The sequence below is a fragment of the Vicugna pacos genome, unplaced genomic scaffold (genome assembly GCF_048564905.1).
Source record: "Vicugna pacos unplaced genomic scaffold, VicPac4 scaffold_113, whole genome shotgun sequence".
In the NCBI taxonomy this organism is placed as follows: Eukaryota; Metazoa; Chordata; class Mammalia; order Artiodactyla; family Camelidae; genus Vicugna; species Vicugna pacos.
Window position 1 is genome coordinate 841,526 of NW_027328793.1, and position 135,747 is coordinate 977,272.

Sequence of the window (135,747 nt, forward strand, 5' to 3'; positions counted from 1 at the left end):
CCAGAGCAGGCGCGGGCAGGGGAAGATGCCACAGACCAAAACCAGGACCATCAGGATCCAGCAGGAGACCCCGAGCTCCCTCCTGCTGCTCCTGCAGCTTCTGCAGCTCCGGCAGCTAACGCTGCTCCTGAAGATCCTGCAGCTCCTGCAGCTCCTTCCGCTCCAGCAGCTCCCACTGCTCCTGACGATCCTGCAGCTCCTGCTGCTCCTCAAGGTCCCGCAGCTCCCACTGCTTCCAAAGGTCCTGAAGATGCTGCACCTCCAGCTGGACCGCTGTGCCACGGAGAGCCAGTTCAGGCGTCAGCAGCCCCTGGGGCTGAGCCCCCTCTGCGCCCACCCGCACCTTCTTCTTCAAAATCCCACCGTGAATCCCCTCCCGCACCCGACCTTGACTTCCATTCCCCTGAAGTGATTTGTGTTTGGTTTTTCTTCACTTGCCTCTGTTTCTTTCATATCGGTTATGGCATCCTTTATCTTGCCTTTTTAAGTTTCTTTTAATAAAATATAGACTTTGTCCCTCTGAAATTCTGCAATTCAGGAGCACTAGGTGCCTTCACGATGCCGTGCGAGCATCACTGCCATGCAGGCTCACACCATTCCTTTCTTCAAAGTAAAAACTTGGATCCACAGCAAGCACTGCCCCCCACGCCCTCACCCCCGAGCCCCTGACAGCCCCGAGTCCTCTTCCCCTCTGGGTGTCTTTACCTCTCCTGGGTGTTCCCTGTCAATGAAGCCACAGGAAAGCTGGCTTTGCGTGCCTGCCCACGTGGCTTAAGCGGGGGCTGGTGAGTTTTTCTTTTGTTTTCACTTGAAATCGCATTTTGATTATTGGAAAGGGAAATCCAGGTGGGCTAAAGATGTCATGTGCAAAATGAAGCCCTTTCAGTAACTCTCTGCATAACCTCGGGGGAGGCGCTGCTCTTCCCCCTGGGACACCACAGCCACAAGACAGAAGGGAGATGCTTAGCTCTTCCTGGGGCAAAAACAAAAGCACACAAACCAAGAAAAAAGCAAAAGCCCAGAAATATACCCGGAAAGAGACTCCATGACCCGCGAGGTCCCAAGCTTGGAGAAAGGCTACACATCCCTGGGGTCCAAAAACCTCTCGAAACCCAGCGCTTAAACAAACAAAACACACACGCAGATCCAAGGAGAGGCACAGCAGGTGGCCAGTGTGCGTTAGACGAGCTCAACGTCTCGGGGGAGGACACAGGCAGACGGACACACTGTGGAGACAGCACTGGTCACCATGACGCTGGCAGGTCTTTACCCTGGTTTCAGTCAGCCGTGGTGACAACGTGAGGAGGCAGAGGCCCCAGCAGATCCCCCGGAGGAACGAGAGAACAGACACACCTCTCCAGGGTAACAGTGTGCAGGATGCATCACAGGGCCATAGGCTCAGCAGCCCTTCCCCGGCAGTGCCGATCCTTACAGCTGACCCCACCAATGTGCTCGCACAACTTGCAAAGAAGTTTTTACTTCAGCAACATGAAAAGAATCAGGATGTCATCAAGCCATTTTGAGAAGTGACCTACCATGGGCCCTAACAATACAAACACGTAAATACACAGATACGCACGTAAATATACATGCACATGTATCCCGGAAAAGACACAGAGAGACTGAAACACAGAGAAGCAGACGGAGAGAGCAACAGAGAGAGAGAGATAAGACAGGTGCTGAGAGACAGAGAGGGGTAGAAGGAACACCGGAGCTGGGAACGAGCAGAAGTCACACCCATTTTCAAAGCAAAGATACTGAGGATGAAAAGCTTATTTCACTTATTTCAGAAACAAAGCTACTCATAGTCTATTTTTGTTGAGAAAACTAATTCTCCCCATCGTTATTTACTACCATAATATATTGAATGGAATATATATATGTTCTATTCGACGTATACATAGGTATATGCTACACAATATATGTTATACACAAATATACATATTTACACACTCAATTTTATATTCCATAAAAGAATCCTGAAATAATTTGAAGGGCAGAGTAAACACCTGTACAAAAACCCACCTTTCAAAACACATTAGGCGATGTCTTTCCTATTTCTCTGTAACTCCTATGCTAGCCAAAGGAGCCACTAAGCAACCTAAAGATCTGTAATGAAGGGTGCCTCTCTTTGCTACTTTTATGCTTTTCACGCGCACAGCATAATCGGTGCTAGGAAGAAACTGATTTTTTCGGCCTTGGACCTAAATGTCACTATAAATTTGGTTGGCTTAGCCTTTCCAAACAATCAAATCATGCCTATGTCACATCAAAGTAACTGCTAGAAAACAAAATTGTCAAAGGAGAGTTATAATTTCCTAAAATGGAAAAAGAACCTACCTTGTGAGAATGGGAGTTTTTCCAAATCATACAGGAGTCAGATCAGTGGGGTGGGGCGGCGGGAGGCAAGGGCACCAGCCTCTTCTGGCCCCATAGGGTGCGAGCGACTTCAAGAGTCCAGGTGCGGGGCAGGCTCAGTGGCGGGCTAAGCCCCACTGAGGCTTCCGCGCCCATCCTCGGAGCGCCCAAGCAGCGGGGGCACAACTTTGGGGCCGCGGGAAGGGTACTGAGCGACAAGGGCCCCGGGGTGCCCAGTGTGGGGAGCGACAAGGGCTCGGGAGTGCCCAAGGTAGGGAGAGGCAAGGCCTCCGGGGTTCCCAGGGTGGGGAGCGGCAAGGCCTCCTGGGTGCCCATGGTGGGGAGCGTCACGGGCTCCGGGGTGCCCACGGTGGGGAGCGACAAGGGCTCCGGGGTGCACAGGGTGGGGAGCGAAAACGGAATCCGGGTGCCCAGGTTGGAGAGCGATAAGGGCTCAGGTGTGCCCAGGGTGGGGAGCCACAAGGGCTCCGGGGTGCCCAGGTGGGAAGCGACAAGGGCTCAGGGGTGCCCAGGGTGGGGAGTGACAAGGGCTCCTGGGTACCCAGGTGGGGAGCGAAAAGGGCTCCGGGGTGCTCAGGGTGGGGAGCGACAAGGGCTCCCGGGTGTCCAGGGTGAGGAGCGACAAGGGCTCCAGGGTGCTCAGGGTGGGGAGCAACCAGGGCTCCGAGGTGCTCAACTGCGCCCACAGCCATGGCCCCTGGCACGCAGAGTGCCAGCGCCCGCACTCCCCGCCCCGCGGAGGCCCGCGGGGCCTCCCTCCCCCCGCGCGGACCCGGGGCGGCAGCCGCCGCATCCCCCTCCTTCCAGCGCCCCGCGCCCCGCGACCTGCCGCCGCCGCCGTACTCACCTCAGGGACGCAACCGGCACAGCCGGCCGTCGGCCTCGTTCCCGCCGAAGAGTCTCACTGCGGTACTCCCTGCGTGGGCGGGCTGTTCCCCAGCGGTCGCACGGGGTTCCGGGGTGGGGGTGCGGGGAGCAACGAAACGAAGCGCCGCCTGCTGGCATTTTCCACAGGCCAGCGCCACCGCAGCCGCCTTGGGTCCGCACAGCCCCCTGCCGGTCGCAGCTCTTGCTGTCTCGCCGAGCCGACAAGCCTCCGAAGACAGGGGACGGAGCCGCGGCGCGAGACGAAGGCCGGCCGGGGGTGTGCGCAGACTCTCTCCTGTGGGGACTGCGCGCATGCGCACCAGTGGGGCGGGGCGAACGGCCGCTGCGTGGGGGCCGGCCCCGCCCAGGGGCGCTGGTCCGGCTCAGCCAATCGCGATCGCCGGGTACCTCTTGGCGCGGGCGGTTTGAATGGTTCGTGGACCGCCTGAGGCAGCGGCAGGGTGGCCACGCTGCTGCCGTTTTGGGAGCTTTTCCGAGATCGGGATGGGAACTCGCCCCTCATCCTTTCGCCGGAGCCCCTGGGAAAGTAAAACAATAGTGACTTCAGGTAACGGTTACCTCGCGCCCTTGGGGGGGGGGGGAGTCTCAGTGGCCCCGCCCCCCAACCCCCCACCCCCCACTGCCACTTGACAGCACCGCGCCCGCCTCCCAGGAGAAGGCTGCCTGCGACACGTGCACCCCATGAACATGGGGAAGCAAGACCGGCGGGGTCCAGGCCGCGCGGGACTAGGGCACACATCCAGGGGCTCGCACCGGGCAGCCCCCATCCCCCCGCGGCCGCAGCCGCCGCGGCCCCGAGACCGCACCGCACCCGCCCCCTGGGAGCAGGCCACGGTCTGAGAGCCGGTCGCAGGTGCTCCGGGGCCGTCAGGAGCCCTCCCACCTTCCGGAGCTGCACCTGCTTCTGCAAACCCCGGCATAAGTGGCAGCGGAGACGCGCCGTTCAGGGGCTACTAATGTGGGGAGGCGGGGTACACTACGAACCAGGACGGTGAGCCCGGAACCGCCTCAGGGCCCTAACGCGAAGCGCGGCCGGGACCTCACCACGCACCCCTCCCTGTGCGCCTCCCCAACGGCACAGCCCAGGCCTCACCCGCCGACTCCCCGACCTGCGCGCCCCCACCAGCGCCCCCTTAGCTGCCTGGCGGCGGCAGCGAAGACGACGACCCGCGGCAGCCCAGACCCCAGGCCGCGTTCCTCCTCCGGGAGCTGGTTCGGGAGCACCTGGCTCTCGCCAACTTCTACAAGCTCTGGGCCGTTTCCGGGGTCTGCGCGTCTGCGCGTGCGCGCCCCTCCTCCTCCCGCCCGCAAGGCGGACGCTGGGGCGGGGTCTCTTGCTGTATCGCCCTTGGACAGTGGGACAGGGCGGGACCGGGCTGGAGGGGCGGGGCCGGGCAGGGAGCCGTCCCCCCGGCCCGCTCTACCTGCCCTGCCCGCCCTGCCTGCCCTGCCCGCCCTGCCAGGTCTCCATCCCCAATGCCCCCACCCCACCACCCCACCACCCCACCACCCCACCAGCAATCGGATACGCACTCAACCAGGACTACCACTGGCCCGGGCCGGGGACACATCGCTCGGCCCCACTTCCCTCGGCCCCATTCCCCTCGGCCCCACTTCTCCTGCTCTCCTCCCTCTCCCCGTTACTGCCTCCCAGACCCGGGCCAGGCCCAGTTTCCAACTGGACCTCCAAGATGGGGCTCCCTCTCTTCACACCAAGAAGCAAGCACAGGGTCTCCCTGCAGGGCTGGTGGAACTGGACCCAGTCCTGGACCTCCTGCAGGAGCAGGCTCTGGGTTAGTGTTGGGGTTGTGGTTGGGGTTGGTGTTCAAGGTTAATGTTAGTGTTGGGGTTGGGGTCGGGATCAGGTTAAGGGATTTGGGGTTAGGCTTAGGATTTCAGGTGAGGGCTGAGGGGTTAGGGATTAGGGATAGGGGTAGCTTTAGGGTTAGGGTTTTAGGGTTAGGCTTATTGCTAAGGTTAGGATTTGGGAGGACGAGGAGTCGTTAGGGTTAAGGCTAGGGGTAGGGATAGGGTTAGGTTTAGGGGTTAGGGTTAGGTTTAGAGGTTAGGGGTCAGGACCAGAGCCAGAGTTTAGGGATAGGTTTGGGGTTAGGGTTAGGGGTTGGGGTTAGCGTTAGGGGAGAAGGAGGAGAAGGGTTAGGGTTAGAGGGGAGGAGGAGCAGGAGTAGCATAAGGTTAGAGTTAGCAGTTGGGTCAAGTTAAGGTTTGTTTTAGGGTTAGGGTTTGTGTTCTCGTTCTGGCTTGAGGTTCTGCTTAAGGCTAGGGTTAGGGTTAGGGGCTGGGTTAGGGTTAGGACTTGGGGTAGGGGTTAGGGTTAGGGGTTAGTGTTAGGACTAAGGCTAGGGCTAGGGTTGGGCTGTACGTGGGGGAGGGGGAGCCAGACTAGGATGAGATGTCAGTTGGAAGATCCCAGTCCCTGCAGATGACAGCAGCCATGGGGTTGGAGGGGAAGGACACTACCCACATGAAGGAAGGAAGACCCCAGTCCTGGAGGCTCCCTGGTGTGCGGGGGTTCCTGCCATCAGTGGTCCCATCACCGGGAGGGAGAAAGAACCACTGGGAGCCATACATAGCTATCAGAGGAATAAAACCAAACACAAAATAAGAATCAGCAGAATACGGTAATCCAATCATAAAGGACAGTCCAATGTCCTCTCACTCGGCTCCCACACACACACCCCCAGCAAACCCAGCTTACTTTAAAATTTATTCTCATGCTATTCTTTAGTCTCCAATTTAGCTGTCTCTTCCACTGCTGAGGTTACTAACATCTCTCAACTGAGACAATGAAAAATGTCTCATAGTTGATCTCCATGTCTTCAGTCTTTCCCCTACTCTCCATCCTCCACATAGCAGTCAGAGTATGTCCGGTATGTATTTAAATCAGATAATGTTATTAACCTAGTGGTATCTCAGCATCCTTAGTGAGGCTTCTAGATGACCTATCACAGCCCAGAAGACTCTGTATTCTCTCCTTGGCTTCTCTTTCCACTTCAGGTCTGTTTCTATGTCTGCCCTTCTCTCCCTTAGACATGAAGACTTTTTGCCTTCCTGTCCTTTTGACCTACAGGGCTTTTCACATGACCATTCCCATGACTTTTCTTGCTCATCAGTTACTTACATGTCAACACAACTATCACCTCAGAACTGCCTTCTAGGACTGTCGTTACTAAAGGAGCTCCCTTCCTTTGCTACTGCTGCAGTCCATTGCGTCACCTGGTCCCAGGTCTGCTTTGATCACCACCGAAAGTGAGCAATTAGAGGAGGATGTGGCAAACTGATAGAATGATTCCATTCATAGTGACTCATGCTTTTAAATACATGGAGGATACACATACGCTCTCTCTCGTATTATGTGTGGCAATTTTTACACTGAAAGATTTAATACATTATTAAAAGTGATAATACAATTTTCAGCATTTTAGATTTACCGCTTTTCTTTGAAAGAGGCATTGCTGTCTGTGATATCCTCGACTTCATGGAATGAAGTGAGCATAGATTTTAGATTTGGATAATTGTTTACAATTGATACAGTCTTAACTTTATACACATAAAAACAATAAATTAAGTGGTCTGCTTCAAATCATACATCTAAGTTGGATTCTAGCTGACAATCCCATAAGATTTATTTATTTCCCAGGAGCATAATATGTGGTTGAAGGTGGACCCCAGATCATCCACCATTCTTCTAATTAGATGCAATATTAAGACATTTTGGGAGAATGTCATTCTAAGTGAAGTAAGCCAGAAAGAGAAAGAAAAATACCATATGACATCACTCTTATGTCGAATTTAAAAAAAAAAAAAAGAACACAAATACAAAACAGAAACAGACTCATAGACAGAGAATACAAACTTGTGGTTGCCAAGGGGGAGGGGGATGGGAAGGGACAGTCTGGGAGTTCAAAATTTGTAGATACTGACAGGCATATGCAGAATAAATAAGCAAGATTATATTGTACAGCACGGGGAAATGTACACAAGCTCTTGTGGCAGCTCACAGTGAATAAAATGTGACAATGAATATATGTATGTTCATGTATAGCTGAAAAATTGTGCTCTGCATGGGAAATTGACACCAACTTGTAAAATGAATATAGCAATAAAAAATGTTAAATAAAAATAAATACATACATAAATAAATAAGTAAATAAGACATTTTCATTGCCTTCCTCACCTGGTCCTGCTTAATGGACCATAAGTCTTAAGCATCATTACTGAGGGTCATTTGCTTGATAAATTCTAGACTGATTGGTTGATTGACTGATTAACATGATCCAGCAATTCACATTTAAATGTAACTTTTATTCAAATAAGGATTTCACTAATTTTGAGATATAAATGTTTCATCTTAGATAAATTAGAAAATGATCTTGATCTTTACTTGCCAGAATATATAGGCTGTAAAAATGTCACCAAAAAGAAATTCTCAAAAATACATTTTGATATTCATAATTAATATACATGTTAGGATCACAGGGTATTTTAGAGTTAATAAAGTATTACAGTTTAAGAGACTGTTTTTGCATTATCTATACACTAGGTACTGTTGAGTGCTGACCATGTAATAGTTTTAAAGGTTTGGGTTATTTATCTATATTGAATTTTATAAAGTTTGTTCATACCATATACTTATTTCACTTCTAAAACTGTGCATTGTTTTTCACTCAAAATACTCTCATATGAAAGAGTGCCTTTGCCACTAGAACAAAGCCATACTAACATCACAGTGTTTAGAAATTCACACAATGTTATTTATCTTGACCTGTCTATTGAGGTTTTTTAATACATTTGTCTATATTAATTTTATATAGTGACAATCAGTTTATACTATTATTGTACAGCATTTTATACATTTATGCAAATTAACTTTTTGTGATATGTTTACATTGATACAAGGAAAATATTCCTTTATGAGTAATGTTCATATCATATATTATGACCTTTCATTATATAAATATATATAAAAATATAACTCAAAAGACACCTGCACCCCAATGGTCATAGCAGCACAATTTACAATAGCCAAGACATGCAAACAACCCAAATGTCCATCAACAGATGCCCGGATAAAGAAGCTTGGTTACATATATACAATGGAATACTACTCAGCCATGAAAAAGAATAAAATAATGCCTTTGCAGCAATATGGATGGACCTGAAGAATGTCATTCAAAGTGAATTGGACCGGAAAGAGAAAGAAAATGCCATATAACATCATTTATATGAGGAATCTAAATAATAATAATAATAATAATAATAATAATAATAATAATAATAATGACACAAAAGAACCACTTATTATTTATAACTAACATGAATTATTTCTTCAATATGTATAAGCACATTTGACTGTCCTATATGTTTGGATTACCGCATTTTGCTGATTCTTATTTTGTGTTTGGTTTTATTCCTTTGATAGCTATGTATGACTCCCAGTGGTTCTTTCTTCCTCCCGGTGATGGGACCACTGATGGAAGGATCCCCCGCACACCAGGGAGCCTCCAGGACTGGGGTCTACCTTCCATCATGTGGGTAGTGTCTTTCCCCTCCAACCCCATAGCTGCTGTCATCTGCAGGGACTGGGATCTTCCAACTGACATCTCATCCTAGTCTGGCTCCCCCTCCCCCACGTACAGCCCAGCCCTAGCCCTAGCCCTAGTCCTACACAAACCCCTAACCCTAACCCCTACACCAAGTCCTAACCCTAACCCAGCCCCTAACCCTAACCATAGCCTTAACCAGAACCTCAAACCAGAACGAGAACACAAACCCTAACCATAAACCAAACCTTAACTTGACCCAACTGCTAAATCTAACCTTATCCTACTCCTGCTCCTCCTCCCCTCTAACCCTAACCCTTTTCCTCCTTCTCCCCTAACGCTAACCCCAACCCCTGACCCTAACCCCAAACCTATCCCTAAACTCCCGCAGCTCCTGCTGCTCCTGAAGGTCCCGCAGCTCCTGCTGCTCCTGAAGGTCCCGCAGCTCCCGCTGCTTCCAAAGGTCCTGAAGATGCTGCACCTGCAGCTGGACCGCTGGGCCACGGACAGCCAGTTCAGGCGTCAGCAGCCCCTGGGGCTGAGCCCCCTCTGCGCCCACCCGCACCTTCTTCTTCAAAATCCCACCGTGAATCCCCTCCCGCACCCGACCTTGACTTCCATTCCCCTGAAGTGATTTGTGTTTGGTTTTTCTTCACTTGCCTCTGTTTCTTTCATATCGGTTATGGCATCCTTTATCTTGCCTTTTTAAGTTTCTTTTAATAAAATATAGACTTTGTCCCTCTGAAATTCTGCAATTCAGGAGCACTAGGTGCCTTCACGATGCCGTGCGAGCATCACTGCCATGCAGGCTCACACCATTCCTTTCTTCAAAGTAAAAACTTGGATCCACAGCACGCACTGCCCCCCACGCCCTCACCCCCCAGCCCCTGACAGCCCCGAGTCCTCTTCCCCTCTGGGTGTCTTTACCTCTCCTGGGTGTTCCCTGTCAATGAAGCCACAGGAAAGCTGGCTTTGCGTGCCTGCCCACGTGGCTTAAGCGGGGGCTGGGGATGTTTTCTTTTGTTTTCACTTGAAATCGCATTTTGATTATTAGAAAGGGAAATCCAGGTGGGCTAAAGATGTCATGTGCAAAATGAAGCCCTTTCGGTAACTCTCTGCATAACCTCGGGGGAGGCGCTGCTCTTCCCCCTGGGACGCCACAGCCACAAGACAGAAGGGAGATGCTTAGCTCTTCCTGGGGCAAAACCAAAAGCACACAAACCAAGAAACCAGCAAAAGCCCAGAAATATACCCGGAAAGAGACTCCACGACCCGCGAGGTCCCAAGCTTGGAGAAAGGCTACACATCCCCAGGGTCCAAAAACCTCTCGAAACCCAGCGCTCTAAACAAACAAAACACACACGCAGATCCAAGGAGAGGCACAGTAGGTGGCCAGTGTGCGTTAGACGTGCTCGACCTCTCGGTGGAGGACACAGGCAGACGGATACACTGTGGAGACAGCACTGGACACCATGACGCTGGCAGGGCTTTAGCCTGGTGACAGCCAGCCCTGGTGACAACGTGGGGAGGCAGAGGCCCCAGCAGATCCCCCGGATGGATGGTACAACAGACACACCTCTCCAGGGAAACGGTGTGCAGGAAGCATCAAAGGGCCACAGGCGCAGCAGCCCTTCCCCGGCAGTGCCGATCCTTACAGCTGACCCCACCAAAGTGCTCGCACAACTTGCAAAGAAAGTTTTACTTCAGCAACATGAAAACAATCAGTATGTCATCAAGGCATTTTCAGAAGTGACCTGCCCCGGGCCCTAACATTACAAGCCCAGAAATACACAGGTACGCACGTAAATGTACACGCACATGCATCCAGGAAAAGGGACACAGAGACTGACACACAGACAGGCAGAGGGAGAGAGAAACAGAGAGAGAGAGAGACAAGACAGGCGCTGAGAGACACAGAGGGGGAGAAGGAACAGCGTAGCTGGGAATGAGCGGAAGTCACGCCCATTTTCACACGTCACTCTGCATGTCACAACCAGGTCCCAATGTCCATCCACCCTGCAGGGGAGGGTGTGGTGGGGGCTCACACGAGGAAACATGACCAGAAGGCATAAAAGCAGAGAGCATTGTGGGGCAGCCCACCCGAGGGGCCGAGATGAGACACTGGGCCTGAATCTAAACATGACACAGTGACCCAGGAGGTGGTATGCCAGCGAGAACGAAGTCACAGTTATGTTCAGTTTCTCCCCACCCCCCGCCCCGACAGGGAGCTGGGAAGCAGGTGGCAAGGGGAGTGACTTTCTCCGGTCCCCAGGGCAGACCCCACCCAGGCTGTGTGGGGTGTGCTCTGCGCTCCGCCAGCCCGCTCTGGGGCCCTCCCTTTGCTGAGTCTGCGCGCGAGCTCCCTGTGATGCCAGCCCGCGGGACTGACAGGTGAGGCAAGTGTTTGTGCCTCTGGAGACACGATGGCTTCCCCGGGAAGGAGGGGCCAGGATGATCCCCACTGTGCCGAAGGGGGACTGGGGAGACCCTGAGAGGCAGGCAGCTCGTCCAGGGTGACAGCACTGCGGACGACGGCGGGCCGGGTCCGAACCCAGCTGCGTCCTCAGAGCTGGCGCCCTGGCTGCATCCAGGCCTCCGCAGGGTCCTGGGCAGGGGGGCCGAGTTGGCGTCACTGTGTGCGGACATGGCATGGGCTGGGAGGTGAGCAGTCAGCAGCCCAGAGAGGCCCCTGGGGAGCTCTACGGAAGGAGGAAGCTTGGGGAAGGGGATCCCAGGAAGTGACCTCACTTCCCTGGCAACCGAACCCAACAGAACTTAGACCCGAGGTCACCGGGCACCCACTCTGTCGAGAAGCCCCTACTCGGCTCACCCGCTTGGTGAACTCAGCTCAACTCAGTCACCCATGTTCTGCTGCGTCCCAACACCCCGAGGCCGCGGTGCCCGGAAGGCCCGGAGCCAGGGGCTGGGCCAGCGGTGCCGGTGCTAGCTCAGCTCTCACCCCAGGCGCCTCTGGCCTTTCGGCCACAGGGACCCAAAGGTAACCCAGGGAGGCCCGGGGCAGGCCCGACCAGCCCAGGCCACCACTCAGGCCCCACCCGGGTATAGCCCCACATCCCCTTCCCTTTACTGGTGGAGGTGGGCAGTCACGTTGGGCTGGGGTGGGGGGGGCCTGCCTCAAGCACGAGCAGGTCAGAGGCCTGGGGGGCCTCTCACGTCCGCACCCCGGGTCCCAGCTGGCGGGCTGGGCTGTGGCCAGCCGGGCAGGGACCTGCCGCACGAGTCCAAGCCCGTGCCCTCTGGCTCTGTCTCATCCCTCCCGGGTGGCCGTCTTAGCTGACCAAGGTCCCAGTCTCATCTAGCAGCAGAGGGTCGAGCGGGCAGAAGCAGGAGTGGTCCTGGCCGGGCAGGGCTCTGAGACCTCCGGGCCGGGCTCTGAGACCTCCGGGCCGGGCCCGCTGCCGCTCACTGTCATTGCAGAGCCGGACACTGCAGGAGCCGCTGGATCAGGACACCCACGCCGCCTCCCCGAGCGAGGGGCCGCTGCACGCTTCTCAGGGCCAGCACCAGCTCCGGGTGAGTCTCCACACGGACGGGTCCCCACCACCACGACTGCCTCCTCGCCAGAAACCACCCAGGTGGCACGCCAGGGTCCTGCCCGCGGCTGACAGGCAACTCAGCAGACCCGGCTCTGACCTGGAGCAGCTCCCTGCGAGTCAGGTGGAGGACCAGGAGCCCACCGAGGCACAGCCCAAAGGTGAGAAGGGCGGGGCTGGTGAACGTGTGCAGCTGAGGGAGGGCCGAGGGCTGGGCCACACAGGGAGGCGTCCCCAGAGGCTGCTGCTGGCACCAGAGCAAACATTGCTCTCAGACCACCTGCCTACAAGACTTCAGTCACAAAACACATCCTGTGGGCACTTGCTGGGTGGGAGCTGTCCGCAAAGCTCTGGGAAGATGTGCGCCCTTGAAGAGGCCCACGGAAAGGGAGGCACGTGGCTCAAGTTTTCCTCTCTCAAAGCACGAGCGAGCGCATCCACGAGACTCAAAGCTCTCTCCACTTCCAACACTCACAGATCCAGAGCAGGCGCGGGCAGGGGAAGATGCCACAGACCAAAACCAGGACCATCAGGATCCAGCAGGAGACCCCGAGCTCCCTCCTGCTGCTCCTGCAGCTTCTGCAGCTCCGGCAGCTAACGCTGCTCCTGAAGATCCTGCAGCTCCTGCAGCTCCTTCCGCTCCAGCAGCTCCCACTGCTCCTGACGATCCTGCAGCTCCTGCTGCTCCTCAAGGTCCCGCAGCTCCCACTGCTTCCAAAGGTCCTGAAGATGCTGCACCTCCAGCTGGACCGCTGTGCCACGGAGAGCCAGTTCAGGCGTCAGCAGCCCCTGGGGCTGAGCCCCCTCTGCGCCCACCCGCACCTTCTTCTTCAAAATCCCACCGTGAATCCCCTCCCGCACCCAACCTTGACTTCCATTCCCCTGAAGTGATTTGTGTTTGGTTTTTCTTCACTTGCCTCTGTTTCTTTCATATCGGTTATGGCATCCTTTATCTTGCCTTTTTAAGTTTCTTTTAATAAAATATAGACTTTGTCCCTCTGAAATTCTGCAATTCAGGAGCACTAGGTGCCTTCACGATGCCGTGCGAGCATCACTGCCATGCAGGCTCACACCATTCCTTTCTTCAAAGTAAAAACTTGGATCCACAGCAAGCACTGCCCCCCACGCCCTCACCCCCGAGCCCCTGACAGCCCCGAGTCCTCTTCCCCTCTGGGTGTCTTTACCTCTCCTGGGTGTTCCCTGTCAATGAAGCCACAGGAAAGCTGGCTTTGCGTGCCTGCCCACGTGGCTTAAGCGGGGGCTGGTGAGTTTTTCTTTTGTTTTCACTTGAAATCGCATTTTGATTATTGGAAAGGGAAATCCAGGTGGGCTAAAGATGTCATGTGCAAAATGAAGCCCTTTCGGTAACTCTCTGCATAACCTCGGGGGAGGCGCTGCTCTTCCCCCTGGGACACCACAGCCACAAGACAGAAGGGAGATGCTTAGCTCTTCCTGGGGCAAAAACAAAAGCACACAAACCAAGAAAAAAGCAAAAGCCCAGAAATATACCCGGAAAGAGACTCCATGACCCGCGAGGTCCCAAGCTTGGAGAAAGGCTACACATCCCTCGGGTCCAAAAACCTCTCGAAACCCAGCGCTTAAACAAACAAAACACACACGCAGATCCAAGGAGAGGCACAGCAGGTGGCCAGTGTGCGTTAGACGAGCTCAACGTATCGGGGGAGGACACAGGCAGACGGACACACTGTGGAGACAGCACTGGTCACCATGACGCTGGCAGGTCTTTACCCTGGTTTCAGTCAGCCGTGGTGACAACGTGAGGAGGCAGAGGCCCCAGCAGATCCCCCGGAGGAACGAGAGAACAGACACACCTCTCCAGGGTAACAGTGTGCAGGATGCATCACAGGGCCATAGGCTCAGCAGCCCTTCCCCGGCAGTGCCGATCCTTACAGCTGACCCCACCAATGTGCTCGCACAACTTGCAAAGAAGTTTTTACTTCAGCAACATGAAAAGAATCAGGATGTCATCAAGCCATTTTGAGAAGTGACCTACCATGGGCCCTAACAATACAAACACGTAAATACACAGATACGCACGTAAATATACATGCACATGTATCCCGGAAAAGACACAGAGAGACTGAAACACAGAGAAGCAGACGGAGAGAGCAACAGAGAGAGAGAGATAAGACAGGTGCTGAGAGACAGAGAGGGGTAGAAGGAACACCGGAGCTGGGAACGAGCAGAAGTCACACCCATTTTCAAAGCAAAGATACTGAGGATGAAAAGCTTATTTCACTTATTTCAGAAACAAAGCTACTCATAGTCTATTTTTGTTGAGAAAACTAATTCTCCCCATCGTTATTTACTACCATAATATATTGAATGGAATATATATATGTTCTATTCGACGTATACATAGGTATATGCTACACAATATATGTTATACACAAATATACATATTTACACACTCAATTTTATATTCCATAAAAGAATCCTGAAATAATTTGAAGGGCAGAGTAAACACCTGTACAAAAACCCACCTTTCAAAACACATTAGGCGATGTCTTTCCTATTTCTCTGTAACTCCTATGCTAGCCAAAGGAGCCACTAAGCAACCTAAAGATCTGTAATGAAGGGTGCCTCTCTTTGCTACTTTTATGCTTTTCACGCGCACAGCATAATCGGTGCTAGGAAGAAACTGATTTTTTCGGCCTTGGACCTAAATGTCACTATAAATTTGGTTGGCTTAGCCTTTCCAAACAATCAAATCATGCCTATGTCACATCAAAGTAACTGCTAGAAAACAAAATTGTCAAAGGAGAGTTATAATTTCCTAAAATGGAAAAAGAACCTACCTTGTGAGAATGGGAGTTTTTCCAAATCATACAGGAGTCAGATCAGTGGGGTGGGGCGGCGGGAGGCAAGGGCACCAGCCTCTTCTGGCCCCATAGGGTGCGAGCGACTTCAAGAGTCCAGGTGCGGGGCAGGCTCAGTGGCGGGCTAAGCCCCACTGAGGCTTCCGCGCCCATCCTCGGAGCGCCCAAGCAGCTGGGGCACAACTTTGGGGCCGCGGGAAGGGTGCGGAGCGACAAGGGCCCCGGGGTGCCCAGTGTGGGGAGCGACAAGGGCTCCGGAGTGCCCAAGGTAGGGAGAGGCAAGGCCTCCGGGGTTCCCAGGGTGGGGAGCGGCAAGGCCTCCTGGGTGCCCATGGTGGGGAGCGTCACGGGCTCCGGGGTGCCCACGGTGGGGAGCGACAAGGGCTCCGGGGTGCACAGGGTGGGGAGCGAAAACGGAATCCGGGTGCCCAGGTTGGAGAGCGATAAGGGCTCAGGTGTGCCCAGGGTGGGGAGCCACAAGGGCTCCGGGGTGCCCAGGTGGGAAGCGACAAGGGCTCAGGGGTGCCCAGGGTGGGGAGTGACAAGGGCTCCTGGGTACCCAGGTGGGGAGCGAAAAGGGCTCCGGGGTGCTCAGGGTGGGGAGCGACAAGGGCTCCCGGGTGTCCAGGGTGAGGAGCGACAAGGGCTCCAGGGTGCTCAGGGTGGGGAGCAACCAGGGCTCCGAGGTGCTCAACTGCGCCCACAGCCATGGCCCCTGGCGCGCAGAGTGCCGGCGCCCGCACTCCCCGCCCCGCGGAGGCCCGCGGGGCCTCCCTCCCCCCGCGCGGACCCGGGGCGGCAGCCGCCGCATCCCCCTCCTTCCAGCGCCCCGCGCCCCGCGACCTGCCGCCGCCGCCGTACTCACCTCAGGGACGCAACCGGCACAGCCGGCCGTCGGCCTCGTTCCCGCCGAAGAGTCTCACTGCGGTACTCCCTGCGTGGGCGGGCTGTTCCCCGGCGGTCGCACGGGGTTCCGGGGTGGGGGTGCGGGGAGCAACGAAACGAAGCGCCGCCTGCTGGCATTTTCCACAGGCCAGCGCCACCGCAGCCGCCTTGGGTCCGCACAGCCCCCTGCCGGTCGCAGCTCTTGCTGTCTCGCCGAGCCGACAAGCCTCCGAAGACAGGGGACGGAGCCGCGGCGCGAGACGAAGGCCGGCCGGGGGTGTGCGCAGACTCTCTCCTGTGGGGACTGCGCGCATGCGCACCAGCGGGGCGGGGCGAACGGCCGCTGCGTGGGGGCCGGCCCCGCCCAGGGGCGCTGGTCCGGCTCAGCCAATCGCGATCGCCGGGTACCTCTTGGCGCGGGCGGTTTGAATGGTTCGTGGACCGCCTGAGGCAGCGGCAGGGTGGCCACGCTGCTGCCGTTTTGGGAGCTTTTCCGAGATCGGGATGGGAACTCGCCCCTCATCCTTTCGCCGGAGCCCCTGGGAAAGTAAAACAATAGTGACTTCAGGTAACGGTTACCTCGCGCCCTTGGGGGGGGGGAGTCTCAGTGGCCCCGCCCCCCAACCCCCCACCCCCCACTGCCACTTGACAGCACCGCGCCCGCCTCCCAGGAGAAGGCTGCCTGCGACACGTGCACCCCATGAACATGGGGAAGCAAGACCGGCGGGGTCCAGGCCGCGCGGGACTAGGGCACACATCCAGGGGCTCGCACCGGGCAGCCCCCATCCCCCCGCGGCCGCAGCCGCCGCGGCCCCGAGACCGCACCGCACCCGCCCCCTGGGAGCAGGCCACGGTCTGAGAGCCGGTCGCAGGTGCTCCGGGGCCGTCAGGAGCCCTCCCACCTTCCGGAGCTGCACCTGCTTCTGCAAACCCCGGCATAAGTGGCAGCGGAGACGCGCCGTTCAGGGGCTACTAATGTGGGGAGGCGGGGTACACTACGAACCAGGACGGTGAGCCCGGAACCGCCTCAGGGCCCTAACGCGAAGCGCGGCCGGGACCTCACCACGCACCCCTCCCTGTGCGCCTCCCCAACGGCACAGCCCAGGCCTCACCCGCCGACTCCCCGACCTGCGCGCCCCCACCAGCGCCCCCTTAGCTGCCTGGCGGCGGCAGCGAAGACGACGACCCGCGGCAGCCCAGACCCCAGGCCGCGTTCCTCCTCCGGGAGCTGGTTCGGGAGCACCTGGCTCTCGCCAACTTCTACAAGCTCTGGGCCTTTTCCGGGGTCTGCGCGTCTGCGCGTGCGCGCCCCTCCTCCTCCCGCCCGCAAGGCGGACGCTGGGGCGGGGTCTCTTGCTGTATCGCCCTTGGACAGTGGGACAGGGCGGGACCGGGCTGGGGGGGCGGGGCCGGGCAGGGAGCCGTCCCCCCGGCCCGCTCTACCTGCCCTGCCCGCCCTGCCTGCCCTGCCCGCCCTGCCAGGTCTCCATCCCCAATGCCCCCACCCCACCACCCCACCACCCCACCACCCCACCAGCAATCGGATACGCACTCAACCAGGACTACCACTGGCCCGGGCCGGGGACACATCGCTCGGCCCCACTTCCCTCGGCCCCATTCCCCTCGGCCCCACTTCTCCTGCTCTCCTCCCTCTCCCCGTTACTGCCTCCCAGACCCGGGCCAGGCCCAGTTTCCAACTGGACCTCCAAGATGGGGCTCCCTCTCTTCACACCAAGAAGCAAGCACAGGGTCTCCCTGCAGGGCTGGTGGAACTGGACCCAGTCCTGGACCTCCTGCAGGAGCAGGCTCTGGGTTAGTGTTGGGGTTGTGGTTGGGGTTGGTGTTCAAGGTTAATGTTAGTGTTGGGGTTGGGGTCGGGATCAGGTTAAGGGATTTGGGGTTAGGCTTAGGATTTCAGGTGAGGGCTGAGGGGTTAGGGATTAGGGATGGGGTAGCTTTAGGGTTAGGGTTTTAGGGTTAGGCTTATTGCTAAGGTTAGGATTTGGGAGGACGAGGAGTCGTTAGGGTTAAGGCTAGGGGTAGGGATAGGGTTAGGTTTAGGGGTTAGGGTTAGGTTTAGAGGTTAGGGGTCAGGACCAGAGCCAGAGTTTAGGGATAGGTTTGGGGTTAGGGTTAGGGGTTGGGGTTAGCGTTAGGGGAGAAGGAGGAGAAGGGTTAGGGTTAGAGGGGAGGAGGAGCAGGAGTAGCATAAGGTTAGAGTTAGCAGTTGGGTCAAGTTAAGGTTTGTTTTAGGGTTAGGGTTTGTGTTCTCGTTCTGGCTTGAGGTTCTGCTTAAGGCTAGGGTTAGGGTTAGGGGCTGGGTTAGGGTTAGGACTTGGGGTAGGGGTTAGGGTTAGGGGTTAGTGTTAGGACTAAGGCTAGGGCTAGGGTTGGGCTGTACGTGGGGGAGGGGGAGCCAGACTAGGATGAGATGTCAGTTGGAAGATCCCAGTCCCTGCAGATGACAGCAGCCATGGGGTTGGAGGGGAAGGACACTACCCACATGAAGGAAGGAAGACCCCAGTCCTGGAGGCTCCCTGGTGTGCGGGGGTTCCTGCCATCAGTGGTCCCATCACCGGGAGGGAGAAAGAACCACTGGGAGCCATACATAGCTATCAGAGGAATAAAACCAAACACAAAATAAGAATCAGCAGAATACGGTAATCCAATCATAAAGGACAGTCCAATGTCCTCTCACTCGGCTCCCACACACACACCCCCAGCAAACCCAGCTTACTTTAAAATTTATTCTCATGCTATTCTTTAGTCTCCAATTTAGCTGTCTCTTCCACTGCTGAGGTTACTAACATCTCTCAACTGAGACAATGAAAAATGTCTCATAGTTGATCTCCATGTCTTCAGTCTTTCCCCTACTCTCCATCCTCCACATAGCAGTCAGAGTATGTCCGGTATGTATTGAAATCAGATAATGTTATTAACCTAGTGGTATCTCAGCATCCTTAGTGAGGCTTCTAGATGACCTATCACAGCCCAGAAGACTCTGTATTCTCTCCTTGGCTTCTCTTTCCACTTCAGGTCTGTTTCTATGTCTGCCCTTCTCTCCCTTAGACATGAAGACTTTTTGCCTTCCTGTCCTTTTGACCTACAGGGCTTTTCACATGACCATTCCCATGACTTTTCTTGCTCATCAGTTACTTACATGTCAACACAACTATCACCTCAGAACTGCCTTCTAGGACTGTCGTTACTAAAGGAGCTCCCTTCCTTTGCTACTGCTGCAGTCCATTGCGTCACCTGGTCCCAGGTCTGCTTTGATCACCACCGAAAGTGAGCAATTAGAGGAGGATGTGGCAAACTGATAGAATGATTCCATTCATAGTGACTCATGCTTTTAAATACATGGAGGATACACATACGCTCTCTCTCGTATTATGTGTGGCAATTTTTACACTGAAAGATTTAATACATTATTAAAAGTGATAATACAATTTTCAGCATTTTAGATTTACCGCTTTTCTTTGAAAGAGGCATTGCTGTCTGTGATATCCTCGACTTCATGGAATGAAGTGAGCATAGATTTTAGATTTGGATAATTGTTTACAATTGATACAGTCTTAACTTTATACACATAAAAACAATAAATTAAGTGGTCTGCTTCAAATCATACATCTAAGTTGGATTCTAGCTGACAATCCCATAAGATTTATTTATTTCCCAGGAGCATAATATGTGGTTGAAGGTGGACCCCAGATCATCCACCATTCTTCTAATTAGATGCAATATTAAGACATTTTGGGAGAATGTCATTCTAAGTGAAGTAAGCCAGAAAGAGAAAGAAAAATACCATATGAGATCACTCTTATGTCGAATTTAAAAAAAAAAAAGAACATAAATACAAAACAGAAACAGACTCATAGACAGAGAATACAAACTTGTGGTTGCCAAGGGGGAGGGGGATGGGAAGGGACAGTCTGGGAGTTCAAAATTTGTAGATACTGACAGGCATATGCAGAATAAATAAGCAAGATTATATTGTACAGCACGGGGAAATGTACACAAGCTCTTGTGGCAGCTCACAGTGAATAAAATGTGACAATGAATATATGTATGTTCATGTATAGCTGAAAAATCGTGCTCTGCTTGGGAAATTGACACCACCTTGTAAAATGAATATAGCAATAAAAAATGTTAAATAAAAATAAATACATACATAAATAAATAAGTAAATAAGACATTTTCATTGCCTTCCTCACCTGGTCCTGCTTAATGGACCATAAGTCTTAAGCATCATTACTGAGGGTCATTTGCTTGATAAATTCTAGACTGATTGGTTGATTGACTGATTAACATGATCCAGCAATTCACATTTAAATGTAACTTTTATTCAAATAAGGATTTCACTAATTTTGAGATATAAATGTTTCATCTTAGATAAATTAGAAAATGATCTTGATCTTTACTTGCCAGAATATATAGGCTGTAAAAATGTCACCAAAAAGAAATTCTCAAAAATACATTTTGATATTCATAATTAATATACATGTTAGGATCACAGGGTATTTTAGAGTTAATAAAGTATTACAGTTTAAGAGACTGTTTTTGCATTATCTATACACTAGGTACTGTTGAGTGCTGACCATGTAATAGTTTTAAAGGTTTGGGTTATTTATCTATATTGAATTTTATAATGTTTGTTCATACCATATACTTATTTCACTTCTAAAACTGTGCATTGTTTTTCACTCAAAATACTCTCATATGAAAGAGTGCCTTTGCCACTAGAACAAAGCCATACTAACATCACAGTGTTTAGAAATTCACACAATGTTATTTATCTTGACCTGTCTATTGAGGTTTTTTAATACATTTGTCTATATTGATTTTATATAGTGACAATCAGTTTATACTATTACTGTACAGCATTTTATACATTTATGCAAATTAACTTTTTGTGATATGTTTACATTGATACAAGGAAAATATTCCTTTATGAGTGATATTCATATATTATGACCTTTCATTATATAAATATATATAAAAATATAACTCAAAAGACACCTGCACCCCAATGTTCATAGCAGCACAATTTACAATAGCCAAGACATGCAAACAACCCAAATGTCCATCAACAGATGCCTGGATAAAGAAGCTTGGTTACATATATACAATGGAATACTACTCAGCCATGAAAAAGAATAAAATAATGCCTTTGCAGCAATATGGATGGACCTGAAGAATGTCATTCAAAGTGAATTGGACCGGAAAGAGAAAGAAAATGCCATATAACATCATTTATATGAGGAATCTAAATAATAATAATAATAATAATAATAATAATGACACAAAAGAACTACTTATTATTTATAACTAACATGAATTATTTCTTGAATATGTATAAGCACATTTGACTGTCCTTTATGATTGGATTACCGCATTCTGCTGATTCTTATTTTGTGTTTGGTTTTATTCCTTTGATAGCTATGTATGACTCCCAGTGGTTCTTTCTCCCTCCCGGTGATGGGACCACTGATGGCAGGAACCCCCGCACACCAGGGAGCCTCCAGGACTGGGGTCTTCCTTCCTTCATGTGGGTAGTGTCTTTCCCCTCCAACCCCATAGCAGCTGTCATCTGCAGGGACTGGGATCTTCCAACTGACATCTCATCCTAGTCAGGCTCCCCCTCCCCCACATACAGCCCAGCCCTAACCCTAGCCCTAGTCCTAACACTAACCCCTAACCCTAACCCCTACCCCAAGTCCTAACCCTAACCCAGACACTAGCCCTAACCCTAGCCTTAAGCAGAACCTCAAGCCAGAACGAGAACACAAACCCTAACCCTAAAACAAACCTTAACTTGACCCAACTGCTAACTCTAACCTTATGCTACTCCTGCTCCTCCTCCCCTCTAACCCTAACCCTTCTCCTCTTTCTCCCCTAACTCTAACCCCAACCCCTAACCCTAACCCCAAACCTATCCCTAAACTCTGGCTCTGGTCCTGACCCCTAACCTCTAAACCTAACCCTAACCCCTAAACCTAACCCTATCCCTACCCCTAGCCTTAATCCTAACGACTCCTCCTTCTCCCAAATCCTAACCTTAGCAGTAAGCCTAACCCTTAAACACTAACCCTAAAGCTACCCCTACCCCTAACCCCTAACCCCTCAGCCCTCACCTGAAATCCTAAGCCTAACCCCAAATCCCTTAACCTGATCCCGACCCCAACCCCAACACTAACATTAACCTTGAACACCAACCCCAACCACAACCCCAACACTAACCCAGAGCCTGCTCCTGCAGGAGGTCCAGGACTGGGTCCAGTTCCACCAGCCCTGCAGGGAGACCCTGTGCTTGCTTCTTGGTGTGAAGAGAGGGAGCCCCATCTTGGAGGTCCAGTTGGAAACTGGGCCTGGCCCGGGTCTGGGAGGCAGTAACGGGGAGAGGGAGGAGAGCAGGAGAAGTGGGGCCGAGGGGAATGGGGCCGAGGGAAGTGGGGCCGAGCGATGTGTCCCCGGCCCGGGCCAGTGATAGTCCTGGTTGAGTGCGTACCCGATTGCTGGTGGGGTGGTGGGGTGGTGGGGTGGGGGCATTGGGGATGGAGACCTGGCAGGGCGGGCAGGGCAGGCAGGGCGGGCAGGGCAGGTAGGGCGGGCCGGGGGGGCGGTCCCCTGCCCGGCCCCGCCCCTCCAGCCCGGTCCCGCCCTGCCCCACTGTCCAAGGGCGATACAGCAAGAGACCCCGCCCCAGCGTCCGCCTTGCGGGCGGGAGGAGGAGGGGCGCGCACGCGCAGACGCAGAGACCCCGGAAACCGCCAAAAGCGTGTAGAAGCTGGGCGAGAGCCAGGTGCTCCCGAACCAGCTCCCGGAGGAGGAACGCGGCCTGGGGTCTGGGCCGCTGCGGGTCGTCGTCTCCGCTGCCGCCGCCAGGCAGCTAAGGGGGCGCTGGTGGGGGCGCGCAGGTCGGGGAGTCGGCGGGTGAGGCCTGGGCTGTGCCGTTGGGGAGGCGCACAGGGAGGGGTGCGTGGTGAGGTCCCGGCCGCGCTTCCCGTTAGGTCCCTGAGGCGGGTCCCGGCTCACCGTCCTGGTTCGTAGTGTACCCCGCCTCCCTACATTAGTAGCCCCTGAACGGCGCGTCTCCGCTGCCACTTATGCCGGGGTTTGCAGAAGCAGGTGCAGCTCCGGAAGGTGGGAGGGCTCCTGACGGCCCCGGAGCACCTGCGACCGGCTCTCAGACCGTGGCCTGCTCCCAGGGGGCGGGTGCGGTGCGGTCTCGGGGCCGCGGCGGCTGCGGCCGCGGGGGGATGGGGGCTGCCCGGTGCGAGCCCCTGGATGTGTGCCCTAGTCCCGCGCGGCCTGGACCCCGCCGGTCTTGCTTCCCCATATTCATGGGGTGCACGTGTCGCAGGCAGCCTTCTCCTGGGAGGCGGGCGCGGTGCTGTCAAGTAGCAGTGGGGGGTGGGGGTTGGGGGGCGGGGCCACTGAGACTCCCCCCCCCCAAGGGCGCGAGGTAACCGTTACCTGAAGTCACTATTGTTTTACTTTCCCAGGGGCTCCGGCGAAAGGATGAGGGGCGAGTTCCCATCCCGATCTCGGAAAAGCTCCCAAAACGGCAGCAGCGTGGCCACCCTGCCGCTGCCTCAGGCGGTCCACGAACCATTCAAACCGCCCGCGCCAAGAGGTACCCGGCGATCGCGATTGGCTGAGCCGGACCAGCGCCCCTGGGCGGGGCCGGCCCCCACGCGGCGGTCACGGGTCCCGCCCCCACGCAGCGGCCGTTCGCCCCGCCCCGCTGGTGCGCATGCGCGCAGTCCCCACAGGAGAGAGTCTGCGCACACCCCCGGCCGGCCTTCGTCTCGCGCCGCGGCTCCGTCCCCTGTCTTCGGAGGCTTGTCGGCTCGGCGAGACAGCAAGAGCTGCGACCGGCAGGGGGCTGTGCGGACCCAAGGCGGCTGCGGTGGCGCTGGCCTGTGGAAAATGCCAGCAGGCGGCGCTTCGTTTCGTTGCTCCCCGCACCCCCACCCCGGAACCCCGTGCGACCGCCGGGGAACAGCCCGCCCACGCAGGGAGTACCGCAGCGAGACGCTTCGGCGGGAACGAGGCCGACGGCCGGCTGTGCCGGTTGCGTCCCTGAGGTGAGTACGGCGGCGGCGGCGGGGCGCGGGGCGCTGGAAGGAGGGGGATGCGGCGGCTGCCGCCCCGGGTCCGCGCGGGGGGAGGGAGGCCCCGCGGGCCTCCGCGGGGCCGGGAGTGCGGGCGCCGGCACTCTGCGCTCCAGGGGCCATGGCTGTGAGCGCAGTTGAGCACCTCGGAGCCCTGGTTTCTCCCCACCCTGAGCACCCTGGAGCCCTTGTCGCTCCTCACCCTGGACACCCGGGAGCCCTTGTCGCTCCCCACCCTGAGCACCCCGGAGCCCTTTTCGCTCCCCACCTGGGTACCCAGGAGCCCTTGTCACTCCCCACGCTGGGCACCCCTGAGCCCTTGTCGCTTCCCACCTGGGCACCCCGGAGCCATTGTTGCTACCCACCTGGGTACCCAGGAGCCCTTGTCACTCCCCAACCTGGGTACCCCTGAGCCCTTGTCGCTTCCCACCTGGGCACCTCGGAGCCCTGGTGGCTCCCCACCCTGGGCACACCTGAGCCCTTATCGCTCTCCAACCTGGGCCCCAGGATTCCATTTTCGCTCCCCACCCTGTGCACCCCGGAGCCCTTGTCGCTCCCCACCGTGGGCACCCCGGAGCCCGTGACGCTCCCCACCATGGGCACCCAGGAGGCCTTGCCGCTCCCCACCCTGGGAACCCCGGAGGCCTTGCCTCTCCCTACCTTGGGCACTCCGGAGCCCTTGTCGCTCCCCACACTGGGTACCCCGGGGCCCTTGTCGCTCCGTACCCTTCCCGCGGCCCCAAAGTTGTGCCCCCGCTGCTTGGGCGCTCCGAGGATGGGCGCGGAAGCCTCAGTGGGGCTTAGCCCGCCACTGAGCCTGCCCCGCACCTGGACTCTTGAAGTCGCTCGCACCCTATGGGGCCAGAAGAGGCTGGTGCCCTTGCCTCCCGCCGCCCCACCCCACTGATCTGACTCCTGTATGATTTGGAAAAACTCCCATTCTCACAAGGTAGGTTCTTTTTCCATTTTAGGAAATTATAACTCTCCTTTGACAATTTTGTTTTCTAGCAGTTACTTTGATGTGACATAGGCATGATTTGATTGTTTGGAAAGGCTAAGCCAACCAAATTTATAGTGACATTTAGGTCCAAGGCCGAAAAAATCAGTTTCTTCCTAGCACCGATTATGCTGTGCGCGTGAAAAGCATAAAAGTAGCAAAGAGAGGCACCCTTCATTACAGATCTTTAGGTTGCTTAGTGGCTCCTTTGGCTAGCATAGGAGTTACAGAGAAATAGGAAAGACATCGCCTAATGTGTTTTGAAAGGTGGGTTTTTGTACAAGTGTTTACTCTGCCCTTCAAATTATTTCAGGATCCTTTTATGGAATATAAAATTGAGTGTGTAAATATGTATATTTGTGTATAACATATATTGTGTAGCATATACCTATGTATACGTCGAATAGAACATATATATATTCCATTCAATATATTATGGTAGTAAATAACGATGGGGAGAATTAGTTTTCTCAACAAAAATAGACTATGAGTAGCTTTGTTTCTGGAATAAGTGAAATAAGCTTTTCATCCTCAGTATCTTTGCTTTGAAAATGGGTGTGACTTCTGCTCGTTCCCAGCTCCGGTGTTCCTTCTACCCCTCTCTGTCTCTCAGCACCTGTCTTATCTCTCTCTCTCTGTTGCTCTCTCCGTCTGCTTCTCTGTGTTTCAGTCTCTCTGTGTCTTTTCCGGGATACATGTGCATGTATATTTACGTGCGTATCTGTGTATTTACGTGTTTGTATTGTTAGGGCCCATGGTAGGTCACTTCTCAAAATGGCTTGATGACATCCTGATTCTTTTCATGTTGCTGAAGTAAAAACTTCTTTGCAAGTTGTGCGAGCACATTGGTGGGGTCAGCTGTAAGGATCGGCACTGCCGGGGAAGGGCTGCTGAGCCTATGGCCCTGTGATGCATCCTGCACACTGTTACCCTGGAGAGGTGTGTCTGTTCTCTCGTTCCTCCGGGGGATCTGCTGGGGCCTCTGCCTCCTCACGTTGTCACCACGGCTGACTGAAACCAGGGTAAAGACCTGCCAGCGTCATGGTGACCAGTGCTGTCTCCACAGTGTGTCCGTCTGCCTGTGTCCTTCCCCGAGACATTGAGCTCGTCTAATGCACACTGGCCACCTGCTGTGCCTCTCCTTGGAACTCCCCGTTTGTGTTGTGTTTGTTTAGAGCGCTGGGTTTCGAGAGGTTTTTGGACCCCGGGGATGTGTAGCCTTTCTCCAAGCTTGGAACCTCGCGGGTCATGGAGTCTCTTTCCGGGTATATTTCTGGGCTTTTGCTGGTTTCTTGGTTTGTGTGCTTTTGTTTTTGCCCCAGGAAGAGCTAAGCATCTCCCTTCTGTCTTGTGGCTGTGGTGTCCCAGGGGGAAGAGCAGCGCCTCCCCCGAGGTTATGCAGAGAGTTACCGAAAGGGCTTCATTTTGCACATGACATCTTTAGCCCACCTGGATTTCCCTTTCAAATAATCAAAATGCGATTTCAGTTGAAAACAAAAGAAAACATCACCAGCCCCCGCTTAAGCCACGTGGGCAGGCACGCAAAGCCAGCTTTCCTGTGGCTTCATTGACAGGGAACACCCAGGAGAGGTAAAGACACCCAGAGGGGAAGAGGACTCGGGGCTATCAGGGGCTGGGGGGTGAGGGCGTGGGGGGCAGTGCGTGTTGTGGATCCAAGTTTTTACTTTGAAGAAGGGAATGGTGTGAGCCTGCATGGCAGTGATGGTCGCACGGCAATGTAAAGGCACCTAGTGCTCCTGAATTGCACAATTTCAGAGGGACAAAGTCTATATTTTATTAAAAGAAACTTAAAAAGCAATATAAAGGATGCCATAACCGATATGAAAGAAACAGAGGCAAGTGAAGGAAAACCAAACACAAATCACTTCAGGGGAATGGGAGTCAATGTCGGGTGCGGGAGGGGATTCATGGTGGGATTTTGAAGAAGAAGGTGCGGGTGGGCGCAGAGGGGGCTCAGCCCCAGGGGCTGCTGACGCCTGAACTGGCTGTCCGTGGCCCAGCGGTCCAGCTGCAGGTGCAGCATCTTCAGGAGCTTTGGAAGCAGCAGGAGCTGCGGGACCTTCAGGAGCAGCAGGAGATGCGGGACCTTCAGGAGTATCAGGAGCTGCAGGAGTTTAGGGATATGTTTGGGGTTAGGGTAGGTGTTTGTGTTAGGGTTAAGCGTTGGGGTTAGAGTTATGGGAGAATGAGGAGAAGGGTTAGGGTTAGAGGGGAGAAGAAACAGGAGTTGGATAAGGTTTGAGTTAGCAGTTGGGTCAAGTTAAGGTTTGATTTAGGGTTAGGGTTTGTGTCTCGTTCTAGTTTGAGGTTCTGGTTAAAGCTAGGGTTAGGGTTAAGGTTAGGGGCTGGGTTAGGGTTAGGACTTGGGGTAGGGATTAGGTTTAGGGGTTAGTGTTAGGACTAGGGCTAGGGCTAGGTCTGGGCTGTATGTGGGGGAGGGGGAGCCAGACAAGGATGAGATGTCAGTTGGAGGATCCCAGTCCCTGCAGATGACAGCAGCTATGGGGTTGGAGGGGAAAGACACTACCCACATGAAGGAAGGAAGACCCCAGTCCTGGAGGCTCCCTGGAGTGCTAGCCTTGCTTTCCAACATCAGCTGTAGCCTTCCTGGTCAGACCAACGTGATGTTCTCCTACGTGGTTCCCGGCTCAAGTGGCCAGCTCATCTTTGACTCAGGTTTTGAAAAGTACAGTGATGGGAGAATTCAGAATTTCTTGATTCTGCAGGCTGCCAATATTAACCACATGGATGTGGATTTTTTGCAGTCCCTGGGATATAGTGCTCTCCGTCTGTCTTCTGCTAAAGTGAAGGTAACAAATGCTGAGAACCCACATTATCGAAACATTAGGCATGGAGAGGGATAAGGATTTTGGGACTAAGGACAAATAAACTGTTCTTCACTAAGGATCTTGCATAGAGGAATACTAGTCTTATTCAGTCAAGATTGACAAGAGATGTGTTTTCATTCAATCAACAAGTATTTACTAAGTGCTATAGGCTCTTTGCTGAATGTCATTAGAGGTAAAAGGTTAAAGTCACTGCCCTTGGGTTGCCCACAGCTTAGCGATCCAGGTTTTCCATGACATAAATTCCTTCCAAAGACAGCTTGGAAGATGTTAGCTCCTCATGGTCACTCATTGTAAGAACCCATTATTTCTCTCTTTCTTTCACTCTCTCTCTTTCATGATTTTATTTATTTATTTGTTTGTTTGTTTATTTATTTATTTTAATTGACATATAGTCAATTTCCAATGTTGGGTCAGTTTCTGGTGTACAACATCATGTTTCATATACATACATCTATTCCTTTTCATATTCTTTTTTTGACATCAGTTACTGCAAGATATTTAATACAGCTTCGTATGCTATGTAGTAGAACCATGTTGTTTGTCTTTTTTGTATATAGTAGTTAGTATCTGCTGATCTCAAACTCCCAATTTATCCCTTCCCAACCCCTTCCCTACTCTGGTAACCGTAAGTTTGTAGGACCCATTGTTTTTGTAATCAGCCCCCTGAACCATCTTTAGTGACAGTTAATGGCTTGTTAGCATAACCCCCCTCCTCTCTTTTCTGCTGCCCCAGAACCATGCACCCACAGAAGTCACAGGGGTAAAAAGATCTCATATGACATCTATTAGGAAACGACCTCCCCAAACTTTGAAAGTTACATTGATTTTTTCCTTCCATCATGCATCCGATGGATTTATTTCTTAAAAAATGTAATTCACTTTTTAAATTCAGTTTTTCTATGAGTAAAGGTAACAGAGGTAAAGAACATTGTAAGACAATTTTTGGACGATATCTTTAAGTGAACACATTAAGCTGCTTCAAATTCTTTTTCAGCGGTGGGGGTGTGTGTGGGAGGACATGGAGGGCAAGTGAGTGTGTAATAAAGTAATAAATGAATGGGTAAAATGGAATAGAACAAGGTGAAAGGCTGGTTATAGCTTACCCTTGCATTTTTTAAGAAACGTGCGATTTACAGCATCCATCTTTTCCATTGCCCCTCCCCTCTGTCCTCCCTTCTTCTTCCTTCTCCCTGGTCCCTCTGTTCCTGCATCTCCCATACCCCCCTCTCATAAACAACAGGTCCTTTTAGTGTTTACAGACGTATTGGATGATGATTTAGAGAGACTGAAGGAAACGTCCCAGCTTCTCCGCAGCAAAGGTAAGTGCATGATTTTGTTCCTCCCACGGGGGCAGAGATGGTCTTTCAGATTCCGGAGGGCCCAGTGATCTCTGAGCCCCCGAAGGCTAAGCCAGGTAATTGGAGCTCAGTGCCCACGAGGCTGCTGCCCAGTTTCTGGCTTCGTATGAATCAGGGAGCTATTGAGGGCTGAGAGACCCCTGGGTCTCTCTGACTGAGACAGGGCTGACCAGTTACCAGTCCAGCATCTGGTTCAGAAGGTTGTGGGTACAACCCCTGCTTCGTGGGAAGTGGGTGCTCTCTGCTCTTTTGAGCTACCCAGGGGTCCAACCGTCTCTCTTTCCTAAACTCTAAAATCACCCTAAAGCTGCGTCTTACTTTTTCTACTGTCCTTCCTCCCTGATTCTTCTTTATCCATCTCCAAGGGCTGCTGCATACATACATGTATATGTACATATATATGTATATAATCAAAGTATAGTTAGTTTGCATTACTGTATTAGTTTCAGGTGTCCAACATAGTGATTTGATATTTTTGCAAATTATACTCCATTTAAATTTATTATAAAATATTGGTTATATTCCCTGTGCTGTACAATATATCCATGTAGCCTATTTATTTTATACATAATAGTTTGTATTTCTTAATTCCCTCCCCCAATTTGCCACTCCCCTCTTTCTCTCCACACTGGTAACCACTAGTGTGTTCTCTTTATGTTAGTCTCTTTCTGTTTTGTTATATTCATTTGTTTGTTTTATTTTTTAGGTTCCCCACATAAGTGATAAATAACATAGTCTTATCTTTATCTGATTTATTTCACTAAAAGTGATACCCTCCAGGTCCGACTATGTTGTTGCAAATGGCAAGATTTCATTCTTTCTATGACTGAGTAGTATACCTTTGAATATACAGTTGACCCTTGAACAACCGGGGGTTAGGGGCACCAACCCTGAGTACAGTTGAAGACTCATGTATAACTATATTATTGCAGAAAAATGTGTGACAGCTCAGTGGTACAGCTCAGTGTTATGGCTCAGTGTTACAGCTCAGTTGTGACAGCAGCCTGGATCCGGGTGAGAGACCAAGCAGCACTCGGAGAGTAGGAGAACTCAGGTTTATTATGCCAGCGGGCCCAGAGGAGTTAACACTCCAAGCTCTGGACCCCATCTGTAGGTTTACACAGGCTTTTAATAGGCTGTCAGTTTACACTTTGCAACATCATATGCAAATAAGATATAACAATAGTTGTCTAATTAGGATCAATCAGGAGGGAGAGAAAGAACCAATCAGGTGTAAGCTCCATGCAAATGAAGTACTACAAATGGACCAATCAGAAGTTAGGGAAATGGACCAATCAGGAATGAAGGAAATAACCAATCAGGAGTGAGCTCAGGGAACAAATAGAATTTTAGGGGTAAGTTCCACTTTCCTAGAAGTAAGCTGTTTCAGAGGCAAAAAGTGAGATAGAGCCACTGGGCCAGGAAACTGGATGGTGCTGGCAGGAGAGTAGTGGCCATGCCTGGGGGTCCTGCCGGTCTTTTTTATGGGGCTTCCCACCTCAATATAACCTCTGTATCCACAATTCATCCATAGTTGAATCCACAGATTCAATCAGCCACGCATCATGTAGGACTATAGTGGTTATATATTGAAAAAAATCCGCATGTTAGTGGACCCACGCAGTTCAAAGCCATGTTGTTCATAGGTCAACTGTATATACCACATCTTCTTTATCCATTCCTCTATTGATGGACATTTAGGTTGCTTCCATATCTTGGCTATTTAAAAAACTGCTTCTATGAACACTGGGTGCATGTATCTTTTTGAGTTAGTGCCTTCATTTTTGTTGGAAACATACCGAGGAGTGGAATTTCTGGATCATTTGTTAGTTCTGTATCTAGTTTTTTGAGAAACCTCCATATTATTTTCCATTGTGGCTGCATCAATTTACACTTCCACCAACAGTGTACAAAAGTTCCATTTTCTCTACATCCTTGCCAGTATGTTGTTTGTAGACTTTTTGATGATAGCCATTCTGACAGGTGTGAGGTTTTATTTTACTGTCATTTTCACTTGCATCTCTCTGATGATTAAGGATATTGAGCATCTTTCCCTGTGCCTGTTGGCCATCTGTATGTCTTCTTCGTAAAAAGGTCTATTCAGGTCTTCTGCCCATTTTTTGATTGAGTTGTATGTTTTTTCAATATAGAGTTTATGAGATGCTTATATGTTTTGAGTATTGACCCTTTATTGGTCATATCATTTGCAAATATTTCTCCCATTCAGTAGATTGCCTTGGTTTCGTTGATGGTTTCATTGATGGTTTCCTTTGCTGTGCAAAGCTTTTACATTTAATTAGATCATACTGTTTTTGCTTTTGTTTTCTTGCCAGATCCAAAAAATTATTGCTACAATTTATGTCAAAGAGTGTTTTGCCTGTTGTTTTTTGAAGTGTTTTATGGTTTTTGGTCTTACATTTAGGTCTTTAATCCATTTTGAGTTTATTTTTGAGGTTTATATGATGTGAGAAAATGTTCTAATTTCATTGTTTTACATGTAGCTGTTCAGTTTTCCCAGCACCACTTATTGAAGAGACTGTCTTTTCTCCATTGTATGTTTTTGCCTCCTTTGTCATAGATTAGTTGACCTTAGGTGTGTGGGTTTATTTATGATCTCTGTATTCTGTTTCATTGATCTCTGTGTCTGCTTTTGTGCCAGTATGTGTCTGTTTTTATTACTGTAGCTTTGTAATATAGTCTGAAGTCAGGGAGCATGTTACCTCCAGCTTTGTTATTTTTCTCTTAAGATTGCTTTAGCAAATCAGGGTCTTTCATGGTTCCATATAAATTTTAGGATCATTTGTTCTAGTTCTGTGAAAACTGTCATGGGTACTTTACTAAGGATTGCATTAAGTGGAATATTTTCTGACAATTTGCTTTCAACTAAATTTACTGCATAGATTTCCACTGAAAGTTTAAAACATTGCAACTTTTCTCGAAGGGAACTGGGAGTTCATGACAAAGGACTGCAAACTTTGCCTACGAGCTAGATCAGCAATTCCATTTCCAAGAATTTATTTTGAGGAGTAATTAAGAATTTGTATACAACTGTTAACCACAGGATTTTAAAGCAGTTTGTTTACCATAGCCAAGAGCTGATGTGTGTGCATGTGTGTGTGAATTTACTGTTTAAGTATTAACGGTAATATTTGTTTGGAAATTCTACTTGACTTCTGGTCAGATTTGAGAAATGTTCTTGTCACTATGTTTTCTGTTACATGGAAAAACCCAGATGATCTCTCAGTGTCTGCATCAGTAGGAGACTGTTGTTATTCTGCAATGACCACCTTCAAATCTCAGTGGCTTAAACTAGCAAGATTGTCTCCATCTTGTACTTCGTGCCCTTTCATCCATGCCTCTTTCTCATCAGTCGAGGACCCAGGCTGAAGGAGGGATCTGTTTCTGTGGGAGGGGAAAGAAAATGGGCTGAAGTGTGCACTGCTCTTAAAATTTCTCCCAGGGAGTGACCAGTGTCACCTCTGCTCATATTTCATTGGTCAGAGCCAGCCGTGCGGACAGTTGTAAATTTCATGAGATAGTATTTTTGCAGGTAAAGAATTGGGGCTTAATGAAAGCTTATAATTTCCCCCAAAAAGTGAAGTCTTACCTCGTCCTCTTCAGTAGAGGAACCAGAATATTTGTGAACAGCCCGCAAGATGGTCACAGAGTAAACCACAAGTCTACTTCAAGCATGGGGTTAAAGGATGTAACTTCATACTGTAACAGAGGAAAACTCTTTCAAATAGAAAACTGGGGCTATAAGAGCCCTGAGGGTCCTTTGTGGTTCCATGTAACTGTTTGACTTTCAGCTGCAGGGATTGAAAGATGTCAGACCAATTCTTCAAGAAGGCATGTCATGAGCTAGCTTTGATTTTAAAAGAAATGCAGTTTGAGACAAGATTGATGAGGCTGTAGGAGCGGTGATGGATATTGGGGCCCAAAGACAGACCATTCAAAAGATGTGCAAGGAAATCCCCCACCTGTTGGTGTTTTGAAGGATTCTCTGGACTCCTTACTATTGGCCTGGAAGGTGTGTATAAATTGGAGGAGGTCCAGGAGCTAGAATTTGGCAGAGGATTTGTGTATCATCAACCTCTCAGCATCACACTGCCATCCCTCCCGAGCATCTTACAGAAGCAACTTGTAAGTTGTTTTTAGATTTTAAATTAATTAATTACTTTTTTATTGAAGTATAGTCAGTTTACAATGTTGTGTCAATTTCTGGTGGTTGTTTGTTTTGACACCATCCTTCACCAGATCTGTACATTCTAATAACTTTAAAAACCTTGAGGGAATTTTGTTTCTTTAGTGTGTCATGTGACATAGGTTCATACAGATGAAAAAAAAATTTTATGTGATGTGGATTCTGTTTTCAGGACGCAATTGTAGAAAGAACGTGCTGCAATACATATGCAAAGTGTTTTGGAGACGACAGGCACAGAGGTGATGGTTGGAGCCCTGGGAGGAAGGTGAGGATTTGTTGGGGGGGTGTGTGGGAGAGAGATGACATTTCGTATCCACTGCACACCAGCCTGTGTTATGCCTTTAACATGCCTTTTTTAGTTCTGTGCTCTTTACAACCTATTTTACAGGTGTGAAATCGAGACTCAGAGAGGGAACACCACTTTCCCCAAAGCTGCATGGTTGCCAAGAGATATTTTGGGATTTAAGCCCCTATGTCTCCCTGACTCCAAGGCGTACTTCCTGTCCACCCTATTGTGCTGTCTACTTATATTTATTTTACAGACACTTTCCCTAACTGTAGGACTGAGTGGTAGGAAAAAGATCACTTCATGCTTTTCAGGGAGACTCTTGTTAGAAATGGTCCTCAGCTATCCAGGGACACAGGTTTCCATTCTCATGGGACGACAGCTTTAAGATGGGGGTATAATCACCAATTCACATGTAAGGTTGAATCACACCCATGGGCTTTCATGTTCTCTTGTTGTAAGGTTTCCCATGAGGTGGTTGAAACGAGCTCTTCCTGCCTTTGCAGATCAATCTTAATTTTGAACACTGTGTAATTACTTTTTGAAAAATAAATTATAATTATGCCCCAGCACTAGAATTTTCTTCCCTCTTGTTTTTCTTAAATATGGGATTGGAGGTTCAGAAAATCAAGCCTGGGAATCTCTTGACATGTTTTTTGGCAACTTGAGGACCATGCCTCAAAGGCCAAAGACGGGAGTGTCCTGAATTCTTGACTTCTCTGCTCAGAATTCAGTGCTTGGTCATGTTACTTTCATATCTTTGTTAATTACAAGGAGACTATGGTTCCCACATCTTGTTGACCAGGTTTTCGACTAAATAAAAACCTCTGGCTATAAAATGTTAAGCCAAACTTCCTTGACAGGAAATGGTTTGTGGGTTTAGTTATCTAAGAAGAGTAAAAAAAAAGAGACTAAACAGTTTAGTCACACAGAAATAAGCAACCATTTCTCATAAGTAATGCGGGCTGTAACACCTTTGTTTACTGATGTTTTGTAAAACCAGCTCAAAGCCCCCTTTAAAGTAATAGTCTTCCTGAAATGTTTAATTAGAAACTAGTTTTGACTTTGGTTTTCACAATAGCATGGCTTAAAAGATATTTTAGAAAAATAAAAATAGACTGGGGTCCCGGACTATGAAGACAAACAGGTATGCAAGTTTCACTCTAAGACAGGCCAACAGTGTCTCTACGTCTCTGTGTGTTACACTCCACATTTAGTAGAATCTCAGTAAAACGTCAACTCAGTGAAACAAGGGTATCTATTAGTAACCATTTTTATTTCACATAGATTTGAGAAATGAAGGATTAGGAGTCCAAAATATTTATTTTGATTTTTTCTCAGGGAGAGAGGGGTTTTGATGGATTATCTGGTCACCCTGGTGAAGAAGGTGGTCCTGTAAGTACTGAATCTGTTTTTCTCTTTGAGGGAGTATGGTAAATGGGTCATCTATTAGGAATACTTAATTGCATTAAGCCATCAAAGTTCTTCACATCCATGCCATTTAAGGTGGATTTAAAATATCTATATAAAAATAATCATCTGTTACAACAAATGTTTGGTGGACTGAGTTTGTAAAGATATAATCTCCAGAAGGTGTTTGGTGATGAAGTATGGTCATTTTGGTCTTCAGTCAGTGATTCTTGGACAACTGAAAATGTGCTCTGTGTCTGACAGGCATACATTGAAGAGCAGTTCTTAATCATGAGCTGAATAACAGGTAGCTTGTTACCATTAAGGAGACAGCCATGCTTGTAAGTGGTTTAACAGAATCAATTAAAGAACTAAGGCTGTTCTTACAACAAGATCACTCAGATGCCTTCCTGAGTGACTGAAAAGGTGATGGAGTTGTCATCACCTGCTGACAATTTGTATGTAACCCTGGACACATCCCTGGGCAAAGAAAAGTTACCATGTGATTGGCTGTGGAGAACAATGTGTGTCACAGAGACAGTTGTTAGCTTGGGGACTGGAATGTGGTTGGGACCATCTTTATTACATCATATAAATACTGAAAGGATTTTAAAAGCCCATCATTTTCAGTTAATTTTAGATGATGGGAAACCACTCACCCACAGGGGTCAATTTTAAATCTGACTTTTATATACTACTGTTTCTTACACTTTTTGGTCTCAAGATAGCTTTGCATTCTAAAAGATTATGGAGCTCGAAGAGCTTTTGTTGGTGTGGTATCTAGCTACTGATATTTACCATGTTAGAAATTAAAATCGAAGTAATTTAAAATCATTTATTTTCTTTCAAAATAATAAAAATAAACCCATAACATAAATCACATATTCCTTTATAAAAAATAACTATTTTCCCAAACAAAATACATTAGTGAGAAGAGTGGCATTCTTTTATGTGTTTTCAAATGTCTTTAATGTCTAGCTTATTAGAAGGCAGCTGGATTGTTATATCCACTTCTGTAGAGTCTGTTGTGATATCGCTTGCTTTGTGACCTCTTAAAAACTACTGTACACAGACATAGGGAACAAACTTATGGTTACCAAGGGGTAGAAGGGGTGGGGAGGGATAAATTTGTAGTTCAAAAATTGCATCTCTTGGGGAGCGATGGAAGTGTTAGCTGTCTTGATTGTGGTCATGGTTTCATGGGTGTACACATCTATCAAAATTCATCAAATTGTACATCTGAAATATGTGTAGTTTACTGTACAGAAATTATACCACAATAAAGTTTTTTAAAACTCTGCTGCACATTTGGGAAAGAATATGAATGAAAAAGGAAAAGATAGCATTTTAGTGTAATTGGGAAAAAAGGTTTAACTTTGTGAGCATCACCTCCCAAAGGGTCTTGGGGGCCTGAGGGGTCTTTGGGCCAAACTTTTCACACTCCTGGTATACACAAGCATTAGTGTTTTAATTGCCCCAGTTAGAGTAGTCTGTTGATTATTAGAATCTTTAGGTTGCCTGAGCTTGGAAAGGAAGCAGAAATTAGAGAAAAATGTAGCCACTGAGATTTGTGTAAGCCCACCCTTTTCTTTGGTGGTGTTTGTGGGAGAATCACTCCACTTTCCTCTTTATTTTGCTTCAGTAAGCGTAGTCTCAGATGTTAGAAATATGTTCAGAAATGTGAATTGTGAGCTTACATGATTTTGCTGAGCAGTAGTGAAATTATTTCTTCCTGTTTTTAAGATGTTTTAAAATGTCTTTTAAGTGTTATTTTTTCTGCTTGGCCTCTGGCTTCATAATATGCCTGATCAAAGTTAAGAGAATAACTTAAGGTCTGACTAGCCCATTAGGACCACTGACGCCAATTTCAGACAACTTGGATAAGCCAGCAATGCCTGTCTAGGGTGGAGGATGATTTTGTCCCCTTTCTCTGCTGTCTCAACATCTCAAAACCAACATATCTTATAAAGACCGTCTAGTACAGAGCTAGAAATAGAATGTGAGCAACGTATGTAATTTTATATAATGAAAAATTTTTAGTAGCAAACAAAAAATTTAAAAAAACAGGCAAAGTTAACTTTATTAGCATATTTTATTTAACCCAGTATATCCAAGATGTAATCATTTCAACATGTAATTAATATAAATATTGATGAGATAATTTATTTTTAAAAATATGCTACTTCATAATCCAGTGTGTATCTGCATTTAGAGCTCAATTGGACTAGACACATTTTAAGGTCTCAGCAGCCACCTGTGGTTACTGATTGTGACACTGCCTTCTGTAGGACTCATTCTTTTTTTGTTTCATTTCTCACAAGAGAGGTGACTTCAAACTACATCACCCTCTGAGTGGCTTTTTTTTTTTTAATTGAAGTATAGTCAGTTACAGTGTGTCAATTTCTGGTGTACAGCATGTTTCAGTCATACATATACATACATACATTCATTTTCATACTCTTTCATTATAGGTTACCACAAGATAGTGACTACAGTTCCCTGTGCTGTACAGTAGAAACTTGTTGCTTATTTTATATATAGTATCTACAAATTTTGAACTCCCAATGAATAGCTTTTTTAAAAATTGAGGTATAGTAGGTTTACAATGTTGTGTTAATTTCTGGTGTATAGCATATTGATTTGGTTATACACATACATATATATTATTTTTCACATTCTTTTTCACTATAGGCTATGACAAGGTATTGAATATAGCTCTATGTACTATACAGTAGGACTTTGTTGTTTATCTATTTGATGTATAGTAGTTGGTATCTGCAAATCCTGAACTCCCAATTTATCCGTCCTCACTCCCATTCCCCTGGGTAACCATAAGTTTGTTTTCTGTGCCTGTGAGTGTCTCTGTTTTGTAGATAAGTTCATTTGTGTCATTTTTAAAAGATTCCACATATAAGTGATATCATGTGGTATTTCTCTTTCTCTTCCTGGCTTACTTCACCTAGTATAACAATGGCTTTTAATGTCACTTCTCCGCAAAGCAGATCAGGCTGGTCTCCTCTATGGCAGAGACAGCTCTTGCTGGTTGACAGGTTTCAGAATCTGCCCAGAATTCATAGGTTCAAGAACGTTCAAAGTGTAGGAAGACAGATAATTAACTCATTGTTCCTATTATCTTTCCATCCCTGTTCCCACTTCCCAAATAGCAACAACAACAAACCCAGACACAACCCTTAGTGTTGCAGAACAGCAGTCACCCTCTAGGGCTCTGTGGGTGATGAAGCTGAGAGGGGAACAGTGGGCAGTCCTATGCTGGGTGTCTAGGGTCTCAGCTGGGCTGGAGGACCCGAGGTGACTTCCTTTCCCTGCCCTGGTGAGCTTCGAATGCGAAAGGGCAGGTAGAGGTGGTCCTGCAAGGCTGCTGGGTCTCACAGGGAGTGGCAGACTTGAGAGGGAGCAACCAAGGGATCAGCCTGAAGCCACCGGGCTCTGAGCATGCTCAGAAGTCAGGCGGTAACTTGCCGACCACAGTCTGCTGGGTCCAAGGGCATCACTAAGGCCTGACCAGATTCAAGAGAAGGTGGGCGATCAGAACCCTCGTCTTGAGACGGGAGTGCAAGGTCACGTGCATGGCAGGAGAACTTGGAGCTTTTGGTGTGGCCATCCTTGGAAAGCACAATTGGTCAGAATCACGGATTCAATGTATTTTCAAAATTTACCTACTGTGAGATGGTGGTTTAAATATGAACTGGTCACACATGAAGGCTTCATTAGATAGTACAAAAGTCAGGTTATCTACGGTCACAAAAAATAGTTACGTAAGAAAACCGGCATGCCGCGAGGCAAGGCACGCCTTCTCGCAAGAAACTGGCACCTGGCTCTTGGCATCTGCCCACCCTTCCACAGGCGTCGCCCTCTTCCTCTTGGAACTTCAGCTTCCTGCCTCTTGAAGTGTACAGACTGTGTTGTTTCCTCATCTGTGTGGAAGGATAGCCCTACCTGCATCCTAGGTGTGCGGACTAAATGAGCCAAGGTGGGAAACGCACTTGGAACAGCGTCCAGCAGGGAGCAAATGCTGTTACTGTTGGTGGTGCTTTTCCGGCTGCTCTCTGACTTGAACGTCCAACCCTGCGACCAGGACGCATCCTCTGAGTGAGCGCGGGGCTCGTCCAACTGGCCTTTCCTCCGAGCAAGCTTCCTCCAGGGCCAGCACCAGGACACCTTGCTGCAGCCCATTGGCCACGGGTGGGGGAGGATTGATCACCGCACCCGGGGGAGGATTGGTCACCACACCCAGGGGAGAACATCATTAAGACACACAACAAGGGGCGCAGATAGTGGGGTGAGCATCCCTGGGACCAGCAGTGCCGCTGGAAACCAACTAAAAGCTCTAACAGTAAACAGCATTTATGACTTTTAACGGCAGCAAGAAGCATCACAGACAACGTGGCAGTAAATGACTAAAAGCAGGCGCGAACGTGATGAAAGTTTAATGGAAAACACAAAGGAGACTGGGTAATGGGTCCAAATGGAGTCACCCACCATTTTCGTGGATGGGAGATTCAGCGTGGGAGAGTCCAGGCTCTGTCAGGCGGAACTGTAGTTCAGTGTGGTGCCAGTATGGAGTCAGTGGGCGTGACTTGGTCCTGCTGTTGGGCTGAGTGATGCTGGTGTGTTGGGGAGCCTGCCTCACAGATCACGGGGACAGCCCTTAGCGTGGTGTTTAAAAACAGAGCAAGGGCTCTAAGAAAGGACTTCAGTGCATATGAAGATTAGTGTGACGTAGGATTAATACCTGGCGCGGGACAAGTGGTCCTTCATGGGGTGTAAGAGGAGAGAGCGCTTCACCCCACACAGACCAGAGTTGCTGCAGATGCAAGAGCCAATCGTGAGCGTTTAGTTATGAAAGTTCGAGTAGTAACAGAAGTCATATGGAAACAACACATAGTTTGTTACTGTTTTTATTGAAGTACTGTCAGTGACAAATGTGCCAATTTCTGGTGTAGAGCACAATGTTCCAGTCATGCATACATACATAGATTTGTTTTCATATTCTCTTTCATTAAAGGTTATTATAAAGATATTGAATAGTTTCCTGCACTATACAGAAGAAACTTGTTTTTCAATCTATTTATATATATTAGTTAATAATCACAAATCTCAAATTCGCAAATTTATCCCTTCCCACTCCCTTTTCCTGGTAACCATAAGATTATTTACTGTATCTGTGAGTCTTTCTGTTTTGTAGATGAGTTTATAGTGTCCTCTTTTTTCTTTTTTTTAGATTCCACATATAAGTGATATCATATGGTATTTTTATTTCTTTTTCTGTCTTACTTCACTTAGAATGACAATCTCTAGATCCATCCATGTTGCAGCAAATGGCATTATTTTATTCTTTTTTATGGTTAAGTAGTATTTCATTGTATAAATATACCATAGCTTCTTTATCCAGCCCTCTGTCAATGGACATTTAAGTTGCTTCCAAGTCTTGGCAACAATTGATAGTTTTGACTCCAAATTTAAGAGTTGCATTTAAGGACAGACACCATGGATAAAGTTAGAAGGACGAGCATCACATAGAGAGAGAAATGTACCAGTTAAACAGTGCAAATATATCTGGAACACACAGAAATGTTCTATAAATTAGTAAGAGGTAGAAATTCAATAGAAAGTGGACAATGGATAAACTAGTAATTTGCAGAAAAAGAAATGCAAATGGAAAATAAGTACCCAAGAAGAGGTTTGACTTTGTAAAAATACAGGAAAATGAAAATAAGAACATATTCTATTTATGCTAGCCTGATTGAAAAAATGTAAAAGATTGATAATATCTGGGGCAGGGAAGTGGCCACTCTCATCACTGTTGATTGCAAGACACCTGTTTTTTTGCAGGATAATTTGGAAGAATTTATCAAAAATTAAACAATGCCTGTTTTTTGACCAGCAAACCCACTATTAAAAAGCCATGTATAGCTCTCCAAGACTTCAGACAATACTATAGAGCTACAGTCATCAAGACAGCATGGTATTGGTACAAAAACAGACATATGGACCAATGGAACAGAATAGAAAGCCCAGAAATGAACCCACAAACTTTTGGTCAACTAATCTTTGACAAAGGAGGCAAGAATATACAATGGAATAAAGACAGTCTCTTCAGCAAATGGTGTTGGGAACACTGGACAGCAGCATGTAAAGCAATGAAGCTAGAACACTCCCTTATACCATATACAAAAATCAACTCAAAATGGATCAAAGACTTAAACATAAGACAAGATACAGTAAACCTCCTAGAAGAAAATATAGGCAAAACATTATCTGACATACATCTCAAAAATGTTCTCCTAGAACAGTTTACTCAAGCAATAGAAATAAAAGCAAGAATCAACAAAGGGGACCTAATGAAACTTACAAGCTTCTGCATAGCAAAGGAAACCATAAGTAAAACAAAATGAATGGGAGAAAATTTTTGCAAATGATGAAACCAACAAAGGCTTGATCTCTAGAATATATAAGCAGCTCATACAACATAATAAGAAAAAAGCAAACAACGCAATCCAAAAATGGGCAAAAGACTTAAAGAAGCAATTCTCCAAGGAAGACATACAAATGATCAATAGGCACATGAAAAAATGCTCAATATCACTAATTATCAGAGAAATACAAATCAAAACTACAATTAGGTATCACCTCACACCAGTCAGAATGGCCATCATTCAAAAGTTCACGAATGACAAATGCTGGAGGGGCTGTGGAGGAAAGGGAACCCTCCTACACTGCTGGTGGGAATGCAGTTTGGTGCAGCCACTGTGGAAAACAGTATGGAGATTCCTCAAAAGACTAGGAATAGACTTACCATATGACCAAGGAATCCCACTCCTGGGCATGTATCCAGAAGGAACCCTACTTCAGGATGACACCTGCACCTCAATGTTCATAGCAGCACTATTTACAATAGCCAAGACATGGAGACAGCCTAAATGTCCATCAACAGATGACTGGATAAAGAAGAAGTGGTATATTTATACAATGGAACACTACTCAGCCATAAAAACTGACAACATAACACCATTTGTAGCGACATAGATGTCCCTGGAGAATGTCATTCTAAGTGAAGTAAGCCAGAAAGAGAAAGAAAAATACCATATGAGATCGCTCATATATAGAACCCCCCTCAAAAGAACATAAATACAAAACAGAAACAGACTCATAGACATAGAATACAAACTTGTGGTTGCCAAGAGGGTGAGGGGTGGGAAGGGACAGACTGGGAGTTCAAAATCTGTACTGACAGGCATATGCAGAATAGATAAACAAGACTATACTGTATAGCACAGGGAAATATACACAAGCTCTTGTGGTAGCTCACACACAAAAAAAAGTGACAGTGAATATATGTATGTTCATGTAGAACTGAAATATTGTGTTCTACACTGGAATTTGACACAACATTGTAAAATGACTATAACTCAAAAAAATGTTAAAAAAAAAGCATGTATAGTGGCTATTGGGGTAAGTGGAACAAGTCATGCAGAGAAAGACAAATACTGCTTTAGCTCACTTATATGTGGAATCTAAAGAAAGAGAGAAGGAAAGAAAAAGAACGAACTAAACTCATAGAAAAAGAGATGAGACTTGGTTACCAGCGGGGTGGGGGAAGGGGACCTGGAGGAAGGTGGCCAAAAGGTACAAACTGCCAGGTGTGAGGTAAGTGCATGCTAGGGGAATAATGGGCCACGTGTGACTCCCGTTACCACTGCTGTGTGATCCACGGGAAAGTTGTCAAGAGAGTCAACGTTGAGTTCTCATCACAAGGCAAAGAGCGTGTTCCCTTATCTTTTGTCTTTGTGTCTGTATGGGATGGTGGGTGTTGACTGAGCCCTCCTTTCACAGCGGGTGGAAGTCAGAAACCTGCATCTGCTGCGTGAGGGTGGGCTGGGAAAGCAGATAGGGAAGAAATAAGAAAATCCATGTGTGAAGATGTGTGTACTAGTGTGATTACTTACCAGCAAACAGTGGGGAGCAGTCTAGACCTTTCCTCCTGGAGACCTGGATACGGAAGTTGTGGTGCCTGGAAGCCAGCTTTTTGGCTGGCAGTGAAATGTCACGATTACACAAAGTGTACATGTTATATAGAAGTTCCTTATAGGGCCTTAATGTTTAGACTCTCTCTACCCATAGAGGATGGAAGCTGTGGTCAGTGCGGGGAGAGAACGCGGGCTGCAGCCGACAGAAGGAGAACCAAGAACCCGGGGAAGCACCTCCAGGCAGAAGCGCCCTGAGAGCGGTGGACTGAGCCCAGCCCGGGGGAGGGGGGGGGGGAAACGCGCCTGGAACGCGGCACTCCTCCCGCTCCCCGCGCGCACGCCCTGCCCTCTCGCCTGGACGGTTGCGGGAGCCCCCCCACCACGCACAGCGGTCAGAAGGGCCCAGATGGAATCTGTCTGGTGGTGACCCTCGCCCCTCCCCTGCTCAGGGATGCTGGTTTCACCTCGAGGAGAAGGAAACCTGGTGAGGCCCCTCCGGGGCCGCACCGGGGGACCGCACCCACCCTCGGGCTCCGACGGCCTCAGCCCACCGGGATGTTCTGGGACGACACAGGCTTCTCCCGCCTCGTGGGCCGGGCTGGCTGTCCCTCTGCCTGGACGGCTCCTTCCTCACCTCCTTCAAGCTTGTTCTCCGACGTCACTGCCCACAAGAGGCCTCCAGGTGACAGTCTGCACCGCCCTTCATGTCCGGGAGCCCTGCGTCCTGTCTCTGCAACTCTTATAAATCTAAAATTATTTCAAAGTAAAACGTTTAAAACACACACACACACACACACAAACACAACCAGCTCATGTTTGTTGGGAGCTTTGTATGTGTTAGTTGCATGGCTACACGTGCGTATGTTTTCTCTTCTTATCTCATCCACAAAATAATTTGCTTTTCTTCATCTTATTCCCTTTTCTCATAGAATAACTTGCACCAGCCCAGCATTCGAAAAGCTTTGTTGATGTAATTCTCTCCACTATCCTGATTTTAATCAATAGCTTTAAGCAGCCCCTGTGAGCAATCGATCATCGATTTTTAAATGCAGTAGAACTTAATTCCTAATGAGAAACACAGGGAGCCCAAATTGCCATCTCAAAACAATTTAGCCTATTGCCCATCATAAAGCAATTTCCATTTCTTATGAGAACATCCTGGAGCTGTTCTGCCCAATTAGAAAACAGGATCTATTAGGGATGCAGGTGAATTGAACAACTATTTACTTACAATATTTAACTTAGTTACAGCTGCGGTTCCATGGTACCCAGGGTCCATCCTGGGAAAGGGTCCTGATTCAGCCTGTCCTGGGTTCTGCCACTTACCTGTATCAATTTGGGGGATGAGTCTACTCTCCAGGTCTCAGTCTCTCTATCTGGAAAATGGGCACAGTGTAAGCCCCTCCATGTAGGGATGTTGTGAAGGTTGGTGAAGTGACACATAAGAAGCCTATGTGCACTGGGCACTCCAGTGGCCCCTGCTGGGTTTCTGATTTCCCCTGAGACACCTCCTGGGGGCCGGATCCACAGCTGGAGGAAGGATGAGGCCCAGCCCTGGAAATTCTTTTTTTTCCTCATATTTTATCAAGCCGTTTTTTTCAAAACTCTTCCCATGTAATTTCTTTCTTAATTTATTGAAGTATATTTATTCTTTTTTTATTGAAGTATAGTTGATGTACAATATTATATGTTACAGGTGTACAATATAGTGATTCACAATTTTTAAAAGTTATGCTCCATTTATAGTTACTATAAAATATTGACCATATTCCCTGTTTTGTGCAACATATCTTTGTAGCTCATTCCATGTAATTTCTATATTTCTTTGGCATTCCTGGAGCCACTTTCTGGAAGCATCGCACCAGGTTTTCTAGAGTATATTGTGTTCACTTCTAAATGTTTTTCAGATAAACCACTTTTAAGTCTATTTATGAAATCTCACTGCAAATTTTACTTCTGGCTTCAAAAACCTGTTGCCTCATTTTTCTTGTGAGAGTATTTTTAGGCACTCAGGAATGTAATTACAAATTCTGCTGTTTGTAAAAGTGATTTTTAAAAGTCCTGTTTCATGGTCTAACATTTGAAATTGTGAGGTCTCACCCTCAAATATAATAAATAATCTCTGTCAGATTTCTTTATCTCCTTTCTTCTTTAACTGATCTGGTAGGTGACTTCCATAAACATCCCATAAATATCTCAAATTACCTCTGACTGGGTGTCAATCCTACGCTGTTCAAAGCCAAGTAATGGAGAGAGGGCTCTGAAATACGGGAGACTTTGTGAAGACTCAAATTAAGGATACTCTTTTTTTCCCTGAGGACTGATTTTGAAAAAAACAGATACCTAATCATGTAGATACAACAACTGGAACTTTAGAAATTATAAATAGAAGTCATAGGAGTGGGTCTTTTCCTTTTTCATCATGTTTCTTTTTAATTTTTAAGTGTAGTAAAACACAGGTAACGTAAACTTGATGGTCCTAACTGCTTCTAAGTGTGACGCTCAGTGACGTCAGGTACATTCACGTTGTGTGGCCCCTCCCCCCACCCATCTCCAGAACTCTTCCATCTTGCAAACTGGAACTCCGTACCCATTAACACTACCTTCCCGTTCCCCTCTCCCCCAGCCCCTAGCCACCACTGTTCTACTTTCTGTCTCTATGAATTTGACTACTCCACATGTCTCTTTAAGTAGAATCACACCGTATTTGTCTTTTTGGCTTATTTCACACAGCATAATGTCCTCAAGTTTCATCCATGTTGTAGCATGCCAGAATCTCCTTCCTTTTCAAGGCTGAATAATATTCCTTGGTATCTGTATGTCCCCTTTTGTGTCTCCATCCATCCATCAATGGACACTTGGGTTGCTTCCACCTTTTGGCTGTTGTGAATGATTACTGTGTTTGTGGGTATGCAGAGATCTCTTTGAGACTCAGCTTTCAATTCTTTAGGGGTGTATATTCCAAAAGTGGAATTGTTGGCTTAAGTGGTAATTCTGTTTTTACTTTTTTTTTGAGAAACTACAATACTGTTTTCCATAGCAGCTATATTCTTTTCTATTTCCACCCCAAATGCATTGGGGTTCCAACTTCTTCACATCCTTGCCAACATTTGTTTTTGTTTGTTTCTTGCTAATAGCCATCCTGAGTGAGTTTTTAGAAATTTTTTTATTTTTTATTTCCAAGATTAACTTACTTACTTACTTTATTTATTTATTCATTTTATTGGTGTAGAGTTGATTTACAATGTTGTGTTAGTTTCTAGTGCACAGCATAGTGATACACCTATATATATATATATGTTCTTTTTGGTATTCTTTTTCATTAGAGGTTATTACAAAGTATTGAATAAAGTTCCCTGGGTTATTCAGTAGGACATTATTGTTTGTTTATTTTATAGATAGTAGTTTATATCTGCTAATCCCAAACTCCTAATTTATCCTTCCCCCCTTTCCCCTTTGATAACCGTAAGTTTGTTTTCTATGTTTATGAGTCTCTGAGTCTCTTTCTGTTTTGTAAGTAAGTTCATTTGTATCATTTTTTTAAAGATTCTGAATGGGTTTATTTTTAACGTTTTGTTAAAAATAAAACTAAGAATTTTTCCTCAGTGTCCTTGCTTTATTAGGGATGTGTGTTTTATATATAACAATTATTTTCTAATAAAGATGACAACCATTTATTCATGATTGATGACACTGGATAGTGCAATGTAAACCAGCAGATCTGTGAGGGTTACGTTTTCCAGATGAAGCTTAAACACCATATATTGAACGTAAAAATTCTTATAGGCTAGGAAGAAAGAGGAGAACAGACATTTATTTGGCACCTCCTGTGTGTTAGGCTCTGCATTAGGCACTTTGTGTATATTTTGACACAACCTTCATCACAACTCTACTGATATGTGTTAATACTTTCATTATGTATATTCAGAAATAGAAACTCAGAGAGAGTAAGTGACTTGCTAAGGTCAGGTAGACAGCATTGCAGGTGTGTCCAAACCCATGTCTTGTGTTGTGCTCTGCTATCACTTGCAGTCTGTTAGGCATAAAGCACCTCATTTGTCCAATCCATGTGGTTTGTGACATCCTTTCAATACAATAGCTCATGCGTTCAATACAACAATCCTATGAGTGGTTAGAATCCATGTTATCCAGATCCATATTTTTTTTTTTTGCCAGTGGAAGAAATTGTAATTCACAGAGTCATGTGCTCACAAAACTTGCTGGAGGCAGAGCTGGGACTCAAACCCAGGTCCTTTCATTCCAGATCCGGAGGACCTCTCACTTTACCGTGATCCCTTTTGCTGTCCTGGGCAGCTCACACAGGGAAGTCATCCAGCCTTGTTAAGAGAAAGTTAGATATTACATTTTGTAGACCCTCTTTTTGATGAAAGGTCTTGGGATGTATAGTGCTTTCTAATTTATATTTGATCAACTTAGTAAAAGGCCTGACATCTCCCATTCCATTCCTTATTCAATACCTAGATCAAAAGGTTACGTTCGTTAACATAATTCAGGGAATCATTCTTCAAATCCTGATTGGATGTTACTGTGTGCCAGACGCTGTACTTAGGGCTGGAAATCCAGAGATAAATAAATGAGACATTGTCCTTGTCTCCAGGAAGCTCACAATATACCAGGAATATAACACAAAAACATAATAACAAGCAATATAACAGTAAAAGCTTCTCAGGAGAGGACGTATGACCTATGATCTACACCTTAGACAGAGGCTGGATTTCATCTAGAAAAGAAAGAGTTAAATAGTGGTTTATTCTTTGTGGAGCCATGAGGAAACCTTCATCCAGTTTTAGCTGCCTGAAGGAAATGTTCAGAGACAACTTCTGTTTGATTTGAATGCTTAAGTTTTTGCTCATATGCCTTGACTGAATTGATTGAACATAGAGAGAGTTCAGATTCGTGTGATTTGGAGTCATCAGTGTGGGCAGTTGATGGGTGAACATTCTGATTGCCTTGCAGGTCATCCAACCACGTCTTTGAGGATGTAAAAGTGATTGCAAGGACCATGTTGTTATTTTACCCGTTCTGACAGTTGCTCATTGCTGGCTGGAATTGGTTGGATGGGGACAGAGGTTGTTGCTTGACTGTCTCCATGTGTATCTTTACTCCACAGGGAGAAAGAGGTCCCCAAAGTCTTCCTGGACTCCGAGGTGAGGATGGATGCTGGGGCAGGAGAGGACCCAAGGTGAGTGTGGCCTCAAGCTGTGGAGATCTTTCCCTGTCTCTGGAGTTTGAGGAAAATCTTAATTCTTCAGCATAGTTCTGGTGTTTCAGCTCTTTCTCAGACTGAGGGAGTGGAGCAGTGGAGCCCAAGGAAAGGCATCCAGTGCAAAATCTAGTGTTTATTTGGGGGGTGGGGCTGGGGGTCACAGTAAACCCAAGTAGGGGAGTAGAGAAGTTAGAAGGGAAGGTGGCCTAAAAAGAGTGCATTATTATTTGATTACACTGTGGGTGGATAGAGCTTAATCCTGCTGAGAAGCAGTGGGGGCAGTGAGCACAACTCACCCCCAGGGGGAGGGAGCGGGGGTATGTGTGCACCAGATCCCATTGGGCATTAGTTGAGGGCTGCTCCCAGGGGACACTGGTACCCCAGCACTTCTGGCCGGTCTCGTGTGTGGACAGACTTCCGATACCAGGAAAAGCCCTCAGGAGGAGACCCACAGAGGTGGCAGTTGGAAGCTGGGCTTGAGAACAATGAGATTTTAAAGGCTCAGTGGTAGACTTTGTGCTTAACAAGCACAAGGTCCTGGGTTCAATCCCCAGTGCTTCCATTAAAACAAACAAACAAGCAAACAAACAAACAAATAAATTAAAAGCCAAATTTAGGGATCATGAGTGGGAAACCCTTTTTTAGTGGTTGATTTAAATGTCTCTTAACCTTCTAGGATTAGAGAATGTCCTTTAATAAGGCCAGAGAATTATTTTTACAGCCAGCTTCAGAGTCCTCTGGAGTTCTTCTGATCACAGTGACCATATTCTGTATCTTCTACCAAGTTTGTCTTTCAATTACTTTGTCTTATTGTTCCCGGAAGCCTTTGCATGCTTGTGACTCTGTATTCCCATTTTTGTTTGGAAGAGTATGATTGTTGTCATAAACTACAGGTTACTGCTGTTTCTGGCTCTCCCCCTACTGTGGGAGGAGTTACAAGGTGCACTTTTCTCCACATCATGGTGCAGGGGAGTGGTAGTAATCAGTGATGTCCATATGGTCACTAGAGAAGAAATCTCCATTTTGATCCAAAACTTGCAGTATCTTTTTTTAAAATTTTATTCTCAATTGAAGTGTAGTTGATTTACAGTGTTAATTTCAGCTGTACAGCAAAGTGATTCAGTCATACATACATATATATATTTCAGATTCTTTTCCACTGTGTGTTATTACAAGAAATTGACTATAGTTCCCTGTGCTAGACAGTAGTTTCTTGTTGTTTATCTATTTTATATATAGTAATGTGTGTATCAAAATTGCAGTTTCTTGAAATTAGGGAACATATGGTTTCCTAAATGAAACAGTGGCTTAAAAGTGTCATTCAAGCTCAGTTGTTTTTATTTGTTTTGAATTTTAGGGAGCAAGAGGATTTTCTGGAGAAAAGGTGAGTGGTCTTCCTTATTCTCAAACTGGGGGTGGCTTCTTTGGGAAACACAACATCAAGTTCACTGATTTTTTCCTTTGCTTGAGTAATCAGCAAAGGGGCTTAATACTTGGGGATAGATGTGTCAGGTGGTGTTAACAGCCAAACTGTCATGCTAATGAATGGCTGTCTGTAAGGTAAGTATTTCAGGTTTGAATCTGGATCTATAAGATAAATTTCAAGCCTTGCTGACTACAATGATGGAGCCACAAGATTATCATGTTTATCTGAAAGAGTTGGTCCTGAATTCAAGGTGTGTTCAGGAGGGTTTGGTCACGTGAGGTATCACGTGGGAGAGGGATGCAGGACAGGGCTGGTAAGGTGCTGGTGCAGCAGGGAGTGACTTTACATCCAGATTCAGAAGCCAAGTACCCATTTGCCCATTCATTCATTCATTCATTCAACAAACATGTATTAGGTACCTGCTATGTTCCCCGCATTATCCTAGGGAATGAATACCAAGTGATGAATGGATCAGACAAGGGCTGATGGATCTCATTTATCAGGTCTCCTGGGACCACTATGTCCTGTGCCAAATGTAGCACGGGATTTAGTCCTAGAGTTTCCTATGTGTATTTTCATTCACTAAAATCAGCTGTCCTTTGGCTAAAACAAAAATGCCTGAAACTTGATTTCCTCATGTGGCCAGTAGGAGTACATCGACCACCCCACGTGTGTAAAATGCATTTTATTCTGCTTGCAACACTCTGAATCTTTTTGTTTTTTCTTCAGAAGATGCTTTATAATAAATAGATTCTCTGTCCTTTTGAGTTGGTTGGTAAAACAACGAGCCTGTGATTTGAAAGCGATGGAAAGCTTGATGGGGTAGCACAATGCCGCGGCCAGTTCTTACTCTTATCGTAGTCAGCCCCAGCTTTTCAGCTCTTCTCTAAAGAAGTCTTTTTTTCTTTTTTTAAGTCATAAGTCTTTCCAAATGCACACACGTCCAAACACACTCATTTAATTCCTGCTTAATCTGTGATCTTTGGAGTTTCCATTATGCAGATGAATTCAGGCATGTTTACCAGTCTTTTTATTTACTTATTTATTTTGTTGGGGGAGGATAGATAGGGGTGTTTATTTATTCATTTATTTTTCTAATGAAGGTACTGGGATTGAACCCAGGACCTCGTGCATGCTTGGGCATGCCCTCTACCACTGAGCTATACCCTCCTCTCTTTGCCAGTCTTTTTACATTAAAAAAAAAAAAAAGGTCAGTGACACAAGGACCATCGTAGACAACCAGTGAGAAATGTTTCATTCGGTCCGGTGAGAGTTACCATGCTTGTCCCAGTGTAAAACTTTAAAAGGAAGCCTTTCTATCCATTCAAAATATGAATTTCTTTTTTTCTTCTATTTTTCTTTAGCATCTGAAACTGTCAGGAAAAACAGTATATATTGCTAATATCCATTTCAGGAAGAAAATAATCACTGCTTTTTACAGCAAGCTTTATTTTTATTTATTTTTTTATTTTTTTTAACATTTTTTTTAATACTTGAATGCCGAATATAAGTGTTGTTTGGAAGACCTAGATTCTTCTACCTTCTGAGAATAATATTAGCAAGGAAATTAACATGCAAGCAGTAACCAGGGATACCTGGTCCTCTGGTCCCTAATGTCCTCATCTTCCTTTGCTCCACAGGGCAGCCCTGGTGAGGAGGGTCTTGACGGCTTGGATGGAGAACAGGTACAGACAGTTTCTCATTCTATTTCCCCAGCTCTCCCCACCCTCATGAGTTTGCAATTAATACTCTCCATGTTTCTCACAACTAGTCTGGAAATTTAAATAAACATGCGTGCTCACCAATGTCTAAAGTTAATTTATGTGTTTGTTCTTGTGTTCAAAAGACAAGGAACCTATAAACTTAGCTCTCATATCACATGTTGCTGTCGGAGTTTTATTTTCACCTTTTACTTTTGTTAATTCTAGTAACTGGACATTGTTATAATGATTGCTTTATTTAATCAGTACTTACTTAGCTTTACCATCGCATTTATTAGTCACTGATGCCTTCAAAGGAACGTGAAAAGATCATATGCTTCTTTTGCCTAAAATACAACTTGTAGATATTTTTCTTTGATGAAGGTTGTAAATGCTCCTTGTTTTTTTTTACTCTGACAATTTCATGATTTCACCATTTTTCTTGAAAGATCACTCTTGGGTATACAATTATTTTCTCTCAGCACTTTGGAAATTAATTTCATCCTCTCCTGGCTGACTTTCATCTTTGCTTTTAAGAAGTTATCCATCAAGGAACTGTTGTCCCTTTGTTAGCAATCTTTGAAAAAAATCTCAGGCTGCTTTACAGCTTTCCTTTGTTTCTCGTTTTCTGCAGTTTCAATATGGTGTTCTAGGCATGAATTTCTTCTCACGTATCCTATTTGGGACTTAGTAAGCTTTTGAATCGGAGCATTTGTGTCTCCAGGTTTTGGAAAATCCTTAGCAGATGATCATTTTGAAATTTTAATCTTTCCCACTTTCTCTCGTATCTCCTTCTGGAAGTCTAATTAGAAATTTGGAGACCTTCTCACTTTATCCTCAATGTCTCTTAGCCTTTCTTTCATATTTTCTATTTCTTTATCTTTCTGTGCTGCATTCGGAATAACTTCTTCAGTTTCTAGTTCACCAATCCTTATGTTAAATGTTTAATGTGCCATTAACCTGCTAATTGGAGTTTTGATTTCATTTATTCTAATTTCACTTCAAGAAGTTATGTTTGATTCTTTCTCAAATCTGCTTGCCCCCCACCCTTTTTTAAAATATAGATGCTTTTTTTTCCTTAGCTCATTTTTTGAGTTATTTAAATGATTAAAGATATTTATTTTACATTGTGATAATTCCAAAATCTATAGTCATTATAAGTCTAATTTGTTGTCTGTTGGATCTGCTGGCTTCTCCCTCATGGTGTCTACCTCCTATGTGTTGTAACTTTTGATTGACACTCATTTTTGATGGAACTTTATCTGTGAGAAGCCACTGAGTGGAGGTTGTTTGCTTCTGCCACATACTTGGTGGCACTGCCTCCTGGGACCACTTTAAAATGAGTGATCACCTTGTGGGTTTTCACACCACACATGTCCAGAGTGATCAGGAGTCCTCCGGCAGCCAATAGCTGTGACTCTTCTAGATTCCTGCTTTCTCTTTGTCTAAACTCTAAGCATCTCTCTTTTTCTTTATCAGCTCATGGATGCATGTAAGATGTAATTTAATTTGTTATTTGGATTTTAAATTGTTTTTTGAAGGGAAGATTGTTCAGGGCATATAGTCTGCCACATAGTCAGATTTAGAACTTTCTACTCTTGGCTAGAATGTGAAACTATGTGAAAAAATTTCCTGGTGTGTGTGACTTATGTAATACAGATTCTTTTTGTATTTCTTTGTTTTTTTCTAGGGTGATCGTGGAGTCCCAGGGTCATCTGGAGGAAAAGGAAATGGGAAATCGGGTAAAGTGTGAGAAGATTCTTCTCCCACATCTCTCAGATTCCTGCTGCAGAAACTGACCTGGATAGCTTATTTCTAAGCTCTGGGAAAGCGTCGTCTGGTAGCACTAGTACTGGGTTGGGAGTGAAAGGGTGATAAATATTAGATTAGTCTTTGGAACTTCTACTTAAGGCTTGACTCTGCTGATAGTGAAATGGGTCATGGGAACCAGCTTACTTAACTTTTTGTGCTTTATCATGGGCATCATTCCCTTTTGCTCAAGCTTTTCATGGCTTCCTGTCACCAGTGATGTAGTCTGACACGCAAGGCCTTTCAACCACATTCTTCACTAATCTCAGTCCAAAAGTGTCCTTCCCAGTCAAACTGGGCTCCTCACTGTCCCCTGGAGATTCCTTCTGCATGCCAAGCTCTGTGTCTCACCCTCACTCAGTACTTCATCCAGGAACGCCTTTCCCCTGCATCCATCTTCAGTGTTTACTTGAACCTCACCTTTCCTTCAGTTTCCACCTCCTCTCTTTCATCCTAATGATGCCCTCCTTGACCATGTCAGTCTGTAGTGACCTCCCCCTTCTCTGCATCTCCCAGTGTCCATTGTTTGGACTATCTGCTTGACTGCGACTGTGCACTGTGCTGGTCACTCTCTCCATGTGAGGGAGGGCAGGTTCCTGGTGTATGTACTGCAACTCCCCCTTCCTGTGCCCAGGCAGACATTACTTATCAATTTCCCTTCCCATGCCCATGTAGACATTACTAACTGATGATGGATTCCAGCCTGAAGGATCCAACTTGACACAGCACTGTAATCAGCTTCTGTTGATTCACTGGATTAGATAAAGAGGGTTAAATTTATTTACGTATGTTTCTATTACCCCTATGGAATTAGAGCAATGTTTTTACCCTTAGGCGTGGATTGATTTCCTGATACATGAAACAGAGAGTCGCAAGACATGACTCTTTATTGAGGTTTAATTTCCAACCTGCAGTTTGTGGGTCAGATTTTGGAGAAGGTGGAGCACACTACATTCCCTTCAAGACTGGAGAGCCTTCAGTTTCCACCAAAATTAGTTGAACTCAGTAAACGCCTGTCAAGTGCTTCCTAGCTGTAGGGCATTTTGGCGGACACAGAGAAGGGTTCAGAAGTAAATGAGTCAAGGTTGACCAATAAAGAGCTGGTTTGCTGGTGCAGGAGATAAGATTTGTACAGGAATAACTCTAATACAAGATAGGATAAGAAAAAGGCTGTAAGAATGGTACAAATAAAGAATCAATGGGAGCCCAGTGACTTGGAGAGGAATCTCAGGTAGAGTGGCCTTTCTCCATCCAATCAGTCAACAAAATTCACTGAGCATGTATTGTAATTTAGGGAAGACTGTAGAATGGGGACCAAAATAGGCATAAGTTCTGTTTCTCAGGATTTGCCTCTATGGGGTGAAACGGATATTAATGAAATAATCATGGAAATAGGTGTAAGATTACTGCTGAGATAAGTACATGAAAGGCAAGGAAATGGCACTGGGATCTGATCCAGCCTGCGCAGTCAGGAAGGCTTCAGTGAGGGAGTAATGATGGAATGAAATTTAAAAGATGGTGAGGGAGGAGGAAGGGGATGTGAGACCAGCCTTCCCTACTGAGGCCCTTTGGCATTTGAGAATGTGCTCAGGGTGGAGAAGACTCAGGCATTCCCAGGGAACACAGGAAATCAAGACATTCTCCACTGAGACTTCTGTGAGAGACACACACACACACACACAGTATTCCAGGTTAAGAAAAAGAAAAGGCTTAGATTAAAAGAACTCAGAGTGGTTTTGGACAAACAAAGATTCCACTTCAACAGAAGTGGAGGGTGAGATCAAAAGTATAAAGAGTGGGAGGACAGTCTGGAAGGGCAAGTTGGAACCGGTTTAATGCCATGTTTTAAGGGTTTTGTTCTTTTCTGCTGAGTCACCAGGTGCTGTTGAAAGTTTCTAAGCAAGTAAGACATGTGTTCAAAGCTACAGATTTGGAAGATTACTCTGGAAGCCAGTGTCTGGGTCAGAAAAAGGAAGGACTACATGTTGGACAAAACATAATAGGCACCATATGTCAGGCCCTGTACTCAGCATTTTAATTTACTATTCCATTGAGTCCCTGTAACAGCCCTATAAGATAAGTATGTCTATTTCACCGATGAGAAAATTGTTTTGAACTGAGAAGTCAAAGAAATTTGCCTTGGTTGTCAATTAAACAGCAGGATTAAAATTTAGAATTAACTAATTCCTTCTTACCATTGTATCAGACCGGGGAAGACGTGAAGAAAGGTCTCCAGTGACATTATGAGGTGACTTCGTGTGGAAACCAGAGAACATCCCATTTCCTGTGTGTCTGAGAGTCAGATTTCAGAGGGGGCCCCACTTTACTATTCTCAGGGCGTGGTGTGTACCCTCCAGAACCAGGTACATAACATCATCCGAGGAAGGCTCCTGCATGGGGGGGCTCTCCCCAATTCTGTGATTCTGTAGGAACTATGGCACAGAGGTGGTACCACTAACAGCAAGGTTTAACAAACATTTTTTTTATTGAATTGTAGTTGACTTACAATGTTAGCTTTAAGAGTACAGCAAAGTGATTCATTTGTACATATGCATACACATATATTTTTTTCTTTTTATATTCTTTTCCGTTATATGTTATTACAGGGTATTGAATGTAGTTTCCTGTGCTATACAGTAGGACCTTGTGTTTATCTATTTTAGATACAGTCATGTGTATCTAACAGCAGGTTTTAAGAGAAGCAACCATTTGCTTTTCATGTCATAGTCTAATGGCAAGTTCCTCCACCTCTCTGGTTCCCTGCCTGTAGCAGTCAGGAGCTCCAGAAGCATTTCTCTCTCTTTTCTTCTCTTTTTCATAAGATCTTGCGCTGCTAGTACTGATGGAGAAAGCCTTCTTTTCCTTACGTGTATTTCTGTGTAGGAGCATCAGGAAGTTGTGAAAAGATCCAGGGTATTGGTGGTAGGGGGACAGGGTCTGACTTCTCTGAGCCTCAGTTTCCTCATATGTAGCAGGTTAATTCTTGAATTGTGAGGCAATGCACATATAGGGCCAAGTGTATCCCAGATTTCCAATAAAAGTATGTTCTTTTCTGTGTCTCAACCTCATCTCTTTGGCAGCTAATGCTTTAAAGTTCACGTACTACATTGCTCTTTTAATTTGAATCTCATTTGCCATTTCCCTTTAGGCAATAGATGAGTTTAAAAAGTGACACTTTTTAAAAATTTGATTTAAGGGCTTGCCTGGGCCACCTGGATGACCTGGTGAGCATGGAGAGGAGAGGGGAGATTTTGTGAGTAGTGGGGCTTCAGGGATTTCTGCTGCTCTAATCCAGGGACTGTGAATTGTTTGCTTGGGCACAAAGGCAGAGGACAATGAATAATTCATTAATGAGGCATCTGTTCAGCCTGTCTTAGTATTGTGACCAATAGGGGATTTGAAAGGAAGTCCATCTTATACAACGTTTGGGCTCTTAAAGTGTTTAGAATTTTAACTGCACTGGGTATTTGGAATACTGAGCAGGCTCAGACAACTGAAAGGGTCCACTTTGGTGCCTTTTCTTTTTTAATAATCATAATTTTCCTACCCATTTGAGCTAAGCAACCTTTTATTTTCCCAGGGAGATCCTGGAATTCATAGATTCACCCAAGGCCCCAAGGGGGAAAAAGGGAGGCATGGACACTAGGTAAGAAGGTCTCCCTCCCTTTGGGGATACTGGTGCCCTGGGAGCAGATGCTGGCTGGGGCAGGAGTCGTGGGCATTCAGGTTGGATCAGCAGAGAAAACCACAGTGAAAATGTATGGTCTCCACTGTCCATGGGAACAGGAGCTCTGAATGCTAATCTCTACTTATATCCTTGTCCTAGCATTTTTGTCTCCTGGTTTATTATTATTTTTTTGTACAGATCTTACCTCCCACAGCATTAGTAATTTACTTTACCTCTTTTGTCCTTGGTTTCCTCATCTCCGAATTGAAAATATGGGACTCAATGATGCCTAAGCCCTTTCAGTTTTAAAATTCTCCAATTTTATAATGATGCCTCGATTTAAAAAATGCTCAGGGTCATCACCCCGCTGGCTTGCTTTCTGTCATGGCAACTGTCAATTGATGTGTATGGGGTACCATCCATTTTTAAAGAGAAGATCTTTGTCTAGTTCTAAATACTAGAAGCATTGTGATAAGAGTCATCACAGAAGGAAAAAGACTTGCTATCTTGACAGAGACCAATTTGTTGAAAGGTATTTTTAGATTTTTACTCCCAAGACATTAAAATGCAAGATTCTGAATAATGACTGAAATAACCCAGGTACCTCCATCCACAGAGTTCATCCTTCCCAGTTTCCAGGAATGGGGTGTGCATAGCAAAATGTTCACAACTCTAGAGGAACTTCCATTTGCTTAGAACTCCTATTTGCATCCTTTGACAAAAACCTTAGGACATCCATTCTCCTTCATGAATTTTGGCTAGTTCGCAACCATTTTATATACGCCCAGGTTCTGAATAAAGTCCAGTTTGTAACAAGATCATTATTACACAGCTATGTGAGAAAATCGTCATGACTTGCTGCAAGAATTTCTCATCCTGTTGTCGATTACAGTTGTTTTGGACCAACTGTGAGGATTTTCTTTGGTGAGTTGAGATCAGAGAGCCATGTGAATTGCCTCAATCAGCTATGGGATTGAGCTAAGGGAACAGCAGGGCAGCCACCCTGAACCCATCCCGGCCCCAGTTTCCTCATCCGCAGGGTGGGACTAGTAGAGAAACCATTTCAAAGTTTCCAGGAGTCAGTGGTTATCATGGCAAGAAAGGTCTTGATCTGTATCAGCTGTGATTTGCTCATGGTTTCACTGCTGGAAAGGAACTGAGGTCTCTAGACAAACTGTCTGCTGCTGCATCCGTCTCGGCACCGGGGGGACCCTCCTGCTCACAGCTTTCCGAGGTGTCCGAGGTGTCCATCGCTGACTTTAGCTAAAGGGTTAACCTTGAACACCGGATGCCTGAATTGTGCGTACAGGCAAAAAGGTACCTGAAACAGCGCCACGTCATGCTGCATTTTCCTTTCCTGTGCTCGCTACTCCCATGCTGAGCTCAAAGAAGGCTCCTAACTAAGGGTTCTTTGCGTAGATTTGGATGATGGAAGTCACTCCTGCCAGTTACACAAGCCTGCAGCTGGTGCATGCTGACGGCCTAGCCTGTTAGGTGCTTTGAGATGAGAGCCCCCTAGGGGTCAGTCTTTCCTCGGTTTTACCAAAGAGCAGATTGACTGTAACCTGGTTGGAGAAGGGGCCCTGATGAAGCCGTCTTTCAAACCACAGAGGAACTTTATTCTATGCCTAGAATTTGGGGAAGGGATGGGAAACCAGTGACGGCTTCACACTTCCGGGAGAATGAAAAGCAATACAACCTTTGTGGAAGGCAATCAGTCAACATATGTCAGTTAGAACGGCTGTTTTTTGTTTGTGTTTTTTAATATGCAAGTGACAGAAAGCCTGACTGGCAGGCTTTAGCTGATAAATGTGTTTGATAATCCAGGTGGGGGCAGGTTTGGTACATGAGCTCAGCGGTGTATCAAAACCCAGTGATGTCATCAAAACCCAGTGATGTCATCAGGGGCTCAGCTCCTTCTTTCCAGGGTGCCATCTGCAGTGTGGTTCTTGGGCTGGGCATTAAGGATTTCATCTCCACTGTTACATGAAATGGCAGCAGGAGAGGGGCTTGCCTTCATCAGGGCACTCCCAGCAATACTCTGTTTATAGCTCATTTGGCTCATTGGCTGGGTCCTGGGCTCCCCACCCACCCTCACCCCATTTTAAGAGCACCAGAGAAAGCACGTCTCTGACAGAAGAGATGAGATTGTCATGATTGACTTAGACCTGTTGTAAGTCAGCCCTTAGAGTGGGGCATGTTGTTGCACCAAACAAAACTGAGATTTTTGTCAGCAAGGAAGAAAGGGGAGGGTTTGTTGCATGGTCGCCAACTGTGCCTGCCATGACTTAACATGTGCACGTCCTTTGACCCAGTCTTCCCAGCTCTAAAAATTTATCCAGAAACATATCATGGATCAAACAAGGTTTTAACTCCAAAGATGGTCAAGGTGATGATTTTTAATCACTGCAAAGCCTACGTGTTCAATGAAAAGGGATTGTTCGTATAAATGATGGTGTACCAACACGATAAAATATTATTAAGCCATGAAAAATAATTTAGAAGACTATTTCTAACAAGGAAAACATTCATGGTATGATATTAAGTGAAAAAAACCAGATTACAAAACTCTGTACTCCACAAGGGGTCCAAATGGGTAGAAGATACCCGTATCTATTTTTCCTAGAAGGATAAACAGCCAGAAGTGCATTTATTTTCTTTAACCTTGTTCTCTGAATTGTTGAAATAGTATGTGATGAACCTGTTCTACATTTTACCTCAACTTTTTATTTTGAAAAATTTGAAACCTGCAAAAAAATTTGTAGTTTCAAGACAAGTGTAATGGACACCAATTGTTACCACTGACCCCGCTTTTCGTCTCTCTGTACAAATACATGGGTAATATATGTACATATCTTGCTGAGTCATTTGAGGACTAATTGGAACAAAGGCATTCTCCTATACAAGCAAAATACAGTCATCACATTTGAAAAATTTTTGTATCAATGCAAAATGTTTTTCTAATATACAGCCCACATTCAGATTTCCACACTTGCCTCAATAATGCCCTTTACAACTATTTTTATTGTTGTCCCGGGACCCAGTCAAGGATTATGTGGTGCATTTCATTGTCTTGGTCACAACCATTGCCCAGTTATTTGTTTGTTCACATGACATTGATGATCTAGACCAGTACACCAGCATCCCTCAATTAGAATTTACCTGATTGTTTCCTCATGGCTAGATTCAGGTTAGCATTTGTGAAAGGAGATTAATCAATGCTGGACCGTTCTCAGTCACCAGGTGGGACACTGCCAGTCTCCCTCATTATTGGTGCATTAATTTTGTCATCTGATTAAGATGGTGTCCACCAGATTCATCCACTGTGAACATACTTTTCCCTCTGTCCAGTGATTAATTTGGAAGATGACACCCTGAGACTGCATAGTTCTTATTTACCAACCATCTTTTACCCAATGATTCTAGCATCTGCCCAAATAATTTCTTTACTATGTTGGCTGCAAATAAATTACTTACTGTTGAAATGAGAAAATGATAACCATTTTAAGAAAGAATCTTTATTACATCTGGACAAATTGTGAGTGTTTTACCTAAAGCCTTCTCCCTCATAAAATCTACTTCACTGTAAAAATTCCGATTATAAAAGTAACACCACAGATATTTGAGAGTACAGAAATGTAAAATGTAGAGAAAAAAATTCAGGAGTTCCAGTGACTAAGAAAACCATCAGCTTACTAGACCTTCCTAACTTGTTGATGGCAAAGTTACTCTCCCTGAGACATTCAGATGAGGATCCCATGAGCTTATTAAGAAATGTTCTACAACAATATAAAAAATGAGGAATCACCATTTTGTCTTTCTCCTTATCTGGATAAATTATTTACTTACAAAATTTAGCATACTTGGAAAGAACAACATGATAGCACAATTTTTTTCTACTTTATAAACTTCTGATAAATATAGTTTTTGATTGTTTTTATGTGATTACAAAAGCATTTCTACCATAATGTAATTAACACATCTCTCACTTCATGGAATATTTAGATTGTATCAGAATTTGATCTGTTGTAAATAACAGAAGAATAGCTTTGCACAAATTGTTTTTGTTTCTGTATTAAAATTTTTTTTTTAATTGAAGTACAGTCAGTTACAATGTATTGATTTCTGGTGTACATCATCATGTCCCAGTCATGTATATATATACACATATATTCATTTTCATATGTCTTTCATTAAAGGTTATTACAAGGTATTGAATACAGTTCCCTGTGCTGTACAGCAGAAACTTGTTTTTTACTCTATTTTCATATATGGTGGTTAACCTTTGCAAATCTCAAACTCCCAAATTTATCCCTTCCCACCCTCTTTCCCCCATTAATCATAAAATTGTTTACTATGTCTGTGAATCTGTTTCTGTTTTGTATGTTTCTGTATTTCATATTCTTTGCCAATTTATGGATTCTTACTGAGTTAGCATGCAACTTCACTGAGTAATTATCTAAAATATCCCTATTTGGGACCCAAGATGTTTTTTTCCATTCTCCTGAAATGTGGACTCAGTTTGGTTTTCTCTGGACACCACTTATTTTCCCACTTCAGACCTTAAATAGGTGAGAGCTCTAGGAAGTGTCCCCATCATGACTGAATAGCCTCCCCTTGCACCGTCTGGTCTACCCATCACTCCACATGTGCAGAGACCAGTCTTCTGTTTCCTTTTGCACATTTTTCAAGTATTAAACCTGGCTTCTTGGCAAGTACATATGACTACTGTCCCAGCATGGTGAACCCTTGCTGGATATTGTTCAGCAAACAAACAATCTAGGGAGAAAATGCCCACAATGTGGATATTTCAGAACACCAAATTAAATCCACTTGCTTCTAGAGGAATGCTGACCAACAAAATTTTCTAGATCACAGAACTGTTCTGTATCTGTACTGTCCAATATGGTAGCCACCAGCCACCTGTGGTTATTGAACACTTGAAATGTACCTACTATAACTAAGGAACTAAATTTTATATTTAACTTACTTTAGGTTAATTTAAATTTAAGAGCCACAGGCTAGTTAGTGGTTTCTGTGTGGGACAGCCCATATCTAGAGGGTAAACTCGGAAATGTGTGGCTATCTAAACCAATCACTTTACCTCTTTCTTGTCAGGGAAGTTCTAATATTGATGGACCTCACGGGGGAACAGGAAGTGTTGGCCCTCAGGTAGGTATAGCCACTTGTTGGATGTATTTTATCTGCTTTTGTGGGAGAGAGAGAGAGGCTGGGGTGAAAACTGGCTTGTTTCCTTCTCTAAGGTCTCCACTTTCCTTCTATCCTTAGGGTCCAAGAGGAAGACAAGGTCTGCCAGGATTGAAGGTCAGTGTTTTCTGGAAAGAGTTACTTCTTATTCCACACATATGGCTTCTGTAAATAGTTCTGTCTGGGGTCAAGGCAGGTGTTGGTTGGGCTGATGGAGGCTGCGTGATCCCTGAGAGGTTTCCATGGAGAAGGGAAAGTTTATATGGTTCCTCTCTGCTCCCTCCCCAACCTGCTGTAACAGTTCACCTAGATTGAAAATAAGCTAACATCTTAAAGAATTGCTTTTACCTCTGAAATAGTGACTTTTTCATTTAAAGAAGTGGGACTTACTACAGGTGCATAAGGGGGTCTCATAGTCACTAAATAAAGAGAAAAGACCAAGCGGTTACAATTTCCGAAGAAGGGTTGGTGGGTGTTATCTGAGGGTGGGGTGGGGCATCTCTGTAGGGGAATCATATTTTACAAAGCATTTGTCTAGCACTTTATTTATATGACCTCATGTAACCTTTCTACAACCCCAGGAGTTATGAGCATCATTGGTTACTTTTTATGGATAAGAGAGGAAATAAAGGTTTAGCAAAGTGAAGTTAGTTGTCAGAGACCACATAGCTAATAAGTAAGTGGTGGAGACAGGATTCAAATCCAAAGATCAAGATGCTCTTGGAAATTTTTGTTCAAAACGAGAGTTACGTGGACTCCTCTCTAATGTGGTTTGGTCCTGCTCTGCTGGTATTTTTTTCCCCCTAGCATTCTCAGGATTTAGGGGTGGAGGAGAGGTCAGAGACTGACTTATGTCATTTCTGAGCCTGGGAATGGCTGAGTGTATGTGTGTGTGTGTGTGTGATGGGTGGGCAGTGACCTCCTCAGAACAAAAGAAGGTGAGACTCCTGTGTCTTCAAACTAAACATGTTGGAAAAGCATGGCTACTGAGAAATTTCAAGTCTCAAAAATGCAAACAATCTTTGTTGACACTAAGTAAAATATGACTTCTCATAAAATGTTGAGGCTTGAAATAGATTCTTATGCTTTTAATTCAGTTTGAACATTTGTGAAATAATGTCTTGAACTATCATTGTAGCCTATTGTTTTTAGCCCCCAAAAGGCAGAAAGAAATAGACTACAACTTGACTAGGCTAAGTTCTGGAGAAATTAAATGGCTCAGTGGAAAGAATTTCTTACTCTTGAATTATTTAATATTTTTGCAATCCTGTGTGTGGTTTATCTAACTAGCCATCGGCAGTGGGTCCTCTGCCCAGTTGGGTCTTGGTTATTTTTGGTTTGTTAAACTGAACTCCGTCTCCTATGTCTTTCCTTTTTATTTAATTTGAACCAGAGCTCAGCCTGTGCATAAATTTAAAGTCAGATTGCTTACTTTGCTATTTCTTTGTTTTCCATTTTGAATGTTTTTCTATTGAATTCTTCTGATGGAGAACAAAGATTTTTCTTAACCTGTCCATCTCTTCCATACACTTCCCCTCAACTCATCCTTATAATACACTTATTTTCTCTACTTTTGGTCAAATCAATTCATCATTCAGATGATGACTGATAAACATCACAAATGGCTGTAAGTGATATTTATCCGTCACTTTTGTATTCCTTGAGTCACCCTCTCTCCCCAGGTGCCTATTACTAGTTAATCATAAAGCTTTTCCACAAAACTGCTAACCTCCCAATATATTCTAACATGTGAGGTTTATTTTTCTTAGTTTCCTCCTTCCTGAGCCCTCTGTCCTCCTGCTCTAATCCGGGCTGATTGCTCTCTGGGCCTCTGCACTGTTGTCTTCTGGGGACAGACTTTGAACAACAATCTTTCATTTTGGGAGCTGGGAAAAATGTGTGACCATGGCCATCTTTAATAGAAAACCTCTCCCTTTAATGCATCATAATCTTGATGAATCCCTGTACTTTTTGCTCTTTTCAAGAATCACTGTAGTTGTTTGTTGTTGTTTCTATTCAAGTTTGAGTTTTTAATAAGAGGAAAATTTATAATTACTTGCAGGTTCTAGAGTGAACTAGGTTTATCCAACAAGTCAGTGGTTTGCTAGTTAACCCAGTGTTGGAGCCGTGGTCATAGGACTCATTTAAGTTTTGAGGCTGTAACTTGCTAAAGATCAGTCAGTATTATTGGGAAAATGTGGCTTAAAGAGGTGCTGAACTCCAGATTACAGTATCCCTTGACCTTGGGAAATTATTGGGTATAAATTAGATGTGCTGGTTTTTGCAAGGTGCATAATAAAATGAAATTTTAAATAAGATCTTATTTATGGAAAAGATTGTACTATGGCAAACAAATCAATGCACAGATTATTTGGCAATAAGGGAAAACTTTTTGTTACTTAAGATAAAATTAAGAATATCATTAATTTTTTAAATGTGCACAAACCCACCGCCCTCCTGCAATTATTTTCCTGTTTGTATGTTTCCTTTATTTGCATACATAATAAAGAGCTGTTTTTAATGTATATACTAGTTTATATTCTGCTTTTCTATGTTTCCAAATCTTACTAGTATCACTTTAATGCATTATATTCTACTCTGTTGAAGAACAGTGATTTACTAAACCATTCTAATGTTGAACATTTAGATAATTTCTATTTGTTTAAATATGACAGTGATGAAAAGAAAAAGCTGTATTACAGGGCTTTTGTTCTGTTCTTGCTTTTCTTTGCTGTAATGATTTCCCTAGTATAAATGTGAAAGAGTCTGAACTTTGCTGTACAGAGCCGCATCATTTTCCAATCTGTTGTACTACAAATGTCACTAATGTGATGAGCAAATTGGCCCACATCTTCCAAACGATTTCAAAATGTCTAGCTACATGCCTTTTAAAATGTGACTCACACTTACGAATCTAGAAATCAACTCTTGAAGAATAGAACAATTTAACAGGAATGATTAGTAGGAGAGCTTCCCATTTATCTGAATGGTTTAAAAAACTTAAGAAGCACAAGTCTTTGATCCACGTATTGCTTTGTTCTGAGCTTAGGGTTTCTTGTCTTTGCAAATCTACAACTAATCAGTAGCCTGGTCAACAGTGAGCAGTGTGAAAAAGAAGGCAGCACTGGTCACAAAACAGGTATTGTCCTCAATCTTGGAATATGTATCTTCTCTGTAGAAATGGAAATATTAATTTGAGGGAGGAATTAAATCAGTTACCAGATGAATTATTTTAATAGCTCACCCTGTGCCTAGAGAGCTAGCTCAGTGCTGTAGGGATCTGTAGGATTTTAAAGCCAGTTTTCTGCTATTTCTTTGTGTGCTGTGTGTGCCTTTGTCCCCAAATGCCACACTTGCTGCTGTGCTTGACATTCTGAGTTTCCTCACAGGGGATAAAGGTCCTTAACACCAGGGACCATCTAGCCCTTAAAAGGGATGGATGGGCTTTTAGGAACTGTTATTGTGTAAATTGGGGGTTTGGGTTATTTAAACAAAGTGCTTTTATATTTAAACAACTAGCTGTTTGGAAGGAGACTGGAAAAGACAATAAGAATGTCCTAAGCAAATAAGTGGGACCCCCTTCACACACCTCCTCCCTGATTCTGTGTCCTAAGAGGACTGAGCGCAGACCTTCAGATTATTTTGCCTTTCTCTTGTGGCTTTCAAGTGACCTCTTGCAGGGAAGGCTGCCTTCAACAGGAACACTGAAGATGCCTGGAGAACTCACTGAGTTTTCTTCCTTTCGACAGGGTATGGGGTGGAGAATCCAGCGAACAAGGTTACCCAGGAGAGCTTGGCCATCCAGGCTCACAGGTTGTATCAGTGAACTTGCTTTTAGTGCTCAGCAATATTCGTTTGAAATTTTACCTTCTCTGATAGGAATTTAACATGTATTGGAATGTTCTACGATGCTCCCTGCCAGGGCCTCCCTAAGCAAAATATGTAGCGTCTTTTCTGGGGAGGTTAAATGCCGATGGCTAATATTTATTGAGCTTTTGTTGTGTCCTAGATACGGCCCTAGACACTTATCTTAACTCATTTAAGCCTTCAGTGGGGAGGTTTTATCTTCCTCGTTTTAGAGGGGAGAAATGGCGGGGGAGGGGGGCGGGCTGGAAAAGTGAGGTAAACTGGCCAAGCTCGCACAGCTAGGAAGTGATGGAGGCCAGGTTCAGGCGCAGGCAGTCTAGTTATGAAGCCTGTGCTCTGAATTACTGCCTCTGAAGCTGTGAGTGCAAATTACTCAAATAGGATTTAATTCTTTAAAATTGGAATCAATTTGGCAGGAAAAATCAGCAGAGTGTTTACTGAGTAGCCAGTATACACAGGGCACTTTGCAAACAGGCTGGGTCGTTTAGACCATGAAGGCCAGGGTCTCACCCTGAAGGATTCAGTCCGGTGGGGCCTTGTAAACTATGGAGTGATAACCAGTTCCTTTGAAATCTCCTAAGCATAACCCAAATCTGTCATTCTGTAAACCATTCTGGGACACTTTCTACATTTTTTTTAAACCACATTATTTCCAAGTACCCTTAAAAGGAAAAACTTTGTAACAACAAATTTTACTAATGCATTGAATCGTTCTCCGTAACGTTAAAAATCCTATGAGTGTCAGATGGTCATTTAAGAAAGTTTCTGCTGTTTTGGCACTTGACAAAGGTACTGAAGAAAGAGCTGGATCAAATCAGAGTGTAATTAGAGATGCGATTGTATTTATTTTATGGTAGAAAATAGTGTCCACAACCTAGGGGGAAAGAGCTGAGAGATACTTACGGCTTTCCTCTTGAACACTGGCTCAATTCAAATTCAACTGTGGACCCCCCCACCACTGTTGTGTCCTGGGTTTCTCCTTTGGGTTCACTTTATTGTATGGCTGAACACAGGAGAGCAAGTCATGTCGTGAACCATGAGGGAGATAATCGGTAAAAGCTCCCCTGGATTCTCACCTTCCCACTACGGATGGTATGGGATGGTGATTAAAAAACCTCACCCAGGGATGGAGAAGCCCGGTCAGTCCTTCACAGAGGAAAGCATCTCTCAGAAAAGTGGGAGAAAATCTAAAGTGGCAGAAAAAGTCAGTAAAGTAAGTAAAGTAAAATAGATCGGGGAGAAAATGAACACCCCCTAGCAAGGTGCACAGTGAGATTAGCCCACTTTTCCATGTGTTTGGGCTCTTGATAACATCAGAATGTGAACGCTTGTCCTTAGCCTTTATGTGGAGAAAGAAAAGGTTGATTTCTCAAAGGAGATCAATTTCCTGACAGCTTTTCTCATTCCCCTTTTAGGATTTAAAATTAGTTGGGTGAATTAAAACACGGAAGCAATTGTTAGTGTTTGTCAGATTCAGCTGGAGAGGAGGTTAAAAATATAGATACTGAGGACTCGTGTCCTGATGGAGGGAGTTTGGAGGGAGTGGGTGCTTCAGGGTGATGAGGCTGCTTGATTCAAGTGTGATGAATGAGATCATGGTGGGTCAGAGCACCTTCATTTGTGCCTCCATCAGCATCCAAGATGGTCTTGTGGTACATGGAAAAGAAATAGCTCAATAAAAATTGGTTGAATTTAAATTTCATCTGTGGACCAGGGACCAAGAGGAAGGCAAGGACCGCCAGGAACTTTGGGAGAAAAAGGCTCACTGGGTGCTCAGGTAGGTTTGAGACACTGACAGCTACAACATAGCTGCTCATTACCAAGGGCCGGTTCATGCACCTGCATGTTCCTGGGCAAACAACATAAGGCTACCCCATTTGTTCTGGGATCTGTGGGCATCAGGAATTTCTAAAAAGAGCTGTTTCAAGGAAGTAGCCCTTGATCACCAGCTCCGTCCCCCTTCTACTCTAGGTGTTTGGGGGATATACTGACTAATGAGATTGGGCTTGAGGCTCAAAGGTGTGTGACACAGGCTTATCCTTATGTAGAGTTCAAGAGAAAAACAGTAGTGTAAAGGGGTGTAAATGACTAACGTCTTCCTCAAAATCATATAAGGAAGCATTACTTAAAATCACCCTACTTTTATAGAGATGAGGAAACTGAGGCTCAAAGAGATGAAATGACTCTTCATCTGGATCGTTTAAGTGGCTGAACTTGGCCTCCAATTCGGGTCTTTCTTTCTGGAGCCTGATGAGAGCCTCGCCCACTCTGTTTCCAGGGGCTCGTGGAAGGGTCAGATCAGATGGAGGCAGGCAATCAGGCGCGGCAAAGGAGTATTTGAGAGAGCTTGAAACACCTGAGCAGCATGATGTAAGTCAGGGGTTAGAGTACCTGGAGACTCAAACAGCAGCTCCAAGAAGGCCTGAGCCACCTCTCTCTTGTTCGGGAAATGTCTAGCCTCATAACCGATGGTATTGTTTTCATTCTCATTTGATCGTATTTTTAATTCAGAGTGACTAAAAGTCCAGGCATTTGTCTTCCTAATCTCTTAGCCAGATGGTGTTCTTCCCCTCTGGTAGCCAGATCCTCCCTCCCATTCTTGATATGTGGGGGAGGTGACTTCTTGCTCAGAACACTCTGCTCCTCCGCCCCAAGCCCCCAGCTCAGAGGCTACATGTGTATATGTTGCACTTTGGAAGATGAAATTAATTGTCTAAAACATTACGGATAATTTGGGTTGTGGTGTCATTACAGGGGAATGCTGGGCTTCCAGGGCCAAATGGTTCCAAAGGAAAAGACGGACCAAGAGGAATGAAGGTAAGTGTCACAAAACACACCTTTCCTTGACTGCAGCTTGGGGTCTCTTCTATGAATTATGAGATCATTTCTGGCATGAGTGTCTGATGTCATTGGTAACGATACTGACTGTCCATTACCTCACAGCTGGATAGGTGGATATAGACAAGGGAAGATGTATAGACAAGACATACAGAAAGATGGACAGATAGAGGGTTACATAGATTAGTAGACAAGGACACATCAATAGATAGATAAACATAAGGACTCAAATATAGAGTCATACACGCACCCCTAGAGAAAGCCATGGTAATGTGAAATTTTGTAACTGGCACTGCGTACCTGGGCTTGCTAATTTTCAGCACCAAAATCTTTCCTAGATTTGCTAGTTACCTGTATTTAACAAAGTCTAGAGGAAGATACTGACCTTAGACTGTAGGATGATGCCAATAGGACTTCAAAAGAGTGACTGCAACATATCTGAGGAAAATGACATAACATTGCATGAACTCACAGCAGAAAATTAATTTTGTGTTTACTTTTCATCATACAAGGAAGAACGTGGTATTCCAGGAGAAAGAGGACCACTGGGTCAACAAGGACCAAGAGGGCAACCTGTAAGCCTTCAGTCTTTGTTTTGGATTCCTGATCGAATTTTTTGTTGTTTGTTCTTGCTTCACACAAAATTCTAATATTCTTGATGAATATTTGGGGTTACAAATATGTGACCATCACTAGAGCTGTTGTGAATCCACTCAGTCCAGAGACTCCCAAACTCCTCAGATTAATAAAGAATCCAAAGATGCTTTGGAATTTATCCTGCCTTCTCGCATGTTGTCGAAGAGGGAAGTTCCAAGGACCCTCTTCTCTTTGGAAGACCAAGATGTCTTAGGAGCATTTGAGCCTTTAGGAATACGGAAATGTTCAAGGAAACAATATTTTTCCCCCAGAGAAATAAATAAGACAGCCAATCAGAGTTGCAGACTTAAATTTTAAGAGTCTTTGGAGACCAAGGATGGTCTGCAGGCTATGCATTTTTACCTTAGTCATCTCTCCAAACACGAGAGTAAGTTAGTTATTTCATGACTCTTTCCAATTTGCTGCCTCACGGGAATTAGCTTTATGATAGGGCATAATGTTGTCTTTCCTGCAGCTCACATTTCTGAGATTTCTTTCATTAGGGAGGACCTGCTGTTGTTCTGCACTCAGCACTGAAATTGCATCTGTTGTTAGCAACGAGAGGAAACAAAAAACAGGCCTAAGAAACTTAAACTTTAATGCAGAAAGGGAAAGAAAAGAATGAAAGAATGGGATTACTATCAAGTGTGGCAAATAACGTTTAGCATCTATACTCAACTCAGATGATGACCTTAATACTGTTAAACTTTATAAAGAATCCTGATTTAAAACAATGCAAACTTCTGTGTCCTGACCTCTCCCTGGGCCAGACAAACTGAGCAGCAATGCCTTTCTTGAAGGTGTCACATCAGAGGGGACATCTCCAAAATGCTCGGTTTGGGCACCTGGGGCTGCCAGTGCTGGGGACACGGCATGTGAGAGAGAAGCTGGAATAACAGCAACTGAATCTCATTTGCATCCTTTCCCCCCTGCAAATAATTTATTTTGGGCCATTTTCTTTATCTTGTTTTCTTTCTTTTCTAATAGTTCACATTTTCCTCCTTTAGTTATAGCACTGATTTTTATGGCTTAAAATTTTAAAATCTTTCTTCTCAGTTGACCTACTTGATGTAGGTGCCATCTTTGTCCATTTGGCAAAAAATATCTCAAAGGTTTCTGAATTCACCCTTTATTATGAAATGCTCACTGTCTGTATGTTCGGATGCTAAGGATCCCAGCAGTATGATCAACGTTTTCATAATTATGAACATCACCACATTGACTTCCCTCCCCACTGCCTCCACTGTCAACAACACCATCATCACCATCACCACTACCACCGTGAACCATCTGCACCTCCACCACCACCATCACCACCACCATTAACCCCCCACCAGCATCACTGTTACTACGGCCACTGTGAGCAGCAGAATCAGGGCCACTTAACAAGTACTGTCTGTGTGCCTGGCATCATGCTTTCCATGCACAATCTCACTTAATCTTTCCCCAAACCCTGATACTTAGATGATATTATTATCCCCAATTAACAGATGAGGACACTGAAACTTACAGTGGTTGAGTAACTTGCCCAAGGTCACTTCTGTAATCAGTGTTGGAAGTGGAATAAAAATTCAGGTCTGTCTGGGTTTATATCATAAGCACTTATTCACTAAATGACATTACCTCTATCCTTTCCCCTCCAAATTTGTCTTCATACCTAGAGATCTATCAGCTTGCGAGCTTCTTCCTTTGTTACTTTATCCTACAAAGAAAGCAGGTTTAGCTCGAGGGGAACTTTTGTGCAATGATTTGGCTTCCTGCAACCAAGGTAGCCTCTTGCTGAGGTCAGAATCTTGCTGAAGATGGGGTTAAAAATTAAAGCACACACCCACACAAGCTTACTTATCTCATGGTCTTTCAAAGTTTTAAACCCTTATCACCTCCTAACCCTAGGAAGGCAGTCTAAAGTTTATCCTACAAAGGTGGGATAAACCTCCGCCAAGCCCATTCTGCCTCCCCTGCCTCTTTGTGCTGCTGATTTATCTGTGTTCAGATGATTTTATTGACCAATTATTGATCTGGATGACTCTACGATTCATTGTGTATTATTTTCTTAGGGTCTTTCTGGCCCAGATGGATATGGACGTCCAGGAAGAAAAGGAACAAAGGTGAGGGTTACCTTTCAGAGAATTCTCAACCAAGGACCAGAGTTTTTATTTTATTTTACTAGAATAAGGGTTATTACCCAAGCATATGCCGGAAATCATTTCTATAGGTTGTTTATGACATTTCATAGCTGCCATAGTTCCCTCCTTAAAAAATAAAAGCTGATTTTATTTCTCCCTTATTTAAAAGCCAAACTCCTTACCTCATCTTCCATCTGTGCCGGATGGTCCCACCCCAGCTCCGGGTGTGCCAGACCTTTTGTCCGTGTCTTACCTTTGCAAATACTCTTGCTTCTCTTTGAGATGTCCCTCCCCATTTCCCTCTTCTGGACAATTTGGACTCCTTTTCTGAGACCACCGTCTTCTCCATGTGGATGCCCCACTGAGTTTCCCCAGACAGAATGCATGGTGCTCCTAAATGCACAATGCAGTGTTCCTAAATAAAGCACCTCGCTCCTTCATCTCAGGGAGTGGAGACTCCATCCTGCCAGTTACTCAAGACAGATGCTTCTGTCGTCTTAAATAAGTCTCTTTCTCTTACCCGCTGCACTTAATCCATCAACAAATGGTGAGTCTGTCTTCACAGTCTGTCCACCATTGCACCACATCTCACCACCGCCATTGCCACCCTCTGAGTCAAGCCAATGTGATTTTCCACCTGGATTAAGGCAACAGCCACCGACCTTTTCCCCCTGCTTCTGCCCCCACCTCCTATGGTGAGCTCTCCTTGCAGGAACCAGAGCCATCCTTTAAACATGTCAGATCCTGTCTCTCTTTTACTCGAAGCCTGGCTGTGGCTTCTGATGTCACTCAGAGTTGCCCCACTGTTAGATGGCCTACAAGACTCCACGTCAGCTGGCCCCTCCGTGAGCTCTCTGACTTCGTTGCCTCCTGCCCCTCCCCTGCCCCTCATTCTGCTTCACTGCTCCTCCAGCACAGCACACGCTCACACCCTTGTTCACAGTCTTCACATCCTCTCTCCTCCCCCGGGATGCTCTTCTTCCCAGATATCTGCTTGGCTTGCTTCTTCAGTTCATGCTGGTCTTTACCCAAATGCCACCTTTACAAAAAGCTTTTACCTGACCTCCTTATATAAAATAGTTACCTCCCTTGCCCCTACCCGTGTCATTCTTTATTCCTTAGTCCTTTTTCTTGAATAGCATTGAGCTCCCCCTGACAGACTGTGCATTTCTTCCTCACTAGCAGGTCGGTTCCCTGATAGCAGGGTCTTTGGTCTGTTCACCACTGACTTCCTAGTGCCGAGAGGAGTGTCTGGCACAGAGTAGGTGCTAAGTGAATATTTGTTGAGTGAATACTTGCTTTGTAGTCCGTCTTTGGTCTGACAGTGAGCACCTGCCTCCCAGCAATCGGTGTGGTGGCCCTTCCCTTCCCTTTGGTTTCCATTGGATCATCCATCTGGTTATTTAAACCTGTAGATTAAAAAATGCTTAAGAGGAAAGTTTCATTATCAAGGAGGGAGGAAGAATTTGTAAAACTCAATTACATTGGATAATTGAAATACAATATGTCCATTTGGGAGTAACTCAAGAAAACATTTGCGTGATAATTTTTTTTTTTCTGGTGCCTATTTTGAGTCTATTTCCAATGATAGCTTCTTCTCCCTCCCCCCCACCAAGGAATGTCAAAGAAAGATCTTAATCACATGACACTAAATAAGACCTTATCTCATTTCTGACACTAGGGTGAACCTGGGTTTCCTGGCTACCCTGGTGCACAAGTAAGAAGATATCTTTAAGTACCTGGCACTCCAGTATGCAGAATGTGTCATTTGTTTGCACTTGTTATTTTTCTTTACACTCAAGGTCCTACTTTTGATTCTTTTAAGGGAGAAGATGGTGATCCAGGCCCCCAAGGAGAAAAGGGGGCAAAAGGAATCAGAGGGAAGAAGGTAAGAACCAAGGGAATGTCCCCAAATCCACAGAAGGTCACATCATGACACTTTCCTCACAGGAATGTACTTCCACTGGGTTAATGGACTTCTTAGCAGGAAGCCTGTGTCCTCCTCAGGATATCCTGCACCTTCCTTGGTCACTCCCTACTTAGTCCTGCTGTCCTTCATCTTCTGAATGCAAGTGCAGCTCACCAAACCATAACGACAGGAAATTGAAGTTGGAGGTTCAGTTATGCAATATCAACCTTAAAAAACCAAAGTTGGGGGCACCGCTGTCTTTGGTAAATCTGAACATCATTTGGAAGGGTATTGCTTTAACAGCAAGGCAAGCATTACCATTTCTGTAAGATTCGTCCAAGGATTAGACTCTTCCAGGTTAGACTGTCAAGAATGTGGCTGCCATCTTGGTGGACTCTGAGTCATGTTTTCACTGTGCTTTTTAGAGAATCTACCAGGAAAAGCCCATTCTGTTAGGTTCAGAAGAGTCAGTCTTAAAGAGCCGCAATCATTAGCAGCCCTTTTTGGGAAGGGTAACCCTGTGGATATCTAGAACTTTGGTTGTTTAGCTGATAAACATTAGAGAGGAAGGCCTTCTGGGAAAAGGCCATGGACTAGTGTTCAGGGCAGAAAAGGGGAATGGAAAGAGGATGTGTACCCTCTGGGCACTCAGTAATTGATGTTTTTATACCCTGGCAAGGACATAAAGAAAAATCTGATCTACGCCTAACTTGGCTTGCTGCTGGCTAGGATTAGCCTGCTCCCTGCTCGGAAGGACTTCTCTCTCTTGTTTAAAATTAAAAAAAAGATAAAGCACCAATTACATGCAGATCACACTGTATCCATTCAAATACCTGTAAGACGGGCAGTGAGTCGGTGGTTAGCATATACTTTTTCTTAGACACTGAAGACCTGAAGGCAATTGGGGAGTTTCTTTTCTCCTGATGCCTGGCCCTCAATACACATTTCCTGCATTCTTTTAATTACATGACCTGGAGCCTCAGCGGAGGATTGAGAAGTGATTTAAAACTGTTCGGATGTGTGTGCGTGCGTGCGTGTGTGTACACCTGTTGCCAGGGGTCAGGTATGTAGGGGGATTGAGAAGGTTCCCTCAAAGAGACCCCCTTCTCTTTCTAGCCTCTGAGTCTCACTCTACTGATCATGGTTCATAAATTGGCTGGTCCATAGCAGCCTCGCTGGACCTTAGATATATGACACCTTGGAATCCCAGAGCGGGTCTGTTGGTTTTAATCACGTTGTGTTCACGGTGGGGGCAGCGGCTTATTCCTCTGGTTTTGCTCCTTTTTAGGGGAATGCTGGACTTCCTGGGTTTGTTGGACCTCCAGGAGACCCAGGCCCTCCAGGACCAGTGGTAACGTGGACTTCTCCTTTCATTTATTTTCAACCTTTCTGTAAAAACAAATAAGGATTTGACAAGAGGCATCTCTAAGAAGAAATGAACATTTCAAATGCACAGTTGGAGCAACATAGGGGGTGGGTCAGATTTGCTTTAGAGGACATTAGCCTCAAGTCCTTACACAGTATGGTACTTATTAAGTATAGATATTTTGACTTAATGTGGGGAAGATTTTAGAGTGGCTGGAGATTTATTTATTTTTAAATTTATTGAATTGCAGTTGATTTACACTGTTGGGTGGAGATTTATGAATCTGTCTAAATACACAAAAAACAATTTGTAAAACTCACCGGAGAGTGAGTTTATCCATGTAATCCAGATGCATAACAATAATTATGCAAAAAACAGAAAGAACTCCTAACAAAATCTGACATTTATATAATCTTACCTGAACAGATGATGTTGCAAGCCCACAGAGCTTTCTAAAATTCCCTGGAAGGTACTTGGTCTGAAAGGAAAGTCTCAAGGCTGTTGTTGTTTCACCCCATATCTCGTCCTAAGAGGCTAGGCCATCGTTCGTGGAGGATGGGATGGTGAGGCAGCCGGGGGCTGGACCAGGTGATTTCACTGCAGTTTGGGGTTTACCGGAGGGGTGCAGCTGAAATCAAAAGTAGAATAAAAACATCTTAAAAGCAGAAGGACCACTCATACCCATTTCACAGATGAGGAAACAAAAGCTGAGAAGATTTTAATGAGTGGCTGGAAGTCACAGATGACTACCTTGCAGAGTCCAAATAAGAACAAAGATCTTAAGACTCCCAGAGTGGCTGGGGTCAGGCGGCTCTGTTCTGAAGGCTCGTGCGACACTAGGGAGTAGATAGAGTGGTGGGGGGTGGCCGGAGGAGAAAGGATGGGAGGAATGGGGTCTACCTGAGAGCTGCCTATAAATGGTCCTGGGGTCTTGAATGGTCCCTTCCTGAATTTGTCCCAGACTGTGACTTGGTCTCTAAATGAATGATCTTCTAGGAGTCTTTATGTACCATCTCCCTGGGCATCCTGCACTCCAGGGTTTGGGACTCATCCCCTACACACTCTGACTCCTTCCTTCAGGAGTCAGACAGAACTCCAGGCCCACAAGTGATGCAGAAGGTGTTCTGTGTAACACGGTGAACCTTCTCAAACTCTCATGCCAACTTTTTTTTTTAACACCTTTATTGTGGTATGGTTCCTGTACAGCAAACTGCACACATTTCAGATGTACAGTTTGATGAATTTTGGTAGATGTATACACCCAAGAAAACACAACCACAATCAAGGTAGCTAACATTTCCATCACTTTCCAAGAGGTGCAATTTTTGAATTCCTAATTTGTCTCTTCCCACCCTCTTTACCTGCTGGTAACCATAAGTTTGTTTTCTATGTCCATAAATCTGTTCTTGTTTTGTAGATAAGTTCATTTGTGTCTTTTAGATTCCACATACTAGCTTTATGACATGGCATTTTTCTTTTTCTTTCTGGCTTACTTTACTTGGTATGATGATCTCCAGGTCCATCCATGTTGCTACAAATGGCATTATTTTATTCTTTTTTATGGCTGAGTAGTATTTCATTGTATACCACATACCACAGCTTCTTTATCCAGTCATCTGTCGATGGACATTTGGGTTGTTTCCATGTCTTGGGTATTGTAAATAGTGCTGCTATGAACATTGGGGTGCAGGTGTCTTTTTGAGAGTTATATTTTTCTCCAGATATGTACCCAGGAGTGGGACTGCTGGATCATATGGTAGGTCTATTTTTAGTTTTTTAAGAAATCTCCATACTGTTTTCCATAGTGGCTGCAATAGTTTACATTCCCACCAACAGTGTAGGAGGGTTCCTTTTTCTCCACAGCCTCTCCAGTATTTATCATTTGTAGACTTCTTAATGATGGCCATTCTGACAGGTGTGAGGTGACACCTCATTGTAGTTTTGATTTACGTTTCTCTAACAATTAGTGATGTTGAGCATCTTTTCATGTGCTTGTTGACCATCTGGATGTTTTCTTTGGAGAGATGTCTATTTAGGTCTTCTGCCCATTTTTGGATTGGGTTGCTTGTTTCTTTGATATTAAGGTGTATGAGCTGTTTGTGTATTTTGGAAATTAGTCCCTTGTCGGTCACATCATTTGCAAATATTCTCTCCCATTCTGTAGGTTGTCGTTTAGTTTTGTTGATGGGCTCCTTAGCTGTGCAAAAGCTTTTAAATTTAATTGGATCCCATCTTCACCATAATGTATTGGAATGCCAGAATCTTGCATTTTGAACCCATTTCTGTTCCTTCCACGGCATCAAGGGCCCCCAAGGTTTGGCAGATATGACGGTATGTGAAGATTTTAATTCTAGACTTGATTATTTTCAGAACACAGAGTTTTCCACTTTCACAAAATGGAACTCTGTAAAGGTTCCTTAGTTTCTTCTTTCACAAGTTCTTAGTTTATAGACTTTGCTCTGGTAGGTTATGACCAAATCAAAGGAGCAGAATAATATTTTAAATGCTTAAATAATATCTTAAATAATTTAAAGTGTAGAATAAGAGTCTAAATCTCGATATTTTAAAGTAACACTAGTTGACGTAAAATGAAAGACTTTGAGGCTACTAGCCCTGTGCAAAAAAAAAAAAAAAAGAAAGCCTTTTTGTAAGTTCAAAAATTGCTTATAAAGTATTTATAAGTCAACATGTAGTGTAGTACAGACCACTCTGTCTTATGGTCCACCTGGAACCACTCTCAAAAGTTACGATGATTTTTCATCTCCCAGGAGCAAGGTACCTATGGGAGAGGTGGAGGCAGATCTCGGGGCACTTGAGAAGCCAGAAGTGGTGAGGTCGAGGGAAGAACAGGATTGAGAGGATGAAACAGAATTCTAGGGGAGGTGTTGGGGTTGGAGGATATTGGCCGCCATTCTAAAGAAGTGTCACAGAAATCACTAATACACAAGCTCCAAGACTTGAAGGCATTCCTCTGCCTTCTGGGCTGAGATTCCTGGAACTCAGCTTCTTCAAAAGCAGATTTGATTCCTTCAGGGGAAAAAAAAAGAGGTCCCCTCATCTGCCTGTCTCTAATCATATGGGCACTCTATTGTATATAAAATGCTACAAATATTTTAAAATATCCACTGGATCTAGAATGATGTCTTCTGGGGAGTTCCATCTGCTGCAAGAACTTTTGGGTTTCCTTTTGTGGATTCAGAAGCTTAAGATAGGCACTGATAACATCCATATGGCATTTCTAAGTCATGAGGGTGAGGAGAGATATGCTTCAAATTAAATACCGTTTCCTCTCTTTCTCCATCTTTCTCACAGCCTTGCGAAATCATCCATCTTGCTCAAGAAAACTGCCGTAAGTTGTGTGGGAAAGGCTCCAAAGGAGCCAGTGGTGTGAAGTGGGGATGGATCGTGGGCTGGGGACAGAAGTCATCTGGGGATTTGACTGAGGTGGTCCATCATAAAAGGCTATTATAAATTAACATTCAGCTCAGTCCCCGCCTTGGCTAAGTCATCATCCCAAGTGTGGTCTCAGAAATGAAGTGGGTGAAAGGCAGGAAGAAAAATTCCACCACGATATGGCGCCTCATGCAACACACTGACAATTACGCACCTGCGTGTCTGAAGCTCGGCACTTCTTTATCACAAGACAGGCAGAGAGGAGCTCTGTTCTTTTATTTCCTCCATTTAAAGAAGAGGGATTAATGGAGAGCCTTTAGTAATGAACGTGACCTTTTGCATATCTTTTTTTTTACATTTTTTTATTGAGTAATACTTATTTTACAATGTTGTGTCAAATTCTAGTGTAGAGCACAATTTTTCAGTCATACATGAACATTTATATATTCATTGTCACATTTTTTCACTATGAGCTACCACAAGATCTTATATATTTTTCCCTGTGCTACACAGTATAATCTTGTTTATCTATTCTGCAGAATGTGACCTTTTGAGTTAACATTTGTTTTAAAAATGGAAAGATGAATCATTGAATTCTAAGTAATGCCTTGTCACGTTCCCAGATTGGAATTCCTTTACTGTCCTTAATGTTCTCTGGGATATTTGCATCCTATAATATGCACATCTCTCTGCTCACTGGCAACAGGAAGAGAATGCTGATCTGGCAAATTGCTTAGCTGGATTTTCTCCACTATCATCCTGCCCTGTAAGATGCTAACTCTTCCACGTTCTGTCCATTCCCATCCAGTTGCAGTTCAAGGATATCTGGAATCTTTTTTCCTTGAAATCATAAAGAATAATACCATCATCTTGACCACCAAGGGAAAGAGTCTCAGAGTTGGCTGTATAAAAAGTTAAACCCCTTTTGCATTCAAGAGCACTGTGTAGTCAAAACCAAACAGAAAAAGGGGGAAAAAATATGCACTACAAGCCATGAACCTAGGCAAAGGTCCTAACTTCTTTACCCTATCATGTTGAAATATGTAAACTTGCTGCTACTCAACCATTTTCATCTACAAACATGGAGATTTCATATTTGCTAAACCTAAATGCAAAAAGGTCTTTTAGACTGAAAACAGGCCAAAGACATAAATGAGGATTCAGAAAAGAAAAAATACAATAAACCTGCCATTGTTTGACCTCACGAGAAGTCAAAAAATACAAATTAAAATGAGATACTCTTTTGTGGCTCAAATTGGAAAGATTTTTAAAATGAGGGGAAAAAAATCCCTATCCAAAGCTGAGAAATCCAAAACGTCCATTGGCACACATTTTCTGAAGAGCCATTGGGCAATGCACATCAACATTATCAGAATATGGGGCTGTAATTGGACAGATATGCACAGATGCACGTTCCAGTAAGGGATGCTGGCGGAAGAAGTTATGAGATGTCCATGTTACGCCAGATGACTTTGCTCTCAATTTATTGTTGGAAAGAATAGATGTTTATCACACAATAAGGGGGAAAAAAAAGATTCAGAATAGAACATACCCTGAGCTCCAAGTTTTATAAAATAAAACAACAAAGTATATCTGTGCATATGTACACATACATATGATAAATTAAGGGTGATTTTAATTTTTTTGCTTTCTGCTATTTTCCATGAAAATAACTTGTGTACACACACTCACATAATTTAATTAATGTATTTTGTATTATATGTATGTACTTTAAGGTGTGTGTGTGTATGTGCGTGGGTATGTGTGGATACAGTTGCAGAGTAGCTCAGGGTATCAGGTTGAAGGTGAGCACAGTGTGAGCTCAGTGCCCAGAAGCACAGACACAAATGTAGTTCCCAAGTTGGAGCCTGGACGGGGCCAGTCAGTGCTACTGGAACTCCACGGTGCTCAGAGAGGCAGGCTCTTTGTATTCTCTTGCTCTGCCATTGGGGCAAGGATGCTATTTCCCAGTCACCTCGTGGTCCAAGATGTCTATCAAGCTTCAGCCAGCAGGGAAAGGAAAGAAAAGGAGAAGAACATTGTGCCCGCCAGGTTTCTGATTCTATTATCCAGAACTAAGTAAGTTGGCTACCCACCCCGGGAAATATCGTCTTTGTTCCAGGCAGCCAGACCCCTGGCCAGAGACTGGGGTTCTGTTCTGGAAAAAAGGGAGAGTGGGCATTGGGGAGCAAGTCAAGGTCTCTGCCACACTCAGGCAGGAGGCAGGGAGGCTCGAGTGTCTCAGAGGAGATGGTTCTCAGCCGAAGACCTCGCGTGTCAAACACGCTGTTGCCTGTGGTAACTAACGGTGTCTTCTCTTCTCTCCCAAATCGTCCCCCTTCCAGCTTGTTCAATAGGTAAATAGCATTTCTTCTTATTCACACCCGCCTTCCCCTGTTGAGAGGCCTTGCAGACAATCCCAAATCTGCGTGTCCGTGTGTCTAGGTGTCTCCAGATGCCCAGTGTTCCCAACTGACCTGGTCTTCACCTTGGACACATCAAATGACGTCTCCCAGCTGGAGTTTGAGAGGAGGATAGACATTGTCTCTCTGTTGATGAAGATGGACATAAGTGGGGGTACCTGCCCCACGGGGGCCCGGATGGCCGCGGTCTCAGACGACAGCAGAACAGACCACCTGGTTCGCTTCTCCGACTACCGGGGCAGGCCCGCGCTCCTGCGGGCGCTCGGGGAGGCAGCCCTGGCAGTGCCCTCCGGCAGCAGGAGCCTCGGGGGCGCCACGAGGTTTGTGGCAAGACACCTGTTCAAGCGCGTGTGCTCGGGCCTTCTGCTCAGGAAGGTGGCCGTGTTCTTCCAGGCGGGCTGGGCCCAGGATGCCGACACCATCAGCACCGCCACTCTGGAGCTCAGCGTCCTGGGCATCACCTCTGCCATCATCACCTTCACGGAGGGGCACAACCTCCCGGAGGCTCTGCTGGTACGTGGGGGCCGCGGCCAGGTGGGGGGGCCCAGGGTGAGTGCCATGTGCCTCGTGAACACCGTTTTACTGAATTCTTCCCTGGACTCTACAAGGTTGGTGTTACCATGCATCTCCCTTCCAGAGAGAAGAAATCCAAGGCTTAGAGAGGTTAAGTCTATCATCAAAGGTCAGATATCTTATTAGGGGTGGACTGATTTGACCTGCCTTCAGAGCCTGTGCTGAAGCACTGTGCTAACCAGTATCACGAGGTCAGTAGAATGGACTTTTCTTTCTTTTTTTTCACTCAGGCTATAAAATCCATACCCAGGTAACGTGTAGAGATGGCACACCAATCCCGTCTACGGCTGGGTGGATGTTGACATAGGGTTAAACCCCTGCAACCAAGACATGGTTCAAGACATTGAGCACCTTCAGCATTTCATAAGTTTTCTCTTGTCTCTTTCTGAACCATAAGATGCTCCGGGCTTCTGTCACAGTCAGATAGTTTCACCTGTTCGGGGTCTTCATGCACACTGAGTCCTGAATTTTAAATGCCTATGCTTGCCTGGTTCCTCAAAATGCTCTTTGGAACAGCTTTACCCTTTAACTATTTCAATCATTAATGAGCTAATAAATCTTTGAAAAGCATGCACTTGGTATTTGGATGTAGCAAATATTTTAACTTGAGAAAATTATGATTCCATATCTAGAAACTGGAAGCAATATTTTGTAAGAAAATTTATTTATAGATAAGTTTTTAATTTCTATACCCTCTATACCCCTAAATACTTTCCTTGAAAAGTATTTTGCGACTCTGCAATGAGAAAGATGTCTTTCTTATCTTATAAAAATAAATGTTAGCTATTGTAACTTTCACTCTTGAAAAATATCAAAAGAAATATATATATTAGCTTAAAAATCATTTATATATCATCATGGTCTTATAAGAAGGCACATCCTTGGGAGTCAGAGAGAAATAGCATAGGTATGGAAATCTCTGTGGCATATTAATATGGCTTGTATTGCATCATGCATCCTTTAATATCTAGTAAAAATAAAATTGACTTTGAATTATTTATCTATATTTGAACGTTTTGAAATCATTTCGTTTCTCTTTTTTTTTTCTTTTTCAAATGGAGGTACTGTGAATTGAACCAAGTACCTCATGCATGCTCAGCATGCTCTCTACCAACTGAGCTATACCCTCACCCCCCATTTTGAAATCATTTGGTTAATTATCTGCCATCCATCCAAAGGAATCTGATGTCTGTTACTCTGTTATTTCCTGTTGTAGTTTAAATGAATTAATTGACATCTTCTAGCTGTCCCAGAACAGAGTTTTCATTCCTTGGTTTTTCAAGTTAGAAAGACAGGAAGTTTAAATTTTATTCTTTACAATAAAGAGGAATCAAGTTTTCAGGAAATAAAAATGGCAGTGGTAGTGAAAAAAAGAGTTACAAGATAGCATTCACTTTATCATGTACACTTTAAAGTGAAGAGGATAAACTATCAGATGGACCTCAAGAAAAATGTACTCTATATGTTTTTATTTTCTAAAGAATATCTGAGCCCTTCACTTCTCAGGCATTACAACTGTTGGGTGTCTATTCAAATGGATTTATGATGTTCAGTTTAAAATGTATGAGTCACATGATTAATTAAAAAGCTGTTACATAATTTCACTCCTGATACTTCAGCAACTACTTCAATACTGAGGACACAGTGCAGAAGGCACAGTATAGACCAGTGACTAGGGTATGAAGTTACTATGCAAAAATCACGTCTGGTTCTTATTTCAGGATGGACCATATAAAATCCTAGTGGCTAAAAATTAAACCACTAGTGAAACCAAAAATGAACTCAGAGCAGAGAAATGGGATGTGGTCACCTTTATAGATGTATATTGAACATTTGCTTCTATTTGGTCATAAGTAGATACAAGTTAGACACCGTAAGACACTCAACTAAGGTTCCTAGTCTTTTCATGTTCTGTGCATTTATCCTCATAATGCCAGAGGCTCCTTTGATTTTGATAAAATATTAAATAAAAGTCAGAGGAGAAGGAATTTCCCCTTTGCTGTAGTGAATTTGTTGGCATACAAATTGTAGAAAACATTGGTCAGCAAAATGGGCCATGTTTCAGAATCAGAAACAAGACAAAAGTAAAATATCTCTTCAGCAGAGCATCAGTGTCAATATCAGCAAAATCTCTCTCCAGTCCTGCTGCCACCTGTTAAGTGGTGACCAGATTGGAACTAAAGGCCCACATGGCAATTGTTGAAGTGACAGGGAGGGTAAACTGTTTCCAGCTGCAGTCAATCCTAGAAGACCATTTTTTGAAGGTCATAAATTTGCTCTATGTTCTATTTCAATAACTTATACTTACAGTATTATATTTGAATTATAATTCATTTGCATGTCCTCTTTGGTCAAAATGAATATCAGATTCTAGATAGAAAAAACAAAATTGCTTGCTGTGAAAAAACAAATCCTTAGTATTTAATTGGAGATGTAATGATAATATCTGTAAAACTAATAGCAAAATCCAAATATGCTTTATTGAAAAGTTCTTTAGCACTCTCTCTTATCATCTCTCATTTCCTCTGATGTACTAGGCCTAAATTGCCACTTATATTATGTGATGAAATACAAAAACCTACATGTTGCCTTTTGTTTTATCTGGGAGCAAGTAGATTGTACAAATAAGCTTGAGTGCTCTGTGAAAGAAAATGTGACCATCTGTAGCAATTCATATTGTGAACTTGTTACATAGATAATTATTATGATTAGTGTTACAATTCAGCAATCAGAAGTCTGTACAGGATCCAAAGGAACACAGCAGGATGATACTCCATCTAAATGGGCTCAGGAAAAATGCAATGTATTTGACATGCTCCACAAGAGAGGCAGAATCAATTTGACATACCGTACAGTCATTTTTCTCTCCCCCAGTAGCTTGGCTCAGGAGCAGCATCATGCATAGAAATACAGAACCGAGGTTATTGTATTTGCATAAGAATAGATCCACCCTGGGGTACATTCAAGATATTACTAGAGTTCCCTTTCTCCCAACAGGACAGATTTCTCTAAAGACATACTGTTATATTACATAGGACTCAAGAAACTAAGCTTCCCCATGTCTCTAACTCTAAGTGGGTTCAAATGCAGCCATTACATTTAGATTGGACTATGTATATTACAAGAAAAAAAACACTCCCCTCCGTAAAGCTCTTTGTAGCTGTCAGTATGAATTATTCTTTGAAAAATCAGGGAATCTTAATGTGAGAAATGTAAACTTATTTAAATGTTTTCTAGCACCCAATGGTTTTCTGAGTTTGAAAGATAAAACTTTTTATTACCATGCTGATAAAATCTGTAATTATTCAATTTTTTAAAAGCTGTTGTATATCTCTAGGTAATCCACATCTGCTACATCAAGTAAGATATGACAGAAGGGGACTTGGTGGGAGGTGGAGAGGGAGAAGGCAAAGGAGTCCTACAGACATGCAGGTGGAAAGTTGTTCTCCTAAACATATGGACCTATTTACTAGGTAGTTGCTATTCTGGGATAGATCCATCTTATATTTATAAACTCCCATGGTGGAATACAAATAATGTAAAAAATGGAATGCCTTTACTGCATAAAATATCAAAACTTGAAAATGTTAATTTTCAGGATAATCAATTATGAAATCACTAAGATGAAGCATCATTTGTTTCTATTGAATAGAAAATTTAAAAAGTAGGTAAGTGTCCAGCAAAAGTTTTTTCAAGAGATACTAATTTCAAGATATAGTCTCAAATTTTAAGCTATATATTTCATAATGGAATACCGTAAGATGGAAGGTGATAAGTTCATTATATGACATTTCCTTCAAGGTATCCCACACATACTTATGGTCTATTTTGTGCCTGCATTTCAGGCAACATTTCATTAAAACTGTGTATATATTCTGGAGGGGCATGATTATATAACATCATAGTCTCTGTGTTTTTTTTTTCCCTTTACATATCATATGATTAATTTTTGAATAGATTATATATACACATGGCATACTTATTTTACAGGTATAAAATAATTGACAAATTAAAAAAACAACTGTTCCATGGCCATTCATTCATTTCCTTTCTTCACTAGGAGCTACTTCATTTTCAGGAGTATTCTACCCATTGTTTCTTTGATTCTTATTTTTAGCAAAATTAGACCACTTATTGTTGAAAGAGTTTGATAGCTCTATGAATCTTGCACCAAAACAGGTATTTTGTTCTGCTCTCCCATACTTCAGATTGTAAACCCCAGATACCATACTCCATTTAACATTTCAGCTGTTCCTTCTGTTAGTTACTCCATTTTCTGAATCACATGGGTATCCTATTCTTTCTTAATTATTCAGTCATAAGCAGTATCTATGGACCTGCCAAAATGGAAAACACAGGAGAAAAATTGAGCTTTCTTATGCTGCCCTCTCTCTGCAAGAGCTCGTATTTACAGCCACATGTATAAGCATATACCTGTGAACACATACACACACACAACGTTTCTTCCCAAAAAATTACATAAATCAGATTCTTAGTATTTAGCAGTTAACTCAATAGTCAATATTTGCATTATGTGACTATGTAAATAGTATTCATAGCAAAGCCACGTAGAATATGCCATGTAGTATATTAACATTATATTTCATATTCTGCCCAATTCATTGTTGCCCTAGGGTTACTTTTTTCATTTGGTCACCTCTCAGTGTGACCATCACAAGTTCATCCTCAAACAATCTTTAAATGTCTCCTCAAAGGACCTAAATACGTTCCTATTCAGTTTTGCTCTTTCTTGGAGGTCTTCCTCCTGAAGTCCTTCATCCTCCAGCTCCAGTCTGAATCATTTGCTGTCTAGACTTCCTGCTGGGTGGTCATCTTGGGATTTCTTTCTCTTGCCAATCAGCTGTCACTCCTCTTCTGCAGGAAAGCTCTTTCCAGTGTATCCGTTCTTCCACTTTCTCTGTGCAGAGCACAAACTCCAGTCAGCTTCTTGAGGATGAATATGTGCATCAAGACTTTGACTATCTGAAAATCCTTTAGACAACCTTCATACATGGTTGGTGGTCTGGCTGGATCCACACCATCTTGTCTCAGAAATTTGAAAACATCATTCCACCTTCTCCTAGTTTCCAATGAGAAGGCTAAGGATGTTCTGTATCATGATCCTGTGGAGGGTCCTGTTTTCTTTTCTCTCCCTCTGTAAGAGTTTAGACTCTTCACTTCATATCCACTGTTGTGAAATTTTAGGGTGACTGGTTTTGGTATAGGTGTTTTTCTGGTCATTGCTATGGGGGCTTTTCTGATTCTTCTGGAAACTATTATTCAGTTATGGGACATTTGCTGTTAAATATAAATGTTCACTTCCATATTCTCTGTTATGTTTCTTGGAACTCTTATTTTTAGCTATTGATACTTCTGGACTGGTTCCCTAACTGATATATTTTTCTTATATATTCCCATGTCTTTTGATTTTAAAACTGGATATTTTTATCAACTGTATCTTTATATATATAGTTATACATACACACTTTATACACACGGAGTTAACTCTGTTCTTTAAATATTTTTTATTATAGGATTCTATTTTTTTCATACATATAATCATTTTAAATTTTCTCTCTGAGATTTCTGTTTACAAATTGTTCTCTATTTCCTCCAAATTCCCATTTTCCCCTTTCTTTGTTAAGACTTTTTTATGTTAGAGGCTTTCTTCAAACATCTGATAATTTTTTTTTCATTTGTTTATATGTGATCGTGAAATGCTAAAATTCTGAGTATGTAAGCTGAGATTTTCAACTACTCTTACTTGTAAATTCTGAAATTAAGTGAAATGAACATATTTTGACCACCTGGTGAACATCTTGCCTTCTGAAACTGTGGAAAGTAGGTAACTCAGTGTTTTTTTTCTGGCATGAAGAGAGAACCCTTATGGAGAAAACAGAAGCATGTGTAATTAACAACTACATGAGGTCAGATGAAATAAATAAAATTCTTATTTTTTTTTTGTTTTTTTTTTACTTATCAGTTGAAAGCTACTTAGGTGTTAATCTGGAGTGCAGGATTTTTTCTGGCTTCTGAATATTTTTTAAGAAACCATCTCAGAAGCCTGTATTTTCATGTTAAGATTTATGCATACATATGATGACTCTTTATATGTGAATAATGGAAGAGTGTATGATTAAGGTGATTTTTGTGGTTGACTTTCCAACATCCTTTCCACTCTACATGACTTACCTTGGTCAATATGGCAATCCTATGCCCCTCGGCAGTGATTTACATACAAGCCTATCCTGGCAAATGATTTGTGAGCAAAAGTTTTACAATGACTTTCAGTTCTCCTTAGAGAACATGGAAAGAGATAGTCCTTTTCTTCACCTGCATATTTTTATATCTTAATATTTCATCTGAATCAACTACAGTCTTGCATCCATGAACATAAAGTCAAACTGAACATGGTGGAAAAGAAAGGTAAAAAGAACCTCCTGTCTTTGAGAGCAGCATTGGACCAATGTGTCTAACAGTCCTAGACTAACTCTATACCGTTGTTATATTAGATAATAAATATTCTTATTCAGTCAGGTTGAGTCATGTATTCAGTTACAAACATCTCAACTGATACAATAAATTGCTTTATATTTAATACACAGGTTATAGTTCTTATAGGATGATGTACTGTATCAGCATACTTACTTTCAAAGTAAATGTAAAAAATTCTGCTCACACTTTGTGGTACCATAAAATTAGTTTAGCTAATTGAAAGGAAGAGAGATTTCAGGCTATGGTAGTATTTCAGATTATATGTAAATTTGAAAATGGACAACTGAATGAGCTTTCTTTCAGGAGGATTTGAAAGTGCAATCCTGTATGTAAAATCTGGGAGGGAGGATTTCTTGCTGGCAGGATTATTATAGATGTACTACATTATACTAATGTTTTAAAAATAGAGCCATTTTCTGTGGCATTTGCTATGTCACAAATACCCTTTAGAATACCACTGAGACATGGATTACTTTTGTCAAATGTTTATGTGATTGCATTGTTGTAATTTGAAGTTAATACAAAAATAATAGTTATTAAAATGTATTGTTTATTTTGAAAATAGTGCTTATGGATATTACATATTTAATCTGAACAACAGCGCTGCAGTGAAGCTTAGGAAATAATATTGTAAATGATATTATATAGATTTAAAAAATGAATGCAGATGGAAATTAAGATACTTGTACTAACAGGTGGACCTCCCATGTCTCAAGCCAGCTTATCTGGTAATGATCTACTCTAAAGCTTGATAAAATTCAATAATACTCAGCACTTTTTAATGATTCTCACTGAAACATTCCTTATACACAACAGTATGCCCTCTGTTTGCTTCCCCATCCCCTTTCAGGTTTAGATTAATTTTGAGAGGGAAGCTGAAGGTGGAAGTAATCCAGTGAATCTGAAGGTGGAAATAATCCAGTGAAAAACATTTAGAAGGGCACTAGCTTTGATTGCAGTAAATAAATTTTCTTTAAAAATCTACGTTATTGTTAGCAACAAAATCACAAATATATAGAAGACTAGAAAGGTTGAGTCTATATTCAGGAACAGGTCATTCTGAGGGATTAAACCATGATGAACTTTAATGCCAACCAATTTGGGATTTTACTTAATATCTTCTTATTCTGGAGGGCAGAACAGTTTTGTGAGGAAATGGCCTGGAGCATGCCTTTGTGTATCTCAATATACAGTCTGTCAGTGCAGTAGTACTTCTGTTTGCTTGAACTACACAAAACTGTCAGTATCTGACCACTCAGTACCTACAAAATGGCAATTCCATCAGGTTCAACTTAGCACACTTGGGCCTTTGTTTTTGCTAAAAAATATCTGAGAAGATGAAAGAGAATAGATTAGATTATCAGTTTAAATTGTACTGACAACACTTTAAAAAATAATTCTTGTATATATAAAGCTTTACTTAATTTGGCATATTTAGTTTATACACTTTTTGTGACTAAAATATTCATAACATAGAATCTTAACTTTAAGTAACAAATGCTTGCTCAAGCATTTTCATCTGTGTAGATGACAAGGTCCGTATGAGAATGTCAAATCAACAATGTTTTTTGAACTTTAGGGTATAATATTAGCATCTAAATTTAAGAATACAGATATTTACTTTATGCTATATTGTCAGAAAATCCATAAATAGCATCATTTCTAATTCAATGGCTCATTGTGAAAAGAACCCAAGAAAATAACAAAAATTAATTCAGGAAAAAAATATTCCAATTAAAATCCAGGTATTAAAATTTTCTTTGATTTTGAAGGCAGAGACTTTGTGCTAGTCATCAGCATGTTCCTAGCCTTCTCCTAGCATGTGTACTTTGTGTTTAATATGCACTTCATGGAGTTCTTGTATTATGTTTTGTATAAAAATGTGATTATGCTCAGTGATTCATGATAAATGGAACTTAGAGTGGGAAAAAGCCTAGATAATAGACAAATATTTTAACAGTATATTTGACATTTTACAAATCGTAAACTTATACCTGTTTACTTACTATAGCAATGAGATCCTTTTTGATAATGCTTATGTTTTCCTAGGACTTTGATTTACATTATTTGATTTAGTTTTATTTTAAGGTTTTACTCGCACTTAATTCAGAACTATACCAAAATCAGTTTTAAGAAAGCATTCCAAAATTCTGCATAGAAAAAGTAACTACTAAAACATTTTCCTTTACTGTTCTTAAATTTAAGGAGTAAAGTTGAAAATTATATATATTAGGTATAAAATATTCTTATTTATACATGCAACATTAAAGATGCTTCAAATTTTAAATAGTTTAAATAATAACTTTATTAAGATTAGTTCACCTGCCTTAAAATTCATCCTTTTAATGTTTACAAATCAGTGGTTTTTAATGTATTCACAGAGTTGTGTGGCCATTCCTACTGTCTAATTTCAGAACATTTTCATCATCCCCTGCACCCATTAGCAGTTTAAGATTATAATTATTTTCAAAGAATAAAACAAACTACACATACTTTTTCCTGAACACAATACTAACACAAAAACTAAGACTATTTTCATCTCCTAATAGAAAGCAATTATTAGTGAAAGTGGTGGTTTCCCCTTAGGTGTGCTGCTACACAAACTTCTCTTGGCAGCTTTGACTTCATGCTTGGGAGAAGACTTCCAAGGGATAATATTATAATAGTAATATTTTCTGAAAATTTTTAGTCAATTTGGACTTGTAGTTTCTATTTCCTTAAATGTCTTCCTCCTGTGTGCATAAAGAGTATGATAACTGGGTGCATCAATGACCTTCACCCTCCCTCTACCCAGGGACTTTGCCATGTAACTTTGTAGTGCCCTCCCTCTCAGCTCTTGAATGTCATATTGTTTGATTTGGCCAACATGACTTTTAGCTGATACAATACAAGCAGAGGCATGAAGTGAGCTTGAACTTTTGGGAAATTTTCTCTTGCCATCTGCCATTGCTGTAATTATTTTTTAAGTAAGCCAAGGATAAGCTTTTGTTCCTAGGAGAAGATGAGACATGTGGATGAGTGGGAGCCAGCTCAGCTGAGAGATCCAGCTGTCCAGCCACAGTCAGCCTAGATTGGTCAATAGCCAATGATGCCACCTGTGAAAAAGCTCAGCCAAAATCAGCAGTCTCCTAACCCAAACAGTTCAGAGATGTGAGCAATGGATGTTTATTGCTGTATATGTCTCTAGCTTCAGTAGTTGTTTGTTACCAAGTATTATGCTGATAGTAAGTAACTGATGAGAAATGCAAAGAATACGACATCAGTTTAGTAAGTTAGTAATTTCTCAAGCGATGGACAGGGGTATATGGATAGAATTTTCTTTAATCACCATAACCAAATCCTTTCTTGACATATCTGCAACACTAGTAAACTCTGCCCCTAGCCCAGATGGAGTGAGTTGGTTAAAGGAGGAATTCCCTTAGTCGTTGGTTTAATAGGACACAATATTCCCCCTCAATCACAAAATAGGATCAAGGGAGAGTATTGTCTTTTGGAGCTGAAAATACTTTATACAGGAAGTAATCAACACAGAATCAGGGAAGAATTGAAATAAATGAATACTGACATCGTAATTATTTTTAAAAATTTCCAACCAAACATGCAGAGTGCTTCAAATGGTTTGACTGCACTGACTGACTATACTTCTGGGGGCTCCAATTCCAGCCACACGGGATGAAAGTGTTCCTGGTGCCAGCCCACATTGTCAGGGTTTGGGTTCAGAGGAATCAGAGCAGGGGCATACCTCAGGCAACAGAAAAACTAAAGGGCCATTCAACACCAAGTTCCTAAGAGCATGGAGCCTCAAGCTGAGGACACAAGATCAGTCAAGGAGGCAAAAAAACTTGCAAGAATGAAAGTAGGAGCCCAAAACCAGAGTCATGGGCTGAGGAGACCTGGAATCAAAGAACAGCAGTGTCTGGAGTAACAAGATATCATGAGCTATTCACACAAAAAGGACTGAAAATTGCATGGCTTTCATTCACACAACTCTGCATACTTAACATATGCTGGTTTAAAGCTGCAGTCACTGCTATTTCTTCAAGTGACATTCCAGTCTCAGTAATTTTCACCTGTGCATGTAAATATGACCACTTGGAAGGCCATAATTCCCACTTCTAGATTGGTCTGATACACATTTTAGAACCATCCTGACCTGAAGAAATGAAAAATAAAGCTAAGAAATATTACTCAATATGGGCATATTTCTGGAAACTATTTGCCACAGGAATCAGAAGAATATTAGACTGGCCTACCAGTTTATGTCAAAAGACCATGGAATTTCTAGCACTTGTGGTCAGAACATCTTAAAAATAGTCTGGAATGGAAGGAGTGCTGGTTGAGAGAGGAGGCAGAATACAGGAGACCAGGAACGGCTGAAGTAAGATGACAGCAGGTAGCAAGAGACGGACCATCTGAAAAGAGGGGTGGAAGGAAACTTGAGAACAACCTAAAAACTACTCTTTGAAACAGAAAACTAAAGATTAAAAGAAACCAGATGTAGAATATGTGTATATAGGACAAAGAAAATAAATCCAAACTGGAAATAAACTAGACGTGACCTGGTCAGTTAGGACAAAAGCTCCACACAGATTTACACTAGATGAAACCTTCTTCTCCCAAATAAAAGAAAGTGTGATTTTCTAGGTCAAAATAACTGACATTAGATCAGTCACATGAATTCTAACTTTTGTTAAATATGATAGACTAAGCACATATTTCTGCTCATAAAGAGCCACTGAAATAATAGACTCGAGAAAGAGAAACAGCAAAGAGGGGACAAACCTGCCCAAGGGCTGGAAGCTGGGAAAGGGCAACCATCAGACATTCCAAGGACCTGGAACACGAGGCAGAATGGGCAGAATAGTTGGAAATGAGCTGGAGATATCACAACATGAGTTCTAAGAGTCATCCCAGGGCAGCCTCAGAGAAGCAAAACATCTAAGTCAGCAGCACCTCGGAGATTCTTTATTTTCTCAGGTTTCCAATGGATCATATATTGCCCTGATTATTTACTATAAAGTGAAAATTCTTTAACATGAATTAAAACAAAATGTCCTACACTTTGTACCTTGAAACTCCTTCTCTGGGAGTTCTAGCACAGACTCCAGGTCTGTGTATATTTAAATCCTGCAGGTGATTTTGAAGGACATTCCTGGTTTCAGCCACTGCCTTCCTGAGTGGCTGCAGGTGCTGACCGTTGGGCTCCTTGAATTAAACCAATTAGTGTTTTGCTGAGTAATGTGTGAGTTTAGGTCACAGGCTAAATATTTTTATTTAACAAGTTGCTTTATGTTGTTTATAGTTCTAAAAAAATTTAATTATGTAGTGCAAAATAGTTTGTATTTAAAGATTTTTACAAGAAAACACATTACAGTTTTGTAGGGTTAGCTACAAGCATTCCAATTTTCATTCTAACTTCATTACATATACATAAAATTGTATATGTAAACTTTGTAAATATGTAATATTACATAATATATAAATATACACTAATTAGATATAATGTCTATAATATAATGTAGTTAGTTATAGAATGTGCACTATATAAATGTATATTTATATATAAATGTAAAGATAGATAGAAATACTGTAGTTAGAGGTCACTATGCCAGATGCTCTGGAGAACAGTTTGGTGATATAGAGCTTTATGGTGCTTTTTTTTTAACATTTTTTATTGATTTATAATCATTTTACAATGTTGTGTCAAATTCCAGTGTTCAGCACAATTTTTCAGTCATTCATGGACATATACACACTCATTGTCACATTTTTTCCTCTGTGATTTATCATAACACTTTGTGTATATTTCCCTGTGCTATACAGTGTAATTTTGTTTATCTATTCTACAATTTCAAAATCCCAGTCTATCCCTTCCCACCCTCTACCCCCCTGGTAACCACAAGTCTGTATTCTCTGTCCATGAGTCTATTTCTGTCCTGTATTTATGCTTTGTTTTTGTTTGTTTGTTTTTGTTTTTGTTTTTTAGATTCCACATATGAGCGATCTCATATGGTATTTTTCTTTCTCTTTCTGGCTTACTTCACTTAGAATGACATTCTCTAGGAGCATCCATGTTGCTGCAAATGGCATTATGTTGTCAGTTTTTATGGCTGAGTTGTATTCCATTGTATAAATATACCACATCTTCTTTATCCAGTCACCTGTTGATGGACATTTAGGCTGTTTCCATGTTTTGGCTATTGTAAATAGTGCTGCTATGAACATTGGGGTGGTTGCTTTTTTTTTTTTTAAATTGTGCTTCACAGATATTGCACTTTTGCCAAATTCAAGTTTTGTGGCAAACCAATCAATCGGCACTATTTTTCCAACAGCATTTTCTCATTTCATGTCTCTGCATCACATTTTGGTAATTCTCAGAATATTTCAAAGTTCCTTTTATTATTGTATTTGTTATGGTGATCCAAACCAGTGACTATGACTAGCTAAAGGCTCAGGTGCTGGTTAGCATTTTTTAGCAAGAAAGTATTTTTTAATTAAGGCATATACATTTTTAAACATAATGCTATTGCACACTTAATAGACTACAGTGTAGTATAAACATAACATTTATATGCACCAGGGAACCAAAAAATTTGTTTGACTTGCTCTATTGCCATATCTGCTTTATTGCAATGATCTGGAACAGAACCTTCAGTATCTATAAGGTGTCTCTATCTATCTATATCTACAACTATTTCATGTGAGAATCAAATACTTTCTCAATAATCAATTTACCAATAAACAAAATACTAAATCTGTAAATATAGTGACTTAATATGAAAAATATACAAATAATGAAACTTACTTTGACACTTATCAAATTAAAATTAAAACAAGGAACAGTTGAAAAATCTTTATTTTAAAAAGTTCTAAAAATAAGCTTATATATAAATGAATTATTATTAAATATATAGTATCATTACACAAATATTGATGGAAACGGGTATTCATGGGATAATAAGTTGATAACAGCTTGAGTCTGCCTCATAAAGGGCAAAGAGAGGGATGAGTTTAAACTCCTTCTTCTCTGCCCCCATAGCGCGCACACACACACACACACACACACACACACACACACACACACACACACACAATATATCAAGAAAAAGTAAAGACAGATCAAAGGTGAGTAATCCATTTTAAAACATAAAGGAGAAATTGGAGGTTATGGCTGGGACATAGAAGTTCTATGCATCGTTGTTTTCTATTCACTCTCAGTAGGAGTTAGAGTCCTCAAAATGAACAGAACTTCAGGTTGCATTTACACATTAGGAGCTCCTTACCTTCTAACTGTGGTTCACAGGATTCAAGCAAGGAAAGCTCTTTATAGTGGTGTTACTGATATGTATTTCATAGTTGGGTGGGAAATTCTAAAATAGCCAATGCTTCATTTTGCTTTAGAATTGGAAGCTAATGGGTCATGTCTACATCTACATATGAACAACTCAAAGAACTAATTATCAGAACTTATTGAGAGCAAATCGTATAATTCCTGGTTTTTCCAGTTCCCCAAAGTGTCCCCCTGCAACTGGCTTTTTATGCTTGAGTTACAAAACTTAAGATTTGGGTTTAATTCACTAAGCCAAAAAAAAAATGGCTGTTCAAGTCATTGCTTTGGAAGTCTTATAGGATGTAAATTTTATTGATAAATTCCTCAACATCTAAGATTTGAGAAGTATGAGGATACCCCCCTTAACAGTGCATTGCTCTCAACAATGGTGGTTTACTAGGATCTTGCTTCTCTATCGCAAGCATCGATCTGAATCAGTTGGAGGGCTGGCTAAAGCCCATATTGCTGACCCAGAACCTGTGACTTTGTAATCCAGTAGATCTGGGGTGGGGCTTGTACAATTTGCATGGGTAACAAGTTTCAGGTGCTGTGATGCAATTAGCACAAGGGCAAAACTCTAAGAACCGCTGGCTTACAACACGTGTCCATTAATTTCTTAGCTGAAATCACATATATCTGACACATGACAAGTAACTTGTGCTGATTTTACCTATGTTTAGGTCTCCAAAGAGTCTCCAATGAGACATATGTTCCCATATACCTTTAAACAATAAAGACATTTTACTTCTAGTAGCAAGTTTTAAGTTGTTAACACCTCTTGTGTAAAATGAAGGGAACCTGTGACTATTATGAATGCTGTTGTACTCAAACTAGGGCAATATTTTAGGTTAGTAAATTGCTAGTTTTTAGCTTTTTATGCATTTAAAACTTCAAACAAAAACCTTACCTAAAATGATCTCCTGGGGTTTTCCATTGACAGCATTTAAAGTGATTCATTTGCTGAAGGAGTGCACAGGTTAATCATTTTAATTCCTAATCAGCTCTCCTCATATTCCAGATGGAATAATCAATATGACCATAATTGTAAATAATTGTAGGATGTAGTTGAAGGGGAGCAGAATAAGTCACCCTAAAAAATGCCTTTTTGAAATAAGGATAATTTCAGGCTGATTATTTTTAAGAAACTGCAGACACAGAAAAAAACTCTGAAAACCGAGTAGAAATTACAATTTCATAAGAGAAGTTTTCACTTATAAGGGAAATTTCCATTTGTAAGGGTGTCTACCTTTCTGTACCATGAAAAGGAGGGTGACTAAACCTCTAGCAACTCTATCAATGAAAAGACATGGACTTAAATCCTCATACAACCATACCTTTGTTTACTGTGCTTTGCCTGAAAACCAGGCTCTCCTCACCAAATGCCTTTTTTTGTCTTTAGCTGGAAACAATATTTAAGGTGGGAGGTTGGGTCATTCTGGGGAGTTACTCAGTTTTCCTGGGTATCTCCCATGTATACGGAAGGTATACCAGTTATTAAATTTCTATTTGTTTTTCTCCTGTTAATATGTTTTTTTTTATTACAGAAGGGTCTTAGCCATGAACCTGGAAGTGTAGAGAGAAAATAATTTTTCCTCCCCCATGTAGTCCTTACTTAAAAGACAACTTAAAATCTACTTAGGGAGGCAAGGTATAAAATCCAAAATGTTAATGACATATAGTACTAAAGTGTAGATTGCAACACAGAAACAATGCATCCATTTATTCAATCAACAAATAATTATTATCTATCTGCTATGGATCATATACTATTCTAGGCCCTGGGAAAATGACAGCCTAGAATGGAAGCCCCATTCTAGTGGATAGTAATGTGAGTAAAATATGTGTAATACAAATATAATCTTTAAAAAGACTATCACCATCAGTAACATGTTTCAGGTAATGGCATGTTAAATCCTAATTCTCTAAAGCAAAGAATATAATGAGACTACACAGCAAGAGGATGCTGTTAGTCCAAAAATGCTGTCAATGGAAAAACCCTCTAGTGTTCATATGACCTCTCTGATGACAAAAGGAGTGGGAAAGCATTCTCCCTCCTTGCACGATGAACACAATGTCACTCAGCACATATTCTATGCACATATTCTTAGAATATATTCTATATCCTAGGGGCATCAGATTCTATGGCTCTGCTCTGGCACTCGAATATCAGCAGGCTGTGTACTGGCAGCTCTGTCTAAAAGGAGGGAGCTTGGCTGAAAATCCTGGAGGCAGAGCCAAGACCCTTTCACTGGACTATGTGACTGTGTAGGCATCGAAGGTATCCACCACAGATGGGAAAACCACAGGGGGCTAAAACAGAAAAGCAAACAGATGGAGGATGTCATCTGGTGACTGACAGCACTTTGTAAGTACATGTGAAATATCAGCTGGGAACTCTCAAACCAGTTGGGAAGACTTTGCAAAGAGGTGGAAACACTGCAGTGGGTGGAGACATAGGTGAGGAAATCAAAAGTATTACATAATATTCCCTTGCCTTTTAATGAGAGAAATTCCTAATAACTGGCAGGTATGCTGCTTGCTAAGTCAGTTTTTAGAGGCAGCTATGAAACTTAGAGCTGAAACAGAATTAACTTGTTCTATTTAAGAAAGGAGAGAAAGGATTCAAGGAAAGATCTGGAAATGGAGGACTGGAACTAGAGAGGTTTAGAGAAGAGTCAAAAGAGAGAGAAAACATGTGGCTCTGTGGCTGTGAGGAACTTGGGAAGATAGATTAAGTCCACAGGTTTGGTGAGAAATGGTGTTTCCTGACCTGTGAGATAAAAATCCCTCTTATTGTTTTCAGTAAAATATACGCTTGGTTTCTTTAGAGTGAGAGAGAAAAATCATTTGCCCCTGCTCCATGTATGGAAATAACTACCTTCTGGGCTCCTTCGACTGTTGACATGAACACAAAGTCACCTATTCCATGTCGGTCTTCCACACTAGGTGAGAGCCTCCCTCAGGCTGGGGCTGTGCCAGCCATTGGTCGCTCTGTCCCCTCTTCCTGGCACATAGGAGGCAACTGAAAAGTATTTGTGATTCAGCTGTCTGGCTGACTCACTCACCTTTATCCTTGATGAAGAGATCTAAAGACAGGAAAGTATTATTCTCTCTTGGAGGTTTTCATGTGCTGATCTTGCCTAGGTCCCAAAACCTCACTTTCTGGAGAGACACATAATAGACTCAGAGTCCACAGATTTCAAAGTAAATCCCAGAAGTGGCAGCGGAACAGAACCTAACACTCCCAGCCTCTCACGAGCATTGTTGTGGTTGAAGAACCAACCAAGAAACGCTGCAGAAATACTTTTCAGGGTGAGGTTACTTGTTAATTCCACAGTGGAGGTAACTTCTACAAGAACCCAAGTGAGAAAAGTAAACTAGCAGCTGGAGAAGGTACCCAGCACACGTGCAGATGCCAGCACTCCCTTCCCACCAGGATGGAGGAAGATTTCCACTGGAGACCCAGTGCAATGAGATTTTATCACAGGAAAACCCATATAGACCACTTTGCATCTACTGTCTCCTTTGCTTTTTTCCCTACATTAAGTCTTAATCCCTAGAGGAGAGAAAAACACAACGGCTTCTCTCCCCTAACTTTTCCAAATTCAAGAAAAAATACCTATTTTACATGTTCTCCAAAACTCAGAATTAGTATGTATTTGAAAGGAATGGCTGGAATCCCCATTTGAAGACTCTTGTATCCAGTAGCACTTGAGTGGTGGCTAATCCTTGTAGCCAAAGCTGATAAGTGCCCTCCATTGGGCAGTGGCTTGAAAATACAGAACTTTCTGTGATTTTGCATTTGTGGTTAGAAATATGTGACAACCTGTTGTCAGAGATGGGGAGGTGGGGGCGGATCAATCACAAATATTGCAAACTCAGATAAAAATATGGAAATAGGATCCCTGAATTTTTCTAAAATCTACCATTTTTTGACTTTTACTCTTGTATTCATACTCTGTGTTAATCTAATTTTTTCTCTTTCCCCCTGCCAGGATGGATGAACTGTGCTATGGTGGTTAAGGTGGGGGGCAGATTGCTTTCCTTTTGTTTTTATTTTTTATTTATGCCATTAAACAAGCTTGGATTACATTGGACAAGACATTCAATTGTTCTAAGTTCAGTGTCCTCATCCATAAAATGAGGGTGATAATATAGTGCCACTTATATAAGGGAGATGTGAAGATTAAATGAGATAATAAATACAGAGTGCTGAGCAAAGTGTCCAGAGCATATCAAGTGCTCTAAATGTTCATTCTTGTTGTCTTTAAATGTGAGTTCACTTTCTTGTGCGCTACCTCTAAACTTGTTTAACTGAATTTTATGACCTAACTCTATTCCCGATCATTTCTTAATTGTTTACAATCACTTCTGAACCTCTTGAAAATAAGAATATTTAAGAAGTACATTTTAATGTAGGAAGGTAATCATGTTCACAATGATAGTTCACATAAACACCTCTGGTTTCCTTGAGGGCAGGGATTTCAGTGGTTTTCCTCACTGCTACAAAGAGTGAGTGCCTGACACATCAAAGGTGCTCAATAAATATTTGTTGAACAAATGAAACAAGTTGAAAACAATTTAGTAAAAAATATATATATATATACTACTTCACAGAGACAATAGTAGGGCAGACATATAAACCAGTGGCATTTGGTAGTATGATGAGAATATTATTCCTTGGAAACCATGGTAGCAATGTGGATGCCATTTATGGCTTCATCACCATGACTTGTTCTCTGACTCATTTCTGGCCAATTCAACTTAGAAGACCTTAATTTCAAGAGCTTATTTTATGCCTGGACTTGTGGCATATATCACTCCATTCTGTTTCCTGGATTGGGGAGATAAAGTAGCCAGTTTTTGCTTCTGATAAAAAAGAACTGAAACATTCTACTATTAATCTTACATGAAACATAGCTTGGCATGACTTGCACATAAGCAAAGAAAACATTTTATTTATTTTTTTCCAGTACTAATTTTGCTTCCCTTCAGGATCCAATAAGATTAAGAATCTGGCCATTAAGTTACAAAATAAATTCCAGTGCTATATAAAACATGTGAAAATATAATGGCTTGAGCCAGGCTCTTACTTCATAAATTGACAAGAAAGTCTGGTCATATTAATGGCCATCTTAAATGAAGTACCCATTAATCCAAAAATTTACACTTTCTTTTTCACTGAATATGTGTGTTGGTTCTTTCCTCTTTATCTTTCTTTTATAATTAGTAAACTCTTTAAAGGGGAGAATTGCGACAAGTAAAGGGAAGCTGGTATAGAAGATAACCATACATGAATGAAAAATTAGAAAAGACTGTCATAGCCATTTCATTCTCTACAACTAAATGTTCCCCTACTTGTGATATATACAGGTGGATCATTTTTAGCTCCTAAGGCACTAAACAGCCTGCATATTTTACAACACGTTTCCTGAATTTGTATCACATTCACCTTCACTGTATTTATCAAAACTGCATACATGCCCCTTATACTATTGTTCACCTAATATTTCCTTACCTCAAATTTTAAGCTTTCTATGTATCTTAGATTTGCTTTAAACAAGAGTATCTGGGAAAACAAGCATGTGTGCTTTTTCCTAATGTATATTAAACACTGAATATTAAAATAAGTGCCTGTCCATTCAGCACCCATCAAATATTTCATAGCCCCCGTGGGATGTGTACCAAACTTTAGGAAACATGACTGAGTGCTATCAGCAGCAGAGTCATCCTTTCCTGCAAACTGAATGAAGAAACACCTCCTGTTAATATATTTGTGGAAAAGACTGTTGTAGATGCTGCAGTGCCTCAAGATCAGTTGGCATCACATCCAGAGCATCTGGGGATGGTTTCCATTCTGTAATCAAATTAAAATTACAAAAAACAAAAAAGCTTTTGAATAGAGGTGTCTGCACTTACACTGCCAGAGAGCATGTGAAGGCCTTCCCTACATCCCAATCAGGAAGCCACAGAGGGGGACTGGCAGCCCTGTTTGTAATGCTGTCCACTGACAGAAGTGCCCAAGTGAGGGTCTGAAAAGGAAACTAATGATTGACCAAGAGTTTCAACATCTCTTCTCTTGATTCTCACAATGGAAATAATAGTGAAGTTATTTACTGTCTGAAGAGTAACTCTTCACTCCTTCTCAGTCTTGCATTTAGAAGAGTGTTGAAGAAACAATAAACAAATTTCTTCTCCAGAGTTGCATTCCCCATGGGGAATTTACATTCCTTCCTGACATACCTCAAAGAACTATAAAAACACATCAGCTCAAAGAGGAAAATGAGAGTTAATATTTAAAGGAGCAGTTAGGAATCAACTACCCCTCAGATTAATAATAGTTAACATTTATTGAGTACCTAAGACATGCCCAGGACTGTCTAATCCCTGCATTGCATTATCTGTTCTGTTACAATCACAGTAACTCAGTGTGTAGGAACTCTTATTACCATCACTTTACAGAGGAAAACAAACTTAGAGAAGTTTCAGACAGAACACAAACCCTGGGTTTTCTGACTCCAGAGCTGAAGCTTTTACCCACTACATACAACCAGTAAATACCCTCAGTCAGTTCTTTGAGAGCTTCAGCTGAACTCCCAAATTAATTATCTTCTTGATTTTTAACATACATTTCCTTATTTGTTAACCAACAAGAAGAACAGAATTTGACAGCCAGTTAGAATAAAGGAAAGTTGTGATAGTTGGAAATGAAAGCTATCAAGAAAAGTTAAAGATTCTATTTATTGTATGTCAATCACTTTACATATATTATCAAATTTAACACTTAAAACAAGCATATCATACCCATTTCACAGATGAAGAAAGCAGAGCTTTAAAAAATAAGGAACTGTAAGGTACTGGGTTCAAAACATTATGCCAAGTGAAAGAAGCATGTGACAAAGGTCATATATTGTATGATTTCACTTATATGAAATATCCAGAGCAGGTAAATCTGTAGTAGAGATTGCAAGTAGATGACTGGCTTTCCAGGGGCTGCAGGTAGAGGGGAGTAGATAACAGTGGTGAGTGCTTAATGAGTACAGGGTCTCCCTTCAGGCTGATGAAATGATTTGGACCTAGATAGTGGTGATGATTGCACAGCTTTGTGTACTTAAAAGCCCCTGAGCTGTATGCTTTAAAATAGTTATTTTTTAATGTTATGTGATTTCTCCTCAATAAAAAATAGTTTTCAAAATAAGTGGCACTACATCTCTAAAAAGCATATTTGGCTCTGTATTTTCTTTAGATAACCATGATGCACTGGAATAAAACATGTATTTTTTTTACTTTTATTTTAAAATATAGATTAAACAGGAAACTGCAAAAGTAGCAATCAGGAGGACCCATGTGCCCTTCACTCTGTTTCCCCACTAGCTGCATCTTACATAATTATAGCATAATATTATAATTAGGAATTGGACATTAGTACTATGTGCATGGATAGTTCTGTATCATTTTTATTGTGATATTCACTTTATTGTGGTAGTCTGGAATCAAACCCACAATGTCTTCAAGGCATGCTCATATTTCTTTCCTCCAGGTGGGGACAAACTCTATGATTCAATTTACATCATTACTCCAGATCTAGACTTATCTGAAAGCAAGTCTTTACTGGGCTTTTTCCATTTTATTAAGTGTATAGATTTGTATAAGCATGACTGCAATCAAGAAACAGAAATATTCCACCAGCACAAACATCTCCCTTATGCTATTTCCTCACAGTCGTGCTCACATTCTCTGCTGAACACCATCCCTAACCCTTGGTAGCCACTAATCTGTTTTCCCATTTCTATAACTCTGTCATTTCAAGAATGTTATATAAATTTGACACAACATTGTAAAATGATTATAAATCAATAAAAAATGTTGTAAAAAGAATGTTATATAAAGGGAATTATGTTGCATGTGATCTCTTGAGATTGGCTTTTTTCATTCATTGTAATGTCCTTGAAATCCATCCAAGGTGTGCAGGCATTCCTGATCACTACTGAGTAATATTCCATGGTATGGATGTACCACAATTTGTTTAACCATCACCTCCCAAGGGACAGTTTGGTTGCTTCTAGTTTGGGGCTATTACAAATAAAGCATCTACAAATAACTGTGTACAGGTTTTTGTGTAGACATAAATTTCCAATAAATGTGCAATAAATGCCCAGAAATACTATTGCTGGATTTTATAATAAATGTATATTTAGTTCTTTTAAGAAACTGCCAAACTGTTTTCAAATGTCTATACCATTTTATATCCCCACCAGCAATATATGAGAGATCCACTTGCCCCACATTCTTCCCAAATGCTGATTTGGTATTGTCACTAGTTCTTATTTAAGCTGTTCTAAGAGGTGTGGCTTAATACATCATTGTTATCTAAGTTTGTATTTCGCTAATGGCTAGTGACATTAAACATTTTTTCATGTACTAATTTGCCATAATGTACTCCTGTCAGTGAAATTTCTCTTATTCTCTATGCTATTCTAATTAGATTATTTGCTATTTTTATATTGATTTTTGAAAGTTCATTATATATTTTACATGTGAGTCTGCTGTCAGATATATCACTTGCAAATATTTTCTCTCAGTCTGTAAGTCTTCTTTTGTCTTTTCAATTTTCTTAATAAGGTTTCCTACAGCAAAAGTCTATAATTCTGATAAAGTTTAATTTATCATTTTTTGTGTGAATAATGCTTTTTGTGTTGTCCTTAATAAATCTTCACTTTAGGTACTGAAAATTTTCTCCTATGTCATCTTCAAAATGTTTATAGTTTTACATTTCACATTTAAACATATTAATCAGTTTAAGTTAGTATTTGTATAACATGTGAGGCTTACATTGAAACTTTTGTGGGGTTTTTTTTTTGTTTTTTTTTTTTTTTGCTTGTGGACATCCAATTGCTCCAGCACTGTTTATTATGAAGATTATTCATTTTTCATTGAATTGCTTTTACACCTTTAGAAAAAAATCAGTTGACTGTATTTGTCAGGGTTTATTTCTAAGTTCTTTATTTCTCCAAATGATCTCTGGGCCTCTCTTTTCACCAGGACCACCACAGTCTTGGTTTCTGTGGTATATCATCATTCTCGAACTCAGGTAGAGTGAGTTCTCCCACTTTATGCTTCTTTTTGAAAATCATTTAAGCTATTCTAGTTCCTTCACTTTTCAATATAATGTTGTCTACATCTATAAAAAATCTCCCTGAGATATTTATAGGATCTGTATGTTAATTTGGGGAGAAATGACATCTTTGCAATGCTCTACTATGTTGAGTCTTTCAATCAATGGACATGGTTTGTTTCTTCATTTGATTTATTTCATCAGTGTTTTGTAGTTTTCAGTATACAAGTCCTGCATGTTTTATTAAATTTACAACTAATTTTGAATGGATGTAAATGGTATTTTTATATAACTTTGGTTTCTACATTTTCATTGTTAACATTCAGAAACATAATTGATTTTTGAATGTTTATTTTATATTCTAAATTCCTGAACTCACTTTTTATCTTGAAGTTTTTTGTAGATTTCCTTGAATTTTGTACATAGACTATCATGTCACTTGCAAATAGGGACAGTATATTTCTTCCTTTCTAATTTATGTCTTTTACTTCCCTTTCCTGCCTTCTTTCCCCAGCTAGAACTTCTCCACAATCTCTTCTAGAAAACAGAGGAGGAGGCACCCTTCTCAACTCATTCCATGAAGCTGCTATTACCCTGAAACTGAAGTAAGACAAAGGTAGTACAAAAATTATAACTTCAGACAAATATCCCTCATGAATATACAAGCAAAAATTCTTAACAAAATATTAGAAAATAAAATCCAGGAACATATAAAGAACATGTGGAGTTTATTTCAAGGATACGAGTCTGGTTCAATATTTAAAAGTCAATCAGTATAATCCACCACATCAACAGGCTAAAGAAGAGAAATCATCTGATCACATCAACTGATGCTTAAAAAGTATCTGACCAAGTGTGACACCCATTCATGGTACAAACAGAAAACTCGGAAAACTAGGAATAGAAGGAATCAACTCAACTTGATATTTATGAAATCAATAAACTATAGATCAAATGAGATCAACTGAGATCAAATTAGGTCATATTCTGTGTTATGAATAAGGCCCTATTATAAGGGCTAAGGATCCACTATGTCACTATACACGTGTGGAAGTCCAGTAAATTCCATTACTTATTATAAGTCAATCAGTAAAAATAAATTTAAAATTCTACAATCAGTCCATGGGGATACTGGCTCAAAATGTATTTCATCCCTTGATTTGGAAAGTATACCTTAGAAACAAGGTAGGATCCTTGGGTTTTAATCCCCACTCTTTCTTTCATCCATTCATTCAGCAAGTATCTATTGAGGCTATCCTGAGGCACTGCTCAAGGTGTTGCAGGTAGAGCATGAAACAAACATAAACTTTGGTGACACCACACAGCTTACACTCTGATGAGGGGGGACAGAAAAAAACAGTTATTAATATATACCACACTGTATATTATATGGTGATTAGTGTTATTAGAACAAAAAAATAGGAATGTAAGGGAAGGAATACTGTGGTAGTGGTGGATCTAAATAGGAAAAGTGATCTATGAGCAAATATTAAAAGAGATGAGCATGCTAAGTAAAATAATGGCCCTCCTCCCAAAGATATCCACATCCTAATTCCTGGAACCTTAAGTGTGTTTCACTTACATAGCAAAAGGGAATTTGCAGATATTAATAAGGTTACCAACCTTGAGATGAAGAGATTATCCAAGTGGGTCCAATTTAACCACACTGGGTTCTTAAAATCAAAGCACCTTTCCCGGCTATGGTCACAGGGATATGCGACTATGGAAGATGGATCAGAGAGATGTAATCATTTTTGTTTGAAGTTGGAGAAAAAGCACCAAAAGCCAATGAATGTGGGTGACCTCTAAAAGCTGGAAAAGGAAAGGAAATGGATTTGCCTCTACAGCCTCCAGAAGAGAACACAGACATCCCAACATCTTAATTTTAGACCAGTGAGACCTGTGTCAGACTTGTGACCTACAAAAATATAAGATAATAAATTTGTGTTGCTTTAAATCACTAATTTTGTGATAATATTTTACAGCTGCAGTAGAAAATTAATACAGTGAGGGAGTGTCTTGCTTATTAAACAAGGAGCAGTGGGGAGGTCTGTGAGTCCGGAGAAGTGCAGTATTAGAAGATGAGGTCAGAGTGAAAGGGTGGAGGTAGAAGATTATGAATGGCCTTGGCGGCTTGTGTAATAACATTGGTTTTTACTCTGAGGTGGGAAGCCATTGTGAATTTTTAATCAGAGGAATGTGATGTCTTACATCTTAAAGGGATAACTACTTTGCAGGAGGGCAAGGATAAAAGCCTGGAGCCCACTGAGTAGGCTCTTTCAGTGACCCAAGTGATGGCGGCTTTGATGAGGGCAAAGGCTATGGGGATGAGTACTCAGGCAAATATTCTGAAGCTGAGTTCAGAAGGATTTCCTTGGGGCTTGAATGTTGGGTGTGAGAGAGGTCTGAGCAAATGAGAAGTTAAGTTTGTTAAATGAGATGGAGAAAACTATGAACAAACTTAGGAAAGAGAAAGAATAGGAGCTTAGATTCAAATACGTTAAATTTGAGGAACTTACTGAAGAGACAGTTGGTAAGCATCCGAATAGATGACCCTAGAGTTAGTGGAATGACCCATAATGGAAATGTAAATCTGGGTATCATCTGGGAGGTTCAGGAGGTGAGAGATGTGAGAAGCAGAAACTTTGAGAACAGAAGTAACCACCAAGGGAGTGAGGGTAGCTAGGGAAGAGAAAAGATTGAACTCTGAGGGGCCCTAGTGTCAAGAGATTAGGAATATGAGGAGGAGTCAGCAAAGCAGCCTAAAGAGAAGAAGTAGCCAATGAAGTAGGAAAGAAGCAGGCAAGTGTGTGTCCTGGAAACCAATGAAGTATGTTTCAAGGAGAAGGATGATCAATGACAAATGTAGCTTTCAGATCAACTAATATGAGGACTACAAATTGACCAGTGGTTTAAGCAACATGAAGGTGATAGATGCCCTTGAAAAGAGCAATTTCAGAAGAATAGTGGGAATGTAGGCTGCTGATTTGAAAAAGAGTTGATTTAAGAAAGATTGGCAAGTGAGGAACTGGCATTAGCAAATGATGATGACCTTCGCAAGAAGATATGCTGCAAATATCTACATAAGTTTCAAAAAGGAAAAATCCATAAAAGTATTTGAAAAGGTCTTGCCCTCCAGTTTCTGCTAGTGTCATGGGAAAATGAGGACACAAATTTAGCCCTCCACCAGTGTTGGTATGAAACATGCTAACCTGGAGACATTGAAATTTTAGATATTGGCTTTGATCTTATTTTTATACCTTGTTATGCCAATAGAAGAAAACATATGCTTAGGTTAGAGAAAGCCTTTCGAATTTAAAACCTAGAATCATTTTTAAATTGTAAAAAAAATAATAATCATTTTGTCTACCAAAAAATATGTCTAAATACCAAATTAAAAAGAAACAAGGTGACAGACTGGAACTCAAAATTTGTAGATACTGACAAGTATATATAGAATAGATAAAATTATACTGTACAGCACAGGGAAATATATACAAGATTTTGTGGTAGCTCACAGTGAAAAAGAATGCAACAATGAATATATGTATGTTAATGCATAACTGAAAAATTGTGCTCTACACTGGAAAATGACACAACATTGTAAACTGATTATAACTCAATGAAAACAGTACTGAAAAAGAAAAGAAAGAAACAAGTAGCAAAATCAAAAGAGAAATGATAGAGGAAAAAATTAACCTCAATTCATAGTGTAAAAGACAAATGTCAAAACAATCTTGAGAAAGAAGAACAGAGCAGGAGGTATCATAATCTCTGACTACATAATGTATTACAAAGCTACAGTAATCAAAACAGTATGGTATCAGCACAAAAACAGACACATAGATCAATGGAAGAAAATAGAAAGCTTAGATATTAACCCACATACTTATGGTCAACTAATCTATTACAAAGGAGGCAAGAATATGCAATGGGGAAAAGATAGTCTCTTCAGTAAGTGGTGCTGGGAAAACTGGACAGCTACCTGTAAAAGACTGAAATTAAAACATTCTCTGACAGCACGTACACAACGAAACTCAAAATGGATTAAAGACCATTCACCATAAAACTACTAAAAGAAAACATGGGCAGAACACTCTGATATAAATCATAGCAATACTTTTTTGGATATGTCTCCCCAGGAAAAGGAAACAAATCAAAAATAAACAAATGGGACCTAAGTAAACTTTAAAATTTTTGCACAGCAAAGGAAACCATCAACAAAATGATAAGTCAACCTACTAAATGGGAGACAATATTTGCAAACGATATGACCAACAAGGGGTTAGTATCCAAAACATATAAACAGCTCACACAAATCAATATTTAAAAAAACAGATAATTAAAAATTGGACAGAAGATCTGAACATATTTCCAAAGAAGACACACAGATAGCCAACAGACACATGAAATGATGCTCAACGTTGCTAATCAGAGAAAAGTAAATCAAAACCATAATGAGATATCACCTCACAACTGTCAGAATGATTATCATCAAAAGAGACCACAAACAGCAGATGTTGGTGAGGATGTTGAGAAAAGGGAACCGTTGTACACTGGTGGTGGGAATGTAAACTGGTGCAGCCACTGTGGAAAACAGTACGGAGTTTCCTCAAAAAACTAAAAATAGAACTGCCATTTGATCCGGAAATTCTACTCCTGGGTATATAAGTAAAGAAAACAAAAACACTAATTGGAAAAGATACATGCACCCCAATGTTTATAGCAGCATTATTTATAATAGCCAAGATATGGCAGCAATGTAAGTGTCCAACAATAGATGAATGGATAAAGAAGGATGTGATTTATACATATATAATGGAATGCTACTCAGTCATAAAAAAGAATGAAATTTTGCCATTTGCAACAACATGGATGGACCTGGAGAGTATTATACTTAGTGAAATAAATCAAACAGAGAAAGACAAATATTGTATGCTATCACTTATATGTGGAATCTAAAAAAATAAAACAAGCATGAATATAACAAAATAGAAACTGACTCATAGATAAAGAGAACAAACTGGTGGTTACCGGTGGGTAGAGAGAAGGGGGAGGGGAAATTCAGAGGTAGGGAACTAAGAGGTACAACTACTATGTATAAAATAAATAAGCTACAAGGGTATATTGTGCAGCACAGGTAATATAGCCCACACTTTATGATAACTTTAAATGGAGCATAAACTATAAAAATTTAGAATCACTGTTGTGCACCTGAAATTAATGTAATATTGTAAATCACATATATTTCAACAAAAAATTAAAATCAAAAGGAGAAATTTCCCCAAAAAGGCAAATTAAGATTACAACAAGCAATCAGCCTAAACAATCATAATGGCATAAATTCAAAGTTAGACAATACCAATTTGCAGGCAATTTTATGAAAAAAACTGACAGTCTTACATATTACAGGTAAAAGTGAAAAATAGTGTAATTCCTATGAAGAGAAACTTGGCAATTTTTATTTAATTATAAATGCATTTATCCTCTGACCCAAGACTTTGTTTTGAGAAATTATCCTACAGAAGCATATGTATAAAATGAAATGATGTTTTGTGCAACTATTCACTAAAACCTTGTTTGTAATAGAAAAAAAACCCCAAATGTTATCAAACTCAAACTTATACCCTGTGAACCCTCCACCCAAGGTAGCAGCACACAGCGACACAAAGCAAGGAGGGGGCGCTTTGTGCGTGGCCCTGGGAAGCGCTCCAGGATAAATTACTAAATGTGTCAAAAAAAAGTCATAAAAAAGAGTACATAGTATGATATCTTTTATTTATAAAAGGGGGTGTGACTATAGTAGACATGGACAGGGGTTGGAGAGGGACTTCTTAATGCTGTTACAGTTGGATTTTTTAATCATGTGAATGTGTAAACTATCCAAACCAGAAAGAAACATAATAGAATAAAAACAAAGAAGAACTGGAATCAAACCTTGATTCACTTATAGACTAAGTAACCTTGAACAGTAACTTAACCATCATCCTGAGCTTGGTTTCTTAATCCACAAAATTGGAAAAACAAACCTATTCTATCTCATAATTTTTTCTTTTTATAAATGATGTAAAACATGTGAAAATGCTTTTGAACCATGGAATGGCATGAAAGGAAGACACATTATTTTTTATTTTCAGTTTTCTTAAAATGAGTTGCTAGCAAACATACAAAACAAGGCATAATCTAACAAGTCAATGGACACAGAGCCCTCTAATATTCAGCGTAAGTTCTTTACTCATTCTTCTCACTCGTCATTCATTCTTCCAAAATTCTGTTTCACTCATAAAAGCTTTTCTCGAGGCTGAGATGCAGTTACAGAACAAAACAGGGACAACAGAGTGGAGCCCCTGGAACAACAGCCCCTCCACATTCTCCCCTCTGGGGTGCCCCTCAGTTGCCTCGCTTCTCGTGGCGGCTAGGTGCTCATGGAGATGCCTCTGGCCTCCTGTCCTGCTGCCACGCAGAGAATCCCCTGCTACCCGCTGTAGCACCAGATTCTTATTTCTGTCTACAACTTTTGCCATCTCTGCTGTCCCCTCCCCAACCAAGTTTGCTACTTCCAGGCACCCACCTGTGAGGAAGGCAGCCAGGTGCAGGGGTCAGGAATGAGCCACGGTAACAGCTCCTCAGATTGGCCTCCCGCATGCTGAGGCCTCTCCTGCTTCCATTGTTCTCCACCATATAGAGTGGGAACTCCCCCTACTGGGGAGGGCCTGGGGCTCGTAGGGCCCAGACACACCAGTGATTATCTCTTGCCATAGCCTGAAGAGTGGGATTTTTCCCTTCAGATCTCCTGCATCTGTTCCCGCAAAGGAACCGCACTTCACATAAGGAAGAAATGTCTATCAACCCCCACCTTATCTTTGGTTAGCAGTGAGCGGGCTTGGTGTCCCCATTCATCATACCCCCAGCCTCACTCCCTCCCTGTCCTTTCACCTGTGTTCTGTCTAATTTCACAGTCGATGGAAACAGACCTCCCTATTTCCCTCCTGCAAGTATCACCAGCCTGTGGAAGTTTCCTCTACAGACACAGCTCTCAATTCTGGCCAATTCTTCATTTAAAAAGAATGATTCTGGGGCAGCTACAAACACTGTAGGCATTTTCTAAGATCATTGCTATGCAAAATTACAATTTCAGAACAGTAATCCCCAGCCTTGGTTGATGAGTATCAGATTTCCCAAAAGACAACAGCCTCAAATTGACCAAAATTCCCTCTAAGAATATGTTTTCATTCATTTTAAGGATGACTGTCACATGACACCCTAAGACCCACTATAAGCAAAGCGACAATGTCCCTCAAATCCCACACGGGTACTATTATGTATCTTGCAGTTATGGGGTCAGTCAGAAGTGAGAAAGAATGTTAATAAAACATTTTAAAAATAAAACTAATAAAGGTTTTAACATCAAAATTATTCAAGTCAATTTCTAAAAGGAAAGATCATAAAACCCATAAGAAAAACACATTTCTAAACAGCAGAATTTAAAGAAATATACACATTACTTTGACAAATCCTGTATTAAAAAGAGGAAAAGGACAGATATACACCACACCAGATGGCCACACAACAAAGAAAGGAAAAGCCACCATCTCTAATACCAATGGGATATGACGTGCGATGCAAGGGTACAAGGCTCAGTGATACTTGAGAATTCAGAAATGCACAGCCATCTGCTGAATTACTTTTTGCTTGTCTGGAGCTCAGTTTGGTCAAAGTCTCTGTTTTTCATGTACACCCAAAGTCCCCACTAAGAACTGAGACCAAAGAATTACTGTGGTTTCACTACAAAGTTTCAATGACTGCCACAGAATATTTCTAGATTACACTGGAAATCATTTGCTATAAATATTTCCTTATGTCTCTATCTTCCACTCAGCTGAAAAGATCTCTTTTCTTTCTGATCTTTAGCCATTGCTGAAGTGTTACCTGTCTGTCCTTATAATGCTTCCCAGATGCCGTGTCCTGTAACCTTGTGCCGTGACCTCAGCATGACAGCCATTCTGGTGGCTGTCGGCTGAGGCTGTCGCACTTGCTCACCAAAAGCAGTGGACTGTTGGTGCCCCTCACTTGCTGTGTGCCCGTGGCCCTGGCTGGCGGCCTCCCCACAGGCTGCTCTGTCAGTGTCACTAGGTGACAGGTCCTGAGGGCCACTTTCCTAGGCTGCACGATGCTTCTGAAACCTCCTCAGCAAGAGAGCAGGTGTCACTGCCCTGAGCCACCAGAGTTCATGCTCATGACCCCCAAGTGGATCCATTTTCTACAAATAGCCATGGCAGTGAGGGTAATTCTATCCATGTGATTCTAGGTGAACTATGAACACTATGAACACAAAATACAGGTTAGGTCCCCTTGTACACTTAGTCTAATCTTCAGATAGTTATTTTAAAAATAAAATATTTAAAAAGAATATTTAGAATATTATTTGAGTCATTTTAGTGGCTCAAAAAACATAACTTTACACAAGGGAAATTTTAAAAGAATGTAAAATTTTGACACAGAATGATCTAAAATAAATCCCTTTATTCTGCAGATGAGGAAACTATAACTCAAGGATTTCCCCAGGTCACAGTGACTTTTAACTAGAAGTCAGCTGACACGCTCTCATAATATTTTCACTGTACTTTTATAATTTGTATGTTAAAGGGCAAGCTCCAAATCAGGATTTCAGTAGCCGAGCACGAAAAGCAAATTTTATTTTTCACTTTTAATCTTTACCGCTGAAGTCTATTTAATAGAACCTTCTCTCACTTCCTTTCCTTCACCGTCTTACCTGATTTTCATAAAAATTACCTTCCAATCCCATGGTAGGGTTGTTTGACACCTTCAGGGGGTTGGAGGTCTTCAGGATAAGTTCCTACATGGCAAACCAAGTAAAACATGACTATAAATCATCACGGCTATAAAAGCCAGCCTGCGTGCCCATGGCCTGAGAGGAATCCAAGCAGGAAAAAGAAATGAGGCAGAAGATCCATATGGAGCCAGGCAAGGACGGACAGTAACATGACCAGTTATTCTATTTACATCCCTCTACGTCCAGGCTATGTGTGTGTGTGTGCGTGTGTGTGCGATGGGGAGAATGGTGACTCTATTTTCAGCCATCAGCACTATACTTGTAATTTCTCACCTGAACAATTTGATGCCTGTTAAAAGACATAAAGAATTCATGGACTCTGACTGTGACCCCAGAGACCTGGGTTCCAATCTCCATTCTGACACAGCTGCTGGGTGCTTGGGGGAAGGCTCTTAATCTCTTCAGACTTGGGTTTCTTCCTCTGTGACAGAGAAGTAACCATGCCTCCCTCCCAGGGGTCACGGTGAGGTGAAGTTAGACAGCACGGGCAGAAGGCCTGTGTTCACGGAGGCCCAGTTCGTGCAGTTCTCGTTTGTGTTGATAAAGTAAGACTGCGTCGATAAACAGGAGGGGAAATACAAACAGCACAGAGCAAAGGAGATTGTTGTTTTAGTTTCTTTGCAGGCTAGAGATGTTTAAAAACCCTTTCCAAGAATACTATAAATTCTCCCCAGACTCCAGGTGGAAGCCTTTCTAATGCCATTTGAAAGTTCACTGAGTTTAAGAAATTCTCTCTGGGGATGCCATGTCTCATACAAAAGCTAGGAAAAGCATTTTTCTGGCCTGGTTTGTTTTTGACCCCCTATCCTGAGATCCTTTTCCCCCCTCCCTCCTCCATTCTCTCTCAATCTGCTTTTCTCCTTCCTGGCACTGCCCCTGGTAACTCCTGAGGTAAAAGTCTTTCTTGTTGTTAGCCTGTGCCCTTCTTCAGCTGGTTCAGTGAGATCCAAAGGGGGTGAGGTATAAATGGACGAGAGAACATCACCCCTACATCCTCCCACTCCTCCCAGGACCAAAGGGTGCTCTTCAGTGGCCTCTGTTGTGATCCTCCTTTCCTTTGGTTCAGCTTTATCATCTGTTCAGGGCAAAGGTGAAAGGTCACTGTGTGGAGCCACACTAATTGCACTCAGAAATCTCTCAGTAATGGAAGGACATCAGGGAAAACCAAGAAAGGAAAAACAGAAGCACAGAGGAGAAAATGCTGCCAAAAATTGCCACTAAATCCCCTTGGATTTATTTAGAGCATATTGCTCTGCATACAAACATGAAACCAAACCTCTAGCCCAGCCAATTTAGACCAATTTGATATTTCAATGGAAACTAAAGCTGCACCTCTGTCATGCCAAAATATCCGGATGAAATGTGAAAAACTGTGTCAATAAGCAAACATCTGTTAAGCCTATTGCCTATATCCAGCCCTGTGCTCAGGCACTGATGAGAGCATAAGAGAAATAGAACAGAGCACTTCTCTTCAAGCAGTTCACAATATGGCAGCAAACGCTAATAATAGTAAGTCCTGCTTGTCAGCCCACCTTCACCACACACGCTGATCACTCACTCGCATTTTCTTTATCTGCTACTATTATTGTTTATTTGTTTCCTATTTTTTCTTATAGCCTTTATCAACTTTATCTCCATCTATCCACCTGTCCTTCCAGCCATCTATCCATTTCTATCTCTCTCTATCTATCTAGAGACAAAGAGATGATTTATTTTCTTAGTAAATTTCTCCTTTGAGAATGTAAGCTCTTTGAGAAAGGGGGCTTGGTTTTGTTCACTGCTATAATCCTGGACCAAGAATTGAGTCTGACACATAATGGACACTCAATAAATATATTTGGAATGAACTAGTGATATAGAGCAATGAGATATTAACAAAAGAAGTCAGGAGAATCTTCATGGACAAAAGGCATCTTCAGCTAAATCATAAAGGACAGATAGAATCTGTATGGCTAAGAGGACGGGCACAGCATGCCCTTAGATGCCAGGCTGGACTGGCCCAGCACAGACAATGTGGAGGAAATACTTCATCTCTAAAGAACATGCAGGACACCAATGTCTGGCTGCCTGGCTTTAGGTGGATAAAGCATTAGAACATTTCTTTAATTCGTGGATGTTGATGTCATTCAAACATGGTTTCCCAGTATTTGTCTTCTCTTTTTAGAAGTTTGCAACCCAAGGCTTTCATTTAAGGAATGGATCATCATTGCCTATCTGAATAATTGAAACTCAGACTTCAGGGAGTTCAGAGAATGAGCAGCTACTGTCAACACCTAGCTTGTCCTCTGCTTTCCTGCTAAGCCTCTGATCTAGCTTATCTTCCCTGCTGTACAGCCACTTGCAGTAGAACTCGATATATACTCCTTTCCTCTCTTTTTGCTAAAAAGGAATCTAGTGTGTGGCAGTATGTGACAACATGGCCAAACCATGAGGACATTTTGCTAAATATAATAAGACGGTTGTGGCAAAACAAATACTGCATGATTTCACTTATCCATGGTATCTAAAATAGCCTAACTCATAGAATGAGACTAGAATGGTCAGAGGATGGAAGGGAAGGGAAGTGGGGAGTTTCTAAGCAACAGGCATAAAATCTCAACTATGTGAGATGACTGAGTTCTAGAGATTTGCTCTACAATATTGTCCCTGTAATCAACAATCCTGTATTGTACACTTAAAAATTTGTTACAAAGATAGATATCTTGTTAAGTGTTCTTACTAAAATAAAAATAAATAAGCAAAACTTGGGGCTAGAAACCCTGTCTTCTGCTCATTCTAATGGCCACACAGTCCCCCCACACAAGGCCACACACTTACTCCTTGGTGATAATCTGTGATCTTAGGCACAGGTCTTAGCCCAGCAGCAGCTATACAAGGCACAGTTAATTCTGAAGATGACAGATCATTGCTGAAGAAACCCATGAGTTCACTAAAGAGTACAAAATTAGAATCCAAGAATCATCATCATTTCTTATTTAAGCAAGAGATCTCAAAAATAAAATAGTCATATTATTTCTATCTTGAAGCACGCTGGCTGCTATTATGTGCATGTAATGTGTCTAGCTGTGTACAGTCATCACTATTACAGCCAAGAAGATCTAGGCTTAGTCTGAGCTATGTTAAAAATATACAGTAGGAATGGGTAACTCTGGTAACAGGGTACTGTAGTTAGAGATAAAGAAGTTCAGTTAATCCTGACCTTGGGCCATTTATTCAAGCACATTTCAGAACAAACACAGCTTCCCACCTATCTCGCAACTTAAAGAGTTTGGTATTAATTCTTCTGTTGAGTCAGACATTTTCATATAAATAAATAATTGTTTGGCAGAACAAATTATACTAGTGAAAATATATCCTTTCATTCTATAGTCCTTCATTTCTTTTTTCTGAGTTTTTTCTTTGAATCTGCCATGTCTTAATTCAAAGGTTCATCTTTGTCCTGAATTCTCTCATGCCCTACAGCTTTCCTGGTGGCTCTAGGTCAATTTGCCTACAGATGGTTTGCCAGTGTACAATTAGCCAAAAGGCAATTTCCTAAATGGATAATTCTCTGAAAGAAATTCCCTGAGAAGGACAGCTTTTTGCAAATTGCTTTTCGGTAAAATGACCCATATTCCTCCCTGGATGAGTAATCTCATCCACTCACATGGACTGAACTACCGCTGTGTGCTTCTGTCTCCCATATCCACTTAAATATTCAACTTGTTCCCTGGACACATTAACATTTATATGCCTAAAAGCCTCCTTCCCAGCACTCTTAGCTCCACGTTGTTCCTCTAGTATTTCAGGTCTCACTGAAAGTACCACTTGTCACCCACTTTCCCAGATCAGGAACCTGAGCCAGTATTGATTCACTCATCCTCTCCTCACCCTTCATAGGCCATCAGTTGCCTAGTCCTGCTGACTTTAACCTCCTAATTTAATGGGAGAAGGCAATCACCAGATCCATGTTTCCCATAGATTCCAAAACTCTTTCAATCAATCACCTGCTCTCCGTCTTTGTTGTCTACAAATGAAGGTTGGTTCTGCCCCATCCCTCTCTAGGCCACTCCAGGACTATGTCAATGAGATCATAATTAATCTGCCTCCATCTAATTTTCCCCTTTCACAGTCTTCCTCTACTTTTCTACTAGAATGCACTTTTGCCAAAAGGGTTTTCCATGAAATGCAAATCCTGCAAGATGACCTGCTGAAATAAGTTCAGAAAATGCTTCAAATCCTGCAAGATGAAACACAAAAGCTGCAAGAAGATCTATGTCCAAGTAAGTTTAGAAAATGCTTCATGCTGTGTCCTCCTCTTGCAAGATCACAAAGGCCATTGACATAATAAAGGTCCCAAAAAGACTTGAAGTAAAGAAACACACAATATTGTATAACAAAACATGGCCTGTAAGCATTTGACTCATGATCTCTTGTTTTCCCCAAAGTAACAGCTACTAACAAGCAGTGGAACACAGTTTGAAAATGCTGGCACATTGTGACTTGATCACACTAATGAAGTAAAGTAAATGGACTGACCCAGCCCACTGCCCTCATATTTCCTGCCCTCTCCCCCCTACAGCGCATCTCCTGAGGGTCCCGTGACTTGCAGCTCCTCACGAGCGGCATGTTCCTTCCCACGTGTCTCTGGCTCCCTTTACCTGAAATGCCCTGTTCCCCCTTCTGACTAACTCCTATTCATCTTTCAAGTTTCACCTCCTTTAGGAAGCTTTTTCTGACTGCTGTGACCTATGCTTGGTTTCTCTTATAACGTCCTCCTACTCATCACAGCACTTACTGTCTTCTAACTAAAACTAGCTTTATTCCCCCATTTTTGCAATCCCTTCAGGGACCAAATCATTAGTACAGAGTAAGTGCTCAAAAAATAGCTGTTGTGCTGAAATAAACCAACCCACGATAAAAGTGATAGATGATAATATAGTAAAGCTTTTAAGAATTTGTTAATTTAAGAATGGAAGATACCATAATCCCTCAATATTTCAAAAATATATGTGAAAAACTTCTTTTTCAAAAATTTACAATGTCTTATTTCTTTTTAATTAATGTCTTTTTATTAATGTTATTAGTGATTTGCAATAAAATTGTCCTTCTTATTTGCATTTGCCTGCTTCAATCACCCATATCAGATATTCAAATATTTTTTCTTTATTAAGAATGAGGAAGAAAAAGAAGTTACTGAAAACATTCACTAGGGCAACTTTCTACTGTGGAAATTAGCCAACACCACTTTGTATCTTCAAATGTAAACACCACCTAAAATCAACGTAAGGACCTGAATCCACGTCTCCGTATGGCCTGATTTAAACAGCAGCAGTTCTTCATTTTATTTGCTTCGAACCTACCAAACCTCTTTGGACCATGAAGCTGGTCTTAGGCAAGATTCCTATGTTTAGCTGTACATAAAAATGACAGCTTTTCTTCTGGGTAAAATTACCGTGTGCTGCGTTTGCCCCTAAACCTCAACTACCTTGTAGTCAAGGTCTAGAATTCCAGAAAAAAGTAGAGATTACTGACTGAGTTTGACAACTTTATCAACTTACTTGGGAATAAAGGTTGTGCCCAGAGGTGTTGTATAGCAAACATCTGAGCTGACTGCACTCATTCTGATTGACTTTTCTCACAGTAGAGGAGCTGTCTCCCTCATTTATCCATTCACTCACTTGATAAATGTGGGCTGAGCACCCATTATGTGGCAGACACTACGCTGTCACAAGGACCACAGTATGATAATCACATAATCGTGTTCTATGTAACAGCTGCATGAACTGAGCGCACACCATGGGCAAAGAGCCATGCTAAGCTGTGCATGTGTGCTTTTGCATTTGACCTTTACACAAGCTTGGGAGGCCAGTGCATCACTGTCCCTTTTGATACAGTAGGAAACTGAGAGACTTAGAGACTCATACAACACCAGAGATTGCAGAGCTAGCAAACATCAGAGCCACATTTGAACACAGACAGCCTTCTCCTGAGAAGCCCCTTTGTGCAGTTACCGGGCAACACAGCCTGTCAGTGGTCACACAAGACCACTCTGCCATCAAAATTTCCACAGACATGTTCCTTGCCTGACCACTATCACGCTGTATCTTAAATAGCATTGAGCAGGAACTGTTTAGAGGGTCCTGAAGTGACAATAAAGGCACAGGGAATCAAATTAAATTCTTTATTTTTTAATTAAACAACTTTGGAGCATAGGTGCTGGCAAGTATTCCATGAATATTGACCGATTGTAGTTAATGGTAAACTCTAGTTAATGTGGTTATACTGTGTGACCTTTTGAGGTACCTTTCAAATAAGAGATTCTGTGATTTAAGAGGTAGCTTAATCTAGTTGTTTCTAGATTCCATCTCAAGACTGTCACTTGAAAAGCACATTTAACTCAAGCTATTTTCAAAGGAATGACTTGGGCTAAGCAAAACACTTATCCATATTTATACCAAATGAAAGAGGTCATCTGCAGAGGAATGGCCAGTTAGGACATATTTTGTCTCAACTTGCATCCCGTGAGAAAAAGGAACTCAAGATTAAAAAATAGAGCTAATTTGTTTTATGGCATCATGGAAGGATGTATAGGAAGAAGTATTAATCTATTCAATTATGTAACAAATGATTTTCTTAGGCAGTAAGCTGTTCTAAAAGAGTGATAAGTGTCTTTTATGGATCCAACATACTAGAAGTTGTTTTATAAGCATCTGACCAGTACAATGAATTATGGTGGATCCTGAATGCACAAAGAACACAGTTCTCCAACATTCATCTTGCAGATTTCCTGCCCCACCCTCCCCCCTGGATCACATAGCCGTATATTCTCCCCAAAGACCAAAAAACAATATTGCTTGAACAACGTATTTCCTGACTAATTTATCAAGATGGTTTCTTGGGTTATACAATATTCCCAACCCAAAGGCCACTCACTGGCAGGAGAAAATAATCCCTTTTTTAATTAACAAGGAAAAAATATCAGACCGAATTCCAAGCAATTTGACCACTTTGACCTGGACTTAGACCGTCTTCACATTTTCGTGAGCTCAGAGGTGAGCTCCAAATCCCACTTTGGGTTTCAGTTTTGTTTAAAGTACTGTTTAATTGGAAAAGAAATTTTTCTAGCTCTCCTGGAATTTGAATGTCAGTAAGGTGACACTCAGGTGACACAGTGGTAGACTGCTATAACATGACATGATCTAAAGCCCATTTCTGCGCAGAAGCCTGGGCTTTGTAGCAAGAATTAAAATGTGCATCAATTCCTATACCCTGAATTTATCTTTTACCCATGGGAAGCAAAATTTTCACAGGAATTTTTGGAGCTGGGTCAACCAGTGACCTGAAGTTACATTTAAGTCCAGTGTCCCTATGTTTCTTAAAGAGGCATTTATAGAAAACCAAATAAAATACCTTACATAAGCCAGTAAAACTTGTGGCAACAACATGACGATGCTATAATCATTACCATTAAAAAAATAACAAAGTTTGTGTGAACAGAACAAGAGTTCACCAACAGTTTAGCTCCTGATAGAAACACTCCAACTTTAATCTGTATTAAGGATTTGTATCCTAGTTATCAAAAGCACCCCCTTGGAGCACCAGACCTTGCTTCAAATCCTGCCTCCCACACTCACTGGGTGACCTTGGATATGTAACAGAAGTCACGTTTCCACAACCAGACCTCATAGAATTATCATGGATTTAAGTTGATAATGCAGTTAGAAGTTCTTAGTGTTTAGCACACAGGAAGTGCTCAATACATCTTGGCTGCCATGTTTTACCCATTCAACCAACAATTACGGAATGCCTACAATTACCAGATACTAAGCTACGGGTAGTAAATAAAAAATGACTAAAAGAAGGATGATAATATGGTTAAAATATTATTTTTAAGTTTTATTTTGTTTTTAAATTTTTGTGAACTTGAGCATTTTTCCATTGGCCCTATTTCCGCCAGTGGCTTATGAGCTCCTCTAAAACTTTACACCACATCTGCAGTTCCCTTTGAGTCACTGCTAGCATACAATTACTTTGTGGTTGACTAATTTTTCTCTGCCACAGGCCAGTACTGATAGTTTAGGGGGTACATACTCAACCAATAATGTAGTTAAGGCTCAGTCAGACTTTCTTATACATGAGTCTTATCACTGCTGAGATCATATTATGGACATCTGTATAAACTGACTGGGTTAGGGGACTTTTATGAAAGCAAGGCCTCTAAAAACTAACTTGTCTTCTCAGATGTTGTCACCCCAACAGACTGGACTTTTTCAGAACTGTTCAAGATATTAGGGGTCAGGATCTCAACAGGATTTAGCTGCTGTCCTGTCCTCACACACCCAAATTTTCTGCTGTGACTAAACACATGGCAGGTGTCATGGATTGCTTTAAAACCTGTGTGTGTTCATGTGTGTGCTTGTACAAGTGTGTGTGTTTTGAAACTTACCTGTGGAAACTGTCCATCTGCAAATAACAGAAAGGAGCCACAAAAATTGTATGCGATGCTGAATTAAAATGTACAATATACATGTGTAGCTAAAATTAGTGGTGTGGCATAGTAAATCAATGACATAATCACATCTTCTGAACTTGATACTGCAATATTCATTATATGGTCCAACTTGCTGTTTTACCCAAATTAAAAACTCTATAAATTTTATCTTTGGTCATTAGTTTGATCTTAAAAGAATTTTGAAACTAATTTTATTAAATTTTGAGTAGTAAGTCCATTTTATTTTTTTACCTTTGAATAAAACTTGTCTTAGCTTTTATTTTCATGCCATGAGTACAATCCAGCACTGGCCTCATAAAACTGCCTATAAGTTTTCCAAACTCAATGTCAGGTTATGACCCATGTCACTACTCGAGGATTAGATCTGTTTCTAATACAAGTCATCTTAAATCCTTTTTGAAGCAGGGTAAGGGGAATGTTGCTTTCCTGGGTTAGAATGGTAGTTCTGTGCTGTTACTTAGTAATGATAGGAACTCAACCAAGTCAAGTTCTCTGGGCCTCAGTTTTCTCACTAATAAACTAAGAGAATCAGACTTAATGAGTACTAAGGCCTCTGACTGTGGTTTTTAAACCCTATGATTGTTTCAGTTAACAGGTTCTGTTTAGATTATATGATGAGAAACATGGTTTCTATGTAAAAATTAACCATGTTTCTATTTAAAAATTAATATAAATTTACATAGAAAGAAAGAAAGAAACAAACAAACAAAGAAACTTAATTGTGAATGAATATTTGAGTTGAAGGTTAGAAAATTTCCTTAAAAGTTCTTCTTACTGAGCTAACTCCAAATAACTACTTGAGACACTTTTTATTTTTGAGACGCTGTTAAAAGAAATAATTGTGTAATTAGAAACAGGATGACCATGAAGATTTGAAAATCAAAAAAATCTAGATTCAAATCCAGAGTTCATGTTATATCTTGGGTATATTGTATAATCTCCTGGGCCTCCATTTCTTCACCTGTAAAGTGTGGATAATATGTACCTCCTAGGGCTGCTGTAAAGATTAAATAAGACATATAAGGCATCTAATGTGGTGACTGGCTCATGATAAACACTCAAATATTTTCCACTTTTCATTTTCCTTTCTAGAAGTCTTTGCACTGAGGACAAGAAATTCTTGTTTCAGTAGAAACAAGAGTGAAATTGATAGGCTGTGAATCTCCTGAGTCTAGTAAGGCAGTGTTTCACAGTGGTTACCAGTGGGCACTGCAGGGTCTTAGAGACTTGCATTCAAATGCAAACTGTCAATTACTACCTTTGGGACTGTAGGCAATTTATTTAAATTCTCTGAGATACATACAGTTTTTCATCAGTAAATTAGCTATTGTAACCCTTAGGTTGAGAGAATGCATCACAGTGTCTACATCATCATTACAACACAATATGTGGTAGATATTTTTATTACGCTTCTGTTCTCCAAACTTGAAACAGTAACCAGAAGAGAGAAGGAAATCAAGTAACATTTTTTAAGGAAAAGATTGGACAAGTGACTGTTCCTTGGCTGATGATGAGCATCACCTAGCATGTCTGTGTGTCTTTTAGGAGCAAGGATGGCCCTGGGGCCCCACAGCTTCCCATGGAAGGCATGTCATTTTCAAAGACATCTTTCCTGACATGAAAACAATGCCATGAAAACTACTTGTGTTCTTTTTTACGGAACCAGCTAGGGATTCCTCATGCTTTTTATTCTCAGTTAAAATACTATTCCATGACATTGTTCATGGGTGTGCCCTGGTTGTCTGGAGCCAACATTTTAGGAGATGCGTGTTTATGGAGAGGTGGATATGACTAAAAACTTTTGGGAAATCTGAAATAAAGGTTAGATCGGTCCCATTAGGTAGCCTTGAATTGGTTGCATAAATAGATCTAAAAACTCTTTACTTACATAAACATAAGTTAAAAAATAATGGCACTTCATTAGATTTAAACATCAACAATAACAAAATGACATTAGAGGATTTACACTTTGCCAGGTAGTTATCTCTAGAGTCCCAAAATATCGAAAGTTCTGTTACTGGAACTTTAAAAATTTTTTTTATTGATTCATAATCATTTTACGGTGTTGTGTCAAATTCCAGTGTTCAGCACAATTTTTCAGTCATTCATGGACATATACACACTCATTGTCACATTTTTTTCTCTGTGATTTATCATAACATTTTGTGTATATTTCCCTGTGCTATACAGTATAATCTTGTTTATCTATTCTACAATTTTGAAATCCCAGTTTATCCCTTCCCACCCTCTACCCCCCCCCCCCCCGGTAACCACAAGTCTGTATTCTCTGTCCATGAGTCTATTTCTGTCCTGTATTTATGCTTTGTTTTTGTTTGTTTTTGTTTTTTAGATTCCACATATGAGCGATCTCATATAGTATTTTTCTTTCTCTTTCTGGCTTACTTCACTTAGAATGACATTCTCTAGGATCATCCATGTTGCTGCAAATGGCATTATGTTGTCGGTTTTTATGGCTGAGTAGGAACTTTTAAAATTGTATCATCATTTTAGACTGACATTTAAAAAACAGCAGTAATGTATGGGCTCCCTCTGCTGGATCTTCAGACTGTGAATGCCAGAAAGAGTTTTCAGTACTTTACATTTACCCAACCAATTGGATTACTCATGGTGATGAGATTAACACAAAGAAGTGATGTCGATCCATTTCAAAATCCACAGGAAAACAGTTTGCTAAATAAAGAAGCTGAAATTAGTTGGGAATGTTCTTCTGTTAGTATTAAAAAACTGGGATTTTATTTTGTTCTGTTTTAAGTAGGAGACAGTAGACTTTGTTTTGTTTTGTTTTATGTTTTAAAAAAGAGGCATAGATTTTCTTTGGAGAAGGGTCACATGTGGTCCATGGTACCCGTTGCCAGGGTAACCATGTCCTCTGTCTATACACATCAAGGCTAGTTATTTCATTTAGAGACAATCAGACTATCAGGTCAAAAGAAACAGAAAATGCAAATCATGTTGTTCATGCTGTTTCAGAAAAACTACAATGTGATTGTCCTGCACCCCAACTCAGAGAAGTTTCCTCTTTAATAATGAATTTCTTTAAATGTTACAAATATTACTGTCTCCTTAACATAATTATTTTCTGGTGGATATGTAGGCACTTCATGCTTTTGCACTGGGGGCTTTCTCTATTTATTGAAATTGGAAAGGAGATTTGAGGACAAAATGTTCTTTAATAAAATTAGAACTTCTCTCTTCTGAGAGTCATACAACATTTATCCAAAACTCTATAAAAATATTACCCCATTTAGCTTATGGAGCATTTCTGAATAGGTTCTTTGTTTTAGTTCCCAATGATCCTGAATTTAGATGCTGTGTTTAAAAACTGTTTGCTGAAGGAAGGCTATAATTAATATAAGGAATACTGAATTCCACTTTGAGAATGGCAAGTTATTGGTTGACTATTTACATGAAGAACAAAAATAGAACTTGTTGCAGAAGACTGTAGTTTGATATATTCCTTAGTTTAGTGTAGGTTTTTACAGTGAGATGCACAAAATATAAGTATACAAGTGAGCGCTCATGTATTTACTAAAATCAAAATTTATTTTGTTGTTTAATGAACATTATATTCTTATTATTTACTTTTTATTATAAAATGACAAACCCATTAAAAAGGTTTTTTTCAACCTTACTCCATAGGTATTGATAGTGATCCCCATATCAAACACAGCCACAAATTTATCAATATATCTAAGATGATCTTTTTTATAATATCTCTGGAAAGGTATCCAAAATAATTCCTTAAGCTGAAAGGTCTCAGTAAATTAGCATCTTCAGGGAGACCTAATTCCTTATTTTGCTTGAAAAGGCTAAACACGTATTTCCTCGAAGTTTTCATTTTTAGTTTTCTTTTTTATGGTGCACTGCATTGCTGAGGATTTCAAAAGACCTCCCTCCAAAAGGAGTGCAGCTATTCTGCCTCCTTTCACACAGGGCTTCCCCTGGACCCACCTCCCAAGGGAGCAGGAGAAACTAGAAAGTGTATTTGGGGGAAAGATACGAATGTGCAGTAAACTGTTACTACAGCGACCACATGTTCTAATTTACTGGGATAAACTTGTTTGATTCCCACTTTCCTGGCATAATTATTAACAGTGCCATTTCATTCTCAAAAATGTCTGTCTTAAATGATAAATTATAAGACCTTCCTCTTTATATTCTAAATACTTCTGACTACATTACCATTTGTTTTTTAGAATATCATTTCCAAATGTACATTTACCTAAACTCTAATTTCTCTATACACCAGGAGTTCTATGGTTAATTAATTTTAAGAAATGCTGTGTGTTATATGCAGTAGTCTTCTTGGAGAGTCTAAGATACATTCACATGTTTAAGGCTGCTTGACTTTGCTCCAAAATTCGGGGGGTAACTACCAGCCCCACCGTGTTGTTTGTATTGAACTATAACTATCCATAGTTACATAAGCGCTCAGTTCCAATTAGCACAGGATCCATACCCCACCCCTATAATTATTTCCTTGCACCTCTTCAGAAGGACTAAAATTGTGGGGAAACAAAGGTACCTGTTAAAATGCCAGCTCCAAGAACTCTGCTAGAGAATATCAAAAAGGCTCCAATTTAACAAAGAAAGTGTTCATAAAGTGCATGTCTAAACTGTTTAGATAGAAGTTAGATTTCATTTCCCCATGCATTCCCACTGACTTCATTAGATCTCTGTTTAGTCCTTATTACGTTCAAAGCACTAGTTACGTACTATTGTGAATGCATAAGAGAAACTGTTGTATCCAGGATGCTAACAGTGGGTAAGAGACTCCTCCCCTCCTCAGTCTCACTGACTCTGTTCTGTTTTTGTTTTTCCCTCACAGCACTGTAGGCTTCTCCTATGCTTTATCGTTTTCTAATTAATTATGTTTACTCTTTGTTTTCTGTCTTCCCAACTAAAATGTCCATTTCTCAAGAGCAAATGTTTTCTGTTTTATTCAGTAATTTATCTCAAGATTCTAAAAAGAAGTCAGCACAAAGTCAATGTTTAATCAATTCGTCTCGAAGAAACAAACAAACAAGCAAATAAATAAATAAATAAATAAATAAACTCTTTAAGTAAAGTTTTAGTGATGGGGCCCAGCTCACAGTATGTGTTTTTTGAAGAATGAAAGTATGAAGGCATAGATGAATGAGAGTACAAATCAGAGTGGGACACAAAGTTGGGAAGGTATATTAGAAACAGGTTGTGGAGAACCTTGAATGTCATGCTAATGGCCCAGTTACCATTTATTGTGACATTACTATGGGTCATGCACTGTGCGAGAAATAATAGCAACGTCTTCCTATAACAAACCCAGAAGGAAAGACTGTGTTCCCCATTTTAGAAGAGAAAACAGACTCTCATGAAGGTTAAGTAACTCGTCCCAAATTGCATACAAATTAGCCATGAAGCCTGGATTCAAGTCTAATTATCTGTGACTTCAAGATTTATGCTCATCATGCTGCCTTTCATTTGGCAAGTAGAAAGCCATAAAGATATGTCAGTAATGGGGTAAAACCTTTGTCTCATATTTTTACAAATAATTGCTACCACTATGAGTGACAGATTATACAAGAGGATGAATGTTAGATCTTAGTAGCAGTTGGATTCCAGCTGTGGAACTCAGAATTCAGGACAGGTTTGTAGATTCCAGAGTTGGAATGCCCAAGACAGTGGCTACTAGCTTCATGAGACTAGTGAGTGCTTGAAATAAGACTAGTACCAACTGAGATGTGCCCTAAGTGTAAAGTACACAATGGATATTGACAGACATGCTACAAATAAAGGATGTAAAATATTTCATTAGTAATTTTTAATTGATTACATGTTAAAATGTATCATGGGTATATTCAATTAAAGTATGATAAATTAATGTTTCTTTTACTTTTTCTGTGGTGGCTACTAGGAAAATTAAAGTCACATATGTGGCTTGAATTATATCTTTGTTGGACAATTATTCACATAAAAGAACCCTTTGAATTCTTAAGGGATCACAAATGGAACAGCTTAGAGTAAGTAGGCCAAGGAAAGAATAGTGATCATCTTGAGAGAATCCTACATTTAGGAGCCAGGAAGAAAAGGAGGAGATGACAAAGGAGACTGGGGAGTGATCGAAGATGACAGCATTAAGATGGAAACTTGGCCACAGGTTGCAGAAAGGCCAGGGAGAATGACAACAGGAAAGAGGCTGTTACACTTACCAGTTAGGAAGTTATTTGTTTTTAGGACTTTTCATAGAGTGGTTGTGATGGAAGCTGGTTTAAAAAAGGAATAGGGGTGGGACTCAAGATACATTTTTAAGAAAATGGATGATGTGAACATGTATATAAGTTTAGTGGATGGGAAGTGAAAAAAGATTCAAAAGGAAGAAGAGATTGTTGAGGTAGTGAAGTCCTATCACCAGTTTTAGGAAAGTAACTTTGCCTAGGAGAGGATGCAGATACTTTTTCTCTGAGGCCACCGAGAAGGAAAAGAAATTCAGGAATTTCACATGATTTTATTTCTTATATTCTCTGAGATAGAAGAGATAAGGTTATAGTCCATGTTAGAAGATTGAGGCTAAATTTGAGAGCTTGAGAAGTATGAAAAAGGCTCAGAAAAGACAGAGTTGCAAGTCATCAGTGTGAAGTAATAAACAAGTAGGAAACGAGCAGTGAAGAGCCAGTGCATTTTGGGCAGCATAAATACTCAGGAGCACAGCTGACACAGTGATGTCCTGTCACCGACAGAGCTAAGCTTTCTGAGGCTTACCCAAGATTAGGAAAGAACCAAGTAAGTGTGACTGAAGGACATGGGGTTGCTTCTCTAGCTTGTGTGAAAGTAACAAAAACCGTAGAACACGATGTCCAAGTTGTATTTAAAAAAGCTTTCAAAGCCAGTCTGGGATCGGACCTCACTTGCATGAAACAGTGCCTGGGTCAGGTGTATGTGTTTGGCTCTGTGATGAAGGGTCTCAGCTTCTGCAGATTACCCACATCACCAAGTCAGAAGCAGCAAGAATGAACATGGATTTCCATCCATCCTTATGAGCTTCCAGCGCATCCTCATGTGATTCTAGTCTGCTTGGTGACTGTTGCTTCCCAACTGCCCACCCTCTGAACATCAGGCCAGCACCAGGCGCAGAGATGGCCAGGCAGGAACTGCTTATCCAGCCCCACAAGCTAACTCCCTGTAAGCAAGCCTTTGATTTGTAATATAAAAACAAAAAATACATCTATATTGCTACTGTTTCTACTTCTCCAGTTTATTCCTTACTGATACTGAATTAAAAGACTAGGAATGATGGCAAACACTGCAGTTTATTTCTTCTTTTTTGTTAACTGAAGTATAATTGACTTACAATATATATAAGCATCAAGGCACAACACAGTGACTGGATATTTTTACACATTATGGAATGATCATGGCAGTAAGTGTAATTACCATTGGTCACCGTACAAAATTACTGCAATATTACTGGCTATACTCTCTGTGCTATGCATTATATCCTGTTGACTAATTTTATAACTGAAAATTTGTACCTCTTAATTCTTTTCATCGATTTCATCCACCACATGCCCCACCTTCTAGCAGTCACCAGTTTTTTCTCTGAGTCTATGAATCTGTTTCTGTTTTGTCATATTTGTTCATTTGTTATTTAGGTTTCACATATGAGTGAAATCATAAAGTATTTGTCTTTGTCTGTCTGATTTCACTTAGCATAATATCCTCTAGGTTCATCCATGATGTTGCCAAGGCAAGACTTCATTCTTTTTAGAGCTGAGTAATAGTCTATTGTAGATTTATACACCACATCTTCTTTACTCATCTATCAATGAGCACTTGGGCTGCTTCCATATCTTGGCTATTGTAAATAATGCTGCAATGAACAATGAAGTGGATGTATCTTTTCAAGTTTGTGTTTCTATTCCTTTTGGTAAAAACCTGGGAGTGAAATTGCTGAATGTATGGTTGTCCTACTTTTAATTTTTGGAGGAACCTCCATATAATTTTCCGTAGGGGCTATACCAATTTATCTTCCCACCAACTATGCACAAGTGTTCCCTTTTCACCACATCCACACCAATACCTTTTATTTCTTGGTTTTTTTTTTTTTGATACAAGCCAGTCTGACAGATGTAAGGTAGCATCTCATTATGGTTTTGATTTGCATTTCCCTGTTGAAGTGACATTGAGCATCTTTTCATGTGCCTACTGGCCATCAGTATGTCTTCTTTGGAAAAATTGGTGTATAATTGTTCACAGTAGTTTCCTATGATTGTTTGCATTTCTGTTCTCAGTTGTAACTTCTCTTTCACTTCTGATTTCATTTGGGTCCACTCTCTTTTTTCTTGATCTCTTCCCTTATGGTTTGACAAATCCCTTTAGTGTTATTTGTCATGTATCTATTGTATATTTTAGTTTGTGGTTACCATGAGGTCCGTGAATATCAACCTATTCATATAGCACTTAATTTAATAAGCTGATAGTCACTTAAGTCAAATACCTTCTAAAAATACTACATTTTTACCTCCTTCCCCAGATCTTATATTCTTGATGTTATATTTTACATCTTTTATTTTGTGCATCCCTTAGCTACTTATTGTAGGCATCAGTGATTTTATTGCTTTTGTCTTTTAGTCTTCATGCTGAACGTGATGATCACTGCCTTTGCTATATATTTGCCTTACCAGTGAGTGGTTTTTTTTTCATATATTTTCTTATTTCTAGTTATGGCCTTTTCTTTTCCACTTAAGATCCTTTAACTTTTCTTATAAGGCTGCTTTAGTGGTGATGAACTCCTCTACTTTTTGCTTGTCTGGGAAGTGCTCTCTCTCTCCTTCAGTTCTGAATGACAGTCTTACCTGGTACAGTATTCTTGACTGTGCTTTCCTTTCAGCACTTTAAACACACCATGTCACTCCCTTCTGTCTTGCAAAATTTCTGCTAAAAAATTAGATGCTAACTTAATGAGGGCCCCCTATATGTGACTCTCTCCTTTTCTCTTGCTGCCTTTAAAATTGTCTCTTTAACTTTTGCCATTTTTATTATATGCCTTGGTGTTGATCCCTTTTAATTCATTTTATCTGAGACTCTGAACTTCTGACCTGAATATCTGTCTCCTTCCCCAGGTTAGGAAAATTTTCAGAATTATTCTTCAAATAAGTTTTCTATCCATTTCTTTCTCTTCTTTTTCTGGGACCCCTATAATGAGAATGTTAGTATACTTATTGTTGGCCCAGAAGTCCCTTAAACTACTCTTATCTTTTTAAAATTGTCTCCCATCTTCCAGCTCTCTGATCTGTTCTTCCGTGCCATCTCTTCTGCTGTTGATTCTCTATAGCAAGTTTTTAATTTCAGTTAGTATATTCTTCAGGTCTGATTGGTTCTTTCTTATATTTTCTAACCCTGTTGAAGATCTTTTCTCCTTCATTCTCCTAAGTTTGGTGAGCATTTTTATGAACATTATTTTAAACTCTTTATCAGGTAAATTGCTTATCTCTATTTCATCAGGGTTTTTCTGGGGTTTTAGCTTGTTCTTTTCCCAGAACATATTCCTCTGTCTTCTCATTTTGTTTGACTTTCTGTGTTTGTTTCTATGAATTAGGCAAAATAGTTACTTCACCTGGTTTTGAAAGCATGGCACTGTATATGTAGGTGCATTCCTGGTGTAGACCTGCATGTTCTGGGCAGCTGTGGCTGGCTGGAGATGGAGTGTGTGCAAACCTGTACAGAGGTCCCAGGCATACTGCAACAGGGCTGCCTTGGTGGAACGGCTCGAGTTAGAAAAGATATGGACCTGGGGTCCTGGGGTGTGCTGTGATGGGGCAACCTTGGTGAGACAGATGGAGCTGGAATGGGTATGGGCAGGGGAGACAAGGGCATGTTGTACCAGGGCTGCCTTGGGAGAATGTCTGTACCCGGTGTGTGCCAGGGCCCTGGGGCACTCTGCGGTAACCTTGGCAAGCTGGCTAGAGTGCCTGGACCATGTTCCCCTGGCACAATCAAGGTTTTGGAAGAATGCAAAACAGTACTCCTGAGCACCTCCGAGCCCAAAGAGGCTTCTAGCAGTTCCCTGCCTGTTTGGCAGATATTCTAGGGCTAGTAAATGGATTTCCTTCACACATAGTCTAGGTGCCCTTTAAATGACTGTTTTTTCCACTATTTCTCATGGTGGATGCGTCTGCATGCTGGCCCCTCAGTGATATCCCTTCCCACTACAAGTTGCAGCCTCAGGGTGGGGTTCCCATTGACACCATGTCTCTTTCCCTCCTACCCATCTCTGTGTGGTCCCTCTATCTTTCCTTGTGCAGAAGCTTTTCAATCAGCCCTCAGTTATTCCTCAGGAGGAATTACTCTTTACATAGGTGTAATTGTGTATGTCTCTGGGAGGAGGTTAGTTCAAGGTTTTCCTATACCATCATCTTGAACCAGAACCCAACTTATTCATTCATTTATCCATTTATTCTGGGTGACAAAATCATACATCATATAAGATACAGGTCTTGACAACTTTTCATTAAAACAAACAAAAATAAAACTGTCTGCATGGAGTAGAGTGGGGGCCCAAGGCAGGGATGGTCATTCTGCCTCACTTAGATTCCAAAGGAACACTGAATTGAGATTGGTGTCTATTGTCTAGAAGGCACATTTGAGAATAAAATGAAAATCAGTCACTCCTTTGGGCCCCAAGATATGAAAAAAGTAAAAGGAGATACTGAAACTTGGAAGAGATTTTCAGAAAATCATGTAGGCTCCTAAGTTTTAAAACTGTAATTCTAATCCAAGCATCATCTATTCATTTTTTATCACTCCAATTCAGCTCATTCTCATAGTTCACGAGCACATATCCTTAGCTCCTCAAACACAAATCTCTGCAGTATCCTCTACTCTTTTTTCCCATTTCTTCCAACACTGTTATCCTTCCTGTCCTCTGCCACTGCCTCCCTAGTTGGCCATCAGATTCTGATATGTCTACTTCAGGATTGTTTCTTGCATGAACATCCTCCTTTTCAACTCTGCTGCTGCCATTGCCAAAATAAGATTATCATTGTTTCACACTTGGACATTTTCAGGAGCTTTCTAATGGATATTTCTGCTCCCAAAGTTCCTACAAAACAAATCATACCCAGTCACTCTTCCACATAAACTTCACTGAAGCTCTTCTAGAAATATTTTCACTCTTGATCATAGAACCTTTTCAGTCAAGGCTCTGACAACCGTTTTCTGCATCTCCCATCATTTCTCATTATCTATCACCACTGGATTTTTTCTGGTCATTTTTAAATAACACCATGCCTTTCAGAACTTTGTGGCTTTTGCATGTGGCATTCCTCTGACTTAAAATGCCACGCGCATCTTTCTATATAGGATAAATGCTTCCTAATTCTTCAAGATAGGGTCAAGTCTCCATAAGGCAGACTCCCTCTTTGGTGCCCCAGAGCACTGCATGCTCACCTCTCCTCTCCCACAAACTCTACATTAAATCATAATTATCAGTTTGTATAAGTGTGTCTCATTCTGGGGCTGCCATCTACCTGGGGCTCTAACAAACGCAAGGTGATGATGCTCTAGCTGTGCATGGGAATGTCCTCATAAAAGTTCATTAAATTAATGAATTAATTAATGAATATCAGAGAGAACCATATTTCAGATGGAGGTTTACGATTGTTGCTCAGGTTCCAACCTAGTCTATTTAACCTATAATGTAGACAGAATATGGTAGGTCAGATAAATTTGCCAAATGTTGAATTCTAGAACTTTGAATGCAAAAAGGGTAATATGGCCATTTATTGAGTGAGATCTGTACTGTAGGCTGGCCCAGGAAGCCAGTCAAAATGTATACTATTATTTCTATAGGAAAGTACCATCTTCAGTTTTTAGGGACAAAGGAACATAACCACTCCAGAAGTGACGGCGCCCAAGCTGCAGCCATGCAACCTGCCTGGTAAATGGGAGGGAATGGAGAGCAGAATGCCAGCAATGGCTTTGGTTTCTGCTTCACGGGGCATGGCTGCTTGGCCTTGGTCTATACTGAGAAGTTAAGCCCGGGGTTTGAAGTGTACAACTTCCCTCGCCATAATCCAGAATCTGCGCAGCTGTAGCAGAGAAGCAGGAGACGTGGGGTTCACAGAACAGCTCTTGTTCTTCGGGAAGTCCCTTTCAGCCCCTGCAGTCTAATGCTGTCTGTGCTATTATCTTTACATGTGGAGATTTGTAGCCCTGGTTGCTGCTATTTTAAAGAGTGACTCTGAATGTTAAATTTACAGTGAAATTCTTTTTTTCTAAGCAGTCTTTTGACAAACCTGAGTTGAATGTCTACCATGTAATAGCTAATGTACTAAGCACTGAAAATAGAGATAAATGATTCCTATTCAAAGGAACAAATAAACAGTCAATAAAAGTTTATTTACGTGAAGTAACATAAAGAAATGAGATAGACTATTTCTGTCCTCATGGAGTTTATATGCTAGCAGGAAGAAATATGTATAATTATAATGTGATTGATATACCCAATAACTGGGTGAGTTTAACGCATACAAAGGTAGTTCCTAACCCAGATGTGGGAGAAACACAGGTGGGAAGGGCAGTTGTAGTTACAAGTTTAAAAATAACCACCAATTACTCTTGCCTTCTGACATTCATGAATTGGTGTAACGCCTTGACTTTATGAGTGTGGGTGGGACATAATCCATAGCCTATGGCAAAAGGGAGAGGTTATCACTTTCATGATTGTATATCATAAAACCGTGTGTTCCATCTCACTATAAAACATTCTAATGCATTCTTGACTTGCACACTTTGACAAAGCCAGAAGCTGTTTTGGGCCCTCAGTCCAACAGGCCTAGAGGAATTAAACTCTGTCAACACTGATGTCAGCTTGGAGATGTATACGTCCCAAGTTGAGTGCTCACACAAGACCCCAGCCCTAAATGACGCCTTACTTACAAACTTATGACAAACCCTGAAGCAGGACTCTAAGCAATGCCTGGATACTTGACCCATAGAAACTATTAATAATGTACAAAATCAAAAACAGCCAGTAGCGCAGGGAGCAAGGGGTCTGCCCAGGTGAGGTGGGGAATTTGCTCCCATCTCCACAACGGCCTGGCCTGGGAGCGAATTCTCCAGCCCCAGATTCACAATATGCAAGTCTCAAGGTCAGAATTCCCCCCTGAAGCTGCAGTGAGGAGGCAGGGCTGCCCCACCAAGCACGAGTATTTGCTCCCATCTCCTCCTTGGCCGGTCCTGGGGTCGGTCTCTGGTACCCTAGGTACAAGAGGTTCAGTTCTCTGTGTTGACCTGCTCCCGGGAGACGGATGCGGGGTGGTCAGGGGGCGGGGAGGGGGCAGGGCGGTGGCAGCTACAGGGAAGGCAGAAGCTGGGGGCTCGGGGTGGCCAGGCAAGCCTGTGAATTTCCACCCAGTGGCCCCCTCAGCGTGCTCTGGGGCGCCCTCTGCTGCCTCAGGGTGGCAATTGGCATCCCTCCAGATCGGTCGAGTCCTGGGAGGATTCCTCCATTGGACAGACAGACAGACAGATAAATAGACAGAAACTCTACCCTCTTCCTCCATTTGGAAACAGACATATATCCTAAATTACTCCTCCTCATCCATTAGACAGTTACATACATAGACAGACACACACACACAACACACACACACACACACACTAGCCTCCTCCTACTCCTCAATTAAGAAGGTAGGTAGATAGACACACTAATGTCCTCTACCAACTGACAGACAGACAGACAGAGAAAAAGACACACTAGACGGCTCCTATGCCTCCACTACATTGATAAATAGACAGATAGGTAGATAGATAGATAGATAGATCGGTGGGGAAAGATAGACACATACTACTCGTCTTCTCCTCCGTTAGATAAACAGACAGACACCCACATAGAGCAGCCTCTCCCCACCTCCAGTAGATAAGGAGGCAGGCAGACAGTCAGACAGACAGA

The 135,747-nt window shown here is 42.2% G+C and overlaps 1 protein-coding gene across 8 annotated transcripts; it reads left to right on the forward strand.

Moving 5' to 3' along the window:
• Positions 1 to 24,108: 24,108 nt before the first annotated feature.
• Positions 24,109 to 82,514, forward strand: LOC116279352 (uncharacterized). 8 transcript variants are annotated; one of them, XM_072957946.1, is made up of 24 exons: positions 24,109 to 24,200; positions 29,335 to 29,413; positions 33,450 to 33,595; positions 33,829 to 33,921; positions 35,284 to 35,337; positions 43,495 to 44,022; positions 48,472 to 48,543; positions 49,925 to 49,951; positions 51,634 to 51,678; positions 53,384 to 53,435; positions 62,288 to 62,341; positions 62,459 to 62,494; positions 66,127 to 66,190; positions 67,959 to 68,021; positions 68,523 to 68,614; positions 68,999 to 69,061; positions 69,595 to 69,657; positions 71,776 to 71,826; positions 73,670 to 73,732; positions 75,042 to 75,104; positions 78,432 to 78,468; positions 80,858 to 80,869; positions 80,958 to 81,448; positions 81,573 to 82,514. In XM_072957946.1, the coding sequence occupies exons 7-24, from the start codon at positions 48,515 to 48,517 to the stop codon at positions 81,648 to 81,650; spliced, it is 1,383 nt and encodes a 460-aa protein (XP_072814047.1). In that variant the 5' UTR covers positions 24,109 to 24,200; positions 29,335 to 29,413; positions 33,450 to 33,595; positions 33,829 to 33,921; positions 35,284 to 35,337; positions 43,495 to 44,022; positions 48,472 to 48,514; the 3' UTR covers positions 81,651 to 82,514. The 8 variants fall into 8 exon arrangements, with proteins under 8 accessions (XP_072814047.1, XP_072814042.1, XP_072814040.1 ...); XM_072957941.1 differs by lacking the exon at positions 43,495 to 44,022 and having other exon boundaries at positions 81,573 to 81,617; positions 81,739 to 82,514; XM_072957939.1 differs by lacking the exon at positions 43,495 to 44,022.
• The last annotated feature ends 53,233 nt before the right edge of the window (positions 82,515 to 135,747 follow it).

Bases quoted from the DNA above. Each gene is read 5' to 3' on its own strand.
- LOC116279352 (XM_072957939.1), top strand. From the start codon at position 33,863: ATGCAAAGTGTTTTGGAGACGACAGGCACAGAGGTGATGGTTGGAGCC. The intron at 49,952-51,633 runs GTGAGTGGTCTT...TTTGCTCCACAG, and splicing joins GAGGATTTTCTGGAGAAAAG to GGCAGCCCTGGTGAGGAGGG. The intron at 68,022-68,522 runs GTAGGTTTGAGA...CTCTGTTTCCAG, and splicing joins AAGGCTCACTGGGTGCTCAG to GGGCTCGTGGAAGGGTCAGA.